This window comes from Caloenas nicobarica, chromosome 1 (genome assembly GCF_036013445.1).
Source record: "Caloenas nicobarica isolate bCalNic1 chromosome 1, bCalNic1.hap1, whole genome shotgun sequence".
Taxonomy (NCBI): domain Eukaryota; kingdom Metazoa; phylum Chordata; class Aves; order Columbiformes; family Columbidae; genus Caloenas; species Caloenas nicobarica.
In genome coordinates, this window is record NC_088245.1 from 84125223 (window position 1) to 84268483 (window position 143261).

Sequence of the window (143261 nt, forward strand, 5' to 3'; positions counted from 1 at the left end):
ACGTCAGTGTCTGAATTTTGATAATGCACTTGACTTAGCATAATAAGCCTTCCTCTGAAAATTCATTAAAATGAGCACCCTCTTAGAAATTTCCACATACTCTGGAAATGTAGAAAGACACAAAGTGACATAATCATAAAATAATGAAATTAACAGAGATTGGAGGATTAAAAATTGTGGGACAAAAAAATACTTTTTTGTTTCTTATGTGTACAGTGCAATGCAATGAGAAGTGTAATAATAACTTCCATCCAGGATTTAGAAAATGGTGTAACTAATTGAACTGGGAGCAGTGATGCGTGTGTGGGTGGAAATACCTCTGAAGGCTCCGAAAGCATTTTGAATTTCAAAACAGCTCTCTAGTTCATTAGTCTCTAGAGCAGCTGTGTCTTAGCCTGCTTGCAGTTGTGGAAAGGTCTGCGTTATGGTGTTGTAGCATCTTTTTCTTTTGGCTCTGACACCTGTCAAACCCAGGTTCAAGGTTTCTGAGGAGTTTCAGTAGGGGAGACCTCGAGCAGTTTAAGCCATACCCTGAGGAGTGCCTTCCCAGCGAGCACCTCCTCTGAGATGGCTTTTCAGCTGATGCTGGCACTGCTACCTGCAGGATGTTCAGCAAGGGATGATCCCTGTGTGCGCAAACGCAGGCACGTCACGAGAAGAGCCAGAGGCCACAAATGCATTGCAAAGAGCAAGTTTTGTTTCAGTTACCTCTCCACTGGGGGGTCTCCGAAGTCGCACCTGAGCTGCCAGGCAGAGGTGACACAAGCGGGGACGCAGGCGCTGGTGAGTTCAGCCCTGCTGGAAGATCGCTGGGCCTGCTGAGCTCGCCTGAATTTCAAGGCTTCAGGCCGGCGCAGCCTCCCGCTCTTTCCCACAACAAAGCAAGAATCTCAGACATAGCGATAAGGTGCCTGGAGTTTCTCACAGGCCTGTGTTATCTAACACAGAGGTTCTACTCGTCAAGCATACAAGGTCAGTAAAACAATTAGTGTGATATATGTGCTTTTTCTACAGACTTGAGCCACTTGAGCGTATTTACATTTAACCAACCTCCTCACCATTCTTCTGATAATATTCCCATACACCCTCCAAAGACCTTCACTTTTGTTATAGAATCACAGAATGTCCTGAGTTGGAAGGGACCCACAAGAATCATCGGGTCCAACTCCTCTCCCTGCATAGGACAACCCTGAAATTCACACTATGTGTCCGAGGGCATTGTCAAATCACTTATTGAACACTGCCAGACTTGGGGCCGTGACACCTCCCTGGGGAGCCTGCTCCAGTGTCCACCACCCTCTGGGTGAAGAACTTTTTCCTAATGTCCAACCTAAACCTCCTCTGGCACACGTTCCTGCCATTCCCTCGGGTCCTGTCATTGGTCACTAAAGAGAAGAGATCAGCGCCTGCCCCTCCTGCTCCCCTTGTGAGGCAGCTGGAGCCGCCATGAGGTCTCCCCTCAGTCTCCTCCAAGCTGAACAAACCAAGTGACTTTAGGCGCTCTTCATACGGCTCCCCCTCCAAACCCTTCACCAACTTCATAGCCCTCCTCTGGACACTGTCCAGTAGCTTTATATCCCTTTTATCCTGTGACGCCCAGAACTGCACACAGAGCTCCAGGTGAGGCCGCACCGGTGCAGAGCAGAGCGGGACAATCACCTCCCTGCCCGGCTGGCCATGCTGTGCTGATGCACCCAGGACACGGGTGGCCCTCTTGGCTGCCAGGGACACTGTTGGCTCATGTTCAACTTGCTGTTGACCAGAACTCCCAGATCCCTCTCTGCAGAGCTGCTTTCCAGCCTCTTGTTCCCCAGTCTGTTATGAGAATTACCACAGAATTGTCGAGAAGTGGGGATCAGGAGGGGGTACAAAGTGGAAAAACAAAAAAACAAAAAAACGACAACAACACCACAAACAAACAAATCCACATGCTCTTTGAATGTTCAGGTACAGAGAAGCAAATCAAACCTTTAAGAAAGCGGAGAAGGCCAGGTGCATGAAGCTTCATCCATCTCATAGGGAAGGATGGACACAGGGCAGAGACAAGTAAGAAAAGTGATGTGGTAGGAGTGTGCAATAAGGACAGGGTGCTGGGGTGCACACTGCAAGGGTGAGCAAAGACATCACTGAAAGGACATGCAGGGAGACTGTACAAAACCCGGGGGAAGAACAGGGAAAAAGAAGAGGTGGGACAGCAGGCAAGGAAGATGTGAGGGTAGTGGCAAGGAAATGAGGCAGCGATGGGACAGCGGGACAGAAAACTTGACGTCACCAGCTGCAAACCGTGCGACACCATGGGAGAAAAAAGCGCTGATGTGGAAAAGGTGACGTGGAAAGAAATAGTGACCACGCCAGTGTACACACCCTCCCACCCACTCACCAACACACTGGTGTCTCCAGCAGAACGGACACGCACCCACGCCCATGTGCCTGCGCCACCCTGCGGACGAACTGTCCAATGCCCCACTCGCGCTGTCAGGCACGGAGGTGTGGGTGTACGCACACACCCGTGTACCACGGGTACACGCGGGAGGTAGCTCGGCCTCGCAGGGCTCCCACGCGCCGCTGCGTCTGTGCGTACGTATTGATGTATATATATACGTACCGGCAGCTACACGCCCGTGCGTAGGGGTACGCCTGTGTGCATCCACCGACACGGATGTGCGTGCACACGCGGGGCTCAGCTTCACACCGCCCCCGCGGACACGCGCACGCCCCACGCACGTACACACACTCCTGTGTGCACACGCGGACGCGTATATATCCGCACAGACGCGCACCCACCCACCCACTCACTCTCACGCCCTGTCCCACGCGCTCCAGCACGGGGGAGCCGCTGCGCGCCGCCCGCTCGATGTCGGCGCGGCCCCTTTAAATGCTAATGAGGCGGCGCGAGTGCCGGCGCCGGCCCCCGCTGACTGTGTTAAAACTTCGGCGGGGCCATTTTGGGGGCAGTAAGACCCAGCGCGGGCCCGAGGGACACCCGCCGCCGAGCGCCGCGCACCCGCCCAGCGCCCGCCCTCCCTCCCGCCAGGCACCATGAGCGAGGCGGCGGAGACCAGCACCGCCAGCCCGGCGCCCCCCACGGCTACCACCAGCACGACAGCCGCCGCCCCGGCCGGAGCCCCTGCGCCGCCGTCACCCGCCGCTCCGGACGCCAAGCCCAAGAGCCCCGTCAGCAGCGCCGCTCCGGGCGCGGCGGTTGGCGAGGCGGCCCCCGGCGCTGCTGCTGCTGCCGCCGCCGGTGCCGCCACCGCAACAACCGGCGCGGCCGAGACGGAGAAGAAAGTTCTGGGTGAGTACTGGGACCCCCTCACACCGTCCCGGGGCACCTGCGGCGGGAGCGGAGCGGAGCGGAGCGAGGTGGGCGGGCAGCACATGGCCGCCGCCCGGGGCCCAGCCCGGCTCCCCGCGGCCGTGAGTCAGGCTGCGATCGCGGGAGGCGGCCGGGGGGAGCCGAGCGGCGCCTGGCCGGGGCGCCAACTCGGGAGCTGGGCGGGAGCACCTGTGTGCAGCGGCGGCGGCAGCGGCGGCCACTGCCCCGCCCGGTCCCGGAGAAGCGCTTCTCCGAGGCCGGGCGGTGATAGTCAACAGGCATGTGGAACGGGCTTCCCGGCACCTGCCGCCGGCCCCCTGCCCTGCGGGGACATCCCCCTTGGAGAGGGTTCCTCGTAAACCGTCTGTGCTCCCTTTTAATTTTAAGGTCTTCTTTGTGCAGCTTTTCTATCTATAAAGAATACAGGTTTAATAGTGCCTCTAGGATCAGTGTACTGGGTTTTTTGTTTGGTTGGGGTTTTTTTTTAAGTTTCTATTTTATCGATAAAAGTGCAAGCGAAATGCGGAGTTGCCATCTCTCTGCTCGAGCGCGGTGTGTAGCTAGTGGTTACTGTGGTTAAACAGGGTCAACTTGTTGAAAAAGACAGGGCTTCAATCTGCAGTGGAAACAGGGATCTACTGTTCATAACTGCGTAACTTTGAGACGTTAGTCAGGCAAAGCTGAAGCTGACTACTAGTGTACTAGAGTCACGAACTTCACTAAGGAAAAACAGCGTCTTCTGTTCTGAAGGGAAAGACTGAGGTCTTACTGCAGTAGGTAGTGGAACCAGGTAGAGGACTTCTCTGGAGCTGAGGTTGGAAGGATTCTAGCAAAACAGAAATTGGAGGTATGTTTTGCATGATTTTCCCATGTTCTGTTATCTGATTTGTCAGTAATCAGTCAAGGCACATCCATATCTGTTGCTACGTCTGGTTGCTTCTTGCTGTTAAATGGTTTGCTTCATTTTTGGTAATGTTTTTATCTTGTTCATGTCTTGCTATTTTTTAGAGAGGGGGGGAAAAAAAAAAGTGAAGGCACAAGTGCCTTTCCAGGTCTAGCAGGAAAAAGAAAACCACCACAGTGATGGATTTTGCACACTGGCCTTCTTATTAGGCAAGCTTTTTAGAAGGGGTTGTGAGGAAAGTAATCGTTGATAATGCTAATTGGAAATGGGCTTATTAAAGTCCACCTCAAATGTTCTTGTAATTATGTTAGTTGAAGTCTTCTTGCAAAGATCCCATTAGAAGCAAGGTCTGATGCTTGCCCAGCGCATCCAAAGTACTGACTTCTAGGAATAAGGATAAAGGTTATTCAACTTTCTTTTCTCTTTTGGTCATGGGAAGCTTTGGCTTTCCTTGTCAAAAACTAATGAAAAGGGTATTTAGTGATGGCTATAAGTGGCTGATGATTGTTTCCTCTGGTGGCATCAGAGTACAGCATCTTGTAGAAATATGTGGGTTTTTGCTTGGTGATAGAGTGAGTGTAATCACATCAACTACATCCTCTGACTTGTCAGTAAAACTGGTTATGGTTTCCTCTGGGCTTGTCCTCCTCCTGATCTCCCTCCTGTGACAGCTCAGGCTTTACAATGGCTGCACTGTGGCCACGCAGATGTTCAGGGTAATGCTATTGTCTATGATGTTCTTACCCCTGTGGTAATGCTTAGGAGAGACTGTAAGACTAGTGTGGATAGGGAGTGGTATGTCCCCAGTATGCTGTCCTAGGGAGTATATTGGAGACTCACTCTGGTCTCTGGCAGCTTGTGCAAGGGGAGCAATGTTGCTCTGAAGCTGTGTGTGTGGATTTCTTTTTATCAGTAGAGTTTTGACTACTTGTCCTTCCATCAGCTTTCTGACTCCTCTGGGGAGTTTTGTCAGGCTTCCTAGGCTTCTCACTCTCTTTCTAATCTAATTGAAATGGGCCAACAGATTCAATAGCTATTTTGCAGGGGAGGGAAAGGATGATAGTGGGGGAATCGGTGGTATTAGCCTTGTTTCTTAAAGCAGACTAAAACCTGTGTGTGCTGTTAGCACCTGTTTCTGTGCTTCCTCCCCACCCCTTTTCTTCCCCTGTTGACTTAATGCAGTGAGCTTTTTGCATGTAGCTGGTGCCTTGGTGGTAGCAGTAGATGTCTGTACCTAGAGATGTCCCCATGGAGCTAAACTTAAAAGTACAACTACAAATGTTGATGCTGAAGACTGTCATTGTTGCCAAATAAGTGCTAGGTAGTGAAACTTCAGGTTTTTATCTCTGTGAACAACAAGTCTTGGGAATGGATGCTGTATTAGGTAGAGCACTCTTCTCTCATACCTGTCTCAGTCTTAATGTTGTTTTGCTGCTTCTAAATATGAACATTTTCTGCTAAAAATGTATTAAAGAAGGTGAAAACCTTCATTTCTAGAAGTGCAAAGAGAAATAGTGTGTACAGCAACAGTATTGCAATGGACTGCTGTTGGCAAACATTGCTACTTTAGCTCTGTATTCAGGAGAGGAGGAAGAGGTTGCTCTTTGTCAGAGGGTATATAAGAATGGTAAGACTGCATGAGACCAAAGGTCTTTCTAGCTGTGTCATATCCTAGTGGATGTTTAGGGAAGAATACAGGTATTGAGCAGATGAAGGTAACAATTTGCAGTGTGTTCTTGTTGCCTTGAGCAGACTGGCTTGGGCTTCTGAACTGGAGATTCTCTAGACTGTATTCCTTTTAATAGGCCTCTTGGATTTCTGCTCTGTCTCCCAAACATATGTAAGGTTTTTTTGACAAGCAGTCATCTGTAGGTGACGAGACCCTTTTCATAGAAGTACCATATAGGTTGCTTAGATAGTTATGGTCATGCTATGTAATAAATAACATCTATTAATGTCTAGAGACCAGAATTCTCCCTTTCCTACAAGTTTGAAAAGTACAAGTTTGTGGTCTCCACCCAGTTGCTGAGAGGGAAGGAGAGGTTGAACTACCTCCGTCTTCCCACACGCTCCTGTATGTTGGAGGAACAGGTTTTGCTGGATCCTATAAGGCACTACAGTATGGCTTCTAAGTGAGATGCTCTTTTGGTGTTGTGTGGGACAGGAGCTTGTCTTGATCCTAGAAGCCCTTGGAACATAAAGTTGGTCAGTTTGTAGCTGGTAAGTTGTAGGTGATCTCTAGAAGTAGGAATATAAAAAAATAACATCTTGCAGTATCTCATCTGGTTAGAGTGACAGTGCAAGAAAGAGCTTGTACAAAATAGGAGTGTGCTGCCTCTCACTTGAAAGAGTTGCATGGTGCTTGATACCGGTGCCCTGGGCAGTTCTGGTTTCCAAGGAAGAAAGGAAGGATAAGTTTGAGTGAAAGAGGGGACTTTCAAACAGCAATGTTTCTTGTCTAGGTACTAAACTAAAGAGAACTGATGAATGACAGTGGTATTTTCAGCTTCACTGCCGATTTCTGAGATAAGAAATAAAAGAAGGGATGGATGGGCTATTCTGAAAATAGAGCTGGACTTCTAGATCCTGTGTGGCAAACTCTTGGCTGAAGAACAGCAAATTAAAGCACTGCTACCTGCGACTGCCTTAGTATAAACTGAAGTAGAGATGAAGGTACATTTTGAGCATTAACGGAACAGAATGGGTCTGGTTTTGACTTCATGTGCAGGTATAAAAGTATTTTTGTAACGTTCTTGTACTTCATTATATTTTAGAGTAAATTCTTTAACTTTTTCTCTCTAGCCACCAAAGTTCTTGGCACAGTCAAGTGGTTCAATGTCAGGAATGGATATGGCTTTATCAACAGGTATGTTTAAATAATGATTGTCATATTCGTACTGTACTAAGACTCATGGCATGGATAATATGCCATGCGTTAGTAATTGCAACAGAGACCTAAAGACCTGACTACAAGTTCATGCAGTTGATAGGCAGATTGGGCCAATTGTTGATATCATCTCGGGACTTTTTTTTTTCTCCATCAAAGGTTATGTTTATGGGGAGAAAACAGGGTGAAACTCACTACAGAGTTGATCTTGTACTTGTTTCTCATGTTTACTCATACTACACTGAGGGGAAATACTTCTGGATAAAAATTCAAATGTTAACTGATGGGTCAAAATACACAGAGATTCTCTGAAAGCAGGTATTTGGAGTATCTCACTGAAAGTATTCTAGGCCTGGGTTCACAGATTTTTTTTTTTTTTTTTTCCCTCCTCCAAACATGAACAAACCTCTGAAGGGCATTGATAAGCCAAATAGCTGTAAGTGATATTAATCATACTCATGGTGCTCAAGACCCATGCTTCCAAGTTACTGGAGGAAACTGGCTTTTAAGGCTGGAATATCTTTGGAGTTGAGAGGCTTAAATGTCTTGTTTTATGAGAAACGAAGCCCCTGCATGGTAAATGCTTGCCTGGCAAGTTATTTTGTCCTGCAAATCTTTGAGCTGTTGTATAGCAGGTAGAATTGAGCAAGTTGGACACTCTAGAAAGAGGTAGAAGAGCCCCATTCCGTAGATCTGAAGCGAGTTCTGGTACAGTATTAATCCCAGTCTCTGGAATCTACTATCCAGTGTTATGTAAGCTTAGAAGAAAAGCTTGAATTAGGAAGGACTCTTAGTCTTTCATAGCAATTGATGTGGGAGCCTTCAGCCAGATATGGTGTAGTAACTTGTTGGCTATCTTGCTAAGCTGAAGTCTACTGTTACTTGAGTCCAGTGCAACAAGTTTTGAATTATAAATGATCTTCAAACTGTTTGACCCACCTGTTCCCTCTGTAGAGAAGAAATTGAGTGAACAGATAGTGGGGTCTAGGCTGTTCCTGTTTTATGGGAACACAGAATCAAGGTCTCAAGCCTGTCCTCATGTTTTGGATGTGGAAGCCTGAACCAGCTGGCCTAATCTAGACAACCTCATGTTTGTGTCTGGGTCTCCCTCCAGGGGACTCTCCTAACACCTCTTGTGCATGGTTGCTTTGAGTTTCACTGAAAGGAGAGCTCTGTTAACAGCTGTGGCCAGTCCTGTTGATAGTCTTGTGTGACCTCTGGGATAACAGCTCAGGTTGCAGCCCCTGTGGAAGGTTTTTAGGGGGGTGGAATTGTGAAAAGTGAGCAGTCCAGTCGTTAACTCTTCCCTGTGTCAAAACAAAATATTGAACATTTGCCAGAAGACTACAGAAAACCTCCCCCATCTTCTCACCCTTCTGAAGGGTGGGGAGTCCCTTCTGCTGTCAGGCATATGACCCTGGAAATTCAGAGCAGGGGTTTGGTAGCATAGACTTACACAGAATGTAGGGAATCTAGGGGACGTACTACAGGCTGGAGGAAGGATGATTTCACTTGTGAAGTCAAGGATTTCTATTTAAGTCTCAGTCTAAACTCTTATGACTTCTCACTTTCTTTTCACAGAAATGATACCAAAGAAGATGTGTTTGTTCATCAGGTAAGACAGCAGTAATTGTACTTCGAGATGTACACTATAATAGGTTTCTAATACAGCTTCCTCAAACAGCCACCCAACCTTGTCTTGGCTTCTTAGGGTATTTACCATAAATACCTTGAATGGACTTATATGTTGAAATTTTCAGGGAGGAATATTAGGGTTTGTTTTCGTTCTCACTGGAGTTATAACTGAAGGAGTAGGTATTATAACCCTTCATGTTTTACTTTTGTCTGCTCTGATTTGAACACTAAAGGTTTTTGGGGTTTTTTGATGTTATTTTGTGTGGTTGTCCCTTCCCTGGGGAGATGACTCCTCTGTTTTGTCAATAGCTTGCTGCTTGTTGTCTGTCATTTCCTCGTGTTCCTTGTGTCTTCTGTTTCTTCCTGCCCTCTTCATTTGCAGGTCTGTTCTGTCTGCCCTCCCTGGTATTGGAGAGAAAGTGATCTGGTCTGGCTCTTGACCAGCCTGGATTGCCATCAGCTGTTGCTGCATGAGGCAGCTGCTCTCTTATGAAGAGGAGGAGGAAGGTCGTGTGCCAAGTGTGCCCAGGCAGTGGGAGGTTGCCCAGTGGCTTGTCATTGGCTAACTTTCATTGAACTGTCACTAGGCTGTTCTAAGTTTATACTATGACTTATCAGGTCACAGGCAACTAATACAAAGATAGAGGATGTTGTCTCCATGCTGATATAAACTGATTAGTTGGCTTGGATCTGGTTTTGCATCATCTGGAACTTTTTCTTCACTAGAAAATGAAATACTACCCTTGGAGCTTGTCCCACATGAAATGTCTGCAGGCCCATGTGATTTTTAAACATGAGCTTTCTCTGTGGCATAAGTGGCAGTATTTCCATCAAATGTAACTGGGAAGCTTGCACTCAGAGTTGGTCACAGAGGACAAGATGTACATATGCAGTTGTGTTAAACATGCTGGTCAACATCAATAGTTAGTTTACTTTTTGTGGCTGAATAGCCTGTGATAGCTGTTTCTCTGGGTCAAGGAGTGTAGACTCATTACCCCTAAAACAGATGAAGCTGGGTGGGAGTAAGTCTAGTGCCTGTAATGAATGAAGATGTCAGGAAATGTGTGCTGTACATGTTACCAGTTCAGTTGGTGGACTGGGAGCAAGAGCTCATGATGTGTGTACCAATTTCTAGTGATCACCCTCCTTCCTTAATGACCACATGCTGTGTGTGTGCTGATACAGATGCTGCATCTGTGGGCTGATGGGAATGTGTCCAGAGGGAGGTGGGAAGAGTTGTAGTAACAGAAACACATTCTGGATAGGCAGCACTGTAAAACTACCTTGAAGACAAGTGTCCCTGAGACCTGTGAGAAGATACCTTGGAAAATGGTTGTCATGCTGATGATAGAGAGAACATGGATTGGTTGTTATTCTGCTTGGGATTGCTGCCTGCAGAGACCTAAACAGTGAAGCAAGCTAGTATTGTCTGTGCTGTTTTGTGTCCTTCACCTAAATGTAAACTAGTGTTTGTATTTGGAACTTGATGTTTCAGAAACACCACTTCATGTGCAAGCTTGCATCTGATTAACCCTGTTGTTGGACTGTGCATGGCGGAGTAGATGCTTCCAGCTCTGGCCTGGGTTGGCTGCAATCAGGTGTTCTTGAGCTCTTGCATCTTGAGCTGTTCCTGTACGCAAATCTGCTCACTATCAGAGCCTGGGACTTTCTGGCTGGAGCTCCCGCCTCAGCTCTTGGCTTGGCAGGGCCAGCGGATGGGGTCTGCCCACAAGGGAGGCAAATCCACTGTGTAAGCAAACATCCTGCTGTGAGCTCCCTCTCCATGGTTAGTGCCAGTCCTGCCCCCACTCCTCGTGCCATCCCGTAGGGGCTGATTACATGCCTAATCCCTTCAGAATAAGGCTGACCTAGTTGAATAGATACAGCCTCCTCTCTGCCTCCCCGGCATGCATCAGCAGCGGGGAGGGAACAGGCCGATCTCATGATTGGAACGGGGGTTAACGCTTGGTGGCTAGCTATTGGATGCTATTTATAAACCCAGTACAGATTAAAATGCTTTTCTCTTTAGGGCATGCATGACTTGCTTTGAGTTAACCCCTTGTCTTGCTTGCAGGGAGCCCAAACAGTGTTTTGGAGAAGGGCAATTCTTCACGTGCCTCATCTTGCTTGCATCCTTGTCCAGTTGGTTCACGCCAGGTGCTATCTAGGGCACTGTTACTTGGAGGTGGTGTGAGCAAAAGGGGTCGATCTGCCTTGTTGGGTGGAGTGTGTCTGAGGGGGAGGAGGGTCTTTCTGTTTAGCACTATTAAAAGTGTCAGTAGCCAGAGAAGTCCAATTTAATTAGGCATAGTTTGAATTAACAAGCAACAAAGAGGAAGTTAAGTTCTTCTGCACGTCTTTCTTTTTCTTCACTGGATTGTATTCATTGTGCATAGCCTCATGTATGTGTGCCGGTAATTGGTGTAACAAATTTTGGCTATTGTGACAATGCTGAATGTGCACATGATGTGGTGATATCATGAAGTTATGGAAAGAACTCTTCCAAACAAAACACTGAACTAGCTCTGAAGACTCTTATAGCTGTCTGTTCATCAGTGTCCCCTTTGGAAAGGAAAGGCTCTGTCTTAAGTGTTGAGTGATGTCTGTGTTAACAGAAAACATCTGTCTTTTTTCATCAAAGAAGCTGGAGACTGCAGGATGCTGGTGAACAGTAACAGGGAGCATAGTACTCTCTCCCCTTTGGATATGCAGAGTAAAAGTCTTTCCATCAAGCTTGGAGCTTAAGCTTGTTAGAGGCTTGTTTCAGCACTGTTTACCTGCAGCTGAAGTAGTAAGTATAATAGTATAGCTGTATAGTTTCTGCTCTGAATGTTAGGATTTACTCAAAATTGTTCCTGGTCGCCTTTACAAAATGAACCCCAGCCTACTGTGTGGCAGCCTCTGTTTCCTATGGGCAGGTTATTCAGTTGCAAATCTGAATTTTGAAGTTTCTGTCCCTAAAACTGGAACAGAACCTGTGGAATCCTACTCAATTTATCTTCCTTTACACTTCTTGGAGGATGTTTGAGGAGCTTGATTAATCTTAAGAACACCCTCTGGAAAGAAATCTGGCAGTCCTTTCTTCCTCCATACTTACAAGGAAGGGGAAGGAGTTTGAAATACAGCTTGTTGACATCTCTGTCGCATGCAGAGCACAAGTCTTGTGAGTTTTAGTTGACTCAGTACAAGTGGTGGTGAAAGAATTAAATCCTTAATCTGCAGTGAAAATAATGATTTTTAGTATTAGAATATAGCATTTATGGAAAAGCAAACACTTCCTCCTGATTTTTAGAAGTGAGGGAGTTACACTAATAGGTCAGCAGAAAGTAAACAAAGCTGTCTCAGCTGATGGTGGGAGTCCCTGCTTTGTAAAGTAATTCCCGAAAGAATTCACTTGAGCAGCTCATTCTCTTCCTGTATCAAAAAAAACCCCCAACAATAACAATAAAGCACACCACACACACACAAAATAAACCCCAAAACAAAAAAACCAGCCTACAACACCAAAAACAACTCTTGGGTTGTTTTGTTTTTGGTAACAATAATATTTACACTCTTGCATTCTTCCTGAAGCCCTTCAGGGACACTTCAGGGTACAGGGAAAGGTGTGGCTAGATGTAGGCCTGAAAGAACATGCTGGCCTATTGCCTAAAATGCAAAGGGGACTGTACTCAGCAACAATAAGAATACTTTTCCTAAACTGGTCAAGCTCAACTTTAAACTGATTAGAACTTTTTGTTCAGTGGGAAATATTTTGGGGCTGTTGCTGACTGAATGGCTATGGCTGCCATGCATGGGCAACAACTCCACTGATCTTCATTCTGTTTTTCTTCAACTGCCTGGTATCACATTTCTTAAGTCAGGTTTGTGCCTTGTATTTCCATGTGTGCTTCTGTCTACTGGATCTGCACCTGCCTTCTTCATGCTAACAAAAGATGCCCATATCGGGTAACTTTTAAGAGGAGAACTTCTGTAAAAAGCTGGCTGCTAGATTGGCTTGTACAATGTTTGTTTTGGTTTTGTTTGGTGGTGTGTTTTCCTGCCCGCCTCCCCCCCCTTCTTCCTTAGCCTCTTGCAGTTTGATAACCCTTAAGTAATGAACAGATTGTAAGCTTGTCTTGCTAACTGCCTTTTGCGGAATCCTAGAAATACTCCACGGATCCGAAGCCATGGCGTTAATAGCATTTTGGGGTATCTGTCTAGGACTAAGACTGAGATTGTCTGTTCTGGTACCATTCCTGGGTTCCTTAGGGACTTGCCTAATTTTGGGGAGTCTCCCTTACAGTGCTTAGGTAAAATGCTTATATGTTACACCAGAATTCTAGTAATTTGTATCTGGTTACCATGAGTTGCCATGATACCTTTATAGTTATCATCTTCTACAAAATTGCTTCTGGTCTTAAGTTCTCTATAGATAGTCTACAGGTCTCCTTGATGACTGTGAAGGCATGGGTCGCACTTGGTGCTGGAGCTGCTTTGGTACATCTTGGAGGAGATCAAACACTCAGTGTGAACTCTCTTCATACAGAAATATATAATGATCTGGATATTTAGTAGGCTTGACAGGCGTTCATGTAGCAGCAACTGATTCATAAACTTATGAGTCTGAGAAAGAAGTAAACCTTGACTGTATTGGAAGGCCTGTGGAATAAAAGACATCTGTGTATTTGAAATATGTTGGTGTGGTGACTGATCTGGTATGTAGAGTTGGGATTGTAGCAGAAGAATACTGTCCTTCCCTCAGTGACAGGGCTATGAATGTGTAAGATGAACTAATTTTTTTTCTACTCTTTCTTTAAAGACGGCGATAAAGAAAAACAACCCACGGAAATACCTGCGCAGTGTTGGTGATGGAGAGACTGTAGAATTTGATGTGGTTGAGGGAGAGAAGGTGAGAGATTTATGGAGATTTAGGGATGTGGTTCAACAGAGTTAACATCACTCTAGTGGGGAGTAACACAGGGCCTTAGCTGTGTATCTGGTGGTTTTGTCTAATGTGTTAATCCCTGAGGTGGGTGGCATTCCTACAGCTGTTCTGTAGAAGATCTGGGGTTTTTTAAGGCTTCATTAAGAAGTGTTTCTAGATAGGTATCATCCTAGTGCTTCTAGAATCAGTAATTTTTACTTAGACTATTTGAAATTGGCAGTCTGCCTAGTAAGCATTAACTGATGCATATATTGCCCTGAAGAAATTTTCATGGGAGTCTGGTAGCTTAATAACTATAAGACCCTTCAAGTTTTTTGTACTTGTACTTTCTCAAATTTTGTGAGTTTTCTGAGCTTTTTTTTTGAATGTGTGTGGGGGGTGTGTGTGTGGGTTTTGTGTGGTGTTTTTTTTTCTTTAATCAGTTTTTACCTTTTTCTTCTGAACTCAGTCTGATTGATAGGGTCTTACCTTATGATCATAACTTCATAACTTTTGTGTTACAGGGTTGAGAGTAACAGCTTGTTCTTGCACTGCTTGGGAGGAAGGCATCTCTGTAGCTTGGAACTGATGCGAACAAACTGCTTTTCTGTTTTGTCTTTTCCCTTTCCCTTCTCCCTGTACTGCGTTGTTCTTTTCTTGCACCACCCTGGCTTACTCTCTTTTGGCCTTCCAGGGTGCAGAAGCAGCTAATGTCACTGGTCCAGATGGAGTTCCTGTAGAAGGCAGCCGCTATGCTGCAGACCGGCGCCGCTATCGACGTGGCTATTTTGGCCGACGCCGTGGACCTCCTCGAAGTGTAAGTTTAATTTCCTTAGCGGTGGTCATCCTTACCTCTTCAGCAGTCTTCTGATCTTTTCATGAGAGAGAACTACAGGTTCAGCACTGGCATATAGTAAACTGTCAAGTGTTAAGTTGTGAGTGTTCTTCAGAAATATTCTGGGTTCCTCCAGCACATCATTGATGTTGATACTGATATTTTCTACTATTGGGTGTTCGTTAGACCCTTCCTTGTCCTGTCTTTCTATAATTGTGCTAAAAGCATCTCTTTGGGTGTTAAAGTATCTGTTTGAAGAGTGAACACAAAGGATTGAGATGCCTAAGTGGTTCACCATGCCCTTTACCTGAAGCAAAGGGAAGTACTTATATTAGTCTAAGTAGTATAACCATACTTTGGAAGGCTTACTTGGAAGACCAGATTTGTTTAGAAGCTCATAATTTTGCATGGCATGGTAGTAGTTTGACCAGCTAGTTGAAACCTCCATGTATTAGCCCCTCATAGCCCTCTGCCTACAGCAGTACAATGTAAAGATAATGAATTTTTTTCTTTAAATTAGCTGTGCACCACTTATAGTATCTACAAGCCTTCTTAAGCAGCTTCCCTGCGAATTTTTGCACAGGGAGAAGTATGAGGTTGTGGATGTAGTTCTAGCAGTTTCTACTCCTATTCATATCATGCTTGTGCCTGGAATGATCCAACAAACTGGAACATATACCAGGCTTGATTATCTTTTCATAGCTGAATCTGTGATCATCACTTGCAGGAATGTGGTGAATGATCCAGTATGAGAGCCCTGGGTGGCAGTCTACCCAAGCAACATCATTTTGTTCTACAGAATTGACAGTGTGGGGGCAAACTGAGTGTTGTCAAATCCTTCCTTAAAGCCTAACTGTCATGAGGCTTTTTCTGTAATACAGCTAGGCACCGCTGAGCCTTAAATACATGAAAGGTGTTCTTTCTTAGTCCCTTGGAGGCTGCTAGAAGTTGGTGCTGGTAACTGAATAATACTTATTACTCTGTATGTCTTTGTTTTTGTGGCAATACAGCTTGTAGGTTCAGCTCACATGCCAAATGGCAAAGAAGTAGGATACTAGGGAGTGGGTTTTTTTCCCAGCTTTTCAGTGTGTGTGTGTGTTTGGGGGGGGCGGGGGTGTTGTGTGGTTTGTGTGTGTGTGTTGTTTTTTTTTTTTTTTACAGACAGTATCTGTTAGCTGTTTGAGCTATGTTCCAGTGTTGATTCTGTTATGTTTTGATCTCATGAGATTTAAAATCTCCCTCAACTATATTGAGAGTGAATGCTTTAGTTGGTGGTAGTGGTGTTGTCTTGGAGTTGCTTCAGATTTTAAATAAGCACATACATCAAGGCTTAGCCAACCCTGTGTACTGCTGAGTATAGAAAGAAGCTGTTTCTTTGTGCCTGGAGAAGGATAATGTGAGACCCATCTTGCACATGGGGAACATTCAGTCTCAGGATACTTGCACTGGGACATGATGTCTTGGATGTCTAATGCAAACTTGTGCGGCTAAAAATCTGGTTTGCATGTGACACTATAACCCACTTGTGTACATCTTCAAGTATTGGGATCCAAGGGGAACAAATTCTGAGATCATGCTGTTTTCCTTTGGCTTGATTATATAAGAGTCCCCAGACTGTTTTGGTGTGGGTACTAGACCTTAGTTGTGTGACTGGTGCCTAATGTCCTGTGAAGACATCTCTCACTTCATAACCAAAAATGTGCTGCTCTTTCTCTGGGATCATTAACTCTGGAAGAATTACAGCTTTCAAAATGTGCAAGTGATGATTTGCAAAAAGGTGTTAACCTGGGTGTTCATTGTTTCCATTGCTCATGAGGTTTGTTGGTCCTTCTGTTTTTTGAGTATCCTCTGAATGTCAGGCCTGCCCATCAATCCATTGAGTCCTCCTCTGCATTCGGTATCATCTGTTGAAATTAAGAGTAAATTCTGTTTCATTCAAGGATGATGATCTTATAGTACCATTCCCTTAGCATGCCACTCTAATGGGTAGCAGGGTAAACTCTGTGATTGCTGTGACCTTTCAAAGATGATACTGGCCAGGCAGTGACATTAGCCAGCTCCTGCAGTGCTGCCGAATGTATCCGGTATAGTCTCAAGACTTGTGTAAGACATAAGTGATATTTCCTTTTCATGTTTGAGCTCAGTCAGGAGTTTCTTGTGCAGCCAAAGCTGATGTCTGCTATGCCTGCTTAACTTCCTGCATGTTGCAGTGGACCCTTGTGTTCTGAGCTAGTCTGAGGTGCAACCAGTTCTGCTGGGCCTTAAACACTCATCTGTTAGTTGCCTGAACAAGTCAAAGCTCCACCTTAAAGTCTTGGCAGCAACTGCAAAGGGCTGTGCAGGGACTGTCCCTGAAATCCTAGTGTAGGTTAGTGAAACCACTCAAACTTGTCCAAATATTCTTATCATCCCCTGTGTGCTTGCTTTGATAGACCAAATGAGAGTAGATTACCTCCTCATCTGAAGTTATCAGTATTTCCTTTTTGAAACTTTTCAGTTGCATCAGTTAACACATTCTTCACATTGAAACTGCACATGTACTGCATCTAGAAAAATGCTTCTTTCTGGTATTCTTTTCCTTAAACAAGGCCTTCTCTTTCCCCTTCCATTCCCATATGTGTAAAGGGGAAAGAAAGGTAGCAGTGTCTGTGAGCCATAGCAATATGTGTTCGCTATTCTGTATGGTCCCATTAATAGGTGCATTAAAGGTTGGACCTCTCTACTTGAGGAATTGTTTCCAGCAAGCTCTCCTACAGGACATTTCTGAGACACATTTGAGTTGCTGATGGTATGGCGCTCTTGGCCTGTGCTTGCTGAAAGGATATTTACTCGGCTGTAGGCAACTCTTGCTGCATAGCTGAAGGAAAAGGTTTCAGTGTACCCAGACCTGCTGTGCTTAAAGATCTACTAGGCTGCAGAGGTGAAAGGTTTTTCCCAGAGCTCAGCTTCCCACATCATCAATCCTGTATTTACTGAAAAAAAAAAGTTGTTGTTGAGGTGACTTCTGACATGGTGGCTTTCTAGGTTTCAAGAATTTCTAATTGATATTGGTTAGCAACTCCAGTCCAACCTTGTAGTGCACCAGAAGTCGATTTCTACTTCCTCACTAGCATGGTTTTAGGCAAACAAAAAATGCTGTGCTTTGTTCGACATGCTAGCTCAAATGTGTATGCACTGTGTATATAACTGGGTCTGGTTGTGAACACATTGTGTGAATTTCTCCAGAGCAAAGAGGACCTTGAAGAATCTGAGGTATTTAACCAGCTCCAGTGGACATGTATCTGGATTGCATGGGGAGTCCTGTGGAAAACAGAAGTATTATACTTGTTCATATCAGAAATTTTGTAATTGTATCCACTACAGAAAAGAGGCTGTGGCTAAACTGTCTGTGACAACATGAGCATGGTGTGGAGCTGTAGTCAGAAAGTTATAACAGACAATGAATCGTGGAATAACCTTGAGAACTGATGATGTCCTATCTAAATGCTGTGTGCATTACTAATAAAAGAAGTCTCTATACCAGTGGGTCAGAAAACAAGCAAAATAGTTTGGAGAACTGTTTTATGGGCTGACACTATTTCTTGTAGAGAGAAGACCTGAAAATAAGAATAGTATTATATAAAAGCTAGAGACTGATCTGCAGAGATGTAAGCATTAACTGTAACTGCAATGAGCTTTTATACCCATCTGCTCCCTTGTTTCTTCATTTGTTCTTACAAAACTTTCCTTTGGGGTTTGGCAATGAAATTTTTGTACCTTTTTAGGGTCAGAGGAATCTGTGTGAGATCTTCATTGGGAATCACAGCCTGCCTGCTTGCCCATATTGGTCTTTTTCAGAGGAAAATGTAGAGTGTGGCAGGCTGGCTTCATTCACTTGTCCTTCAGGATGACCTAATGTTTTCTTACAAGGTATTACACTGAGTTTGAAGGTTCCTGTGGAAGAGACTGAGTGAACAAGATCATGTGTGCTAGACATGGTATGGTGCTTTTAAGAATACAGATGAAGCTTTCCTAATAAATAAATGAAGCTTTCTTAATAAATGAACCTAATATACTTTGAGTATAGTAAAACAAGACCTCAAAGCTCAGCTTCTGTTTTCTGGTCCAATTGCATCTGTTTCAGTGACTTCTGACAGCGTAATTGTTTTATTCTGGAGCGATACTTCACTTGCAGCAAGTAGACCTATATTGATCAATTGGCAGTAGTACTAATGTAATGTGTTAATTGAATCTTTGTGATACTATAGAAGATGCGGGAAACTATCAGGACTTCTGGGCAAAGCAATTCACTTGCTTTGCTATTCTGTTTTTACCTGATTGTTTAAGCCAAACCCATTTAAAATACTGACATAGCAACATTCAGTTCAAGATGAATAGGAAAATGTCTGCATCAGGTTTAGTCATTCTTTCCATTGCTACAGGAGATAGTCTTTTATCTGAGATTCCAATGCAGCTCTCTGCAGGGAGGAGTGGACCTGGGCTGTGCCATTAAAAACAGTTAGAAATTCAATATTGCCTTTTAAAGGGCTGTGAATGTGATGCTGATTGTCAAGTGCTATAGAAGAGCTTTGGCTGGTGAAAAATACTGCGTGCCCCTCCCTACAATTAGGTTTGGTGCTTTGTTGGCTTCCTGCCACATTGTCCTTTAGACAAGACCTACTGGGCCTTTGCGGTTCCGTGTTTCTGGCATTGCAGTGCTAGAACTGAGTACTGATTTCACATTTGGTTGCTCGGAAATCCTGAAAAAATGGTGATTATGCTGGAACATGTTCAGAATTTGTTTAGTTTTGTGTCCTCTCTTCCCTTTATATATTGCTGCTCTCTTCTGTTTTTGTGCTTTGCCAGTTTTCACATGAGGAAGACAGTGAGAGCAGGAGCAGCGTAAGGTCACTGATTCAGAAAAGGCAAATCCCAAGACCTCTGAATCGCTATTGCCACACACAATACTGGCAGCACTATTTCTCACCTTACTGTCTGAGACACTACTGCCCAGCCCTCAGAGGTCTATTAAACTGTGAAGTTATGGAGTACAAAGCATCTTGATACAAATAGGACAGACTGATATGGCAAAGTAAATATAAGTAGCATAATGCTGTGAAACTCAGAAGTTTGCCCTTTCAGGTTTTGAGTCTCTCAAGTACTTCTCAACTGCTATCAGATGTTACCTGTTATCACTATCTACTTAGTAGGAGTTCCTTTTTATATTTCGTTATCCTGATCAGTTTCATGCATGAGACACTGTAATAGGTTATTTATTATTGTGGGTTTTTTAAATTGAATTCTGATTTCTCTCACCTCAGCAGCTGACCCTGTCATGTTGTTAGGAATAGCTGGTATAGCTATTTCAGCATGTGAAATATTCCACTTGCCTTTAGGCCATGTCTCTGTGCTTTTTGGAAACCTGGAAGGCTACAAAAAGTGCTTGAAGTAATTAATGTCTGGAGGGTACTTCACTGTGGTGAGAGGAGAAGATTGTCCAGGTTGGTCACTAAGATTCATTTAATTCCCCAAGATTCTTGTTACAGTCCACAACACTCCAGCCTTTAAGTGCCAGTTGTCATGTTATCTTAGCTAAGGAAAAGTTCACTGTCCATGCAGGTACCTGGAGTTGCTGGTTGAAAAGAGAGCAAAATATGATGATGGTGGTTAAAATAGCTGTGTGGAATTGGAAGGAGACCTCTCAAAATTGGTGTAGACTATTGAAGGCTGTCAAGAAGCAATAGCTTTTGTTTCCTACCGGATCAGATCCAGAAGATCAAGAAACTGAAGTCCATCTCCTGTTGTTAAATTCCCTTTTTTTAGGGGGAGGAGCAGTGTACTGGGAACAGTAATGTAACTTTTATAAATGGACATTACTGATGGCTGGCATTTAAGAAGCAAAATAAAAAAAATACCAAACAACCAACTAGGGAAAACAACGACAAAACAAACCTCAACTACAACTATATCAGTTAACAACTAAAGGGGAGAGAGAACCACTGCATCTCTGAAAGGCTGAAAATGGTGAGTGTGTAGAAGAGTATTTGACATGATGTAGTACAGTTTTCTTGTCTTTAAATTTCTTGATGTTTTGGTGGGAGTTCTCTGTGGAATGGGGCTTTGTGTACAATGAGGCCAGAAAGTGGTCTCTGGAAAGTTTCAGTTTTCCAAATTGGGAAGCATCCTGATCAATAGCTGCCTTTTCATAATGCATTTACTCCTTACAGTGCAATGTCCTGTCTTGAAATATATTTTTGTATGCATCACAGTGAACTGTCAGGTTCTTTGCCTTTCTTGGCAGACAGAGAGGAGGCATCACCAGGTGGCTTCTTGGTCTGTTACTGTGAGGAACAAGACCAGCACTGACTCTTGTTCTGTCTTCCTCTTACCTTTGCCCAAATTAAAGCCTTCTGAGTATCTGCTTCTTTACCTGGTGTGCTTGTGTTTCTGTACTGATGTACTGGTTTTGAACTTGTGTTCAGATTATTGGGCCTTATAGTTAATATACTGCCCATGAAATAAGATAACACTTGGTGTTTTGACTCAGTCTTTTCTTTTGGTTGTAGGGTGGTGAGGGAGAAATCAAGGATGGGGTCACAGAAGGAGGGCAAATTCATCAACAAGTCCAAAGGAATCCTACCTATCGTCCCCGCTATCGCAGGTTTGTACTATTTCCATTGCTTGTTATTACATGTGGATGCTTTTGTGATCTATACAGGCTTCATTAGAAGCAAGAAGCTGTATTCTTTGGCGTTAATGTGCTTGCAAATGTTGGGGACAGCGAGAAGCATTTTAATTACTAGGAGAAAGGTGAGCCATAGCAGTAAGGAAACAGCTACATAAGTTGTTTAACATTATAATAATTTCTCAGAACTAGGAATAGGTCAAGAAAGGGCAAAGAATTCTTTGTATCCTGTTAGTTGTCACAATTGAGCAGCATATTGAAGTGAGTTGGAGGATCTGTATTTTCCTGGCTGAACTCTTATGCTTTTGAGGACAAAACACACTGCTGACTCGGGTTGTTATGCATACAGCAGGTTGCTGGAGCTCTTTGCCACAGCATGTTGGTGGTATTGGAAGCTTGCATGAGCTTTGGGGATACTGCTCAAATAACTAGAAGAGAACACCATTGTGGTATCTCTAAATAGGCAAACTGTATGGCTTGGGAAATCACTAGCTGAAACCAATTTGAGGCTGGGAAGCTATTTGGGAGTTAGGTTTCCTTGTCCTTATTTTTCCCTAGGGGTCCACAGAACTGGCATAAAAGGACACTTGAAGACCCAGTAGGCCATTCTTAGCTTCTTAGGAAAGATCCCTTGGAGTTCACATAAGCACCGATGCTTTCCAGTGAGATATGAGGAGTAAGTTGCTGAGTCATCTATGTTCAGTCATACCTTAAACTGGACAATGTAGTACTGCTTTCTTCATTTTCCAGCCTTAGTTCTGACATCACCATTCCAGTTTCTAGCCTCTGCAATGAGGGAACAATTCAAGAGCTGAGGAATTTGATGCAGTTAAAAATATCAGTGTGAAATAGTCAGCCTCTGACTGTCATACCTTTTGAGATGTTGCCTCACTTTTTTTTTTTATTGAATTCCTTTAAGTGGAAAAGCTCATTAAGATTCTTGGCTTCTTGTGACTTGTTTAATCCTGGAGAATGAGTGATAAGTTAAATAAAACACTAGATTACTTTTACTAGTGTTCGTCATAAAGCATTGTGACACAATCCCCCACAACATCGTTCTGTCTAAATTGGAGAGAGATGGATTTGATGGATGGGCTGTTTGGTGGATGAGGAATTGATTGGATGGTCACATCTGGAGGGTAGCGGTCAACAGATCAATGTCCAGATGGAAATAGGTGCCAAGTGGCACCCCTCAAGTTTCTGTATTGGGACCAATACTGTTTAATTTCTTCTTCAATGACATAGACAGTGGGTTCAGCAAACTTCAGCAGGTTTGCTGATGACACCAAACTGAATTGTGCAGGGACAGGATGCCATCCAAAGGGATCTGGACAAGCTTGAGAAGTGGGCCCACGTGAACCTCCTGAGGTTCAAAAGGCCAAGTGCAAGGTCCTGCACCTGGGTCAGGACAATCCCAGGTATCAATACAGGCTGGGGGATGAAGGGATTGAGAGCAGCCCTGTGGAGAAGGACTTGGGGGTACTGGTGGATGGAAGACTGGACCATGTGTGCTTGCAGCCCAGAAGGCCAATCGTATCTTGGGCCGCATCAAAAGGAGTGTGGCCAGCAGGTCAAGGGAGGTGATTCTGCCCCTCTGCTCTGGTGAGTCCCCACCTGGAGTCATGTGTCCAGCTGTGAAGCCCTCAGTACAGGGAAGACATGGACCTGTTGGAGGGGGGCTGGAGGAGAAGCACAAAAATGATCAGAGGGCTGGAACACCTCTGCTGTGAGGACAGGCTGAGAGAGTTGGGGTTGTTCAGCTTGGAGAGAAGGCTCCCAGGAAGACCTTATTGTGGCCTTTCAGTACTTAAAAGGGGCCTATAAAAGATGGGGGCAGCCTTTTTAGCAGGGCCTATTGCAATAAGATGAGGGGTAATGGTTTTAAACTAAAAGAGGATAGATTTAGATTAGATAAAAGAAATTGTTTACAGTGAGGGTGGTGAAACATTGGAAGAGCTTGCCCAGATAGGTGGTAGATGCCCCATCCCTGGAAATACTCAAGGTTAGGTTAGACAGGGCTCTGAGCAACCTGATCTAGTTGAACATGTCCCTGTTTATTGCAGGGGTGTTGGACCAGGTGACCTTTAAAGGTCCTTTCCAACCCAGACTACTCCGATTCTGCTTTTAAGGAGCTTATTTGTATTAGTCAGCCATTCACTCACTTGTTTCTCTTCATCTTGTCTTTGTTTTTCAACAAACATGCATTTGGAAAAATAAAAAAAGGTGATTGCATCCATTTCATAGTTCATTTAAATTGTGTTGGAACTTTACCTCTTAAGCCAGCTAACAGAAAGACAATCAGCAAGAGAGAACTAACAGTGCAAGAACAACAAGAAGTTGAATTTCACAGGAATAACAACATTGTCCTTAATTATAATGACTACCTGTTCCATGCAAAATGGATCCATCCTTCTGGATGCTGGGTCTAGAACAACAAGCCTTCCACCTCTACTTTGAGCTTTTCTGTCTGTGAATGTTTGTGTTAAAGTTGGTTCTCTTATCTAGGATTGTGGGAAACAGGGTAATACTGATGCTGCTGCTTGTAGGGATCTGAGCTGAATAAATTTTATTCCTGAAAGTCTTCATTAGCATTGAGCAGTCAGGAATAGCACCACACCAAGAACAATTGAGTCAGCTGAGCTTTTGCATGTCATGTGGGTGAATCACGGGCTGGATAATTTACCCATGGCTAATGGGAATTTATGTGTTTCTGATACATTTTTTCCTGTAAGAGTTATGATAGCTTACTGTATCCAATGTGAGTGCAGAATGCTTCTGTTTGAGTTAAAGTAGGCATTGCTTGCATTTACATGCACTAAATCCAGTGACACTTGTGCTTTTTCTGTTGGATTCCTTTCAAGAAGCTAAATTGGCTGTTGGGCCTGGATAGCTAAGCCAGCTAATGGGAATTAGATAGTAGGCAGTGACCTTGTCATCACTTTCAGCTGTGTTTTGACAGTTTATAAACATACTTTGTTTATACTGGAAATGGGATGAAATGTTCTTGCATATTTCAGGAACATGGACTTGATAGCTTATAGAATATTTGGAGTTGGAAGGAACCCATGAGGATCATGTCCAAATCCCTGCTCCTCATAGGACTACCTAAAACTAAACCGTGTGACTAAGAGCATCATCCAGATGCTCCTTGAACTCTGTCAGGCTTGGTGCTGTGACCACCTACCTTGGAGCCTGTTCCAGTGACCAACCAACCTCTCAGTGAAGAACCTTTAATGTCCTATCTGAACTTCCTTTGATGCAGCTTCATTCCATTTCCACATGTCCTATCACTCATCACCATGGAGAGGAGATTGGCACCTCCCCCTCTGCTGCCCCCCTTGAGGAAGGTGTAGACCATAGTTGTAGACTGTAGCATGTATCCACACATTTGAGATGTGACCACATGCTGTAGTTCCAAGCCAAAAGCTTCTCTCTCTTTTGAATAACCAGTCCCAGAGATCTCCCCATGTCGTTAATATGTTAGTGTTAATGAGGTCCAACTTGCGAGATACATTATATGGTCAAGAGGGGCAACATAAGGCAAAGAGGGAAGATGCAGGAATGGTTTACAGGTGGAAATGTAATTCCCAAGGATTGCACCATTAATTATGGATAGGGCTGGACTGGTATGTAGCTAGTCCAAGGCTAACTTGGCAGAGTCAGCCCATGTGACCACTACTTGCTTGTTTCTTCTCTTATCCAGCAATTCAAATGGACTAACTACCTCTCTGTTGTAGGACAGACAGTAGAATATGCTGATGGACCTTCAACAGCAAAGAGACACCCAGGTTGCTTGTCTAACTCAATGCAACAGGTCTTTCTCTTTCAACTATATGCCCGACAAACTCCAAAGGGATGGTTTGCTAGCATTTAAAATTGTTACATATGGTACTTGGTTAGAGAGGTTTTTGCTGAGGTAAAATTACCGTAGCTTAACCTTCTCAGGCTTCTCTCATACTTAACGCTTGGTTTTTTTCCTTCCTCAGAGGGCCCCCACGTCCACGCCCTGCCCCAGTGGCTGGAGAGGCTGAAAACAAAGAGAACCATCATGAGGCCAATGCTATGAGTCAGCAGCCACTTCGTCGTGGATATAGGCGCCCGTACAACTACCGGCGTCGACCTCGTCCACCCAATGCTCCAGCTCAGGATGGGAAAGAGGTAAGCATGCTTCTGGCAAAATGTTGCAGAGACTGAGTTTTGATGGTTGAAGATAGCTGGTTTCATTGCCTGTTCTTTGTGAACTTCTTTGAGAATAAGCAGTTTTTCTTAAATGGGACAGCTTCTGGATAGTTCTTAATTGGGGTCAAAGTGTAACAAATATTTTTTGAAGTGGAAAGAAACAGTTGTGTTTTCCAGCTTCCGCAAACATTGTCTGTATGTAGTATAAGAGATGGATTTGAAAGTTCCAGGTCCATTTCCTGAACTGCTTGAACCAGATTATTTCAGGGAACTGTTTGCAAATACAGATCTTTACTTTATGAAGAAAGACTTTCCCATTCTCTATCTACTTGAGGTGGTCTACTGACAGAATCTGCTGTATAGTACTTCAACTTCAGTGTATTTCCTGCAGTTAATATTTTCTGATTATTCATCTTCCTTGATTATTTTAAAACCTGGATTACACTGGCCCTACCACTGAACACGGGAAGGGTCTGGAAGTCAGTCTTTGCCTATAATGAAGTTTTATTGTGTCTCAGACAAAGGTGACTGAAACACCTGCTGAAAATCCTGCTCCAGTGACCGAGCAGAGTGGTGCTGAGTAATGTCCAGCTTCCCAGGCACCTTTACCATCCCTCAGGTAAGGAATATAGGTAGTTCCTGTTCTCCAGCTGGAGCAGCATTGTGTATACTTGTAGGGTTTGGACTCTGGCCACATCCCCCTATGTATGGCTAGATATTTAAGATGACTTCTGAGACTGCTGTATAGGCAAATGAAGGAACTGTTTGCTGCTTTCTCTTGTTTCTCCTCTCTGTCTCTGTGTCTGTACTTGTGAAAAAGTAAATTTTTGCTTTATAAATCTGACTTTTCAGGAAGATCTATTTGGTCTATATAGCAAAAGCATCTGCTTATGAGTTAGTAATGTTTTGCTTTAGGAACATACTGTACTCTCAGCTTATGGATAGGATAAGCCAGTCATGCTTATCCTGTCTATTATGATAGCTCCCTCTCCCCCTGACATTTCACCTCTTCAATGGGAAAATGAAACTTACGTTAACTTCATTTTTTAAAATTTGGCTCTTCAACAGGTGTCCTAAAATACAACTGAACAGTAACACCAAAGAAACAAGCAATAAGTTGTCAACGATGACAAAAGCAAAGATTTGAAACACCGGAACTTAAAAGACAAAATTTACCAGCAGCTGAGATCTAGGGAACGCCTGCAAGATAGATGCATGAAGAGAGAAAAAGAAAGCGAGATTTAGAAAGAGCAACCTCCCCAGTTTCAACAGCAACTGTGGGGTGTGTTGTTGTTTTGGTTTTTCTTTTTTTTTTTTTAAGAATTTCACTGTTTCACTAGTATTGAATTTTTCAATTTTTCCTTTGGTATCAAACTGAAAAGGGAAAAAACCCAACCAAAGAACTGAAATTGAAATTAAATGCTTTTTTTATTGGATGCTGGTGCTAAACCTCCCAGGTGTGATGAGGTTGTTTTTTTTTCTGTGCCAGTCCTGTTCACTGCAGGACATGGGGAGGAGAAACTTCCGCTTTCCTTGGTAAGACCTATTTGAAACTGTGCAGCATGGGTGACGTTCCTCACAAATAAAACTTTCAACTATTAAAATAGTTTTTTGTATGTTTGTTCATGTTTATTTTTAAAATAATATATATTTTAATCTTGCTGCTTCAGCTTATATGTGAAAATGAGAGATGTCTCTAAGTATGTGTTGATGTCTCTTGTGTAAAACTGTGCTGGATGGCACATGTGCAAGGATATGGCTATGTTAGGTGGTTCTACTCCAATCCAAGACAACTTCTGCAAATTATACAACAGAGCTATAACCTACACTGTCCTCTCTGCTCTTCTGGCTCCAAGGGTGTTGATGGTTGGGCTTTTCTGTTACCATCTTGTGGTAGGGGCTGGGGGACTTGGAGTGCCTTACTGGGATATTGTCTTCCCCATCTGTTTTGCTAGGCTTTTGTGTTCTGTAAACAGTAGAATCCAAGATTTTAGACTCCTCCTCAGACAAGGTGGGCTTAGTAACTGCCACTTTATTTAAGCTTCTGTTCCAAATAATGGCAGTATGTTTTATTAGCTTCTCCACTTTTTTCTTATTTGAAACCAGTAAAAATCTCTGTACCTGTGCTGTCTTGTGGTAATGAGCAACATACTTGGCTGTCTTACTGATGTGTTTTTCTAATGTTCCTCCCTAAAATTTGGTTGTGTTGCAAATGTTATCAGTCTACTTCCAGCTGTTCAATGTGTGGGTGTGTTTCTTCAGCTATCTCACATCCTTCATTCTCTAGTTCAATATTTCTCACATTCCTGTCTTGCAGTTGCTGTTATCCAAACATTAGACAGTATATTTATTTCCTTAAAACACCTCTTTCTGTTCTTAGCTATGCAATCTTTACCTAGCCTTTACTAAATAACACTTCATGTAAAACCCCTTGGTCTGGAGCAGCACTGTAACTGTACACATGGAGGACTAAATGGGAGAGATTCTTGGCAGGTACTTGGCTCTCCTTGTCTCTTCTAGTTTCCCTACTCTTGCACTCTATTAATAAATTTGAACTATTAAGATATGAGGTTTTTTTAGAGACATTCATGTTACTCCTCAGCAAATTAGAAGTAGAGGGAGTGTAGAGGATAACAGTGCTCCAAAGCACTTTGCTTCCAGCTTCTGGGAAGGTGAGGAATGGCCCTTACACCCTGTTGCCTTTGCCTGGTGGAGGCAGGGGAATGTTTAGTGATGCACAAGTTGCACTGTCCACAGCTGACTGCATTGGGCATTTCCCACTTGCTTTTGCAATGAAATCTCTTAATGAGATGTGAAGTGAAAACTACAGGCTTGGTTCAGGAAGGAGAGAGAATGTTGCTGACTCCCTTGAGTACACACACCACTACGTTCCCTGCAAGCTCACATGGTGTAACATGCCTGTGCAGCAGTGGGTCACTAACCCAGCAGTTATGAAAGTTAATTGATACAAGGATTACTGTAAGATGGAGTTTTTGCACCAAATCTGGTAAACTGTAGGCTGGGAAAGATGTTGAGATGGATGCAGTGGTATTCTAATGCCTTCCCTTGGAAAATGAATGTGGCTGTTTTGGCATAGAACAAAATCTAATAAGGTGGGGAAAACGTAAGTAATGCACCTTTTACGAATTCTTAAGGAGGATAATCCTTAGTAGACTTTAGTTTTGTTTAGAACCAAATCTATTTCAGGCAGACTGGGACAAGGTTGGCAGTTTCACTGTAGTATAAACAGATGCAAGATATTAATAAATATTGAAACATTACTGCAGAATTTGTCAAACTACTTGAACTGCCTTCAGTTACTCAAAAACAAGTGTTTTTTCTGAAAGTGAGATTTGATGGGCCAAACAGAATTTTTTAATCTCTGAAAAAATGTAGGTCAGATTTGAATCAGTTTAACAAAGCATCTATTTATGAAAGACGAAATTGAAGGAGAGATGCAAGGGTCCGTTCCTAGGGTCCTAGGGTCCGTTTTTTTTTTCTGTTATTACAGTCCTACCTTCGTGATAAGAGGAATCTTTCCTTAAAATGGAAGCTTATGACTGATATAGTTCCCTTCATCCCTGAATTCCTGCTTATGAAAATACAAGCTCAACTCTACCAAGTCTAAAGCACTTACTAGAATTACATTTTAGACATCTAGCACACAGCATAAATTGTTCCCTTACTAGGCCAGTTGTTAGCTGAACCTTGTCTGAATAAATATAAAACTGGTGCTCAATAATGAGGGGCAGTTCTCTTTGCAGCTGTGGTGCTTGTGTACCTGTGAAGAAGGCTATGGGTTATTTGTCTCAAGCAGAACTTCAATGTGTGTGTGTGTTTTGAAGACTTTTAGCTACAAGGATTTTGAATTTGTAGAGTAGTTAACATGCTTTTATACCTACTTGGAGCAATTGTTTTTGTGTTACAATCATTCTTATTCCAGCATTCTTCCCTTTCATGGGCACTTACAATGGCTTACACTTGGAGTGGATTACACTTTTATAGTGTAATCATTTTAGTGTTTTCATAATACTCTGCCTGCCTGACTATAACCAGGCTTTTTGCTTGTTGGAGGCTGCTGTCTACTGTTACTTAGCCACAAAAATATTCCCTGTGGCTTGTGATCTTTTGAGGATAAAGAAGGGAAGAAGACAGTTCTGTAGGCCCTTGTCTCTGCCTCACCTCATTTAAACATAAGTCTTGCAATGATGAGATACTAAATGATTCAGAGAAATGTGTCCTGTAACTTCTGCATTGAACAACATTACATCCATGTGCAGCCTTTCCCACCCACTTCCATGGGAGGACTGGACACAGGTACAAAAAATGCCTTGGAAGTGAAACAGACTTTCTGCTGCAGTTGGAAAAACTTTGGAAGTAAAGCCTGTGCTACTTGGAAGTTGATTTTTACAGCCTTCATGGCAAGCTATGTGCATACCTATTTAATGCCAGGGCATGTGCTTGAGACTTGCCTGTAGAATGCTAGAATGAACTTGTATGTGATCTGGATAGCAAGAGCTGTAATGACCTTAATAGCTCTAGAACATCAGGTTTCAAACTCTTCAATTTGTGGATCCATGGAAGATGGAAAACTGTGCAAGTCTGACCCAGTTATTTGTTGTGGCTTTTTATAAAGTCTGTGTGTAGATCTTGAGTTCAAAGCCATGGCCTTTACACACTATCCTTTCTGCTGGTTTGGCTTTTTGGAGAACTAGCTAGCCTTCAAGATCACTGTGATTCTGCAAAAATAAAGTATCTGCTCTGAGATATTCAGACATACTTCGGCGGAAAAACAGTTGCACAAGCCAAGTAGCAGTGGGACCCGTGGTCAAGTGTAAGGGAGATGTGAAGGTTTTGGAGACTGTCAAACAAGTGGTAGCTAGAACTCTTCATTTTGTGGTGTTGACAACAGTGGTGCAATGTAGCTGTGATTTGATTTTGAGTCTTAAAGCTAGGCAACAATGGACTGTGCAGAAAATTGACCCTGATGACTTAGAAGTAATTATTAATCTTATCATCTGGCGGTACTAATATCTTAAAGTTTTAAAATGTGATAGGAAAGATCTACAGAAAGCTGTCACCAAGTTCAGAGATTCAGCATGTTTCCTGACTTGTCAAAATGCATCATTCTTCAATGCTTGGCTATCAGTCTGGAGTTTTGACTTGTAAATTGTGACTTTTTAGGACCACAGAGGTCCTTAGAACTAGTCAAGAACTGCTTTTACAGTGCATTTCTAAGGATGGTTGGCCATAAAGTACATGTCTGTAGTACAGAAAGAGATCTATTCTGACAAAATTCAGAGTGTGGGTTAAATATGTGAAGATCTGCATAGTCTTAGCTCAGACAAGCAGCTTGTATTAGTATCAGCCTGGAACTCAACTTCAGCTGCACCTCAAGTTAAACTGCTGCTGTTTTAAGATATTAGGTAACATCAGTTAAGGTGGTAAGACTCAAAATATGCTTTGTACAGTGTACCTGTAATAGTCTTGTTTTGTTTCCAGAGGCTTAGAACAGTTTTCAACAGCCTGTAAATCGTGCCCATCTTTAAAATACACATCAGCTCAGAGTGTTGTAATCTTACCACTTGTATTCCAGTGATCCAAGCCCAGAGCACCTAGAGAAAACCAGGCAAGTAAGGTAGACAATAGTTTATGAGAAGCAAAAAAATGAGAAATTACCCTAATATGTTTTCTTTGAAAAAATGTGGATGTATTTCATAGTGGTGCAGAAGCAAGGAGGAGGCAGTGCTACAAAAAAAATAAATCAGTATTAATAGAATGTACACAGAAAAAGCACTGCTGCTTTTCATGCTGATACCACCTAGGTGATACAGTTCCTTGCCCTGGAGGAAATGACTGACTCCGAAGGAATGTTGTTCACTCCCTTTGTTCTCAATAAGCTCTTAGCAGAGAAGCAAAGAATGCCAACAAAAAGAACATTATTTTAATACTAGTATGTGTAAATAGGGCTTTTATATATTCAGTAATCTCTCCATACACATTTCAGGAAAAATTGCTGCAAGGATCTGGACTGAAATTTTGAAACAATTCTTGCCAACAAGTAAAATAGGTAGCATGGATTCTCTTCTTGAGCTTAGGTAATAATGAACTAGAAAGCACTAGTACTAAAAGAAATAAATATTCTCAACAAAGCTCTAGGCCACATTCTGACAAGGATTGAGATGTCCAAGTGCACATGTGAAATGCCCACAGCCCTTTCTGCATTGTTTTACACAGGACAGAAGGGTACAGTTTCAACCATCACAATTTCCCAGGAGATCGCATATTGACCTTCTAGCTAGATCTTCTCTGTTTCTTGATAAGAAACAGTTAAGGGAAACTAAACAGTGTTGAGAATCCAGGCAGCTCTCATGAGTGTAGTAGCATGAGTTGGTAGATGAAGAAGGGCTGCAGGACACTTTGCACACTTATTTTTTTTTTTTTTAAAGAAAGATGTTTACATTCAGAGGAGGAATGTGCTTTGTGCTATACCATGTCTGGTCCAAACAGCCTGCAAACATATGGCTCAGTTTGATAGCTCTTGGGTAGCTCACTCTTAGGCATCCAACTCTTGCCTCACACACAGCTGAAGTATGTAATTAAGATCAGTGAATTTTATTGTGACAAGGACAGTAAAAGCGTTGCAGTGTTAAACACCAGACCATATACTACCTCTAACTGGTGCTTAAGGGTTGAGTCCGTAACCTCTTTTCTAAGTTTCACATGCTTCTTGATAAAAGCTGATATCCAGCTGTGGAAATAAGACCTAGCCTAGCCATACAAAATGAACTGGGGTGAATACAGATTCCGGTACCTGTCCAGGTGTCTGCATAACAAGGAGGAGGAGGGAGAAAAAAAAAAAAAGGAACATTTCAACTGATTTGTGACATGCTTAGTAAGTATTACTTAATGGAGGCTAAGGAATGAATAACTAAGAGAAGATAATTCCTTACTGCTGTATCTGGGCATTCAGACTGGCAGTACACCGGTGCCAACTTCTCTTGCTCCTGTAGCTGTTTTGCAGAAGCATGTTTTGCCTTAAATACAACACAGGAAGCACCTGTGAGTAACTGCTGTACAGGCTCAGATCACAGAAGTGGAGGCTGAGAGCAAACATAGAGCAAAACTGCTGCTGACGCTTTTCATTACAGGAATCTTTGGTGATGGGTGATTTAGAGATGTCAACCCAGCAATCTGGATTACTGTTAAAGACAGGTGAGCACTAGATGGGGCTGTTGCTCCACATACTTTTTGCTGAAAATTTATATTGCACACTCCTGTGACAGGAAATAAAGGTGTTTCAATGGGGGCTATCTGGTTTCTGCTGCGTGCCTAAAGCATCTAGCTGGGCTGAATCATGGTAGATGGTGAGACGCGTGAAGCAAAACTTGCAATCCCCACAAGCTGATTCTCAATGTAAAAATATAAGAAAACCAACCTAAAATAAACACAAATTATTTTAGTAGTAAAGTATACTCATCTTGCCATATAGTTTTTCAAGGAACATGCACTCTTCCTGCACTGGTGCATATCCTTAACTCTCCTCTGGTTATCATTGCACAGCTGGGAAGAAAATCTTGGGGAGAAAGAGGCAGACTTGGCCTGCTCAGCCAGCCAGATGCCCCAGGCAGAGCACATGATGTGCTCCCAGCTGCAACTGTCTGTTTTCTCTTCCCACCTTGTGTCCCTACTGCTCAGCACTGTTAGGTGTTTCTGGTCACATAAGTGAGAGTTTTGAGGACTAAGAAAAAGGGTGGCAGAGATTAAAAGTGTTCACAAGTGTCCACAACACCCCTTCTGCAAACTCATTCTGTTCTTTCACAGTGGGGTGACCTAGTACCTCAGTGTAAGCACCCATCCTTGAGAGTAAATTAATGCCTGATGGTTAATACTCTATCATTCGTCAGCTTTTTGGTAAGGAGAAAATTAAGGTGCTCTTAACGTATTCTGTTGATGGTGCTATAATGCCTTCTGCCTTAGCAGTTATACAGAAAAAAAAAAAAAAAATCCAAAACTTGGAAAGGAAAAGTGATGAGACTTGAGGACTGAAAAAAATGTTACCAGATGCCTCCTCTCCTTACAGCTACACACTCTGATTGTGGCCCTTCACTCTGGAGAAACACGTTATTCTGATAGACTCACATACTGAAATCTTCCAATTACAGGAAATAGGATTCAACTCCACATAAAAGATACAATTTAACTGGATGTCACATATTTTTAAAAAGTGTTCATTCTGAGCAGTATTCTCTATTCTTGATGGGATTCTTGGATTTTTTTTTTTTTTAACTCTGGCCACTTGGTTTAAATGTCTAAATGAAAAATGAGATTTCTGGAAAATCTATAATCCCTCTATGCTTGGCACATTTTGGCCAAAAAGTCACACAAAATTTAGTACATTCCTATACAAGCTGCTAAAGACAGTGCATCTTCAAATAACTTAGTTTTCAATACAGAATTAAAGAATGAAGACAATGTAGTTGAAGGTAACCAAAGTGACAACATGCTATTAGAAGTCCTCCAGAGAAGTTTAGCTTGCACTTAATCAAAGTGCAAGTTTCCTCGTGCTGCTCTGCTTTTAATATTTTGTCCTACCTTGGCTGGAATGAACACCAGCCCACTGTAAAGAGTAGAGGTTGAAGTTTATGTTCTTAACCATTTGTGCTTCTAGAAACAGTTGGTAGCAATGCAAAAAAACCCCAAAACAAAATGAAAAAAACCTCTCAAAACCCACCCCAAAACAAATAAAAAAATCACTTTGTCTAAAACTTAGCAAACTTTTGACAGATAGCATTGAGATGTACATTAAATCATTATATGCCTCTTTAAAGGAGATTCTTTCACTTGCTACATGGTGCTTACTTTATAGTTAAAAAAGACTGATTTAGTGAAAGGGAAGTTCTTTCTCCTCAAAACTTGGCACTGACTTCCATCTCAGATAAAATAGTAATTTATGCATTAACTGCAAGCCACAAGGTGGTGTTCTTTTCCACACTTGACTACAAAAGAAAAAGAATTCTTCCTATTTTAATATTGCACAATAGCAACATATGGAGAAAAGCATGTTTCAAAACATGGTAAATTTGGGTTCTGCAGCAATCCCACAGACTACACCACATACAGTGCAGTCTATAATCATAAACATTTTTTTCTTAAATGAGACATGCTATCTTCAGAGGGTTTGAAAAGAATAATCTTTCTGGGAAAATAGGCCAAATAAATGTTTAAAAACCCAAAGAAACAAAATGAAACAACTATACATAAGCTATCTGAATAATAAAATTCTGTAACTGAACATGTATTGGCAATCCCACATCAAATTAAGCCAATCTATCTGCAAATTTAGAATTTCACCTGCTTTTCATTTGGAAAAAAATAATTTTTTGGTTTTCCTTGAAAGACATGTGCTGGTGCAATACCACTGTGATGGTCCGCTGTACCCCCACGCACTCCCCTGCCCCCGGTTTGTTCAGGTGTTAAAGAATTGCACATATATTGGCGATGAAGTGAGTATGATCTTCCAGGAAGAGAGACACAGAAAGCACGTGAGTTGTGTGTGCACACACACTACAAGGATTGCTGATGAGCATAATAAAAATAGACACGTTGTGACCTTTTACCTTCAACAATATAAATATATATGAATGTAATCTCATTAAAATCCTTCCACAGATATATACACATAAGTAGTTTTTAGTATGATGAAAGCAAATCCATCTTCCACAGTGTCTGCGAAACTTCCATGGCTGGAAAACAAAAAGACTGGAGTGATTTTGCAAGGGATGTAGTTCTGCCAGCATCATTGAACTAAATTTATTCATTTTGTTTGCTTTTCACCTGTAGATTCACTTAGCACCTCTTGCCATTTCTTCTCCATCTCTTCTTTGCAACTCAGGAAGGCATCTTCCAAACGCTTCATGGAGTTGGCCAGGTGTGGGTTGGTACGCATGACGACCATGTCATATGCCATCCAGGTTGCCTGCACTACAAACCCAGTGATACTACTAAGCCAGGAATTTTGGCTAAATAAAAGCAATGGCTGATTCAATAAACAAATAAAGGACGTGAATTATTATCAGTCCAGATTTTAGGTCAGAGAAGGCCTGCTGTAAAATAAAGTGGAAACTAGCCACAGTAATACTGAATATTAAATAAAAGACCGTTTGGTATTACTTCTTTATAAATGTCTCAAAGTACTTCAGAATGGGAGATAGACACTTCTATTTAAAAATCACCAAAAAAATAGGTAATCACAAAGAAAGGTTCGACAGACTGTTTTAAAATAAATGAACCAAATAATCCTCTCTCCAGACCACTTACAGTCAGGAGGCTTGTATTAGGCAAGGAAGAGTAACATCAAGGAGGCTGCAGCATAGAGATGAAAGGTTTTAAGAACAACCTTAAAAATGAAATATTGATTTTGAAATAATGAGTATCTGATAAAGCAGAGCAAGTAGTTTTAGGACCTATTTCATACTTTCCCTTTTATTTTACCATAAATTGTCTATAGTTTTCTCAGTAGCACTCATAAATTATGTTCAATTACAAATAGTTTAATTAACAGTTTCCATCTATCCCTGTTAGCTGCACACATTTTCTGATAGAATTGTTGCAGCACATGGTGAGGAATATGCAGTCTTCTCTATACATACAAGGCTAAGATTAAATTTGCAGAGGAGTCTTTATTCTAGCTGAGGAATAAAACACGTCATGCACTGACCTGAGGAGTACTATGTATCCCACCATTTTTCAAAATTAAATCTCATTTTACATACTATGCTTTAATCACTGTATATTAAATACATTAGCATCTATCATCTATTAATTTTAAATTCTGAGCCATCTGAAACTTCTAGATAATTTGCATTATTCCTCCTAATTAAGAACATTATGGCATTAGTTGATGGTGATTGTTTCCACTTAAATTCCTATCACATGGAAGTTTACTGCAATAAATAATAAATCTTCAATGTCTTCACTCTAGTAGACAAATCCATACCATTCTTAATAAAGACCTGTACCTGTTAGTTTTTCTATTTCCTCCAGAAGTTTTTCTAAGTCCCTGTTCAGGTCCTCCACCATCTTTACCATGTTATCATAGTTTCCTGCCTGAGCTTCTGATTCAGCCATCTACAAGGAAAAAAGGAATTTAATACTTTATTTTACTTTGAAGTTGATTTTCACAGCTGAAAGTAGCATTATAATAAATTTTAAAATATATATATATTCAGTTTACACATGAATTAATTAAGACCCTGACCTTTAAGTTACTGGTTATCACCTATATGCTGCATACTATTTTCAGTCCATTGTGAAATTAAGTAGAAAGAATCACACTCAAATATGCTATGTTGGTGCCAAATAAAGATTTTGGTATCAGTAATAGCAAAGATCACTGCGTCAAACACTTCATTAGAAAATATTATCCTGTTACAGTTGTCTTCAAGCTTCTTTCCCAAATACTCTGATGTAGGGCAATTCCTAATTTTTAAAGTTAGTTGTTAAATCCCCACTTCTATTCAGTATTTCACACTTCTATGCTACAGCCAGGTATACACCAAGTTCTGTCACCATTTAAGCAGCAAAGTGCTTATTATTTACTAACCTCCACTCAAGGTTTGGGTAGGAAAATTTCAGGAAAATGCTTGGGGCAAAAATACAGTTTTAGAGGCCCTACGTTTGCGATTTCAGAACCTTGATATTAACCAAACGTGTGACACACGGCGTTGCCTTTAACTTCCTTTTCTGGAAACCAGCAATGGATGGGATGAAACTATGAAGGAGATGAAAAGAGCTTCACTGTAGCGGCATGCAGCATTCGCCAGCTTTTTTAATGTATGATTTCTCAATTAGCGGGCATCCACTTCCCGGTTTTTATTGCCGATAAACGGAGAAGGAACGCAACGGGTTATCGCGGCTTTACAGCTTTTTAAAGCCATGACAAGCCTTATCGAGGTGCTGGGCGTTCAAGGGTCCCTTCACACAACCCATTTCATTATGTAACTGCGTGCCGGCAAACCCTTCCCCCCCGAGACCGTAAAAAGCCCAAAGCCCTGGCTGCCCCGCCAGCCGGGCACGCTTTGGCTCCCACCAGGCCTGCGGGGCGCCCCGGGCACTGCGGGACGGCCGGGCCGGGCCCGAGGGCCGTGTGAGGACCCGCCCTCAGAGGGCGGCCATTGCGCACACTAACCAGCCTGCACCCCGCAGCCCGCTCGCTCCTGAGGGGGAAGGTCCTTCTCCCGTTCCCTCCCTCCCCAAGCCGCCGGCCGGGTGGGGAGTCTGGGGCCAGTACCTCACGCCAACCGCTCCGCCTGCCCCGGCCCTGCCCCGGCCCTGCCCCGGCCCTGCTCCCTCCCGCCTCACGGGCCGGCGGCCGGCTCCAGTGGGGCCAGGGAGAGGAGCGGGCGGGAACTGGACACAAAAAAACCCCCTGGTGTTCTGGCTTCTCCTGCGCGCTCGCCCCCTCACGAGCTCACGAACTCGGTTTAATTTTGTGTTTCACGAAAACAAGCACTTGGGTCAGGAGTTGAGCGGCCGAGGCACAGCAGGGGAAAGGCACGGGTGCGCACCCCCACGCCGCGGCTCCGGGGCCGGGCTGGGACAGGGCTGCGTGTCCCGCCGCCCCTCCTTCTAGCCCACCCACCACCGGTCCCGGGCCGCGGCACGGCGGGCCCCTGAGCCGGCCTGGCCACCGCCGTGGCGTCCGGGGCAGGGCGGGCTTGCTGGGCAGCGCCTCCTCCCCTGCCTGCCGCGGTGTGTAGTCGCCCTTCCCCGGAGGCTGGACGACAGGAGGTAACCCCCTACCCCTGCTCACGGCCCCTCCGGCTGTGCCCCAGCACCCCCGGGCCGCACGGCCCTTCACGCTTGCCCGGTGCTGGGCCGGCGCGTCTCTGCCGTGGGCGCCCCGAGTCCCCGGCGGCTGCCGGCAGCTGCGGCCGTGGCAAAACTGGTCGCACCAGATGGTCTGTTGTTTCGGGAGTTGTCCTGAGAGTAACCCGAGAGTTAACGTCCTGGGCCCGAAGTTCGAAAGTTGGGTGGTGCCTCTGCTTCTTTTCTGTGTGCATCCCTCCATCTCCCTGCCTGCACGATGGAGAGAGACTTCAGACCTGGGCTTGTGGGACCAGGACAAGGGGCAGCAGTTTTAAACTGAAAGCGGGTAGATTTAGATTAGAGATGATTAAGATGACTAAGGGAGTGGAGCATCTCCCTTATGAGGAAAGGCTGAGGGAGCTGGGTCTCTTTAGCTTGGAGGAGACTGAGGGGTGACCTCATTAATGTTCATAAATATGTAAAGGGTGAGTGTCAGGAGGATGGAGCCAGGCTCTTCTCGGTGACAACCAGTGATAAGACAAGGGGCAATGGGTGCAAAGTGGAACACAGGAGGTTCCACTTAAATTTGAGAAGAAACTTCTTCACAATGAGGGGGACGCGGCACTGGAACAGGCTGCCCAGGGAGGTTGTGGAGTCTCCTTCTCTGGAGACATTCCAAACCCGCCTGGACGCCTTCCTGTGTAACCTCACCTAGGTGTTCCTGCCCTGGCAGGGGGGTTGGACTAGATGATCTTTCGAGGTCCCTTCCAATCCCTAACATTCTGTGATTCTGTGATAAGGAAGAAATCACTATGAGGATGGTGAGACACTGGAACAGCTTACCCTGAGAAGCTGTGGATGCCCCATCCCTGGAAGTGTTCAAGGCCAGGCTGGCTGGGGCTTTGAGCAACCTGGTCTAGTGGAAGGCGTCACTGCTCATGGCAGAGGGGTTAGACTGGATGGTCTTTGAAGGTCCCTTCCAGAAGGTGTTTGCAGGACTAGGCAAAGAAGGGCTAGAAATTTTTGGAAGACTGAAACGACTGAAAGTTTGTCAAGAGTTTGCTGATACTAGTAATTACCTTGTATATAGCAGTGAGAATCAAGTCCCTTCTCTGAAGTTCTCACACTCCAAATCATGTCCTATTGCAGATCAGTATCCAAACCTTAAATGGTTTGGCCTGTCTCTTGTTCTACTTTTTCATCTACACAAACACAAGCGTAGTCCTGTTTTTAAGTGACTGAGTGTATTAGTGTTCTCATCATGAATGAAACTTGACTGGTCACTTGGTATCACCACTCGTTTCACTGCCAACTGAGTAGCTGGTTTGAAGATGGCAATCCATCTTCAAAACAAACGAAGTATTTATTCACTCAAGTTATAGGAATGCTGCAGAATTTATCACAGAGCATTGTGCTGCTAAAGTTTTGCAGAGGTTCAAAAGTGGTTGAGCAAAATCCTTCAAGGCATATGAAAGAAAAAGTTATATTTGGCTAAATAGGTCCTTGAACCACAGGCTACTGGAGGCTGGGGAAAGTGTTATGGGAAGTATCATTTTATGTTATAGTCCTTTTTTTCCTATAGGTGCTCTCACTGCCAGCTGTCTGAGGCATAATGCTAGGCTGATGGATCCTTGGTTTGAGGTGCCACAGTCATTTCTCAGGTAACCCCAGCTCCTAAATTCTGTGCCTTTAAGCTCCCTTCCAGATGTGGCCTCCTTGCTGTACGTGTGTTTATATGTGGTTAGGAGGCTGATTTTTGGTCTAGCGTGGTATTGCTTTTTAATACTGCTTCATTACTCTGTGAAAACATGGGCAGAAAATTTAGTGTGTTTATGCATGTAATTCTGATAGCTTGGCAGCCACCTTGCTACTGCGTAATAATAAATGTACTAGAATCAATTTCCAGTGACAATGACAGACAGGAGCATGTTTAGCCTCAACATAGCTTTCTTCATTTGTGATTTTTCTCCACTATAATTAGGACACAATAATGTGTTAGAGAGTGAATTACAGGTGTAAAAAGTACGCTATTAAATGAGATAGTTCTTAAATGCATTTTTATGTAACAGTGTTACAGCTCTTGGTGATAAGTACTTTCTAGTTCTTCTAAGGTCTCTGGGCATCCTTCCCAGAGGATAGCTGGCTCCTCTGCTTCTTTATATGTGAAGCCCTGCAATTTATTCCGTCCTGAGACTGAGTGTTTAGGTCACCCTAGGTCTGTTCACCAGCTTCTGGTTTTTGCCAAGAGGAGCTGTTGGGTCCTCATTGGAATATGTGAACAGTGTAAAAAAGCAGGAACTTAAAAGGGAAATTTACATATTTAACAAAAAGAATGTGAAATGAAAGAGGAAACATGAAGATAACAGTGGAGTATGCATACATATTGTGCTCAGGATGTTAGCTGCTAAGGACAAGAGCACTCAGAAATTACACAGAGGTGAACTGAATGCATGTGATAATGTGCAGCACCTAACTTACAGTCTAACAGTACATCTGCCAGTCCTGGAGTTCTAGGAGAGGCTGCGGCCAAGAATTACACTGCAGATGAGTACTGACTTTGGGAGCCCAAAGAACTCCGGCTCAGGGAGGTTATTTCTTTGAAGAAGAGGAAGGCAACAGAATTTAGCCCAAATGTGTGGCATATAACTTCTGACATTTGACCAAGACATGTAAATCAGGAGTTAGGTTACCCTTTATACTGTGATGTCAGTGTAAGGAAAGGGGATTTTAGTACTTGTATTGCTTTACAGAAGTTCTTATGACCTTGTATTAACTATACAGAGAACTAGGGCAGCTATGACCTTAGCTTAGTTTCTCAGCTGTGTTGAATGAATCCCAGCTTCTGGACCTGGAAAATCTGCCAAAGAAACCAAAGGGGAAAAATGTACTGTAGCCTACTTACAGCATCTAACCAACCTTCAGCGTCTTTCCAGAGCATCTGGTTTGAGAACAGCTGACCGTGCCAGTGACTCCATGAAACTGTGCAAATGAAATTTCCATTTAGATTCTAGAAAAGAGTTGGGAATGATAAGGTCTAATTTGGCAGGAAAGTGAGGGGAAAAAGACTATTATTTGATGTGCCTAACCCTGAATAGAGGAAGTGCAGAGGAAACAGAGGAAAGCAGCACTGCAGAGAGGGACTTGGAAGTTCTGGTCGACAACAGGTTGTTGGCCAAGAAGGCCAACAGTATCCTGGGGTGCATTAAGAAGAGTGTGACCAGCAGGTCGAGGGAGGTTTTCCTCCCCCTCTACTCTGCCCTGGTGAGGCTGCATCTGGAGTACTGTGTCCAGTTCTGGGCTCCCCAGTTTAAGAAGGACAAGGAATTACTGGAGGAAGTCCAGTGGCGGGCTACGAAGATGATTAGGGGCCTAGAGCACCTTTCTTATGAGGAGAGACCGAGAGAGCTGGGTCTGTTCAGCCTGGAGAAGAGAAGGCTGAGAAGGGATCTCATCAATGTTTATAAATATCTGAAGGGTGGGTGTCAAGAAGATGGGACCAGACTCCTTTCAGTGGTGCCCAATGATAGGATGAGGGGCAATGGGCACAGACTGAACCATAGAAGGTTCCATCTGAATATGAGGAGAAACTTCTTTACTTTGAGGGTGACGCGGCAGTGGAACAGGCTGCCCAGAGAGGTTGTGGAGTCTCCTTCTTTGGAGACATGTCTACCTGGGCGCATTCCTGTGTGATCTGCTTTGGGTGTACCTGCTTTAGCAGGTGGGTTGGACTGGATGATCTCCAGAGGTCCCTTCCAACCCCAACCATTCTGTGATTCTGTGATTCTGTGAAGTGCTAGCAAATTGCTGGACCTTTGACTGGCTGAAGAAGACTGATGCATAGTCCTTTAGTCATTTTATTTTTATAAGGAGAAGCTTTTTTTTTTTTTTAAACTTCTTTTCATATAATGCTACCCTCTCCTAGCCTTTGTTCCTTTGGAAGTTTTAAATAACAGAAACTGCAGGGATGAACTGAAAATCACACTAGAACTACCATTTTCAAGAAAAATCTGAATATGAAAGAAGCAAATGAATTGTTCTCAAGTCAAAAGACCTACCATATTGAGAGGCAAAGCTCATGAGGCAGAACAGAAACTTGGGATAATATCAGGAATTTTTCTTTCACTTCTAGATCATCCTATTCCAGGATGAATGTCTAGCACAGGTACTGAGCCTTTCAACCTCTGTGGGCTTAGGTTGACCAGAAGATCAGTCACAGTCTAACAGCTATAAGCCACAATTTTAAATCTTACATTAGGATGTGAAAGAGGCTTTACTGCCTCTAAATTACTGCAGAAAAAGTAAATACCATAACAACACTTAAGAAGGGGATCCTTTCATCTGAAGCGTGCTTTTTCTGGTTCAGCAGCAGTTACTTGGAGTATGCTTGTCTTCTGGAAGTTGAATGGCAAAATTAGCACCCTGGACATATAGGACAGAGACTGAATGGTTTGTGGTTGAATTGCTGCTTAGGCCCAGAAACACATCTTGAGGCCACTGAGTAGCTGCTGTGTGGTTTGGATGGTTGCTAGGTGTGCTATAACCATCTTGGAGATAAAGAGGACGTTTTTGTTAATAAGACTGCCAGTATACTGCCTTTCAATGCGCCTAATCATACTACTTAAGGAAAAAACAGAGAGAAGGGCACCAGCATTTAAACAGGCAGTGTTTTCTTTGTGGATGTGCACACAATACAAGACTTATAGCAGAAGAAGTTTGGTTTTCGTAGGACAAAACCTGACAATAAATGACTGCTGTCCCTTAACTAAACAGAAGGAGGGCTTGTGTCTCAGTGAGGATGATTATATAGTTTGAGGACTGAACCATTAAATTGTCTTCTCCAATGAGTCTGACTGGGAGCACAGCAGAAAGATTGACTGGGAAAACTAAAAGCAGCGGCTTTTGCATATGCATACCTTGAATATTAACCCTTTGCCTTTCCCACTCTTTTGTCTGCAGTTGAGGGCTGTAGAAACTGTGAAAAAAGGAGGAAAAGGAAGAATATTGCCAATTATCTTCTTTTTAAACAGGAATCTGAATAGGTTCCCCCAGCTGCCCTTGGGGAAGGTGCCAGTGGAAAGTAACACATTTCAGTAAAGAAGTCATTTAAATGAGGAACTGACTTTTGCATTTTAGCCACTTTTTAATGGAGAATGGTGTATAGGGCAGATCTTCTGCTCCTTCATGGAGAAAATACTGCTGAGAATCAATGCAACTTAGTACCAGAATAAGAGGAAAGCTGAAACGAGAGTCTGAGCCTACACTCTGCAGCTCTCATGGTCTTTCTAACTCAAGAAAATTTTCTGTCTAGAAGATGTCTCGCCTGGTTTCTCAGGGGTTGAAAGGCCACATCACAGGGCTATTTCACTAATACTATTTTGCCCACATCTGGCAGTCTCCGTAGAGAGATCAAGCAATGAAGAAAACCACACCTGGTTTTCACTGTTTTACACACATAGACAGTAGGTGGAAGAATAATCCTAGAGAGAAACTCAGGATATACTGTTGTATAAATATATTGATATGCAGTCTCTCTTATGGATAAATTAACTACTGTGTTTCAGTGTCTAAAGCTATTGCCTCTACCACAGCTAAAATTTTCCCATGCCAAATAATATATGCAGCACCTAAGTGTTAATAACGGTATGTAAGTTTTGTTCAAACAGTTGGCGGAGATCATATAATCTTCTACACCTTCTCAAAGCCACCTGCAGCATGTTGTTGACTGTGAAATGAACTTTGTCTCTCAGCGATAGGTCTCATGTTTTTTCCTCTTGTAGTACAACTGCCTCCCACTTGTACGAAGTAGGTAAGCAAATAATCTTGTACAGACTCATACAAACAGGAGTCAGGAATCTGAAACTCTTAACGCAAGATTTTTCAGTGATAGGAGAGGACAATCTCTGAGCCAATGAGGGGAGCTGGCAGGCCAACAGCAGGGGCTCACATACACGGGTTGGGTGGGAAGAAAGTCCCCAGAACTAAAATGCTGAGGAACTGAGGTGCAATGAAGATTACGCTGCACAGCTGCTGAGGACTGAGGGCACCAGCAGAGCAGAACGGTAACCACAAGGGCATCATAGCAGGAAAAGGTCACAGGGCAAGTTCAAGGGTATTATCCAGTCTGGTTGGGAAGCTCAGGATGGATTTTGAAAAGGGTTTGTAAGTGAGGGTCATTGCCAGAGCTACGTGGGAGCTCCGAGCTGGACTGGTCAGAGGGAAGGGCAGGGGAGAGCTGATGGCGGAGCTGGAAAATGCTGGCAGAATGCGTGGACAGCCCGAGCACAGGAGAGGAATGAACAAGCAAGGCAGAACGGGAATAAAGCCTGCATTGCTGCTCTCTGTTGTAGCATGTTTTGGTGTTATTGGTCTTTTCTTTCTTTCCTCATTTGCAGATTGTGTTCCTGATAGAAAGCTTTTGCAGCGTCTGGAGTCTTAGGCCTTCTGTACAGATTTTCTGTTCCAATAACCCATTTTTTTCTAAACATGAACCTGTAATGTGAAGTGTATGATTTCTGCTTGTTACGTTAGCCTATCCCTCCTGTTTGCCTGCCTTTCAAATTACACTGCAAGTCCCTGCCCAAGGACTCTGCTTTGCCTGTCTCTGTCACTGCGGGTGAGCAGCTGGTGCGTGGAAGCCAGGCAGACCCGTTTTACAAGTGTGTGCCTACCTGCCAGCTCGTGTGTTGGACGTATACTCACGCCATCTCCCTGGGGAGACAGCTGAGAAGAAGTGAAGCTGAGCACGTCTGGGAAAGGAAAATCAGTGAGGAGGAACTTAGTCATAAGAATTACAACCACACAAGGTAACCATCAGTGTTATGAGGAGTGGCCTCAGACAAGCTGGGAACTGGCAGTAGGCGAGCTCCAGGAAAAGACTACTGCAGGGCAAGAGAAATGGTGTAATTCAGGTAAGTGAGCGAAAACACTGCTGGAAGATTAGGTAATGAGTGTTTAATTTTTTAGAAAGACTTTCACTAACATAATATATGTGACCTGAAATAGGATGTAGCTGTACCATAAAGTCTGTACATCTGTGTATGTACTTACTGCTTGTATTGAAGTTACTTATAAATTTCTGTGATCGTAATGGTATTGGTGTTTGAGAAAAAAAAGAGATATGTCTTCTAAATGCAGGTTGATTTAAATGAAGTCACTTCTAGGCACATTTTAAGCAGGAAGAATATAACAAAGGAAATAAGTTTCGTATAAAATTAGTCTCAGTTCACTGAAACAATGCAGGGCGATGCTATGCCTGTGTGTTTAAACATGTATAGTATTTGGTTAAGTAATACATGCCTAGGGCTGGATTCAGAATTAATTAGCATTTGACTTCCATCACTGTTGCTTGGTTTTAAGGGAGCTAACTCTAATCCAAAGTGGTACAGGTATCTAGATTTTTCTGTGTGCTTACTTGTTTGCATGTATCTGTGTGTGTGTGCATGAGCTACTGGTTAAATAATAAACAATATCTATGTTAAATGCACGAAGAAACCAAAAGTTGGGAAGCCATGAAGCTAAAGTTGTGTACACAGCTTCAGCTCAGTTTCCTTGTGGCCATTATGCAGCAATATGATATCATGCAGTATTTTTACCATACAGTGTTTTTTACAAGAACTACATGTATGCGTGGTCCTTTGAAAAACTCCTTCGTTCTTATGTTCTGTCACAGCTTTTGCTGTCACAGTTTTTCAGAATATATGTATCAAGTTTGTGCTAGGGTTTAATACAGGCTTACTACTGGCAGCGACCACCAAAATCAGAGTTCAGTCAGAAAAAGAGACAGAATGGTTGGTATTTTCAAAAGTTGTGTGTGCTTTTGACTGCACGAAAGGAAGTCATAGGTAAGAATGTGCTGTTGAGAGTCTGGCCTCTATACTCTCCATATTCCAAACAGCCTGCTCACTAAGGGCTTCAGGTCAATGTATGCCTCCCTTTTAAAATTATTATTTTAACTTTTATTTTGCGGATAACCTGTGAACAATAATGTTTCGTGGCCTTAAGTCAGGGAGAGCGTGATCAAGATACATGTTACTTTTTCAGAAACTGTAGTAGGCTGTGTCTGCATTAGAAAAAGAATATTTTTGCCTTAGAAACCATTCAGTTTCTGTACCGTTTCACACTTCTGTGTTCAGACTCCCTCACACTGCACAAATAAATTAATTTTCTCTGAGCTGATCTAAGTTTAAGCAAAACGTAGCACCATGAGAACTTGCGTATCTCCACTGATATGGTGCTAGTTTGGACTAAGCATGTTAGCATAAAAACACAGCAGTGCAGAGTCCTCCTGACTCATACTAATCAATGCAGTGGTGACTGCTGACTCTACCTGTTTCTGCTACTCCCTTGAAAAGGAGCCAGGTTTGCCCTAAGTAGTTCACCTGGTCAAATAGCAGCATGGACCTCATTATTTGCTGTTTTCTCCATAGTCTGGCTCTTCAGAAGTGGTCAGCCTAATTTTCTTTCACTCTTATGATATGCTTCAGCTGCAGCTAGCCTAGGTTTGATGCTCAGGTTCTGTGTCTAATTGTGGACCAAGAAAAAATCTTGAGTCACCGTAGGTGATTTTTTGAAACACTTTGTTTTCTTATAGGGTGTTACAGTTACCAGGTATTGCAAAAATGAGTTAGAGACCAAATCGTTATTGCCGAGACATTATTACAGCCAGTACAGCAAGCTGCAGTATATTATCAGTAATACGTGTTCAGGACAGAAGTGAAGTGGCTCTGGTATGTTATAACCTGAGTTGCCCCATCAGAATTTCCCATTCTGAACAGTTGGAGATGCTGCTTGGTAGCCTATGGGTGGCTTATGGTCAGAGGTGAGATGATGTGACGGGTGGGGGAAACCTTGCAAAAGTGTCATGATCTGCCAGGATGTTGGAAATAGCCACCAAGGTCTTCTGGAGGCAGAAGAGACAGGATATGTACTCTAACAAATACGTAGTGTTTTGCGGAAGTACATTCTTATGGCATCAAGTTGTTAGGCTTGAAACCTGTGGGACTTGTTTTTTATTTGTTTTGGACGCTGCTTTTAGTAAAACAGTGGACATTACAGGGGAAGAAATACCTGTTTCACTGTTGGCTTTTCCGTGGTGCTTTTCTTCTCCCTCTTCACTCACATTCAACGCGCACAACTGCTCGTTTGTCCTGAGCCCACGCGTAATGGTTTCACTGCCATTTTGCTTCCTGCAATTCCCTGCCCGCTCCCCTCCCTTTCGGCTGCCTGGCTGGGACAGTGCGCCTGTGCATAAAGGTTCCCTAAGCCTTGACTGGTGGCCCTGTTCAAAGGTCATATAAAAAAGGAGGAAAACAATAAAAGCAGTACAGCAATGGTGACTGGAAAAGCTTGAGACCGTGGTTCTGCCACTGTAAGAATTAACTAGAAGGCATCGTGGTTAAAGGATTTGTTTTGTCTTTTATCAGTCAGGCAGTATGCTGGACTGAAGTGAGTTACTCAGCTGTTCTTTACATGCCTGTAGTCATATTACAATTGGGCTTCACAACTAGTGCATGAAAAACATCTGTAAGAATATTTTTATAAGAAAGTGGTGTGCAGTTAATGCAGGCTGGGAAGTCTGGAGAAATAACTACATTAACTTCCATATCAGCTCATAGCACAGTTTAAAAGGTCTACTGAAGATCCAAATATATCTTGGCCTTTATTTTTATCATATTTAATTAATTTAATCAGCTGTTTCTTTAGACAGAATAGTTAATCAATACTCAAGGATTTACACATTTGCACTGATGATGGGAACTGATGTTAGTTCCTAAGTCACACATATTCACTGGCAAAACTGTGTATTCACCGTGAATATGTACACCTTGTTTTCCTGAATGTGGCAGGAGCAAGCATCAGGCAGTTTCTGTGCATGCACTTCTCAAGCCATCTGTTCCCATGTATTCCATGGACACATAAGGCTCGATATTTCTCTTTTTTTTTCAGTGTTCACCACAATATCTGTCACTCAGGCTTCTTGACTCTTATGTCCTCACACTTTAAATAGCATAAATTGAGACTGATGAGAAATTCAAGTCCATAATATGTGAGAGAGGTTTGATTATTTTGGGCCGGAGCACCTTCCCAATCCAGTTTACCTCATTGCCATGTGAATGCTTGTGCTAGCGCTAAGAGGACAGTATACGTGTGGGAATGAATGACAGGGGACTGGACAAATCATAGTAGGGCTTATGCTGGCACACAGTGCCCGTGTATTTGTGCTGACACAGGGAATGTTTTGACAATGCAGCTTTAGACAAATTAGCCTTTCGCCATCCTGGGTGGCAGGAGATCCATTTTCCCTGTTCCTGCTTCTAGATGTGTCCTCCTGCTGCTTCCTTGAGCCTGCACTGGCATTTGTTGAATTGCTTGGTGAACTAATACCACTCACTAAAATGTCAGGAAATTACCATGGCAAAAGAAAAGTTCGTTTCTCCTGCTGGCCTAGTGGTTTGAATCAGTTTACCTGTGATCAATTGCACATCTGGGAGAGAAACAAGGGGTGGAAGAAAGCAGAGAAAAGACACAGTCCCTTCTTTTGGTATTGCTGAGCACTTTATTCAGAGCAGCTGCATTCACAAAACTACATTCACATTCAGTATTGGGGCTTCCTGAACTCGTTTAAGCAGCCCCACATCTGCCATCTTTTACCTACTTACTCTGTCCCTGTGTTGCCATCTGTGCTTTTTCTAAATTGCCAGGGCAGCAGATCAGCTTGGCAAAAAATGTGGCTGAAAACAAACCACCACCTTTTCCCCTGATGTTCATCAGGTTGGCAAATGTGCACAGAGAAGTGTCCGCATAGGGCAGATGTGGGGGCTAATTAACCTGGCGCTGTTGCGGGGCTGTGAAACTGCTGCTCCTCGCTGATTTTGCCAAGTAGTCTGCTAGTAGCAGTTTGCAAATGCTGCTGGCTCTAGGTTAGCTTCTGCTAAGGTTTTGCTATGTACTTACTGACTAAGGGCAGCTGCTTCTGCCATTTCTACACACCACGGTCTTCACTGCTTGGACATGGGGCTTTGGATTCAGGTATTTGTCAAAGAAAGGCTTGACTGTCATCGTTGTTGCTGTCTGCTTGGAACTGTGTAGTATCTGAACGTTGTTATTGAGCATTGTCCTCTGCGCCAATTCATGTTAATTTCCCTCTGCCACAGCAAAAGCTCCCACATCTCTCCAAACCTGTTTAGCAGAAACACTGTTCCCTCCCTCTGAGCTCTGGTCAGGGGAACAAGTACCTTTTCAAAACTCTCTTGGTGTTCTGAAGGAAGCGTGGCCTAGTACTGTGGTCGGTACCTATCATGTTTGATTTTTATATTGCACTACCAACTAGTTTTCTTAAATAAGGTGTTAAGTCACGTTGATGCGCTGCACGGTAGAGGACTTGATGAAAAAAATGCATGTCCAAGAGAAAAAGGGAAGTTCAGGTTTTGTGTAAACAACGAAAATAATGGGTTTCAACTGAAGGAGGATGAAATCAGAGTAATCTGAAAGGGTAGATAGGCCCAGGCAAGGAGAGCAGACTGTTGAAGCAAATATGTTTTTGAACATAAACAATGAAGAGAAATGAAGATTCAAGAATTTCAATTGAATGGATTTTAATGTATGTAAAAGTGTAATAAAAAATCAGTGGAATAACTAAGCTGATGTTTACTTGTGATTGCACAAATCGTTCAATGCGAATTCTAAATGGAAGTAAAACAGGATATGTTATCCTGTGCTCATGATCTAGACAGCACTGGCCTTGGCACGACATAACACGCAGACAAGGAAAATCAGAATTCCAGTGAGGTACAGGTTTTGAACCTCTTAAGGTATTTTTGTCCCCCTTCTGCTGGCTTGATACTGGAAAACCGTGTTCATATAATAAAATAAGTATTTGAGCACTGCCAATATGCTTTCTGCTTTGTGATGAGTATGTACCTGTACACTGAATATGTAACCTCCATGTGTCCCCTACTGGTATACTACAAAAAACATGTATTTAATATATAAGGTGAGATCTGTTGATTTCTGCTCTTGTTGTGAGGATGGAAATGTAGAAACTGCAATATTCTTAATGTTAGACCAGTAAGCTGCAGAAAGATCTGAGGATTCGTTTGGTTTTGGCCTGAAAAGTAGCACTGAAAGGCACTTCAGAATTATCTTATTAAGTGCAACTTTTTTCCTTCTTCCTGAGTTTTGCAAGAGGATAAACACATAGAGTGTAAATGGACTTGTCTAATCATACTTTTCACATGGTAACACCTGTGCAGCTGCACAAGCAATAGCAACAACTGGGAGTGCCAGTGCAAATAAAGCGCCTATGGCTGTCAGTGTTTTTATTTCTGGATCCTATAGTTCTGCCCTGAATATGGTTAGAAAACTTGGGTGCCACCCACTGGCATCACTGATGGGAGGTGCGTAAGGGAGTAGGTAGGAATCTTTTTTATGGACAGGGGACCAGTGTAGAGATGGTTCCTGCTTCAAAGCTTTTTTCCATGGATCTCTGTGACTGTATGAGCATGTTTCTGTGTAAGTACAAGTTGATATGCGTGTGCTTGTATGTGCCAGTGCATGCACATTGTTTAAGCATGCATTTCTAGTGAGCATCTGTGCAAAACAAAGCCTTTAGCTGGTCTTGAGATGGAGGTTGGACTGTTTATGACTCAGATTATGCAACATGATTGCTGGCTAATGGTGCTAAAGTCTGTTTTCCTGCGATGCTGTCATGTCTGTTCTTATGTGTCTTTCTGTGTGTAATGAGAGTGAAAGAAGCTAGGACTGTTCCTCTTATGTTGGTACCTGTGTATTTGTGTGTTAGTGTGTGTAAGTGTTATAGCCAAGGTAGGCTGACTCAGTGTGCTTGCTTTCAGTGTACCTGAAAAGCTTGGTGTTATTGCTGTATTATTGCTCCTTTGACTGGATTTGTGTTGTAACCACACCCTGAAACTTGGTGAGTTTGCTAGCTTATTAAGAATCAAAGGAAACAAAACTTGAAACAGACTTTTGTGATACCCTAAAGTGCCGATATATTCTGTTTTCCTCTTTCTGCTGCCTCTGTTGTGCAACCAGTAAAGCATCATTACAACTGTTAATTTTAAGCATGAGAATAAACTCACCATCCATCACCAACTTCCATAAAACCGCATTAGTATCAGTAAGAATGCCATATATTGGTATTAACATTTGCCATTGAAGTTAATTGCCTTGAACTCATAGCTGAAAATGAAGTACTTACAGGACAGAAGTCTCAAAGCCTATAAATTGTTCTAGATGATACCATTTGTGAAGCTGTTAAGCCTTAAATTTTTGACAATGTTTATAAGAAACAGTGGCTAAGTGTACATGCCTTGCCTTTCTGTCAGTCATCACTATTCAGAACATTGATTTTTACAATTTAGAAATAGTAGTCCAGGTCCTGTACTAATGTAAATCAATGCAGCATCACAGAGCCTATTCCTGTCTTATGACTTCAGTTCTCAGTAAAGATTACTTAAAGATTACTACTTAGTGTAGCAGTGGGGCATCTTCTAAAATGCTTGTGTGTTCTCCAGAGAATAAACAAAAACGCATACACCAATTTGAACAGAAATACAAATTTCTGCAGGGATAATCTCCCCCTGTAATGCAGAACAGCTGAAATTCAACATCAGGGATGTGTTTTGGGAGACCTGCATCTAATCTGCAGTCTTGGCACAACACGAAGACGCTGGCATATACTTGTGAATCTAGCCCTGTCTGAGCTGGGTTGTACACATGAGAAATGTACTTACACAATCAGAAGGTTTTGTAGGTGTATGATTGCACATGCTAAGGGATTAGTGATAGCTGGAAACATGCATGCTTGCACAGGCCCTGCATTTTCAACTACAAATGCAGAAGAGTTCCAGATGTTGTGCTTCAGATTAGTTATAGACCTGCCAGTGTTAAAGAGTTAGTACTGAAGAGCCCTAATGGCAGGACTTTTTTTCTCCTTTTTGTTGTGGAGCAATAATATGAGTTGTGGCAGGGGCTGTGGTCAAGAATGACAGACATTTTGTATGCTTGCTACTGATCTGTTCATTTGTAGTGGACCAGAAGATAAAAGGCTGAACCTTTCTAAGAAGTGCATTAGCTAGAAGCGTATTAGCTGTATTAACTACTCTTTAAATATAATTAAGTTTGTGACTTCGAATTTTTGTGCATGTGCCAACCTCTAGGCCTGAAGGTGCGCAATTGCTTGTGAAGCACTGCAGAACAAGCTTAATCTTAAATTCTCTCTGGTCGTGCCTCCTGCCATTCATAGGATTTGATAGTGAATATCCTGTATCGTTCCCTAAGCCTTGAAGTCCTAGTGCTGCTTTTTCATGCAAGCACTGATCATGAGGAGTAGAAAGCTTCATATTCAGCTCACTTGTTGCTTCATAAATCATCCCGCCCCCTGATAGATGTCTTTAATATTCTTCTTGTCTGTGCAGAAGACAGAGGTCAGAGACCCACGTGCTTGGAATTGAACATGGCAGAGGATGTAAAAAGATTCACACGCATGCTGCTGGAATGCAACAGCAATGACAAGCTATGTGGTAAGATTCGCAGATTCCTTTAAGTAATAAGCTTTCACATGCTGGGCAGGAAGGCCAGTTTTGCTAAAAAGCGGGCCAAGCCCTTTCCCCTTCTCCACCTGCATCCCACCCCACCCCACACAGAAGGATTTGACTGAGCTCTCCCTGCGTTGTGTCTCAGTGTAGTAGAAACTTTTAAGGGGATGTAGCCTTTGTGGTGGGATTAATCTCACAGAATTTTAGCCATTTTAGAGTATTTCTACTTTGAATGAGACATAATAATAGTCATTAAAGATTCCCTGCTGCTTCCTAAAAGTCTCGTGAGATTTTGATTTCATGACTTTGTCATCTTTGGGAACTGAAATGTGATCTTGCCCTGTACAAAAATAGCACCACCTCCAAATCTGAGGAGCTAAAAGAGTTAGTTGCCTGCAACATCCTTATTAGTTGCGATGTCTTCCAGTCAAATCCAAACCAGGTGACCATGCCCTGTTTTCTCTAAAATGCTCCCTATAATTTTAATGGAAGGAGCTGAACCTGTAATGGCATGTGTATTTGTGACGGCACAGTAACATCCAGCCCTTCCCATCTCCCTCTGCCAAGTCTTGGTCTGTTTCACTGGTAGATGATACTTACACGTGGCTACAATTCCTAGCCTCTGTATTAAGGTATCTAAATAAGTGACCTTATGCGCAATTGTCCCAGTGGTTTCATACAGTTTAGATACTCAGCACCTTTGAAAAATAAGATATTCACTGTTTAGTTGCTGTTCCAAGGAACAGAGGATAGATACACATGCTTTGGGGATTGAAAGTTACTGAAATTGGTTATTACTACTTTGTTATACAGAACCAATGTGTATCAGGCAGTGCTACTAATTCCTTGGCTTCCCATTTTCTTTTTCTGGTGATAGTTGTGCGTGAACATCAGACTGAAGTGATTGTTATCCCAGTTCTCCTTGTGGGTTTGTTTGTCATCGTGCTAACTGTGATCCTTTGGCTCCACTGTCGAGGATTGCGAGCAAAGCAGAAGCAATCATCATCATCATCTGGACACCAAGGTAGAAAAATGTGTTTCAGCCAGAGGAAAGAGTGATTTCAGTGGCTAGAAGTCAATCCTATTTCCCCATTGCTTGAACTGTTAGGCAGTAGCATTTCTGATGAGCCTGAGCAGTATTCAGCAATCCTTGTGAACATTAGAAAAACTGGGAACCCTGAGTTATCCCACTTGCAGTAGTAATAGTGGCATCTGTAGTATAGAGGGATCTGAGAAAACCTGAAACAACATACCATATAGGCTGATTAATGTACTGTGGTAACATCACTTGAGAGCTGCAAAGTGTGTTTCTGGAACAGCCTTCTAGATGCTACTTCAAGGAAAGTTTCACTGAGGTAATAATGAATGACAGTTGTTTTGATGTAGATCACACCTAGCTAATCCACTTTGTATACTGTCATTTAATAAACTTAATTTCACGCTGCTGTCTCCCACTTCCTATGAGGACGGCACGAAATAGAACAGGGACTGGTGGAGGATAGGGACAGGTTTGTTGGTACTGCAAACACATATTGCTGTGTGGAAATGAAAATACAGTTCTGAAATGATTTGGGGATTGTAGAGGAAAAAGCCTCTTCAGCCTATAGAAGGGGAAGTAATTAAGAACAAAGATAGGGACTTAAGTGGAACACCCTGTGCATGTCACTTTCATAACAACTCGTAGCTGGTGATAAAATGTTCATTGCTTCAGCACATGGGAATAAAGTACAAATGTGTCTTATCTATAAAGTTTATATAGTTATAATAAACAGAGATCTCCAAACTCATTCTGCCTTTTCATCAAAAGATGAAGGTAAGATACAATAGGTTTGATACAGGTGAGGTTAGATACAATAACAGTTCTTTACTTTGTCCTGATTTCCAAAGCAGTATGGAGCAAAAATCAAAGAGGATAGAAAAACAGACATTACCACCTCCTACAGGAGTTCATCTGTCTGCTTTTATGCATCATGTGTATTTGTTTTTGTCAGCACATGACAACAACCAGCAGGAATCCAGCTCAACAGAGAACCGCTATATCCAGCTGAGTGAGACCTCTGTGGAAAGCCTGCTAAATTCTGCTTCCTTGACTCTGAAAGAATTGGAGATACCGCGAGAGAAACTCTCACCAGGCACCTTGCAGCTGATAAAACATGGCCGCTATGGGAGCATCTACAGAGCACAATTGGAAACTGGGAAGCGTGGCGAGACTAAGACTGTAGTATTGAAAGCCTTACAAGGTAAAGCTCTTGGCCAGAGCCCACTTTGTTACAGATCTCTGTATCAAATACTTGATGCTGAGCAGAACTTTGGAGTCATTACTGTGCAAGAACAGGCTGTGTTCAGTATCAGGTTAGCTAGTCAGAGTGGTGTTTCAGAAGGAGTGCCTTGGCAGGACGAAGGAAGATTGCCATTCATCTTGATTGTAAAAGCTACTCGGCCTGTTCTTCGCTGCCTTCATTTGTTTGGGTTTTTTTTTTTTTATTCTTACAGAACTGGCTAGTCCCCAGGAAGTAAAGGATTTCCTGGGAAGGATTAAATTCCATCAAAATCTTGGCCATCATGAGAACCTGGTTGAACTGGTTGGATGCTGTGTAGACCAGCTTCCACTTTATATGATCATGGAAGATGTGTCTCTTGGTGACCTGTTGACATTTCTATGGACATGTCGGAAGGTGAGTCAAAACAAGTGATGATAGAATATCTTCCTAGATTCCTTAGGTACATATTTATCCATAAGTCCTAGTCCATAAGTCATAGATGATTCTTTTCATCTCTCCATGCACCCATCTATATAAGTCTAAACTATTTCTGTCCCCCAGATAAGTTCTACACAACTCTAAACTGGAATAGAATTAGTGGGTATCTCTATTGGTACAATATAGTTTGGAGAAGTTGACATACTTCTGTAAAGTGAAGTCCTACTTTGCAGACCGTTGGAATGAGAGTTGCTACAGCTACCTGAATTTCTAAAAAGTTTTAAATAATGTCCCGCTCCAAATGTGTTTAAGAGAACAGAGCAGTTATGACACCAAGGAGAAGGTCATCGAGTGACAAGTAGTTGATTAAAACACAGGAAGCAGAACATAAAAGTGAAAGGTTGGTACTTGCATGGAGGGCGGTCCACCATGAAGTTCTGCTGTTATATATGCTAGGACCTGGTGCTGTTCATTGCATGTGTCAATAACCTAGAAAATGGGATGACAGGAGGTAATGAAGGTTGCTAGTGATACCAATCAGTAAAGGCAAGGACTGACCTTGAGGAATTGCAGAAAGATCCTTCAAGACTGAGAGACTGGCCAATAAAAAGTACAGATGAAATTAAGTATAGTTAAAAATGAAATTATGCCCATGTAGAAAAGCAGTCCTGCTGATGAGGACTGAAATCATAGGACTGGTTGTATAATATGAAAATATAAAGTCTGATGAAAGTGTTAAGCCAAAAAAGAAACTAAATATTAGACATTATTTAGAAAGGCATAGAAAGAAAACTCTGCCATGTCACTATATAAATCCATCATCCTCCTACACCTGGAACACTAAATACAGAGAGATTGCTCGCTGTCTACTTCAGCAGGACAAGGTGGTAGCAAATCAAGCTGGTAAGTGCCATGTACAAAACAAACAAATGGAGGTGCTTCTTCATGAAGTGGGAAGTTGACTAATGGAATTCTTTGCCACTGACTGCTGTGGGTTTTGAAACTTCACATGGGTTCAAGACATGAGTGAATGAATTCATGGACCATAGCCTTTCAAAGGTTACTGAGCATGTGGAAACCGTAACCATCTCAGGAAGTCCTTAACTTGAAAATAGTTGGGGGCTGGAAAACTACACAGGAAAAGCATTGTGTGCTTACCTTATTCTCTTTCCCTCATCTGGGTATCCACCTAGGGTCACTGTTACAGGCAGGGTGGTAACAGAGATGGATATCTAGTCTTATACCACATAACAATTCATATGTTATCAATGTGCTTTTCTACTCATGATTCTAATTTATAGTAGGTCTTTCATGCATCCATATGGATTGTCATTCTCCACTGTCATTCTGCCCATGTCTGTCTAACCTATTCATCTCTTCTCCACCCTTCCATTTACCCACCAGTTGTCTCTAGTGTATTTGTCTTACCCGGCACACCATCCATCCATCCATCCATCCATCCATCCACATCACACATCCATGTACCCTTATATTTCAGTCAATTTGTGACTAATTGTGAAACTAGCTGGCAGAGCATAAGATTAGACAGTACTCATTTTATTAGATTAGAAGGAAATGTTCCCTGGTAGCCTACAGCTAAGGCATTTGTTTGATCCAAGGTCTGCTCTTTTGTTTCTAGGATATAATGACAATGGATGGTGTCCCTTATGACCTCACTGAGAGGCAAGTATATGAAATTGGACAGCAAGTTGCAGCAGCTCTGGTAAGTCTGCTTACATTCACTGCATTTTTTCTTTCTCACTTGATTGCAACACAAGTCTGCGTGGTGGCCTAAGTCTTCTTGGCTAGAGCACTGAAGATGTCCTTTGTTAAAACTGAGCCAAATATGCTTGCATTATTTTGGTGAGTATACACCTCTATTCCACAGCATGGAAGACAGGCATAAACTGAGTGAAATTTGTATAAATTAAAATAAATAAAATTATAATGGTCTCTTTCTTTATCCAACTTTCCAGGCTTACCTTGAACAGAATAATTTGTTCCATGGTGATGTTGCTGCCAGGAATGTCCTCCTTCATCACAACTTCACTGCTAAGCTCTGTGGTTTGGGTCTTGCCTATGAAACTCACACATATGGTGCCAACTCAGTCACACAGATTGTGCCAGTCAAGTGGCAGGCTCCAGAGCGGCTCATGAAGAAACCCCCAAGCATCAAGGCAGACATGTATGATTTAACTTCTGGGCTAGAAGTTAATCTATCTGTCAGGCCTGTCTCTTTCACTCCTTTATGCATCATGTCATGTCCTGAAGTTCACAATAAGGCGTATCTATTCTCAGCATAATGCTCCACTTCATAGCTCATAGCTTCCCTTCTCATTTCTGCAGGTCATGCGTCAACATTTTTATGTATTTAGGCTAGCTAGCTAGAATGGAAACTTACCATTGCTTTGTCTTCTTTTGTTGCAGATGGTCTTTTGGAATTCTACTGTACGAAATGATTACATTAGGTAAGAAGATTTAATGATAATAAAAAAAAAAACGTAAGGCAGCAGCAAATTAGTAAGACCCAAAATCTCAAATTTCAGAATGTAAAGCTGGACCATTTAAATAACCATCCTGTTTTTTCTAACTTGCAAAGTCTTGTCAATTCGTTTTAGACTTTCTGTCAGAGTGAGTTGTGGTAGGCAAAAATGGCTTTTGGTAGGGGAGGAAGGCATTCTTATACAGGAGCTGCTATCTGCAACCATTACCTTAATTCCTTTTTCCATTCCAGGTGCTCCACCATATCCTGAGGTACCACCTTCTGACATTTTATCATACCTGCAGAGACAGAACATTATGAAGCAGCCCTCAAGCTGCCAGCAAGCCATGTAAGCCACTTTATGTATGTTTTTCCTCTAAGTTGTGGGATTTTCCCTGAAATGAACAAAGCATCCACAGGGACAATCTAGGGCATTATAGTTCCTCTTGTGAAGACATTGTTTATTTTAATATTCAGAGGTTTTTTCTTCCATAAGGAATCTCAGTTACTGTTTCAAAAAGGAAAACCAAACAATCTTTTTCCCTTTTCCCATGCTCACAGATGGCATCCTCTCAAACAACTGCATGCCTTTGTCCCCACACATTATTATGTGGTTGCAAATGTGAAAGGGTCATGGAAAGAGCTTTACATGAAGCAGAAAAAAGAGGAGGTCTCTAGATGCTTTAAATATGAGATGACTTTATTAAAACGTGTTGCTTTTCATTCCCAGTGCCTCCTTACTTCTCCGTCTTACAGGTACAACATCATGAAGTCCTGCTGGCAGTGGAATGCAACTAACCGGCCTTCTCCAGCAGAGCTGATCCGGTCTCTACAAGCAGCTATAAAGACCAGCAATAATCATGAAGTGCTGCGGGTGCCTGAGTTCGTGGTGCCTGAACTCTATGCTAATGTTGCTGGAGTTGACGTGCTCAGTCTAGTGAGTGAATACACTGTACTCTGAAGGACTCTTTTCACATGTTGGTGAAGGAGAAGTCTCTGAGTTTGCCCTTTCTAGGCACTTCTCAAGCTCAGAATGAGGTGTGTTTGTTTGGAGGGATCCCTTTGTTTTTCAAACATGTTGTATAATATATCAGATCTCTCCTCCATGCCTGAAACAACAAACTATTATTGTGATTATTATTATTAAACCAACCTGTTGATATCAGTCTGCCAGTGGTGATTTGGGAGCAAAGTGGGTTTAGGAAGCTGTACAAAATGTAACGAGAAACTTGAGTTAAAGGAATGTATTGGGTTTGCATGACAAGGTTTTGGTAGCAGGGGGCTACAGGGATGGTTTGTGTGAGGAGATGCCAGAAGCTTCTCCCAAGTCCAATAGAGCTAGTTCCAGCCGGCTCCAAGATGGAGCTGCCGCTGGCCAAGGCCAAGCCCATCAGCAACATTGGTAGCACCTCTGTGATAAGGTGTTTAAGAAATGGTAAAAAACAATATGCAACAGCAGCCAGAAGAGAGGAGTGAGAATATGTGAGAGAAACAGCCCTGCAGACACCACCGTCAGTGGAGGAGGAAGGGGAAGAGGTGCTCCAGGTGCTGGAGCAGAGATTCCTCTGCAGCCCGTGGTGCAGACCGTGATGAAGTAGGTTGTCCCCCTCCAGCCTGTGGAGGTCCACAGTAGAGCAGAGATCCACCTGCAGCCCATGGAAGACCCCACGTCACAGCAGGTGGATGTGCCTGAAGGAGGCCGTAGCCAGAGTAGGCTCCAGGCAGGACTCCACAGAGCGAGTAGCCCACGCTGGAGCAGGTTTACTGGCAAGACTTGTGACCCCGTGGGGAACCCATGCTGGAGCAGTCTGTTCCTGAAGGACTGCACCCTGTGGAAGGGACCCACAGTGGACCAGTTCATGAAGAACTGCAGCCTGTGGGAAGGACCCATGTTGGAGAAGTTTGTGGAGGACTGTCTCCTGTGGGAGGACCCCACGCTGGAGCAGGAGAAGAGTGGGAGAAGGAAGGAGTGGCAGAGAGAGTGTGTGATGAACTGGCTGCAGCCCCCATTCCCCATCCCCATTCATTGCTTGCAGGGAGGAGGTAGAAAGAATCAGGAGTAAAGCTAAGTTCGGGAAGAAGGGAGGGGTGGGGAATGGTGTTTTAAGATTTGGGTTTATTTCTCATTAACCTACTCTGATTTTGATTGGCAATAAATTAATTTCCCTAAGTCAAGTATGTTTTACTTGTGATGATACTTGCTGAGTGATCTCTCCCTGTCCTTATCTCAACACGAGCCTCTCATCATATTTTCTCTTCCCTGTCCAGTTGAGGAGTTATAGAGTGGCTTTGACAGGCACCTGGCAGCTAGTCAGGGTCAGCCCACCACAAGGAGGTTTCTGGAAATCTCTCCCCATCCTTTGTGTTCCAAGAAACAGCATCAGTCGGTTATTCAAAAGAGGAAATGCCCTGGGGAATATGCTATGGTGCACAGCACTGTAGGAAAAAGTGTACAGAGTAGGTAACACGAATTGACAGTTTGGTGTGCATTCACTAAGGACCTCTTCAAGACAGTTGTGTTCTTGTGTTCAGTAATTGTCTGGGATTTCTCCAGTGCTTTATACTATAGCTTCGTATGGGAGAATGGGTATTTTATTTAAAAACAAAACCAAAGACCTGCATATCTGTGGATGCAGAAGTTGCTACATTAATATCATACATCTTTATGTAGAGTGTATCTTCCCTGTAGCAGCTGTGATGTCAAGTGAGTACTCCAATAATAAAGGTGTATTATTCCTTACTCGTCTCAGGAAAAAGTCCTTACAGATCTGAATTTCCCAGGGATGGTTGTTAACCCATCATTCCTTTGAGCAAAGCAGCTAATTCGTACATGTGCTTCTCTTTTGAGTTGTTTGTTGCTGAGTTATTTTGGTTTTTTGAAGGCATCTGTCCATAGTTGTAACAGCTACTGTGAAAACAGTATGGAAATTTTAAGAATACACCAAAAACCAAAGATTGATCTACAGTAAAAATAACATATGATGAAAATAAGCATGCATAGTGACATTGTTGTGTTATTATGGTAAGAATATATGATAGACTCTGTTTATCTCTGTGGTGACAGCTTTGCTGTATGACTTCTGCAGTGAGGATCTGGATATTGGACGTGACCTTCTTAGCTCCCTGTGATGATTGTGACCATAGCATTTTGTGAATACTGTGATGATAACACAGTTACTTCAAGGTCTCACATCTAAACACCACAGATAACTTTGGTAATCACATGGAGGAGATGAACTTTTGCCCAGTGAGCTGCTGAATATGAACTCCAGATTCAGTTTAAAATAATAGTGTGAGACATTTTATGTATGTAGTTTTCTTGTAAGCCATTTATATGCCGTGCATTGATCAGTGGATACATTTTAATGTTAGTTCCAGACTTGCTTCCACTAAAGAGTTGAATGACAAGGGTTGTTGCACTGGTGGTTTACATGAGTGCACATGATTTGGCTGTTCGGGTTCTGAGTAGGCTCTGGCTGTGCCAGTGCTATTGCAGCAAAGTTAGTGTTGCCTATGCTAAGACTTGCCCTAGGACAGCTGAGGGGTTGAAGTCCCAGTGGAAATACACCTGTGTTCAGTGTCTGCCTGGAAGAAGGGCATGTCTCTTTAATTAAAAAAGTGGGAGTTTTGCTAGTTCAATATTTATATTTTATAATATAAGCTGCACAAAGCTTATCTGAAAATATTTCGTAATTGAGTTTAATGAACATGCAAACTTTGTAAAAAAACAGAGTAACTTGAAGTCATAAACATTTTTCCTTTGTTTCAAAAGAAGCAGAATCAGTCTGCAAAACAAATTTTCTCATTGACATCTACTGTTTGTGGTTTCTAAGTTGACAGTGCCTTGATTTTTTTTTTCTCTAATTATTTTGGCATTTCGAGTAATGCTCTTGTAAAAAATATGAATGCACATTAAAGGAATAGTTTTACTGTTCTGTGTGAAGAGTGGATTCAATGTTCACTCAGTATCTCTCCAATGAGCATAACCCTTGTATGCATTTGAAGTTAAAGGGCATAGCGACCCACAAAAGGCTAATTACAGTCAGTTATGTTCATTAGGTTTCAGTCTTTCATGTAGTTGAATCCCAGATAATTTCAGAACAAGTTGCAGGCCGGCAGGATCCTAGAAGGCCAAAATTAGGTGTGTTAGCCATGTAGGATGCAAGGCTGAAAATCAGTGTTGTGAAAAAAGCTAAACGATGTCTCTTCTAAAGGGGAGTATTTACCCCAAAGGATGTCTTCAACCATCACTTTAGATTTTAAACATATATAGCTGGAAAAAGGAGGTTAGATTACGGTTTCCATCAAAATTTATTGGTCTTCTTCTAAATGCAAAATAACATTAATGGAATGGTTATTGTTTTTCCTATATCACTTAGGCTTTGCAAGAAACTATAGGATGTTTCAAAAAGATGGACCCAATTTTAAAGCGGTATATTTCATGATGGCAACATGTTACAATCACACAAAAATTTACAAATGGTTTAATGAGTTATCAAGTTTTGGTAAATTGGGTCCATCTTTTTGAAACACCCTGTATATTTCCATCCAGAAATAAAAGTGATATTAGTTCATATAGCACATACATCACCACTATATACTGGAACATTGCAAACTCCATTAAAGAGTATTCATTTGACTTTCAGACTTTTCTTATGGTGTTCACTAATCACTGCCTTAATGTCCATAACTACTGTTGGTGTAAATCTGACGTGAAGAATTGAAACATGATCTTTTCAAAATGCTAAAACAGGTCTGTATAATAGCATAATCTCTCTCCCTCACTTGAAAACAGGGTCAAAGCTACCTGGTAAATTTAAGTCAAATTCACAATTACCAGTCAGCTGACATTATTTTTTTGATGAATAAACTATTCATTAAAAAAAAAAAATTGCTTGGTTTGAGCCTCCCACTAAATGGGATATCCTCAAAGGTCTTGCCAGTGAAAGGTGGGTGTGTTTCAGACATGTAATACAATCTCAGAACTGTGAACAGCATCCGTAGTGCTGCTGCAGACCTGATGAATAATGCACAGTGGTTCATAGGGAGCTTTGTTAAATGGAGAGATAAATGCGACAAATGCATCACTGTTCTCAGAGCTCCCTATCTTCTTACATCGCAGAAAGCAATGTTCTCGTTTGCACGAATTCTCTTATTTTGTTTCTGTTATCAAAGCACTGATCAAGGGAGTCCGTGGGAGTTCAGGAAGCTGAGCACCTCACAGCCTCTAACAAAAGATGCGCTTTAGTTTTTGCATGAGAGCAAATCTGTGCCAAGACCTCGGTTATGAGTTTGTCCACAGAAAGACATTTTCTCGATATGTGATAAGGTCCAAGTTTCATTTCCTTTCCATAGAGTGGCCTGATTCTCAGTGTGAGCATTCTTTATTCTGGTTTGACTGCCTTTCCCTCAGGTTAGCTTATATAGGTTTGGAAGTGACTGAATCTAAATCAGATTAAGTTTTAAAGTGGCATAAAAGGAATTATACATGTGGAGTTATTCTTGGTTAACTACACTTGATGCTAATTAAAGTAATCTATATAGCAATATTTTCCACATGGCAGTTGTCATTCATACACAGGTCTAAATTTTTGGGATCAGCGTAGACTCATGCATTAACTCCTCCTTAGTGAAACCACTGAGGGCTTGGTGAAAATTTTTCACAGTTGTATTGTGGAGAATCACAGAATCACAGAATGTTAGGGATTGGAAGGGACCTCAAAAGATCATCTAGTCCAATCCCCCTGTCGGAGCAGGAGAAGCATATCTTTTCAATGGAAGACATTATTTGTTTAATTTTAATATCTTGTTCCCATGAAAAATGTTGACTTTTTATTATTCCGTCAAAATTTTCTTCAAGATGGCAGGGCCATCTGCGTAATTCAATCAGTCCCCGCTGGCCTAGTGTGAAGCAGAGGAGCCACAGCTCCTGCACAGCTGGCAGAATGGGCTTTGCACTTGGACTTTAGCTCTCTGATTTGCTTATGTCTGACAACTTGCCATCACTTTCAGCACGAGTTTACTGTTTCTTTGAAACCAACTTTTTACCTTCCGCATTGCGATGCCCTAGGCTTAGGGCGTAAGCCCGGAAGCTCTTTTAGAACATGAGAGAAGAGGAATTCCTCCATCTGGAACAAATACAGAGGACTAACGTTGCTGTTGCGTTGCTGTCTCCTGTATATTCCGTGACACTGAGACGCTGTATCTGAGCAGATTGGGTCTGCTGGGAGGTAACAAGTGTCAGGGCCAGCAGCAGCTGTCTCACCTCACTCTGCTGCTCCTTTGGGAGCGAGTTTGCCCGGCTTCGCTTGTGATGGGACAAGGTAGGAGCAGCTTAGCATCACAGCCTGTAAATTGCACACGTCTGAGTCTTTATTTGACTCGCATTGAACCCATCTACTTATACAGGATTGGAGACTGGAAAACAGTGGATTGTTTCACTATCCTCAAATGTAGATGCAGCATGTCTTTCAGTATGGATAAAGGTTTATCTCTGCTACCTGCCTTCTTCAGCCATTTGGTCATCTCAGTGAGAAACTGAATTAGCACCAGCTGCGCTGCTAAGGATGAGGAAGTTCTGTCCAGTGCAGGCAGAGAGGAAAAGAGAAAAGGTTACGGTCCAAAAAAGTGACAACAAACAGCATGTACAGATGCTAAATATTCATGGTGCGGTTTGGCTTCACCATGCTTGGAATTTCCTGAAGCCGCAGATGAACCATTAGCTTTTTAAGAATCTTTTTGAACTCTCCAGGCCTCCACTAATCTTCCTGCTACAGTGGGCATGTAGCAAAGGATTCCCATTTAGACACATAGAGATAGATACTGCAGTGCACTTACTTGCTCTTCTGTGGTCACAGAATTGCTTTTTGGTGAGGGCTGTGGTTTAGTCATGGGTATGTGAGAGTGCATGTGTTTATGCTACCTCCTACAGCTTGTGGTTTTATTAAGAGCAGGTACTACACCATCAAGAAATAACAATAGTTGACAAACATACACCCCTCCCCCAAAAAACTCTCCAAGACACATGAAAGTGCAATTTTTTTCACATTAGTCAATCTCATATTTATAGAATGCTTTAATGAGTCTTTCTACCTATGACAAAAGGAGGAGGTGGCCTGGGGTTTTCCCCTTGCCCTGTTTTTAAACAGCCCCCACTGTCATCCACTTCTGCAAAAGGCACTTTACGTCCGTGGCTCTGTGTCTTACATTAGAGGTGTCGGCATAGCTCTACACAAAGCATGTTATAGCCGTAGCTCAGAAGTTACAAGCTCATTCACCTTGCAAGCTTATTTCCAATTTTTTACCACACTTCAGATCTGGTTTGCTTTCCCCATCACCCTGCATGTCTTGCTCTTTATTCATCTTTGCTGGAGCAGCCCTTGCTGTCAGAGCTGCTCTGAAGTGGCACCCTAATAACAAAGATCAGTCATGCTTCACTGCAGCAGTCGCTCTCACTAAGGCAAAGGAAGTTTCTCAGAATATCAGACCAAATGGCTGTCAAAAACATCCTTGTTACAGCGTTACAGGTGTTTTTACTGCACACAGGTTCATAAAGGATGCCAGCACTGTTTCTGGTACAAGAAACAGGCAGCAATGTGACAAAACTCAGCCCTACCCCACAGGCTGCAGTGTTTGCCCTTGTTTCCCTTTAGTTGCTGCAGTCAGTGGTTGTGTGTCAGGACTGACTGGTTTGAAGACATCTGCCCTCGGGTAGTCTGCCTTAAGAATGAATGCTGTGATACAAGAGGAGGACTTGACTGTATATCTGATCTTGTTTAGGTGCAACTGTGAATCCGAACACAATTAAAACGGCTTCATATGTAGTTGATTCAGACATTTCAGGTAACAGTAATAGCTGTACTTTGAAGTTTCAGATGAAACCTGCCACATTTGAACTACAGTAAGAATTGAGATATTGCTGTTTCTGGATTATCCCACATGCATACTGATTCAGTGGAGCCTTTCTAAACAACTCTTTGGGCCATTGGTAGGTTTCTACTCAGTGTGTAAGACTGCAAAACTTTAAATTGTTAGTTTAGTGATGTTCCTGAAGATGTTTGAGTCTTTTGTGGCTTTGAGCTTGCTATCCAGTAATTATTTTCCAAATGTTAATGAAAGCTATCTTGGTTTTCTTATTGTAAATTGTTTTGGATTATAATAATTTTACCTCAAATTCCATCTCCTGTGGAAATTATTTCTGTGCAGGATGCTGTATTTCCCTTTGTGAGTTTGGTTCCATCCTCCACCCGCCATCCCCCCATTTTGCCCTTGGAAACGTATTTTCATTCCTCTTTTTCTTGCAGCTCTCCCCTGCAGGATTCGTTTCCAAGAGAATCTCCTATGAGTATGTAGCAAGCTAGCCTGAGCTGCCATCACTGACTTTTGGAAATCGTGGCTGGAGTACTATATCAAAACCAATCTTGATTTGATATCGGACACAAAAATATAGCAACTCTTATTTTGCAATATGCGTGAGCAATCCTGTGGAGTGTAATGGAGTTATTCAATATGCAGCAAAATAGCTTGATTTTATGTAGCTTGTCAGTAATCCAAGGACTTTAGAGTATCACTCATGTACAAAACGTAATAGGAAAGCAAAGATGCCCAGGAAACATGCTTAATATAGTCCATGACTGGACTTAGGCATATTAAAATAATTACATATTTTTGGAATTTGTTCCGAAAGAGAAGTGAAGGCAGAAGGCTTTAAAGGCCTTATCCTCTGGAGAGCTGGTTAAAATAGACTAAACACATATGGGCAGAGTTGTACAGAAAAGCTTTAAAAGGTTTGTAGTGTAGTTTTAACTAATATTTTAAAAACGCTGTGTGGTTTCAAGCCTCGTTCTGTGTGGCAGTAGCTTTTCTGTTCAAAGATTACAAAAACTGCTACATACAGCTAATGGCTGTAGAGACAGAGCTGACTGTAGCCAGGGTGAAACCAGGAGAGGAGATCACAGTCATTTCTTTAAGATGTGCATAAGACATGAAAGATGTGGGTGGCTATGGGTGACCTTTCAGACCTGTAATGGCATCACAGTTTGGAATCTGACTCAGGACTGACAGATATCAGATAAAAAAAGAACACTTGGAAAACACTGCCAAGGTGACATTAAATCATTTGAGACTGACAACAAATGCCTGATTTTTCAGGCCAAGTGATATACTGGAGTTAGAGAATGCTTCCTCAATACTTGTCATGTTTTATCCACCATGGCTTTGCTGCTTCTGTTAGAAGTGTTGATAATCCGGCATGATGCCCTATTGCAAATTACTGTCCATTCTTGATGGTCCAATGTTGGAATGCCATCTGACCTAGCCTTTATTGCTGTAAGTGATAGGATACATCTCAGTTATGAATAATTTGTTCAGAAAATCATTGCTGAAATCTTGCTGTGCTGTGCAACTGCTTTCATAGCCTCCTTAAAACTGAATTTAGTGGCTGTTGGTTTGTGAGTTGTAAGCTGCCATATGGTTGAGCTACAGGTGAGCAACGTGTAAGAAGCAGATGAAGAAATGCAGTGTGGAAAGCATAGCCATGGTGTTTTCTTCTGCATGCTTCTCTACATTTAGAGTGAATCTGATGTGGACACAATTGGCATGTGAAATACCTCATCATATCAGATAAGGCAACAAAGTCTGGAAGTGTTGAATCTTAGTAAGGATGACATGTATCTGTAAATCCTGCATCCCTTACAGTCCCCTTAAAAGCTGAAGCAAAAATTGCTGGACACCAGCCATTCCAAGAGTCTCACAAGTCATGGATCTCCCTTTTTATTTCCCTCTTGGGTTTGATCAATGTTTCTTACTCAGCACCGCTTCATTTTTTTTCCTGTTCCTGTTGGAGGTGCAGATTTGAAGTTCATGCTTGACTTGTTTCTGAGCTCTTAAAACTGTGTGAGCTTGCAGTGTATGAAGTGTGAGTGGAGAGGTTTAGCCTTCAGTGGCGAGTGGCTGGGTAAGTGTCATTTAAGCTGAAAACACTTGTCCCCTGCTGCTGTTTTATGTAGCAGTGCTGGATGCTTTTTTGAGGTGTCCTGTGTTAGAGACTTCTTTCTGTGCAGTGAAAATGCCTCTGTCATGGTATTTGCAGCTGCCGTCTTGTCTGACACAGAGGCATGCATGGGGAGTGCCCCAGCCTGTGCACAGATGTACAGTCTCTTGTCTCTCTGGGTTCCCAGCAGCTGGCCAGGTTCCTGAAGGCTGCCTCTAATCATGTCCTGCTTTATCACCCAGCACACTGCATTCACAGAAACCACTCCTTTCCAATTACCTCTGTTCAACCTTAACTGTGAATTTCCGTCTCAAATTGTAGAACTAACTAACTAACTCACTAACTAACTAACTAAATAAATAAACAAACAAATAGGAAACTTGTCTTTTTTGTCATATATGGATTAACTTGGTCAATACAAAAACCTCTTACAACAAAACCAACTCACTTCACCTTCTCCTTCCTTTCTTCACCCTCTGCTTCACTTATAGTAACTACTTCTGACTTTGGGAAACTTATAGCAGACCTGTGGTGTGAGTGTTTAATAGTGTTTAGTGTTAACAGTGTTTAATAGTGCATTGCTCGAGCCGTATACCAACAAGGCATGTTACAAAACTTTTATGATCCTGTTTGGAATAGAATTAGAACTGGTGCACGTGAGTCAAGGAATGATTTCTGTCCAGACTCTAAATGTGAAGTTTTTCTTCTTGGAGCAGGTTTTGGTAGAAGTAAAGATGTCAGCATCCAGAGTTTAAGAGCAAAAGAACTGTTAAAGAGGAAGCGGAGAGCACAGGCAGGATTAAAGAAGTTGAGGAGATGATCATGGCAGAGGAAGAAGCTATTGTGTCTTCTTACTGCCACAGGATGACCCTTGCCTACATCCAGTACCTTCCAGAGATGCTGGATCTGCTTATCAGGAACATTGTTCACCTGCCGGGTGGTATGACGATGACAGCAGAAAACGAAGGCCTGCCATGAAACCCACGCTGTGGCTTTCTTCCTGCTTTCTGCCAGTCACTGCAGACTCATTCTTCCCCTATTGCTTCATTAAGAACGCAATGCTTGTTTGCTCTGTGAGATACGTTCCTTCCTGGAATGACATCTAGAGCTTTTCAATGTAGTGCCCAGGGAGAATTTCATATGTCAGAATAGAACCTGGAAGAGCCCACCAGTGTAGTAATGTCTAGATAGTTGAGCTAAGACTGTGTCGAATTTGTTCAAAAATCAGTGATTTTGAGCACAGTTGCCTGGTTTGAAATTGTAGAGCAGTACCCACATTGGAATTGTTCTTCACAATAATCTTAAACCAGGATGTTATATGAAGAGTGCTTTCTCTTGACTTTTAGTTGTTAATAGCTGGCTTCTTCATTTGATTGTGCTAGCACATATTAGGATATTTTGTCTTCAGGGCAACATATGCTACGTTATGGCTAACTCCTCCAGGAGTATTCAGAGTAGGAAGAGGTGCTAGTGTGATTTCTATTAATTAAACCAACTTTTGTTTGCAGGAGCTGCTGAATGCAAACATAATTACCTCTTCAATGAGAAGAGCTGTATGTTTCTTTTGATTTGGGACACATCCACAGCTATGTGGCTACAGTACAGCCATGTAATTTCTCAGTGAGCTGCTTTACATGGCAAAAGTAAGAACAAAAGTGTTTGAAAGAACTCTCCTCTGTGGAAGTCTGTGAACCAAGTCAGAAGAAATTAGGTTAGAAAAATAATCCCCTCGCTGACAGTTTATTTTTTGCCAAGCACCACACTGTAATTCCAGTGTAGGTTATCTTGTTGCCTATAACAGAGCCTGCTTTTCACTCAAGAGGTAAAGCTGCCAAGTTACCTCACAGGAGCCAAAGCACTTGCCTGCACTGGGATCCTGCCCTGTAACTGGGGTTCCTTGTGATGGTGCCAGGGAGGATTGCTGAAGGACAGGCACACTGGAAGCAGGTCTGGATTGTGGTTATGGATGACATAGCCAGCATCAAATTTGACTTTTCAACCATGGTTAACATCATTTTGGCGGAAGCTGGGACCTGAAATGAAGGACGTTTTATGACAAGAAGGCGGTCGTGACGCCTGGCGATTGCTTACTGTCCAGGCTTGTCAGTCAGGCTGGCACAGTGTGAGCATGCATGCTGAGATATTCCAGATGGCCTGCTTGTGGCCCGTATGCATATGTTGGTTTGCTTTTGTTTGAAGTGGGATTGCTCAGTGCTTGTCTTGTACTTGACAGCAGCAAGACATGTGGCTGATGGTCCTGCCATTATATCCTACCTGCAACATAACAGTGGTGCCTGTCCCCAGGCATGCTTACCAGGGCTGCAGTCTTCTTGCAACACCAGCTGCCCATCTCTGACTGCCAACTATATCTTATTTTTCCTACTCCAGAGAACAGGTCTAGGAAAATGTAAGGGAAAAATAGCGAGAGGGTTGCTTTGCTTCACTTAAGACTGAGAGTTTTGTGGCATGCTATGAAAAGTGTGTTTTCTCACCAGGTAAGAATATATAGTATTCTCACATGTGTCCTTCTGTGGATGCATGTACTCAAAATATTGGTGCTCATGTTAATAATAGTCGTAGAATGCCTGTGGTTACTGCAGTTCATCACCAAAACCAAAATGAGAGAAAGGAAAATCCTAAAATGAGAAACAGAAAATCATGAGAAGACAGACGCAGACCTTCACATCAAGGTCAATATTTACATGGCTTCTGCTAGCAGCTGTGTTGTGAGCACATTTTGAAAATTCGTTATTACCAGCTGGTTTTCCATCCCATACATGTCCATGCAGACTTGAAAATTCCTGCAGATTACTTGCAAATCATGATGATTTATACAGCATGCAATATGCAGATATTAAAAACATAAGTACAGCTATACAGAAGCTTCTCTGTAAGACTTTGGAATTGGTAACAATATTTCAAAATAAGCTGAGGCTTGAAGGCAGCAGGCGTCATAACCGTGAGAACAATTGTGGTCAGGACAGCGTTTATTCACTGTTACACTTCAGCATTTAGTTTAGTTGCCGAGTGCCAAGGGAGGTTCCTACATCATGCTACCTTTATAACCCTGTTGTTTTCTGCCAGGCTGAGGCACACACTGCATGCAAGACAAGAAATGCAAACCAAGCACTCAACAGGTTTTTTTCACACATACACACGTCTATACAAACATTAATATGTTTTTATATGGTGAAGGCAGCCATACCTGGGTTCCGGTCTTTAATACAAAACTAAAGTTTCAGAAACAATAAAGAAAATCTAGGTGTTGGATGTCCTAGCATAGGAACCAGGGTACCACAGGGCAACTCTGGAAATTTGTCTTTCACTTCTGCTGTCCCAGCTCGGCTCTGAACCTGGGAAAATTTGGGTTTCAAATTCTGTTATAACAGAGACGATGCTGCAAAATTTCTTAGGGAAGTTTCACAACCAGCTTCAAGCTTTAGAGCTGGCCACAACAAATCACAGTGCAAGTCTGCGAATTCTCCCAGAAATGCAAGTTTCTTCCTTGATGCGAACAGCCATAAAGGCAATGTGTTTATAAGGAGAAAAATACTAAACAGAAGAAGATGTCTGATGAAATACAGAGACAATGCCTGCCAGCCTGGGAACGAGGCCTGGGAACAAGAAGCATTGTTGAGAAGTGCAGCTGTCGTCTTTGAAGAGCAGCTGGTTACCTAGGAACTGCAGGCAGCCTGAGATACCATTGACAAGTGCAACAACAAGGGAGTGGAACAGCAGCTTATCATCTGGAAAGGTGAAAAATAGTCCAGCAAAAGGGGAAAACACACTAAGAAAGTACGAATCGGTAACTGCCATTGGCTGTTCTAGCTGCAAGAACAGGAAAACAGTCTGAAAAAATAAAAACTGGTCTGAGAGAAAAGAAAACATTGTCATATTGGCCACCCCAAGTGAAAAACAGAAATTAGCTGTCTCTATTGGCTGCTCCAGGTGGTGGTTTCCTAAGCCCATTTACATCTCTATGATAGAAAAATGACTTACATTTGGCACAAACTGGAGCCTCTGCAAACTTCCTATGCAGCACGTACTGATCTCCCTGCATGGATTTTTCTATGAGATCTCCTAGACAAATTATTGGGCCATTGCTGGGGATGCCTGTTTGACTCCCATCTCTGTGACATGGATCACCTTTGAAGTGAGGCTCTGCCTGTCATTTTATTGGTTCCGCTTCTGGTCCCTGTTCTGGGATCAGTTTGATTTGGTCCCACTTGTGGGATTGGTTTGATGTGCTTGGTACTGGTAATATTATGAACATATATGCATATAAGTAATCAATCATAAGGATATTTGCTGTTATTATTATTGAAAAGTTTGCTTTACTAGTGATAAGTTTGTAGTAACCTGAAATATTATGTATATACTCGATTGCTGCTAATTCTTAAAGGCTGCTATGCTATTGATTGCTGGTAATTATTTGTAGTAATTTGCTACATATAAATTCACTTTATTAATCATAGGTATACAGGTTTATGACTCTCTACATACCCACCCACAGGCCAGGTAGCCCTTTAGGTTGTGACATTAATTGGTCTCAGAATTGGGATTCTGTTAAATATACGGGTCGTGAATGCTTGGGATGAGGCAGCAGGAAGACAGTGAAGACGGCAAGAAGATAAGGGATGGAAAACACATAGGTGGGATAAGAATCAAGTAGCTAAATGTTTTTCAATTGGGAAACACTGTGAGCAGAATTTTGGAGGTGGCAGGAGATTCATAAATGCAAAGCAAAGGCAGGCAAGAGTCCTTCACTGGGCTTCTCACAGTAGCAGCCACAAGCACTTTATTTAAATCCCTGAAGCAGCAAGCTCAGAATACTTTATTGTGAACTAAAGCAGCTGGCCTTGAATCTCACAGTCATGATAAGAGCACTACTCTGACAATTAGAAACTAACCTCAGACCTCTGGTTTTATGGCAGCGAGATTGCTCTACCATACATACACAGTCTCTGGGAATGGAATTGCTGAAAGAACAAATATGTGAAAACCAATGAAGAGGATGATTTTGAGAGCAAGTCTTCCACCCCCACTTCATTACCTGAGCATCATATGGGTAAGACAGCCTCCTTTTACCCTGTCATTAAAAGCTCCATGGTACAATTCCCAGCTCCTGCCAGAGACAGGGGCACTCCCCCACCCCAGGTCATGATGACGACTACAAATTTTAATGCAGAACAGTTAAGGGAAATATCCTTAGAGTATGGCAAAAAGCTAACTGAAGATTGGATAGGAATATTCCTGGGAGGAGGAATAAGAAAACCTTCCACTTGCTTTCTCTATCTTACTATTGGAAAATGAACAGAGAAACTCCAAATTTCCAGCCTAGGGAGTTCTGCCAATCTGTCCCAAGAGGCCAACATTTTTTGAATTAATACTACTAAAAGCCCTTGTATACCATTAATAGTGATTTATCTATATTCTCCCTCTTCTGTCATGGATATGAATGCCTCAATATCAGTGATTAAAGCTGAGGACGTGCCTGAATTAATTCAGAAAACTTGAGAAAGTGTTCCTATAACAAGAGTTAAAGATAAAAGACAGGAGTGCTCCAAGGCCAGGGTAATATTGACTTCGCCCAATGACAGAATACTGAGACCTCTAGTGGCGGTAGAACCCTTAAGTATATTAAGTATGGATATACTAAAATCACAGACTATTAAGACTCCTTTAGGCACCTGAATGCCACACCATCAAACTCAGGTTTCTGTAATTTCTGTGGATGAAATACTAGCTGGAGGGTCTACTACTTTTCTATTACAGGTCGCACCTAAATTATCTAAAAGTACTTCAACACATGTACATCATATTCACCTTGAAGCCTCACAAGGCGTAACTACTCTCATGAAGGATTTAAAATGACAAGGTATTTTTCAGAAAACTTGTTCCCTATATACCTCCCCTACGTGGTCTGTCCATAAGTTTAACGACACCTGGTGTTCGATGGTAGATTATCATAAATTGAATGAAACTATTGAACTGATTGAATGAAAAGCAGCCCTTACTTGCTGCTGTCCCTTCTATTACAAATCTTACTTCTGCTATAGAACAAGTGACTCATCCTCAGATAACTTCAACTTCAGGCATAAATGGTTGTCATCAGTTATCTATTGGAGAAACTGTCCAAGTGAATCATCCACAAAAAGGAAATTTTCCGTGTGTATTACACACACCTCTTCAACACAAGCACCTCATTTCTGAGTGTAAGATATCCAGATTACCTAATACCCAAAAGAAATGAAGCAATCTGGCTTTCTGTTCTTTTAGGTTGCCCTGCCTGCAAGATCAGCAGCCAGGAACTTGGATTAATTCTGTGGATTTTGGTCTACCTTATTCAACCTACTGTTTGGCAATTTCACCTGAAATGAAATAATGCCATGAGCAATCCTCCCTCAGTTTTTTTCTTTCTTATAGTTGTTCTTTGATATATGTAATGATTGGGTCCTATCTCATAACTACAGCAATGCTTGTTCCTTTTTTCTAGGGATGGGATGGCAATCACATTCTTTGATTTATGAATACAATTTCTCAAGTGGGCAATGAATCGGATTGTTGGTATTGTTTACACCACCCTTGAGCACTGGATGCCTAATATTGGTGGTTAGCAGAACATGTCACTGAAGCATCTTGGTATCAACCAAACTGGGCATATTTACTTCCCAATACTCCAAACTGTTGACCTTTTAAGGCACATTCTTATAAGGCTCCATGACGCATTACGATGTGACAGGGTGTGAGTTCAATTTGGGTGGGGAAGACAAGCAATTGTAATTACATCTTATATTACAATCTCACCCAAGCATTATTTCCATTTAAATGTGACAGAACACAAGCTTGTATTGATTCTGATCCAAAAATCTCATGGATCTGGAATAATGAATCAGCAATTACCAAAAAAGGTGAGTTTAATGGTTTAGAACTCTGGAATCTTACACTGAATGTTAATAACACAAAATAATATCAAAGACACTATAGTTTCACCAGCCCTAATTCCACATGCTATAGTCTACAGAGGAATGGCTGGCTGAGTACTAATTATAATTGGGATGTATGCAGCCCAAACAATGTGCCTGGCTCTATAGATGGTAACCCCTTTTAGACAATCCAGTTAAGTCAAATTTGACTAATGAAATTCGATTATTCTCCTGCAAACATTGCAGTGACTCTAGACAGGGCTGGTGGCCCACCATTTTTACACCTAGATGATTCTGGCTTTGTGGAACTAATACCTATAAAAGTCTACTTCCAAAATGGGTAGGTGCTTGTATCATAGCTCATCTTGGTTCTTTTGCAGTCTGATCTAAGAATTTATCCTTTAACTTCCAATACAACCATTACCCTGTACATAATAGGTGTGGCATATTTAACCTCTTAGTAACAAGACCAACCACATTTCATGAATTTATATGTAAACTATTTCCACACTTGGGTGTTGCTGAACTAGAAGAAGCTATTGACAACATTTCCACGACACTTGAAATGAGCCAAAATGCTACTGTATATGCTTTAATGATTCTACAGGCAGAGACTGATTCACTCTCGTTTGGCCTCGGACTATATTTTAGCTTCACAAGGAGGTGTTTGTGTGCTAATAAATAGTACCTGTTGCTTCTACACTAACAAATCTAACAAATCAAATACGATGTGAACAAGATTCAGCAACGTGTCTGAACCTTTCACCAAATAGCACAAGAACACCTCCTACTCAGAGGCCTGGCAGCTGACAGATTATGGCTGTTGCCCTGGCTTCCAGACCTTGGAGCATGGGCACAGGGCATTTTAATGATATTAATTCACAAAGTCACAGAATGGTTGGGGTTGGAAGGGATCTCTGGAGATCATCTAGTCCAACATCACCTGCTAAAGCACCTACAGCAGATTGCACAGGAAGGCATCCAGGTGGGTTTGAATGTCTCCAGAGAAGGAGACTCCACAACATCTCTGGGCAGCCTGTTCCAGTGCTCTGTCACCCTCAAAGTGAAGAAGTTTCTCCTTATATTCAGATGGAATGTCCTACATTTCAGCCTGTGCCCATTGCCCCTCATCCTTTTGTTGGGATCCACTGAAAGGAGTCTGGTTCCATCCTCTTGACACCCACCCTTGAGTTATTTATCAGCATAAATAAGGTCCCCTCTCAGCGTTCTCTTCTCCAGACCAGAAGAGAGACCAGCTCTCTCAGTCTCTCATCATAAAAAAGATGTTCCAGACCCCTAAACATCTTCATAGCTCTCTGCTGGACTTCCTCCAGTAATTCCTTGCCCTTCTTAAACTGCATCCCTGCATACTCTAATAATGTTGTTATATTCCTCCCAGGTGGTCTGTCCCTTTTTCCATGTTACATAAACATCCTTCTTCCATTTGAGTTTTGTCAGAAGCTCCATACTCATCCATGCTGGCTGCTGACTCCCTTTACTTGATTTCTTCCTCACAGGGATGCATCAGTCTTGAGCTTGAGGAAGTGATGTTTGTAAATTAACCAGATCTCTTGGATTCCCCTACCTTCAAGAGCCTTAACCCATAGGATTCTTCCAAGCAGAACCTTGAAGAGGCTAAAGTTTGTCATCCTGAAGTCCTGAAGGCTATAATCCTACTTATTTTCCTGCTTTCTCCATGCAGGATCCTGAACTCAACCATCTTGTGGTCACTGCAGCCAAGGCTGCCCCCAACCTTCACATCTCCAATGAGTCCTTCTTGGTTTGTTAGGACAAGGTCCAGCAGCATACCTCTCCTTGTTGGCTCCTCCACCACCTGTGTCAAAAAGCCGTCATCAATGATATGTAGGAACCTCCTAGACTGTGTGTGCTTAGCTGTGTTGCCTTCCCAGCAAATGTCAGGGTGATTGAAGTCTCCCATGAGAACCAGGGCATGTGATCTTGAGGCTACTTCCAGCTGTCTGTATAAAGCCTCATCAACTTCCTCTTCCTGATCAGGTGGCTCACAACAGTGTCACCCTTGTTAGCCTGCCCCTTAATTTTTATTCATAAGCTCTCACCTTGTTCTTCATCCCCCCCCTAAGGCAGAGTTCAAGATATTCAAGCTGCTTTCTCACATAGAGTGCAACTCTTTGACCTTGCCTTGCTGGCCTGTCTCTCCTAGAAAGTACATAGCCTTCCATGACAACATCCCAGTCATGAGCTGTCCCACCACGTCTCTGTAACTGCAATGAGATCATGGCCCTGCAACCGCATGTAGACCTCTAATTTTTCCTGTTTATTCCCCATGATATGTGTGTTGCTGTACCAACATTTCAGGGAAGTACTCAAGCATGCGGGTTTCCCATGAGGTGTGCAGAAGGATCCACCATAGCCAGACATACCCTTGAGGTGGTTGGCCTTCTGGTTCTCATCTTGGGAGGCAGCTAAGGAAAATTCGTCACTGCTATGGTTGGTCTGGCTCATTCCTCAGTTGGATGCAATTCCATGAGCATTGCCACTTCAGATGCTACCCCCCAAGCCCTTCCGTTTAAGGCCTGCCTTACCAAGTTGGCCAACCTATTGAGAAAGATTCGCTCGCCTTTTCTAGACAAATGGATTCCATCTGTCCCAAACAGGTTATAGTCATAGAAGAATGTCCTGTTGTCATAAAAGCCAAAACTCTCATGACAGTACCAGCCATGAAGGCAGGAGTTAATCATAGAATCAAAGAATTAGGAATCTAAGAATAGAATACTAGAATAGTTGAGTTGGAAGGGACCTTCAAAGGTCATCCAGTCCAACCCCCCTGCAATGAGCAGGGACATCTTCAACTAGATCATGTTGTCCAGAGCGCCATCCAGCCTGGCCTTGAATGTCTCCAGGGACTGGGCATCCAGCACCTCTCTGGGCAACCTCTTCCAGTATTTTACCGCTCTCATTGTAAAAAATTCATTCCTCCTGTCTAGCCGCAATCTCCTCTCCTTTAGTTTAAAACCATTATTCCTTGTCCAATCGCAACAGGCCCTGCTAAAAATTCTGTTCCCATCTTTCTTATAGACCCCTTTTAAATACTGAAAGGCTGCAATAAGATCTTCCATGGAGAAAGTCTTCCCCCTTCTCCAGGGTGAACAACCCCAACTCTCTCAGCCTGTCCTCATAGGAGAGGTGTTCCATTCCTTTGATAACTTCTGTGTCCCTCCTCTGGCCCCTCTCCAACAGGTCCATGTCTTTCCTGTACTGAGGGCTCCAGAACAGGAGGCAGGACTCCCAATGGTGTCTCACCAGAGCAGAGGGGCAGAATCACCTCATCCCTCAACCTGTTGGCCATGCTTCTTTTGATGCAGCCCGAGATACGATTGGCCTTCTGGGCTGCAAGCACACATTGCTGGCTCATGTCCAGTCTTTCATCCACCAGTACCCCCAAGTCCTTTTCCACAGGGCTTCTCTCAATCCCTTTATCCCCCAGCCTGTATTGATACCGGGGGTTGCCCTGACTCAGGTGCAGGATCTTGCACTTGGCCTTGTTGAATCTCATGAGGTTTGCAAGGGCCCACTTCTCTAGCTTGTCCAGGTCCCTTTGGATGGCATCCAGTCCCTCAGGCATTTCAGCTGTGTCACTTAGCTTGATGTCTTCTGCAAACTTACTGAGGGTGCACTCGATCCCACTATGTCATTGATGAAGATATTAAACAGTACTGGCCCCAGTATGGACCCCTGAGGGACACCACTTGTTACTGGTGTCCATCTGACATTGTGCCATTGACCAATAATCTTTGGATGCAATCACCCAGCCATTTCCTCATCCACTGAATACTCCACCCATCAAATCCATATCTCTCCAATTTAGAGATGTTGTAGAGGACCATGTCAAAGGCTTTACAGAAGTCCAGACAGATGACATCCATAGCCCTTCCTTTGTCCACTGATATAGTTACTCCATCATAGAAGGCCACTGGGTTGGAGGTGGGGAGGAGAATCAGGAAACAAAGGATAAAACTCATAGGTTGGGATAAAAAACAGTTAAACAGAACAACAAAAGGGAAAATATAAACAACAACAGTAATAACAATAGAAGAATATACAAAGTGGGGGATACACAATGCAATTGCTCACCAACCTGGAAAACCAGGGCCCAGCCAGCCCCTGAGCAGCAATTGCAAACACTTGTTCAGTACAGCTGATCTCAGAAGAGTGGAGGTCTGGACCCCAGCTTGTGCTCAAACATGATTATGCTGAAAAGCCCATCCTGGAACAAAGAGGACCTGCACAGCAGCAATTCCCCTAATAATTTTTCACATAGGCACTGATGAAACTGAAAAGGGAAAACTGAAGAAAATCAAGAGAGACTTCAGGGCCCTGGAACGCATGGTCAAGGGATCAGGAGCACAAGTAGTGTTCTCCTCTATCCCCACAGTTGCAGGCTACAACGAGGAAAGATGCAGGAAGACCCACCAGATCAATACCTGGCTGTGGGACTGGTGTCACCTGCAGCATTTTGGTTTTTTTGATCATGGGTCAGCTTACATGGCACCTCGCCTGCTAGCGACAAATGGGATGCACCTGTCTCAAAAGGGGAAAAGGATCCTTGGGCAGGACTCAGCAGGACTCGTTGAGAAGGCTTTAAACTAGATTTTAGGGGGGAAGGGGAGGAAACCAGGTGTGGCAGAGGCACACCCAAGGGCAACATGCCAGCATTTGAGGGTAGTGCTGGTGAGGCCTTTCATTCTGCTGTTCCAGTGGAGGTGCGGAATGGAGAGCCGTGCAGTAAGAGAAACACAAGGGTTATTGATATGTCAAAAACTGTGGAAGCACTTGATGATGGCCACAAAGGAATTAGGGCTTCTCACCAGAAAAAGGTGGCGGAATCAATGGCCCAACTGAAGTGCATCTATACAAATGCACACAGCATGGCCAACAAACAGGAGGAGCTGGAAGACATTGTGAGGCAGAAAAACTACGATATAATTGCCATCACAGAAACGTGGTGGGGTGACTGTCATAACTGGAGTGCTGCGTTAGATGCCTGTAAACTCTTCAGAAGGGATATGTGAGGAAGGAGACGAGGTGGGGTAGCCATGTAAGCTATGGAGTGTTTTGATTGTCTAGAACTTGATGAAGGTGATGATAGGGCTGAGTGTCTATGGGTGAGAATCAAGGGGAAGGGCAACAAGGTGGACATCCTGGCGGGGGTGTGTTACACACCACCCAACCAGGATGAAGAGGCAGTAGAAATATTTTGCAAGCAGCTGGGAGAAGTCTCCCAATCGCTAGCCCTTGTTCTTTTGGGGGACTTCAACCTGCCAGATGTCTGCTGGAAATACAACACAGCAGAGAGGAAGCAGTCTAGGAGGCTCCTGGAGTGCGTGGACAACTACTTCCTGACATAGCTGGTTAGTGAGGCTACCAGGGAAGGAGCCCCACTGGATCTGTTGTTTGTAAATAGAGAAGGGCTGATGGGCAACATGTCAGTTGGAGGTTGCCTTGAGCATAGTGATCATGAAATGATCGAGTTTTCTGTACTTGGAGAAGTTAGAAGAGTGGCCATCAGAACTGCTACTTTGGACTTCCGAAGAGCAGACTTTGACCTGTTCAGAAGGCTGGTTGGCAGAGTCCCTTGGGAGGCAGTCCTGAAGGACAAAGGAGTCCAGGAAGGCTGGTCTCTCTTCAAGATGGTAATCATAGAGATGCAGGAGAAGGCTGTCTCCATGTGCCGGAAGGTGAGCGGTCAGGGAAGAAGGCCGGCCTGGCTGAATAGAGAGCTGAGGCTGGAACTTAGGAACAAAACCAGAATTTATAACATTTGGAAGGAGGGGCAGGCTACTCCAGAGGAATACAAGAATTCTGTGAGGTTATGCAGGGAGAAAATTAGAAGGGCCAAAGCCCAACTAGAGCTGAGCCTGGCTACCTCTGTTAAAGGCAACAAGAAATGTTTCTGTAAATATATTAGCGAATAGAGGAGGGCTAAGGAGAATCTCCATCCCCTGATGGATACAGAAGGGAAACATAGTGACAGAACATGAGGCAAGAGCGGAGATACTAAATGCCTTCTGCGCCTCAGTCTTTAGTAGTCAGAACAGTTGTACTCCAGGTACCCAGCCCCCTGAGCCAGAAGACGGGGATGGGGAGCACAGTGAAGCACCAATAATCCAAGGGGAAACAGTGACCTGCTATACCACTTGGACACCCACAAGTCTATTAGGGCCAGATGGGATACACCTAAGGGTGCTGAGGCAGCTGGCGGAGGTGATCACTAAGCCACTTTCCATTATCTTGGCTAACTGCGGAGGTCCCAGTCGACGGGAAGTTGGCTAATGTGACTCCCATCTACAAGAAGGGCTGGGAGGAGGATCTGGGGAACTACAGGCCTGTCAGTCTAACCTTGGTGCTGGGGAGGTCATGGAGCCGATCATCCTGAGCAACATCACATGGCACATACAAGACAACCAAGCAATCAGGCCCAGTCAACATGGGTTTATGAAAGGCAGGTTCTGTTTGATCAACCTGATCTCCTTCTACGACAAGGTGACCCACCTAGTAGATGAGGGAAAGGCTGTGGATGTTGTGTACTTAGACTTCAGTAAAGCCTTTGCCACCGTATCCCACAGCATTCTCCTGGAGAAGCTGGCAGCTCAGGCCCTGGATGGGTGTACTCTGCGATGGATAAAGAACTGGCTGGAGGGCCGGGCCCAAAGAGCTGTGAACGGAGTCAAATCCAGTTGGTGGCCGGTCACGAGTGGTGTTCCCCAGGGCTCAGTATTGGGGCCAGTTCTGTTTAATCTCTTTATTAATGATCTGGATGAGTGGATTGAGTGCACCCTCAGTAAATTTGCTGATGACACCAAACTGGGTGGAAGTGTTGATCTCGTGGAGGGTAGAAAGACCATACAGAGGGATCTGGACTGGCTGGATCGTTGGGCTGAGGGCAACAGTATGAGGTTCAACAAGGCCAAGTGCCGGGTCCTGCACTGGGATAACAACAACCCCAGGCAGAGCTACAGGCTTGGGGAAGAGTGGCTGGGAAGCTGCTTGGCAGAAAGGGATCTGGGGGTGTTGATTGACAGCCAGCTGAACATGATCCAGCAGTGTGCCCAGGTGGCCAAAAAGGCCAACAGCATCCTGGCTTGTATCAGGAATGGTGTGGCCAGCAGGACTAGAGAAGTAATCGTGTCACTGTACTCGGTGCTGGTGAGGCCCCACCTTGAATACTGTGTTCAGTTTTGGGCCCCTCATCATAAGAAGGACATTGAGGCACTAGAGAGAGTGCAGAGGAGGGTGACGAAGCTGGTGCGGGGCCTGGAGCACAAGTCTTATGAGGAGCAGCTGAGGGAACTGGAGTTATTTAGCCTGTAGAAAAGGAGGCTGCGAGGAGACCTTATCACTGTGTACAACTACCTGAAAGGAGGTTGTAGCATGGAGGGTGTTGGTCTCTTCTCCCAAGTAGCAAGTGATAGGACTAGAGGAAATGGCCTCAGGTGGTGCCAGGGGAGGTTTAGATTCAATATTAGAAAAAAAATTCTTCATGGAAAAGGTTGTCGGGCATTGGAATAGGCTGCCCAGGGAAGTGGTGGAGTCACCGTCCCTGGAGATGTTTAAAAGGCATTTAGATGAGATTCTTAGGGCCATGGTTTAGTGCTGAAGTTAGGTTATGGTTGAACTTGATGATCCTGAGGGTCTCTTCCAACTGAAACAATTCTATGATTCTTTGATTCCCTCCCCTGGCCTGCTCCCTCCAGTTTTATACTGAGCATTATGTCATATGGTATGCAATATCTTTTTGGCTAGTTTGGGTCAGCTGTCCTGACTGTATGCCCTCCTAGCTTCCTGTGAAAATTAACTTTATCCCAGCCAAACCCAGGACACTGTAATAGCTTTATATATAACTGTATATATAAACATTTGCTTTAGTAATCATAGGTATACTTGCTAGTGGTGATTTGTTGCAATCTGTAATAAAGTAGAGAAGTCTAGAGCATAAAGCCTCTTGTGTTCTTATGTATTACAGAATCCTGCAAACTCGTATTTGTAACTTCTTCATACTCAGAGGCCGGGTAACCTTCTAGGTTGTGACATTTTTGGACCTTGATTTTGCTTCAGCCCCCCTTACTAAATTCTTTTTGCATGAAAATACATTAGTGCTGTCAGAAAAAAAAAAAAAGATGGAGTATTCCCATTGTTTTTAATGAGAGAAATATTGTTTTACAGCCTTTATTTTAACAAGTGTTATTTTATCAAGTAAGGAGAAGAAAAATCAGCTTGATGCTACCAAAATAAACACACCTTCCTTGGTACAGGGAATGCCGGCAACTTGTATGTTAACATACACAGTTCAATGTTATTATGCTCCATAACTATCTTTGAGAGCAGGGTTTTCAACAAAAAAACGGAGGGCAGTGTTTGCGGGGGCCGTGTGGGTAGAGAGGTTACAACACAAGGAAGAGTCTTAGCTGGCCAGCTGATCTCTTCATATGTTTAATCTTTTAATACAGAGGTGTCAAACTAATTTTCACCGTGGGCCATATCAGCCTTACAGTTGCCTTCAAAGGTTGTATGTAATTTTAGGATTTGGCCTGCAGGCCTTGTGTTTGCCACTCGGTTATGTGCATTGTACTCGTCAATCACAAACACTGTCTCATAACACAAAAGACATACTGTTTTTTCTCCTTGCAACACAAACATGTATTTGCTTTCCCATCTATCATTAAATTGCCTTTCTTCTGCATCAATCTTTCTCTTACTGGACATTTTTGAATTCATGAGTGGGACACTGGCTGCTGGTTACAAAATATCTTTTTATGGGTACTTTTAAAAATAACATGTAATTGCTGATGTTCATGTATCTGGCTAATTTATTAAAAAATTAAATGAAATGTTTGCCCAGTTGAGAGTACCCCTTCAAGCACCGCCCCCCCGCAAATTCTTGTCTGTGTTGTCTTTCAGTGCCCCAAGGCATTTACTAGTGTCCACCATCAGTCTCACCTATTACTCTTCTTACACAGGCTCGCCGCTTTCCTGTAGCTATGGCTGCAGCTCCTGCAGTGTAACACGGTCACACATGCTGCACACATGAGCAGCAGGAGCATGGGGGCAAAGAGCTTGGCACTGCCACCAGGTGGAAACCAAGTGCCAGGCCAGATAAAACAAGGTGGAGGGCCGGATCCGGCCCGCAGGCTGTGTGTTTGACATCTGTATTTTAATATATCCATGCAGTACCATCCAACGTGGGACGTGCATTGCTGCCTCCTGGATGGAGGCATGGTACCGCTGACTCTCAGATCCAAATTCAGTGGTTGCAATATAAGGAGCGGAGGGAAGAAAGTAGGAATCGTCTGTCCCGATGTCTTAGTTTCTTCTTGCTTATCTCTTCTTGTATGACCATTTTGGAAAAACAAAAACAAAACAAAAAAACCCACAGCATTTCACATTCATAAAAGTCTCTATTCCTGTCTAGAGCAGTGTAGATGAAAACTTTGCAACTAGACAGAGGTGTCTTAATTTATTTTTTATTTATTATTGACAACAATACTCACAATGCCATTTCTCACTGTCTCTCCATGTCTCCTTCTGTCCCTTGCCCCAGTGCACACTCACACATGTGCACAGCCTCATGAGTAGTGCAGATGCAGTCCTGAAGGGGGAGGGGACACCACAAGAAACCAGCCAACTAATGCCATATGTCTTTAAAAGAAGTGAACCACATAATGTGGTTACAGATGATGCCATATTTAAAATAATGTTGAAAGTTTAAGTCTGACACCTTAAAAAGTGTAGGTGTTAAGCTGGCAAGTTAAGGAAGTGACAAGAGGTAAAAAGAGAGCCTTAGAAAGTAGAAATTGCGAAATATCACCAGGACCAGAAAAAAACGAAAAAAGAAAAACCTCTCTGGCAGAACGCATATAGAAAATAAATAATGCCACCTTTCCAAACTGAACTCTTAGGAGTAGGAAGCCGCGATGTGACTGTGTGCAGGGCAAGGCAGGCAGTGGCAGTGTGCAACCCCAGCTCCACCTGCCCCGATGGGGGACTGCTGCCTGCCACTGCACTTGCTCCCTAAACACGTGCCCCTTCTCCATCCTCTGTGAATGGGTTGGGTACAGCATGTAACTGTGCTGGGTGTCTGTGCACGGTGTGGGCAGGGGAGGGCTGCAGAGCTGCTCCCTGTGAGAGGAGACCAGGTGATGCTGGCTCTGCATCAGAGCCACTGTAGGACACAGCTGAGCCCCTCAGCCAGACTGGTAGTGCCTCTGGGGAAATATATTAAAGAAAGAGCAAGATAAAAAGAGTGAGAAACAACAGAGGGAACACCAAGATCAGGGCAAAGAGGAAGAAGGAGGGACCTTCATGGCTATGGTGTTTTTCTTCCCAGCAACTGTTACATGTGCTTAGTTCATCTTTCCTAATATTGGCTGAACATTAGCTGGCTCTTGGGAAGCAGCAAAATTTTTTTTGCTTTGCTTGGGTGTGCTTTTGCTTTCTTGATTGAACTGTCATTATCTCAGCCCACAAGTTCTCTCGCCTTACTTCTATTTTCTGCCTGTCCCAGGGAGGGGAATGAGTGGGTGTCTGGATGGATGTTTATCTGTTGGCCCAGGTCAACCCACCACAGTAACTAATTTATGAAATGTTATCCCAACACAAAAGAAGCAAAAGGCAAACTTTTTAAGGGTCTTGAAACTACATACCAGAAGCTTGACTGTCACATTATACATGCCGGTAGAAACTATTACAAACATAAAATAGACAAGGCAGTAAGTATGGTGGACTGGGGAAGAAGATTACTTTGCATCTGTGCAAGGGACACAGCAAATAAACTGGAGTTCTCTGAAAGGGTAAATGAAAAGGCATATATAAAGCAATTAATACACTAAGTCCTGTTAGTCTTCCTGATAAGGGATGTTTTATGTGCATACTATTCCCAGCAGCTTTGAGGCCTCAGGATTCCTCCTGCCTGGAGCCCAGATGGGAGGTCCCGGGCTGTTGGACACATCTGCTGCTTTCCTGTTTGCAGGGCCAACCAGCAGTGAGGCAGAGCCTGTATCCCATACACACACACGCAAATACACGATACTAACACTGCTAGATACACAGATGGCTACAGGCAAGGCGAGGCCTTCAACAGCACTTATGGATAACACTACCAGGAGTCAATCAAACACCAGGTACAGACAGCCTAGCCCCCATTGTCCACTCTGGCTGCTCAGGGTTGATGTTCACTAGTGAAGGCACACATACAATACTGTCTAGGTTCACAAGCAAACACACACTTTCATTGATCTATGAGGACCAGTACGGCACCTCTCCATCTGATATCCCTGCCCAGATCTGAGCTCGTCCTACCTGCTCCACAGGTCCCCTGCTCACCAGCACATCCAGCTTGGTGCTTGCTACCAAACAGACCCATGCACTCACACACTCTTCTCACAGGCAGCCCATACTTGCAGGAGCTCCCAAATACCAGCATGGACCCTCTGCCCACCTTATACGCCTGCTCAGATCCAGGACCCTCTCCTCACCATTAGTGCAGCTTGGAGCTTGCTAGGGAGTTTGCACTGGAGGAAGACAAAAGCAGATGTAACCCATCAGCTACAAAGCCCAGGCTGGTCCTCTCCAAAAGTGTGGCTAGAGTTTCTTAGTGGGACATCAATTAATGGCTGAAGAATTTGGGCCTTTGCGGCACCTGGCAAAACAGGCCTATCTGCTGAGACACACAAAGAAATGGCATTATGGCATATACATGGCATCATGGAAAAGAAGCACTCAAATCTTCCTCGTTGCCTCTCTTATTAATCATTCCTCCCTATGAACAATATACCAGGCAACAAAGCTTCCTGTCTGGTTGAAGATAATGTCTTCAGAACAAGCATTTCCTGTGAGCTGGTTCTTATCTTTTCAAAGTGTGGATTTGCTATGGTTGATTGTTCGTGACAAGATACAAGTTGAACTGTCTGCAACTTAAGTTTTTTTGAATGTGTACTTTCTGCATAGGTATACTCCAGTTCCAAGCTGGAGGACAGCATATAATTTGATTATTTGTGTTTCAATAAGTTTATTTACTTAGTTTCTTATACTAAATTATAAAAGGAAGCCTTTTATTGAATTTAATCCTGCATTCTATATTTAAATTGGTTTGATACATCCATGTTTTAAATTAAGAACATCCTGCCCTAAAACATGCAGACAGCTGCAGCAGCACAAAGCAGAACTCAGTGGCACGGGGGCAGAATTTAGATCCAGATTACTGTGGAGTGTGATAAGTCTGATTTTTGGGTCAAAAATCTGTCCACAAGGAGCCACAGGTTTGTAAAACAGTACTGAAGTTCTTCATCCAGTCAGAGTTCATCCTTTATGTTATTTCTGCTCTGTGCACAATTGATTCTGATCTTGCGAGTTAAAGTGCAAAGTATACTTATGAGGAAGAACTGTACTAGCTTGTTTTGCCCTCAGAGACAGATGTTTTACATTACAGTTGCTTGTGCTGTGTGTGGCTGCATTTGAAATATCGGAAGCCACAGACTCTTAGATTTTACTATTAAAATGGGTCAGCAGCATCCTGCAGCTCACTCCTGCAGAACTGTCCCTGAAGCTGACCTAGATCCACCAGCCCCTTGAACCACACATGGCATGAAGTGAGTGAGGGAGGAGGATGAGATCTTTGGGATGCAGAGGCTGGGAAAAAATCTTTTAGATGTATCAACTGCATGAGACTTAAAGTCCGTTTTGACTTATTGAGCCCAAGGAGTCCCTTCCAGTAGACAAAGATTTATCATATTGGAAGGCAGAGCTCCAAAGCTGCTGCTGCAGAGGAGTCAGATGTCTGTTCTACTCAGCCTTCATTTTCTTCTCTTTCATACTGAAATTTCACGAGTTGTCACAGAATCATGGAATAGTTGAGATTGGAAGGCAGCTCTGGTGATCATCAATGCCCTGCTCAAAGCAGGATCAACTAGAGCAAGTTGCTAAGAACGTTGTCTAGTTGGCTTTAGAATATCATCACAAATGAAGGGTCTACAGCCTCTCTGGGAAGCCTGTTCCAGTTTTTGAACACAGTCACTGTAAACAAAAAAAAAAAAAAAAGCTTTGATTGATAAGATCCTCCTGAGCCTTCTCTTCTCCAGGCTGAGCAGTCCCAGCTGTCACAGCCTCTCCTTGTACAAAAAATGCTTCAGTCCCTTAATCATCTCAGTGGCCTTTTGCTACTTACTTCAGTAAGTCCATGTGTTTCTTGTACAGGAGACGCCAGAACTGGACACAGTACTGGATACATGGCCTGACTCATGCAGTGTAAAGGGGAAGGATGACTTCACTCGACCTGCTGGCAGCATTCTGCCTAATGCCACCTAGAAGGCTGTTGTCATTCTTTGGCATTGTTGCAGTTTAACCTCAGCTGGCAATTAGAACCACAGGGTGATTTGCTCACCTGTCCCCTGCCCCTGGTGAGATGTGGAGGAGAATTAGGAAACAAAAGGTAAAACTTGTGAGCTAGGATGAAAATAGTTTAACGGAACAGCAAAAGGGAAAATATAAACAATAATAATAATGAATTACTATACAAAGGAAGGGATACCAAATGTAATTGCTCACCAGCCTGGTAAAAAACAATGTCCAGACTGCTCCAGAGCAGCAGTCCCTCAAGCAGCAATCATGGACGCTGGACTGCAGCTCAGGCTCAAACATGCTCATGCCGAATCCTCCGTCCTGGACCAACCGAGACTTGGACTGCATCTTGTGCCCGAACACAACTGCACCACCCAGCAGTTCCTGCAGAAAAAAGAGGGCCCTGGACCACGCGATCCACATGCAGCAAGTGTTCCCCTCCCCATCCCCTGCCCCTAGTCTGCTCCTCCACTTTACACTGAGCATGACCTTGATGGTGTAAAATACCCCTTTGGCTAGTTTGGGTCAGCTGTCCGGGCTGTGTCCCCTCCTGGCTTTCTGTGAAAATCAAGTCTGTCCCAGCCAAACTCAGGACATTGCCAGCTTCCTGTGAGAATTAACCCCAAACCAGCTAAACCAGCACAGCCATGAGGCACATTGCTGGCTCATGTTCAGCTTGGTGTCTGCCAGAAATCCCCAGGTCCTTTTCTGCAAAGTTGCCCTCAGTATGTACTGGTTCCTTACCATGCGCAGGACTTGTCACTTACCTTTACTGAACTTCATGATGTTCCTCTCTAGCCATTTCTCCTGCCTGTCCAGGTCTCTCTCAATGTTGGGACAACCATGTGGTGTATCAGTCACTACGTTCAGTTTTGTATCACCTGAAAACTTACTGAGGGTGCACTCTGCCCCATTGTCAAGGTCATTAAAGATGTTACACACTACTGCATCTAGTATTGAACCCTGGGGCATGCTCCTCGTGACTGACCTGCAGCTGGACATCATGCCACTGGTCACAACTCTCTGGACCCGGTTTTCAATCCACATCACTGTCCACTTATCCAACTCCATACTTCATCAACTTGTCTGTGAGGATGTTTCAGGAGACAGTGTGAAAAGCCTTACTGAAAGTCAAGATAAATGAACATCCACAGCTCTCCCTTCATTCATGGACCAAAGTCACCTCTTTGTAGAAGGCTATCAGGTCAGTCAGGCATGTTTTTCCCTTTGTAAATCCATGCTGACAAGAAGGGGACTACCTCCTTGTCCTTAATGCGTCTGGAAATTATTTCTAGGATTAGTTGCTCCATCAGCTTCTCAGGGGCTGTTGTGAGGTTGACTGGCCTGTAGTTGCTTGGATCCTTCTTCTTGAAGACGGGAGTCATGTTTGCTGTCTTCCAGTCTTCAGGGAACTCTCCCAATCACCATGACCTTTCAAAGGTTATTTTGAGTGGCCTTGCAATGACATCAGTGAGCTTCCGCAGCACTTGAGGTGTGTCCCATCAGGGCCCATGGACTTGTGTACGTACATTTTGTTTAAATGCTTCCTAACACGATCCTCCTCCATCAAGGATAAGTTTACGTTGCCCTGCATTTTCTCATAGTTTTCATGCACCCGACATTGCTGAAGGCAAGTCATACCAGCAAAGACTGAGATGAGGAAGGCACTGAGTTATGTAGTGTATTACCCTTTTCTATGTCTTTGTGACCAGCTCTACTCCATGTTCAGCAGTGGCCCACATTTCCCCCTAGTTTTTGTCTTGCAGATATACCTGTAGAAACTTTTCTTGTTGCCCTTCACATCCCCCATCATATTCAAATCCAGGAGGTTTTTTGCTTTCCTAAGTCCATCCCTGCAAGTTAGGGGATTCTTGCTGGGTCATGGGTCATCCAACCCTGCTTCAACCTCTTGTATACTTCCTTTTTATGCTCTGGTTTAGTCAGGAGTTTCTTGCTCATACATGCAGGTCCACTGCCACCTTTGCTTTGTATCCTGCTCCTGGGGATGGACCATTCTCGAGTTCAGAGGAGCTGAAAAACAGCCAGCTATTCTGAACCCCTCTTCTCTCCAGGACTGTATGACATGGGATTCTTTAAAGCAGATTCCTGAGCACTCCAAAGTCCACTCTTCTCAAGTCCAGGGTTGTGCGTCTGTTTTTCATTTTCTCCCTTTTTTTTCAGGATCCTGAACTCCACCGTCTCATTGTTACTGCAGTCAAATCTAACCCCAACCTTGACATCCTTGACCAGTTCTTGTCCATGTCCATAAAAATAAATGGAGTAAGAAAAAAAAGAAGAGAAAGGAAATGAAGAAAAGGGATGGAAATTATTTTTATGTTTCTAAATTAAACATATTTGTTCCTGGTAACCTATAATGTGAAAACAATTACGCAAATGTTCATAAAATTATATTTCAAGATTTTGATTACTTCTCAGAATTAACAAAATGAGTTATTTGTGATGTCCTTTTCTGTTCTGAAGGTACTATAATATCTCTTTTCCATCTGAAGCCAAGTGCCAACCTATCTGTAAAGCAGGCATGAGCAACTTCTTTCTACACAGATCAAAAAGCTGAGTGGAAAGTCTGACATTGTTGGATTGGTCAGAGAAATTGTTCTTGTAGGAAAAGGACTGGCAGTACAAGCCTATGATTTTAGTAATGGATTCTACAGATTGAACTTGTTCAATGTATTCTGTTGCTCAGTGAATGTGACACAACAATTAGCTCAGAGTTTGGTGTGACCATGGCAGACACAGGGTTTGTCACTGTCACCCTAAAAGGGTACAGCTTAGTGCTGGGGTAAAAGAATGTGCATTTCCTGTGTGGGTCACCACAATACTTTTTTCTCATGTATCAGTTACTCCATTTCAGTCTGATGGTAATGATCACTTTGTCTTCTTCCAGAGTCACATATGAAGACTGGGAGAGATGCACCACCCGTTTTGCTGTTACATTTCAGCTTCCTCCTGTGGAGTTAAGGTAAAAAAACCCCAATTTTCTTGTCCAGATGCTCAAAGGACTTTGTTTTTAAATCAGTATGCCATTGATATAGACTGAATGCATAAAGAAATTTAATTCCTCACCTTTGCCATCTCAGTCAAGCCTAAGTTGCTTTCTTATATTAGTTGATATGGAGAATGTGAGATAATGTCAGTTCCCTGTGAAAGCAAGATCCCCCGTCTAGCATTGACCTACCTAGTATTTGTCATAGCAGCAGTTTAATCACAAAAGACAGAGCTCTTCATGATCTATTTTCATTGCTTAAATGATACTGTATTTGAGAAAGCTGATTTAGGACACCATTGCTTCTATGTATTACTCTTCTGCTAATAATTTGCTCTGTTGCTAGAAATGATTCCAAACCGCTGGGAGGAAAGCTCTATTGATCTTCAGGGAAATTCAGATCTAGACTTGGACTTTGTAGATATTTGGGTTTCTAAATTTCAAGTGAAGAAAAGTAAAAAAACCCAACACTTAAAAGCATGTGACAGGAATAAAAAGGAGCACATCTATCTGAATGTGAAACACATCGGTCCTTCTGAGAAACACATGATGAGAAGACAAAGAACAGAGGAGAACATCAACAGCAAAGGTAAAGTCTGTTAATAATGGGAAGGTTGTATGCATTATTGAATAAACAGTCTAACATATTTCACGTCTAAGAGATTTGCATTTGTATGCTACAAGTTATTCTTTTTACCCTGCTGTTTGAAGCTGGGAAGGATGGGTAGTTCAAGGCAGGTTAAAGTTGAAGACTTGCAAAGCCAACAGAGTAAGCGATGTGTGATCTCATAATTTCTGTTGATGCCATATCGAAACAGTCATTGTATTTAGACTTCTCTTCAGATGTAAGCCTGAGTTGCCACTGATCAATAAGCCTCTACAATGGGAGAAGGCTCAAAGGAGATGGGCGAGTGCAATGTACTCATGAAGTATGCAGTGACTGAAAAATGGCTGTCAGAAAGAAAGTTGTACTTAACATTAAGGGGACCAGACAGATACTTTTTTTTTTTAGATTAACAGTTGTATCAGCACTCAAAAGAGTGCAAGGGTCTTCCTGAGTTAGCCAGACCAGCGTGGGGCAAGTGTATATGTGGCTCAGCCTAACACAGAGTACAACCACTGAATAACTGACAAGAAGACCTTTGAAGAGAGCAACAGGCTTGAGCTGCTTAAACCCACATTTTCCTTTCTGGTATCACCCAGTGTTGCAGTGGTGAGCATATCACAGAGCCTGGCAATGAGAATCATATTTGTAGTGTGATTCAGCTGTGTATAGGAGTTGCTATATTCTACTAAGTGTAATTTGCATTTGTGTTGTGCTTTCAACACATACCTGTATCATTCTGCTAAATTGGAATCCTATATAATAGCACATATCTTCAGATAAGTAAATTTGGTATTAAACATTAAAATATCCATGTATGGAATATTGAAAATAACCTGGTCAGACGGTATTGGACTCTGACATGAGTGCAGGCTGAGGTAAACAGACACTGCAGTTTGAGATAAGTTGTATTGTTATAGCTGGTCCCATTGAGAAAGCCTCACATTTCTCACATTTATGTTCTTTTTCTTCTTAGATTCTCCTGTTTCATGTACTACTTGCTGGATTATTGCAGTGATTCTAGGAATGCTCTTCTTGGCATTGCTGGGAACAACAGCGGCTTATATTATCAAGGGTAAATAAATTGCCCACACTGAAAATATTTATTTTGAATTTAGAACTGTGGCAGGGAGCAAAACAGGGCTCCTGAGATCTGCTCAGGGGTCCAAGAAGAGCATGGAAGTAACTTTTGTCTCTTAAAATAGACTTGCTTCTTTTTTTCTGAGATTTTTAAATGTTAAACTTGGTCTAGTTAGAACTTCCCTCAACAGAAACAAGAGTGTAAGGGGCAGAGAGTGTCAGAGATGGCTTTGAAAGGGGCGAGTGGGTAGACTTCAGCATGTAGAAGCACACTGTGTTGGGTACTCAGCCGCTCAGGACCATTTACATCCTGATAAGTACAGCTCTAGTCTGGAGGACATAACCTGAAGGCTCATTTATCTTCTGTGCATTGGGATATCTGTGTTGCTCAGCAAGAGAACGAGCACTGATGTGTTCAGTGTCCATCCATGGTCCAGTAGCAACAGCTGCTTTCCTCTTAGGAAGTAAAAGGAGGGTACTTCAAACTGCGAGACCTCCATGGCTAGCAACTGCTATAAAATGATTCCTGTTCGTAGAAGTTTAAGCCTTTTGACCAGCTTGCTGTGAAATGCTATGAAGCTGGTGTCCAGGCAAGTATAAGAATCGGAAATGCTTTTTGTACAAAGCAGCCGTATTTCAGGAATGTGCTACAGGATGTGCCCCAGCAGCAGCCAGCAGTACTGGTGGAGGCTGTATGGAAATGGGTGACCTGCCACAAGTCTGTCAGGTGCCAGGGCTTTGTCTGTCCCATTGGACCAAAACCAAAAAGGTAAAAATACTGGAAGGAAAAGGAAAGTCCCAGGAGATCCCTACATGCTCTCCCACCTACTCCCACTCTGGAAAATTGATGCCTTTTACAGAGCCCTTCAGAGACTCTGATTGAGGCAGTGACAGCATCTTTACAAGTCTCAGAGGAGCTCCAAGGATGGCATTACAGTAACTGTGGAGAAATATTTTCTAAAGAAGGTGTATTTGTGAAATCTGTTTGTGATGAACTAGGGTATGATTATGAATGGGAAGAGAGATGTATGATTGTTTTGCAGGCTGTTCATGTCCACACTGCCCTGAGCAGTGGGTGACCTACAGAGAGAGCTGCTACTTCTTCTCCAAGGAGAAGAAGGACTGGAATTCCAGCCAGGAATCCTGCTGGACACAGGGAGCCCATCTCCTGGTGATCAGCAATACCAGTGAAATGGTGGGTGCCTTTATAGTGGCAAGGGCAGAGGGCCTTTTTCATGCAGGATGGCAGATTACAGGGGAGTAGGTCCAAGGCACTGCACTGCCCAGCTCTTCCTCTCTGTGAGGAAGGGAGAGTGTAAATGGCCTTTGCAAGGCACTGGGACTCACTCACCCCCTTCCTGCATTTGACAGAGGCAAGGCTTTCCCTTGGCCCCTTTGCAAGAGGGACTCCTCTCTGCCTGCCTCTGCTGAGCTTGCCAAGGGCTCAGTCCTCAGACCTCACAGTCAGGGGGCTGCCTGTCACTCCAGAATGCTGCGTTTCACAGAGCAGGTCCCTGTGGGAAGGGGAGGCATGGGTGTTCAAAGGACATTCAGAAATTGTCTTCAAATTCCCTTCCTCACACAGCACCTCTTTCTTTCCCCCTCAGAACCAAGGGCTTGACTGGGTTTCTCCAAGTCTACTGATCTCTCTGCCTTTCTGTTCATCTTAGGACTTCTTCCAGAGGATGCACACCAAATCTCAGTGGATTGGTTTGCATAATAGGACTGGTGATGGCTGGACCTGGGAAGATGGCTCAAAACTCAGTGGCCAAAAGTGAGTATGGTGTTTCCTCTGTATTTTTAGATAAAGGGCTTGAGATCCTTCCCACATACTTAACTCTTTTACGTGAAATGTTTCACCTATAGTCAATGGAAGTTGACCAACAATGAACACAGTTGCTAAGGGATGTTCAAAGTGGCTGCAGGCTCTAGCAGCTTCAGGACCAAGGGTTTTCTCCCGCTTGGCTGCTGGAACCCAGTCTGGTGCACCCAGAGACCTGTGAATCCCTGTCCCAGGCTGACAGACACAGCTGCTGCTTTCTTGTTTGGAGGTTCAGCCAATAGTGAAGCAGGGCCTGTACCACAGAGACACAAACACAAGCACAGGCACATGCAAGCAAAGGAATCTGACACAGCTGGCTACACAGACTGCCACAGATAAGGCACTGCTTTCAGCAGCACCTACACATAATGCTGCCAGAACTCAAATAAAGCACAACTATAGGCAAATAAGTCCCCTTCCTCCTCTCTGGCTGCTCAGGACTGAAGTTCACTAGTGAAGGCACACAAATGATGCTCTCTAGGTTCACAAGCATGCACACATTCACAGAACCCCTGAGTACTAGTACAACACCTCTCTATTTAACATACCTGTGCAGATTCCAGCCCCTCTTACCCACCCCACAGGTCCCCTCCTCACCAGCAGGTCCTGCTCAGTGCTCACTAGCAAGCAGGCACACTCTCACAGGCACCCCACACTTGCAGGACTCCCTCCAAACACCACCACAGACCCTCTGCCCACCTGATAACCCTGTGAAAAAACAGGACCCCCTCCTCACCAGCTAGTGCAGCTTGGAGTTTGCTAGGGAATTGCACACGCAGAGCCCACACACCCCAGGCTGGGAGAAAACACAAGCACTCTCCCCTCAGCAGCTGGCATCTGGCACCTGGGCTGTGACCCCTGGTCCTGCTCCAGCCACAGTGCTGAGCCCCTCACCCTCCTCAGTCCCCAGTCAGCTGCACCCAGGACACACACATTGGTCCTGACCCAGGGTCTGGGCTGAGCTCCTCGCCCACTCCAGTGCCTGGCAACACTGCCAGGGGTACTGCACCCCATTCTGGCTCCAGAGCCGGCACCACATCCACTCACAGGGTGCCCCCAGTTTTGGGCACCTCATCCTTACAGCACTGACACCTACAGGGTAGGGAGCAAGATGAAGCGGACAGGTACTTACATGCCATCAGAAACTGCTCACACATGGCCCATGCCCTCCTCTCTGTTCACCCCCTCTTCCCCTAAACGTTCCTCAACAAGTTTTGCACGGTCCAACAGGCTGCCCTCGAATATTCCAAATCCTCCTGCTCCTGTTGTTGCCCCTTTCTTATCAGTTACAAAGTTCAGGTTGGCCCTCTTCAAAGCTGTGCCTATAGTTTCTTGATGGCCCATCAATCAGTGGCTGAAGAATTTTGGTCTTTGCCATTGCCGTGGTTATTTCTTGTGCACCAGGTTTGTGTCTGTGTGGATTTGTGTTTAATCATTTCCTCCTTATTATCCCCTTCTGCACTGAAAGGGTTCTTGATTGGATGACCTTAATGAAACAGAGGCTTTCACCTTGCACATACCCATACAACAGCTTTAAACTGGAATACTTGATACTTTCTGTCCCAAGGTCTCCAAATGCCTTAAGTGCACTAAGCAACAAGTCCCTTGTGGGACAGGGCTTTTTTCTCTTTAGTGGTGGGAAACAGAGAGCCCAGCATGAGACTGACTAACTGAAAATCTCATGGTGAGCTCCAGGCATAGCAAGCTCTATTGCAAGACCACCCATGTCCCAGGATGGGTTTTCCCTGACATGAAGTCATAAAGATGAGCTGCAGCAAGTTTCCTACCTCCAAAGTTGTGTGGTGTTTTTCCCCCTGCCAAAGTTGGGATTCGTCTCTTATGTCGCCCTGCTTGTGTGTTCTGCCCTTGTCTCCCACAGGGTCCTGTCCAACAGCCCTGTGCAGAAATGTGCAGTTCTGCTGGAAGGTGCCATCCATGCTTCCAGCTGTGAAGTCTTTGCCCCGTGGATCTGTGAGAAATCTCTTCAGTGACCTCCATAGACCTTGTGTTAGGAAGTGTTCTTTGGAAAGCTGTGCTAAGGCTTGATCCTTGTGAAGGTGACTCGCAAAGCTTCTCTGAGAGGGTGCCTGGCTGTGCTCCCTGCTGCTGTGACACCCACCGTAGTGCAAGGAACGAATGCAGCTGCAGTCAACCCCCTGGCATGAGCAGCTCCAACAGGAGGTCTGAGTGCTGTTCCTGGCTCCATTCAGGATCACACTGGTGATGTTCGTATTCATAGCCATCAGATAGTGACAGGCAGTCTTCAAAGTGGTGGAGAGGGGAAAGAGAGATTTAGCTGTGTATTTCTCAGTAATTTTCAGAAATACCGGAGTCCTGTCACTGAAATGCTTGCTGTCCTGACATTGGAAATCCTGGGGAAATCTTGTTACCCTGCTGAGATGAAAATAAACATGGGTTGCTTCTAATGGTTTCTTCAGGAGTAGTGACTGTTCCTGTTTTCCTCCCCAACATCATTATTTAGTGCATTGGGTGGTTGATAAACGGGCAGAAAGGAAACTGGTAGCAGGAGCAGAGCCAGGAGGGCAGGGGTGAAACATTTTCTTTGCAATAACACTGTGGAAGAGGATGTCCTATTGCATATGACAAGATACAGCTACAGCTACTAAACAGGCTCCTACCTCAGCTGTGCCTGAGGGATTATAGACTGACAAACTTACTTTTGCCAGTAGCCAAATAAGTGCAGTTCCTCATCTTCCAGCTCCTTTGTCCTAAACTCCATCTGTGGAGGTGCCCTCAGCCATGGTTCAGGTGCACCACACAATCCCTTGACTGAGTGATCTTTTTGCCCCATGCTCTGAGTTTCCTTCAGAGTAGCTCTCATCCCAAGGTAGTCCCTCCATACACCTCACCCAGCATTTCTGCCCATGCGATGCAGTGGACAGATGCATTTCAAATTGTTGTGACAAGTAGGCTACAGTCACCCAAAGCCCTACACTGTGCAATACCAGCTTGGCTACATGACAGGACAACTGTGATGACTTTTTAGTGACACTCTGGTACATGACAATATTTCTTAAAATACTTATGATTATGTTGTTAGCTTCATGCCCCTAAACAGTCACAAAATATGTTATTAGAATTATCCAAAAGAAGTTTTTGATTCAGTGAGACAGTTCTTCTTTACTGATAAAATTGAAGTTCTAGCATATCACAAGGATGTTTGAGATGACAAAAGTCACTGTTGCCATGTTTATCTGAAGATCATTTCAAAAAATCTCATCTTTAGCACCCCTTTGATGTTCAAAAGACTTAAAGATCATTTAAATTCGTGCAAGAGTAGCAAGTGATTCTTTTCCTGTGTTCTTTACAAGTATTTTAAAGAATGTTAAATTCTCATCATACCTTAACTTGCATTTATACTGATTTTTTCTCTTATTCTTATTCATGCAGAACCCCTCCAGTCCTGATCAGCTGGCTCACCACAGCAGTGCACTCCTAACATCTCTATACCCCACAAACCCTACTGCTTTTTTCCCAGGGGCATGTTCAAATACTATCCATATCAAAGGCAATCCTCTTTTCCACACATCTTTACCATCAGAGCTTTAATTTACTTCTCTCTGCCCTGCATGATTTTCTTTCTTGGTTTTGAATGCCATGCTTGTACACCAGCTTGCAAGGTTATGTATTGCCAATGCCAGTCTTGCTGTTCTTGAAGCCTTTTGCTGATCTGCTCTGGACACTCCCTTGTTGCTCTCCATTCTCTGAAAATGGGATTGTGCTATGTTGACAAATAGAGAGAAAGATATTCATGGGCACTGTGGAGGATTAACTGCTGAAATTAGGGTTATATCCATTGTCACTTAAGTGTAGGACAAGTTCCTGACTTACTGGAGAGAAGCTCCAGTTTTTCCCACCAAGCCTGGTTGGATTAGGAGATACCTTGTCAGCTGCAAAAGTAGGCCTTCTTTCGATTCCTATTCAGAAAGCCAAATTAGTGTGGGGAATAGAGATATCAGCACTGTAGCACCCAACAAAGATATATGATAAGAATATAAATCCAGTTTGTCCCAGAGCTGTTTGATTAACATGGATGTAGCCTAAGAAATCCTGTCTCATTTTTTACACAGGGTTACCACCCGTTTTGACTACTCTTCCATGTTTCACAGACAGGGTTGACACCTCCCTTCAGCAGTCAAGCATTTGTAGTCAACATGCAAAATTAATACATGCACAGGTTTAGTCTGGGACTCTATCCTAATTGGCACAGGTTTATTCTGAGATTATACCTCTGACATGCTGGGCAGTCTGGGTCTCAGTAGATCTTCTAGTATTAGTAGTGGTGATTTTCACTGAAAACATCATCAAGCAAATCAATCTTCCTCTTTGCTTGCACAGTTCATCTTTCATCAAGACATTTCCCTGTAGGGTGATATACATGACAAAATCACAGAGGGTGCAGAAAGGTTTACTCCAATAGTCCAGCCTCCTCCTAGACTACATAGAATATGGCTGTGGCTAAATTCTCTGTTGCTGAAAGTATTCCTGTCACTGTTTTCATTGTTTAGGTAGACCATTATGGGATGAAGGTCCCCCGACATCTTTCAAATTCAAGAATTAAATGAAAGAACTTTATAAAAGCACAGTGTTGATATCTGTGGTTATTACTCAGTAAAAGTAGCTGTGATGGGACATTTAGACTTTTTATATTATATCAGTCCATCCAATGTATCTGATTTATATTTCAAAAAGCACATGTTGTGATAGCATTTCCTTTTGGAGAAATCACTGGTCATTTTTACTGTTGAGGACATCTGGAGGTTCAGCGTCACACGAGGAGTGAAGAATGCATGCACAGAGAAGCAAAGCATGAAGATTCTCAAATTTTGCAGAAAAGTATTTACCTACAATTGACTTTATCTTGCCATAGCTCTGAAACAAGTTTATAGCTGTGAAATAAAAGAAATGGTAACTGGTGTGGCACGCTTATGTGAGGAAGGACAGGGAGTTGGTTCTAGTAATAATTCTGTCTCTGACTTTTGAGATGTATACGTGTATCTTAATAATTTCTATGATAGGAATAAATAACATATTAATGTTAAATAGGAAAACCAGATATTGCTAAAGACCAGGAAAAGATGCAAAGAATCCTACAGAACATGACCTTGCAAAAATAATTGAGATGAAAATCATAACAGTGTGTTGTTATGCCTTTCAGGGGAAATAATTCAAAAAAACTAAAGGCACTGAATGTATACAAAAACATCTGGAAATCAACAGTGTACCTTTAACCAGAGCTGTAAAAAAAAGAAGTGCTAATAGAGATTTATTCAATCAAAATTGGCCTCTCAAAACTATATACTATGTCTAGAAAGTCATCTTTGGGTTGATATTTCTTAATGACAGTTCCAAACTAAATCCTGCCTTAGTTAGAAAAATAGAATATCCTTGATTAGTCACCAAGAAAAAAGCAATAACTTAAATATAAATCAAAAAAATTGCAAATTTCTGCTATTTTCACATTTTTCTACGAATCATTACCTGATCCTCCTACCACTTAAGCTGATGGAAGTTTCAGGTCACATATCACAAGCTAATAACTGGAAAATTATTGGAAATCAAGAACTAATTTCTGCAGATTCCTCAGTGCATCAAGAAGATATATGATATATCTGAACCTCAGCAAATCACATGATATATCTTCCTAAGAAATTTTGTCATTTATAGATCACAGAATCATTTATGTTGGGCAAGACTCTTGAGATTATCCAGTCTCACTTCCCCTTGATGAAGCATGGAAAAAAACCCACCCCAAACCAACAATTTTCTTAGAATCATCTCATGGCTTAGCAGAAATAGAAGTTCTGATCAAATAATTTTTAATGACTAATAAACAACCACCAGTTATTCATTCTGCTGTACTTTGTTTATATTAGGAACAAACCCAGCATTAGAAATCAGAGCAGGCTATCAACTATTGTTCTTTTAGAGAAAGCTTCATACCTATGAAAGTATTAATGAATGATATCAAAGCATTTAGTGCTTTGCCTGCAGGCATTTGTGTATTTTACCTTCTCCTGCTATGTACACTGGCTTTGTAGTGGAATGGTGAGTGCCACTTTGGGGAAGCTTGTTCCGTAAGCACAAAACAAGTATAGCTCCAGCATGGCAGCAAGCCAAGGAAAATTATGTGAAAATTTACAATATATAATTTGTATGTAGGAGTCTTTTGCAGGTCTGAAGGGTTTCTTCTGCTATTCAAAATTAATACAGCAACATCAGTTATCCGCACGTAAGGAGAACACAATCCCTATATTTACATTACAGTGGTATTGAAATAATAATTTTGTTAACTGTACTCAGAAATCAATGAGTTGAAAAAGACCATTTTGTAAAACTGCAGTTTTGTTTTAGGTTACTCATTTTGCCTTGATGCCAATTTGAAAGATTTTTTTTCACTCCAGTGAGACTAATGCAGATAGACACCACCCAGCAGCCCAAACTGTGAGAGGTTTCGGTCAGTTTGACAAATCCTGTGAGAAGTTTGCCAGAAAACAGGTGGGGTTGTTTTGCATCTTCCAGACAAGTCCCTCAGAGGCTGTGCAGAGGAACGGATGGCACTGGATAGCTGTCTTTTCCCGGGACACCCTGGGGTGGTGGTGTTCTCCCAGCTCTCCACTGTCTAACCCAGCGTAAAGGAAAGGCTGCCCCAACCTGAGGGCACTGGACAGGTCCCAGCCAAGAGCCCAGACTCAGTTGCATCCTGCTGGAGCCAAGCCACCGTTGCAGCTGAGGTGCTTCCCTGGAACTGAAACCCCAGGTCTTCTCTCCTAAACTCCATTCTATTTTATTTTAACGTTACTGCATCTTGCAAAAATCTTAATTCAAGGCTAATGCAGGACTATTTATTTGGCCAGCAGGTTGAGTGAGGTGATTCTGCCCCTTTACTCTACTCTGATGAGACCCCATCTGGAGTCCTGCAACCAGCTCTGGAGCCCTCAGTAGAGGAAAGACATGGACCTGTTGGAGAGGGGCCAGAGGAGGGACACAAAGATGATCAGAAGGCTGGAACACCTCTGCTGTGAGGACGGGCTGAGAGAGTTGGCGTTGCTCAGCCTGGAGAAGAGTAGGCTCCAGGGAGATCTTATTGCGGCCTTCCAGTACTTAAAAGGGGCCTGTAAGAAAGAGGAGGACAGACATTTTAGCAGGATCTCTTACAACAGGACAAGAGGTAATGGTTTCAAATTAAAAGAGGCGAGATTCAGGCTAAATATGAGGAAGAAATTTTGTACAATGAGGGTGGTGAAACACTGGCTCAGGTTGCCCGGAGAGGTGGTAGGTGCCCTGTCCCTGGAAACATTCAAGGCCAGGCTGGACGGGGCTCTGAGCAACCTGATCTAGTTGAAGACTAGATGGACCTTGGACTAGATGACCTTTAAAGGTCCCTTCCAGCCCAAACTATTATATGATTCTATGATTCCATGATTCTATGACTGCGTAATTTATTCTAAGATACTTTCTGTATTCAGCTGCCATTCATAGTTTAATAGGAAAGCAAATAATTTTCCAAGAAATTCTGGCAAAATCCATTTAGGTATATATTCAACTAATTTTCTCCAGGATTCAGACATTTCTAGGCCCTTTCAAAGATCATAAAGCTAGAGGGTTAAATAAAACATGACTAGATTTCTGTATGTCAAAGGGATATTTGTTCGAAAAAACAAATTCTTGTTTCAGGATGTCTGGAGCTCTCCTTAGACAGGGTTTATATCACCATTGAGTGACAGTAAGCCTAGAAATCTTTCCAATGTCTTTCTCTGTCCCAAACCTACATAGATCAATGCTGTACAATGTGTGGCCTCACTAGCGGTATGCTGAACGGCCATAGATTACAAGAGGAGATGGTAAGACACATAGTCAGATGACAGAGATGGGAGGACAAGAAAGACTGCCTTCTTACCTCATCCCTGCTGCAGCCTGCTTGATCAAGGGAGCCCCGCTGAGGAGAGGGGAGGTGGCAGGGAGTCAGTGAAAAAACTGCAGAACTGGACCAGGGAAGGACCAGCCTGCCAGGGTAGAGCACTCAGAGAAGATTTTAGGCCACCCACCAGGTGAAATCTGAGTTTCTTTTGTTTTCAAGGTTATCCTTGTTTGTTATTTTGTGCTTTTACAAAGCCTGCTTTGGGAGATGGGTGCCTTTGGGCATGGTCCCTTCCAGAAGCGGGGAGGAATGTTGTGTCTCAAGGCTTGGGCAAAGGCTTTTATAACAGTATTTTGAGTAGTCAGGACTGTGTTGCTGATATGGCCCTCGTTCTTCTCCTTGTCTCTCTCCCTTGTCTCCCCTCTGCCTTCCCAAGCTCCCAGTACAGTGGCCATGAGTTCTTACGCTAAGTCTCACTCTCTTTGCCTTTTAGCCCCCATTTCCAGGGCCATGAAGCAGTACTGAGATGTATTCACGTCTGACAGTGCAAACTACAGCAGCAACTACAGTTCTTGGGCTTTCTCTTAGGAGTATATTAAGTGCATCTGCCTTACTTTTGTCTGTTGTATACAGACTTCTGTGATGGAGCAGAGCCTGGTATGGCTCGCCTATTTGCTCCTTCCATGCTGAATCCCTACAAACTCCAAGACAACTGAGAGTACCCAGAGAAGAAAACAAGGGACCATTTATTTATGTGTCATTTATAGTAAGATTAGAAAAGTTAACAATAAAAGTTGTCTTCCAATTTCAGATTTCAAGTGCAACAGGATGGCATAGGACACTAGGCTACTTTCAGAACAGAAGACCTTTATTCATTTGGCTACATATAAGGGCTAGATCATATTTGTGAACAAAGGGCTTTCTAAGGCAAACCCCTCATCAACAAGGTAGAGAAAATCATGCTACTAAGAATAATGCTGAAGGTTGTGACATATCAGATAAAAAAATCCTACAGTAGTTCTAGACCCTCTGCTTTGCAAAATACTAATCTTGATTGCCTTAGAAGGATTTAAAATTTTTTAGCAGCCATCACAGCAATCTTCTGGGATTTTTTGTGCCTTACAATAAAGAATAAACAGCAGCTTCAGCCCTACACCACGTGCTGCAAGTCACTCTCCAATCAGAGAACTTGTCTGTGACCCTGCTTATTGTACGGATATGAAAGGAGTTTACTTTAAAAGTGTAATCAGTTCAGAAGCATTAATACATACTTTGTAAATGTTACTCCTTTATTTTCATTGGTTTCCTTTAACAGCTATTTACTTTGAGTTACAAAAACTAACACAGCATACGAGAAGAACAGCAGAGGTGCTTCAAATACCTTTTGATAAATATTGTTGTTTTCTGTATTTCTTCCTAGCAGAATGTAAAGAAAATCAGGCAGGATTCTTGGCACGTAAAGCCTTCTCATCTGTTTTTTCAGACTCTCCTGTTTAATATGTATGATAGTATGTCATGAATACGCCAGTCTTTTCTTGCCACACGAAATTCGTGCCTTGTTCTCCCTGTAGAGCCTGAGGAATGAAAGGAATGAGTTTGCTTTACCTTTGCAGATTGTAACACTTGTGACATTTCCATAATCAGCTTTTAGATCCACAAATTATACTGACGGCACTGGAAGGGTGGGATAGTATTTGGGCTCTGGAATGAAAACCAGTGTTTACACATTCTGACAAAAAAATAAATATTTTAGCATAGCCTTCTCTTAAGGCACTGTGCATTGCTGAGCTCCTCCACTCGTTGTCAGAGGGATGGGGACAGGGAAAGAGCATTTCTGCACCAAGAAAAAGTATTTTGACCCTTAGTTCCCAGTGCTTCAGGGAGCATAGTGATCAAAATGCATTTTAAGAAGGCAGCAGTGTGAGAAAGATGGTGCTATACCGAGAAAAAGTGCTCCTAACCCAGGAGAGGGTGGGCCACAAAAGAGAATTTATACAAATTTAGTTCATGTTTTCTAAAGCAGTCACATGGGAGCTATTGTTACAAGAATCAGGCTGCCACAGACATCACCTACTTGCTCGTCATTTGTAGTTTTGCAAGACTGACATCTAAACTCAGATATTTTTGACAATACCCATTCAAGCATTATGCCATCTGACAGTCTCTCCTAATGACTGACTTGGTGGAAACCTTGTTGGCTTTCTGTTCTATGCTGCCTGCAGTGTGTTACATTCAGCCTAAAAGTGGCTGAATTTTTCTTATGGTACATGATGCAATTTAAAGTAGTCCTACTGTGTACATAGTGTCAGAGAGGAAAAAAAAACAAACCTTGAGAGAGATAAAAAAGTTCAGATGATCCAGTTCTTTTTTAAGAATTTGTATCTGTAGTTTATTTTGTTTAATAATATTAATCACAAAAGTAGAAGATAATTTTTCACTGTGATGTGACTTCTTTGGACCACCTGTGATAGTTAATGCTGTGCAGACATCCACTGAAGGGGGAGTTGCTTGGAAATGTAGAGGAGGATGCTCTCAGGAGCTGTTAACCACCATCTGTTAATAATTTGATATATTTTCCAGGGGTTTTCAATGGACAAGGTTTTGAGGGCTGTGAACACCCTGACATATGTTAGACCCAGCCAAGTATCTCATATCTGCTGCTTTGATGGCCAATAAGACCTGTCATGAAACATCAGTTCAATCAGAACATGTTTTTTCCATCTAGTTCCCAGCTTCCTTTCTAAATCTTGCATAATTTCACAGCTGGGTCCACTGACAGTACGAAAGTAAAGAAGCAGCAACCTCGCTTCATATTCTTTCAAGCTGGCTGTCCCCAGGTGGGATCTACCCAGTCTAAAATCCAGTATTAATCACCTCTCAATAGCATTTTCCAGCCTGACATAGATGATGAGGACTGAAATGGGAAGTGAAGAAGGGTGGCACCATTCATAGACTGAAACATTCATAATGGAGACCCACAGACAACAACCATAAAGCTTTCTTGGGTTCATTTTGACTCCCACCAAGAAAGGAAGGGTTTTTTTCACTGAACTTTGGAGAAGAACAGGTTTTCTGACCGGAAACAAAGCATTTTGGGTATTGGATGAGCAAAATACCCATTTATTCCATTACTCATGGTTCTGGTTTGGGGTGGAACTTTCAACTTGATTATCATCTGAGAAATTCTAAGAGTAGGTGTTATTTTATTCAGCTATTTTGGAAAGAAGAAAATATCATGTGCATAAAATAACCCTGGCCTATCAGACTCCTACAGGAACAGATGTGTATGAGCACCATTCTGCCAGACCTGGCACTTCTTAGTGCTTTGAACTACTAAAATATACTTAGCAACAATAATTAACTAACAGTGAGTAATTCATTTGAAATAAACTTTCAATTAAACATAATATTTCTGCAGACTTGTATTTTGGTATTTTTAATTAATTTGGTTTTGTTTTCCTTCATCTTGTTCAGCAAAAGGCTAAAATCATTACCTTTTAACTTCTTCTTACTCCTTCACTGGAGTCTTGTCAGTTGTCTTCAAATAAGATGAGTCTGACCTGCTAATTAATTCGGTTGTTCTGGTTTTGTTTGCAAATTATAATGAAATGAGATCATTATGAAATATATTATTATCTCCTTGTACAAAAAGTAAATCGAATAATATATACTAATGATGCACAGGTTTGGCAGAAGAGTTTCCCTAGTATTTTCATGCAAATGTATTTGAGTATGTTTAAAAAGAGTTGCTTAGAACAGTTTCCTTTAACATAAAGGAAACCTGATTTCTAACAATTTACTTGTTCTTATGCTGGAGAAGGAGAGAGATTTTAAGCTGGTGCTCACAGACAAGGCAAGATGTTACTGTCAGTTGCTTCTGTGTGACTCTACCAGACTCAGTGCTGTGAATGTAGCCTAGAGCAGAATCTTATCTCTGCTTTTGGATGCAGAGTCTGCTCTCATAGAAACCACACTGAAGCTCTTCAGCAGTACCATTGAAAGCGGGGCCAAGCATTTAATATTTTTCTTCCAGCGTAAATCCTTTATGTCTCCTTTGATGCTCTTTCCTATTCTTTAGAAACTCATTGCTACTTCTTGCCCCAGAGGAGTTTATTAGTTAGGACCATTGCTACCAAGCTGGAAGGATAAGGTTATTCTCCTTTACACTGTTATCCCAGGAGAGTCAAGTTTTGGTTACAGCCTCTAAACTTCACAGCAGTGAATCCTACTTAATGCTGTAGTCTTGGGTCAGGCACTAACATTACTGAATTTGTCCCACTGGATGGCTTTGTAATCTCTGTACTACACTTTGGAGATTCACAACAAATAAATATCTTACATGAACCGTGGATATTTGAGTTCTTTGACTGAAACAGTTTTTAATAGAAAATTCTTATGATAATTGTCTGAAAGTGGAAAACCAGAATAGCTGGGAGGTTTCTGTCTCACACTGTGTTAGATTGGTTCACCCTGTCTCTTTTTCTGTACTTTTTAAGAGGCAGTACAAAACTCCCCAGAAAACACACTATCCCCAAATTGTAGCCAGCATATATCATTTTTGTCTGTTATTATATAATTCACCCTTCCATTTTTCTTTTAAAACTCCCACAATACCCATGGCTTACATCTTTAATATTTCAAATGAAAGAACATGGTATTTGGAGACAGAAAATAATTTTCAAACTAAGCTTATGAATAATAGGAAATTATCTCCAGGATTTCTAAAAGTGAATGAGTCTATGAAAGTGTTGACCCAGTTCTAGCAGACACCATCCCCCTGCCTCCTGCTTCAGAGACCTGATGATAATTTTGCTTTTTCTACCCTGTAGCTAGCTGATCTATGATTGTTTTCTGCAGCTCATAGAACAGCTGCCTTTCCTTAAGTAGGATGACCATTTTAGCATCAATTTCTGTGGATTACTTTGAGATCCTTTGGAAATGGAGGCTAGGCTTGTCATGTGGTGAAACTTGGCCAAAACTATCACTCAGACAAAATGAGACCTGAACTGCTCTGTCAGCTTTAACACTTCAGGTGATTCTGGTATGTACTGGGGAGAACAACGAAAGCACAAATAGCTGTTATGGGGAAAGCTCACCCATAGCTCTGAACTACATCTGACCTGTTCCAAATGATTCAGGTATGCAACAGAAAGAAACAAAAAGCACAGAGGAACTCTAAGCAACTTTACGTCCTTGTAGCATACCAGTGGCCCCAGAAAAGGCCATTACTTGTCTTTACATATGGAGAAAGCTAAAACAGCCTGGGCTGGCCTGAAAATCAGGTAATTGATGACTTACTGGCTGTCTCCAATAAGCAGTGAAAACAATTGGCACTGAGGGAAGGAACCACATCCCCAGAAGTACAGCATCATACAGAAGCCTAAGCTTGAGCTAGAACAGTTACATGTACAAGCTGGGTCAGCAAGCAAATCTTGGACACTTTTACCAGCTGGAGTAAAGATGTTTGTCATGGCCAAAGCAGTCTTGACTTGGGGAAATTTATTTAATTTATTGTCAGCTAGCACAAACCTTTGATTACCGATTTGAATATTGAGAAGAAAAGAAAAAGTAAACAACTAAACAAACAGTTAGGAAGACACCTTTCTTCCTCTTTCCCCCAGCTCAACTTCAGTCAAGCACCACTCCCACCCCTTCCTGGTCCCAGCTTCCCTTGTTTTTGTCATGCGTTACACTCAGTCTCTCCCAGTCCCTTCAGGGATGTGATGGGCAATGCAGGAGGCCAAGGTTGGAACATAATGGTTTCTCTCTGCCAGTCCATGCGTTTTCCTCACTTCCCTTTGCTCTGGCATGAGCCACCCACAGGTTGCAGTCCCTTTGGGAGTGTCCCTGCTCTGGTATGGGTTCTCCACAAGCCACAGTCCCTCAGGCTTGTCCCTGCTCCGGCATGGAGCATCTCCAGCCACGTCCCCAGCCATGTCTTCTTCCATGTCGTCTCCTCACAAACCTCCTCCCCTTTATAGGTGCTGCTCTTTCTTAAATCTATTCGAACAAGTGTGCCAAATGCTCTGCCATAGATCTTCTGAGTGGCTCTGACAAGCTGAGGTTTCTGGAGCAGCATGGGCTGTTCAGATCCATTTCAGAGTTAGCTGGAAGTGGCGGTGACTCCTACCACACGTGTCAGCCCTGCAGCCCTGTGTTACAGAAATGCTACCAGTTATGCTCAGTACAGTTGTTGCCCTGAGTCCGTGGTGCCACTCACAGTCACACTGGAGTTTTCAGTTGTGGTGTGTACATTCTGCAGAGAGTGTGTGTGTGCCTGTGTGCACCTTTCATAGCCAGAAATTGCCAGCCACCTGCTGAAACCATCTCCCTCAGTAAAAAAATTTTAGATGTGAAGTCACTGAGTGTTCTTAGTGTTTGTTGGTTTTTGTGGGGGCTTCTGTGTGTGTGTGTGTTTTGGGTTTTGGGTTTTTTGTTTGTTTGTGGGGTTTTGGTTGGTTGGTTGGTTGGGTTTTTGTGGCTACCTCACCCTAAATTGCCCAGCACGTCTTACTTTCATTTTAAAATTGTTTCTTTATTGTCTTGTTCAAGAATATGCTGCTAGATGTTAGGGAATAGACTGCCCTAGCTCATTGAGTTATTTGGTATACTGCTTCTTCCAGAACTTGCTTATATAGAATTCGCTTAGCATAAGTAAGTTTGCTTTGCATGACTTCTGCAATCTGTGAACCTTTGAACTTTCTGCTTTGTCAAGTAAAAAGGGCCATCGAGCTAGAAGATAAGGAGAGCTGCGTCCTTGCAGATAAAGGAACAGAGCGGCATTTAACAGAAGATTGTTTTGGTTATTACCAAGAACTTATTTTCTCCAGCTGAGGGTGCAAAATAGCAACTGAAGGTCAGAACTTTGACCAACAGCCCGCCTGATGAAAATGAAGAGAACCAATGAAGAACGGGGAGACATCAGACTCTAATTTTGCAGTTGGCCCAGAGTCACACATGAGGGGTGTGTGCTTGGATTGTGGGGGTATAATTGTCCAAGTTTTTTTTCTGCTGAGGGTCTCTCTTCAGGAGGCATCCAGCTTGAGCTGCTCTATGCTGTACCTTGCAAATAAATTATTTATTTTAGAAAAATTTCTGGAATACATGTCTGAGTCTCTGCTGAAGGAAACCTAGGGAAAAGGAACTATGACATAGACCAGGTGGCATGTTCAGATCCTCTCTGGGAGGCAGGCTCTGACCAGGAATCCATTGCAGGGAGGTACCTTCAAGGAGATTTTTGTAGTCTAGACAACACAACACCAACTGCAGAAAGAGAAGAAAATGTCCATGCTGTGGGAGCAATCAACCCGCAACGCCTGAGTCAAGAGAAGTGTCCGTGCACTACAGCAAATTGCAGGTCATGCTACCTGGGATGAGCTACTTGGATGTGTTTTCTGCTTTCTGGGGAAATATGAGAATATTACATTAAAAGACTATGTTAAAATCACTATAAGAGTATGCTAAAATATGAAACTGCCTTAGCAGCTTTGTGATTTTTCTAGAGCTCAGAAGTTGGTCCAAATATGCACTTGATTCTGCCTTCTGGAGTAGGCAGTTTAAATAAAAGGTATTTTCCTCTGTGGCTGAGTTCAGGAAATGCAATTTTCTTACAGGACATCCTCAAGGCAAAATCGGCTAAAACCTTTTATAAGAAGCAATGATATCTCAGTCACTGCAATGATGTTATTCCTTCTCTATTTTATTAAGAAGCCATAGGAATTGGAGCCTCTACCACTGGATAAGTGCTTTCCCATCTTCTGAGCCCGAGACCCTGGATGACATTTTTCTCTAACAGTGAAACACTCTAACACTCATCTCTATGACATCCATAGCAAACGTATAGATTTCAAAACGCTCTTTCTTTCATTCTTTATTTTTTTTCCCAGCCAGGAAATGCTATCCCAAAAGGCTAACATTTCCAAAAGTGTCTTATGGAGGTTTGTTGTTGTTGTTGGTTGGTTGGTTGTTTTGATTTGGACAACCACAGACACATACAGCTATGTAGTTTCGAAAAATCCATATTTCTTTCTGCTTTGTCATCTGACTATGTATTTAAAAATTCTATGAACCAAAATATTACTGAAAGTCTGTGACTACAGTATTTATTTCAGCATTTTCATGAGTGAGTGTCTAAATTCTTTCAAAATGACATTTAGGCTTCTAAATAATTTGAATCATTTTGCAGATTTTATGAAACATTCATAATGAAAAACACATACTAAATGCTTGCAAGTTGCCAGAAAATCCAACAAAATGCAAATGACAAGAAGAAAATGCACCTTTTTTTTTTTCCAGGCTTGCACTGTAATTTGTTTTTTGTTCCAGAGAAAGAAGGCACTGATAAATGTATCAATGAGCTTTGAAAAGGGCTGTTGCCCAAAGACAATTCAGCAGTGTTTTCTTGGCAGCATGTCAAGAGTTGGAGCTACCTTCTTGTTGCTGGCTCTGGCGAAGAAATCAGAGCTTTTCCAGTCTGCAAATGGCAGAACATCGAAATGTTACAATGCTGTGTTCCCAAAGATGATGAGGAGTTTCTTTCACTAATGAAAAATAATATGAATATACAGAATCCACATTCAAATTTTACCATGTAATGAGTGTATTCCTGTTATTAGAGGTGCTAGAGATCAGGAGGACAAGGCTTGTTTTCTAACTCTGCTTCTAATTCATTGTGGGGCCTTGAGGCAAGCCAGTCCCCATCTCTGCACCTCAACATCCCCAGCAGCTGGCTGGAGACAGTAAGAGCTACCCTACTGGGCTGCTGTGAGGCTGAATAGATCCATATTTTTGGAAGTACCAAGACTCTCATATAGAACACGTTATATAAGTGTGAAGTAATAAAATGCAAGCTAATGAAATAGGATCAGACCTGTCGCTGCTCATTTTCTGTTGTATGCCCCTTGGAACAAATGAACCGTGAGTGAGACCTGAAATATTCCAATGTTACATCTGAACAACCACAGTAAAGTGGAAAAATACTTATTTCAGATTCTAGTCTGTATTAACATCTCCACTGACATTTTAATACACATTCTTACACAGCGCATTACAGCTTGACTCCTGCCTTTCTCGGCTCTCATTCTAAAAGGCTGGTTTTGCCCATTGTTTTCTTGTTGTTCTCTCTTAAATATTTGACGCTATTGCCCTTCATATCTGCATAGTGATACCACTCCTTTAATTACATGCTTATTTTTCTCTTGGGTTCAGAATACCTCTTAAGAAAAAGAAGGAGCATCCCTGTGATAACTGTTCATTCCCTCACTCATTTAACATGTGATGTAAGGAAAAGGCATTTAGGATGTCCGCCACCCCTGTCCACCCAGGGTCAAAGAGGTTAATTGATAGCACTGAGGTAGCACAGTGGTCACAGGGAGCTCAGATGGCTGCTGTAATGACTATGCACAAAAGGACTAGATAGAGAGATAGGTAGGTAAATAACCACGGCTTCACCGGATACTCAGCTTAGCGAATAAGCCCTACATGCAGCTACAGTTCTACTGGTAGCGACAGCAGTCTGAATGCGCAGACTGAGCCACCACCTGCCTAATCTAGGAGTTTTTTCTGCAATACCTTTGGCATTAGTTTAAGCTGTCTGTATCTTTTTACTCCTACCTTGGAGCCACTGTGTTATTCCAGTGCTGGGCTTCCCACACAATTCTGCTGGGTTCACTCATATCCTGCAGTCCCTTCACCAGTCTGTTCTTACTCTCCTTCCACACCTTGCTCCACCAGGCTACTAATTCCACCTGCACTCCGTAAACTGCTGATAGTCCAGTTTTGCCTCCCTCCTGTTCTCTCACCACAATCCAGTCCTGATCAGAAGGGTCCTGCTTTTCCAGACTCTAATTTTTACCTTCAGTTGCAAAGGATAGAGGGAGAGAGGCTGCTGTTTCTTCACCTCTCAAATATGGCTGTAGGTAGTAGGCTCCTTTCCTTCAAGGTTTCCTGGGAACTGATGCTTTCTTGTCTTCTTTTGCATTCCATAGATAAGAGGCAGGTTAGTGGCTTATACTGCAGTACCTTTTCTTAGTGCTTCAGGTTCCTTTTTCACTCCTGCTTTTAATCTTGCACTGAAGCCCATGACTGTGTATTACCTTGTGCATTTTTTCCATCCTGTGTTTCCTTATTGATTTCCATTTCTCAGTGGCCATTTTTGGCACGTGGCTGTTGGCTCCAGTTGCACTGAATACATGTTAGGATGATGGACAAATATACATTGTGCACCAAGGGCTGGGCGAAAGCCAGTATGCACAGGCATATAATTTGCTGTATTTCTTTCTTGATTGCCTGTATACACTACACTTGCCAGAGTGGCTGAATTCTGGGCCTGTAAAGCCTCACGTTCAGTGTGTGCATGCGCCTTCATTTTTCTTTCTTTCTGCGCTGTTTTCCAAACTTGTTGTCTGTGTAGAGAGTTGAACTATACTCTAAGTGTGGAGTGTATATCATTTTCTCCATTGCATCCCTTCTGCTAATATGTGCTTCAGGTGGGCACAATCAGACTGGTATGTTTTGCATATTTGCTGCGATACAAGGCTCGGTATAGGAAGCCCATGGTTTTTGACAACATATCATGGGAATGCATGCAAATTCACTGTTGTGTGGGGTACAACTGAAGACACAGAGTGGGTTTTGACATGGTAATATCCATGATGTGGCCAGTGCAGCATGTGAAGACGTTACGTGCATTTAATGTGGTCTGAGGCATGGTGGAGAACGTGCATGTGTGTGTCCAAGTGTGCATGGGGTGAGCATGATGTTGTATTTCCAGCATAAGGTGCAGGAAGTAGCTTACACTTTTGCCTTTGTGGTACAGATGGTGTGTTCACAGGTATGTATTTGTTGTAGGAATGATATCCAATGGCTTTGCCTATTTGATGTGAGGCATTCTCAGCCCTGTTTGGCAGTTAAGTGTCTTTGAACCTCGGGTAATGGAGGTAGGTGATGCTGCTGCATGAGAGCACACATCAGCCTTCTGCTGCCTCCTGTGGGAGAGAAGGTGGCTGGGCAGGCAATGACATTAAAGGCTAAAGAAACCTTTCCATTCCTGCTAATCTCACTGTACCCTGAGGGGAAAAAGGACAGGTGCTAATGGAAGAATAATAGGATATGGGAAGAGAGGAGAGGCAGAGCCAGTCTCATCTACATGCTGAAGAAAAGGTAAAGGGTTTACTTCAAGGATGAGGGCTCTATGTTTGGACAAAGATAAATACCATCAACTCATGATCTCCCTGACATGTTAGGAGACACTCTCAAGTTCCTCAGGCAGTTGTCACCCTCTTTCAGACCCCCTGTGCTTCTAGACATCCCCATCAGTTCTTTGGGAACAGCATCCACAGTGCTGAGCACTGGCAGAAGACATCACATCTGTGAGAGCAAAGCCAGATTTCCATCAGGAAGGAAACAGGCTGCAGATTTGGTGGCAGTTGTGAGACTTGCCATGTACAGGTTCCATGTACTGGGAACAATGAATGGGGATGGTTTTGCCCTGATATATAGCAAAAAGTTACATCCTGTGCAAACGCTAGGGATTTACATTCACTCACCTAAACACATGCGGCTACAGGGAAGACTACTCCAAAGGGGTCAAGTAGCAAGCTAGCAAAGGCGAGGAGGAGTGCTGACTGAAAAGGTTATATGAAGTAGCTCAAGGGTGGTAAGATACACCAAAGGCTAGGAGAATGCCCTGCTAAAGGTAACAGGGACTGCTACCTCCTGAAAGCTCTCTAGGTTTCTGAGCAGTGTGTGGACACTGCAGGAGACTGCTCAGATGATCAGAGAGGATTGTGGCAAAACAAATCCTCTAAGCTGAGATGGGGGGAGCAGTAGACCAGGAATGAATCAGATCAGTTTTTCCTTCAGCTAACAATCTAGTCCATTCAACCTTAATGCAGTTCTAGCAATGCCCTCACTTGAAAATGCGGATCTTTATGTTATCCTGCTGCTTTCACGAATCACTATTTCTAGTATTTCTTAACAATACTTAATTCTCAAAGAACAATATAACATCCAGATGATATTGGCCAGAGTGCAAAATTAAGGAGAATCAGACCCTTACTGTACAGAAAAGTACCACAAGAAGCAGTTTTTTCAGGAGAATATTAACTAATTCCATTCACATACATATCCAGGTATGACCTGTCCTTTGGGACTTATATGAGCATCCAGGAACACAAATGCCATGGGACTTCCAACATCCTCCTGAAGACTGGCAGCACGAGCTGGGGCAGCTGCTGTTTGTGGCTAGTCATGCTCTGCCCGTGTCAGGCCTGTGAGTGCCCTGCCAGCAATGAGCTCTCTAGTCACACTCTGTGGCTCATCATGGGGGACCATTCATTCAAGTTTGAGTGACCGGAATTAGCTGGAGTTTCTCCCTCCGGTAGTCTTATTTCTGCTTTAATCAGTGTTTCTTTCATCTCAGACGTGACTGTTTTGTGGGAAGTGAAAACATCGGGTTTTAGCATAATTTGGGACCTGTTGTTAAGATAACAGATACTCTTCACAGTGATGTTGTGTGGCCCTAATGACTGAGTCCATCTTTTTCCTCAGGTACTCTCTGCTCCAGGAGGATGCTTTCTTCCAAGGCAAACATCAGGATGACTGGAGAGAGGATCCCAGGTGCAGTGATAGTGACCAAGGCACAGAATTAATTACTTAACCTCTCTTAAACAGCTGAGCCTCTAGCTTCCCCCAGGCCTTGCTCCAAGCCCATTTCCATAACCCACAGAATAAAGGTGACAGTCTTTGAGCACAGGCTAATATTTCACACACGAGCCAGGCAAATCACATCCAGTAAATGTGCCTGACTGCTGTTTCTCTCAGTGATGGCACTGACACGAACAAAAAAGCAGCATGGCATGTACAAGGCATACAAACATCACTGGTACACCATTTACTCAGGAAAGGGGTGAGAGGGGCAGTGGAAGAGGCCTGCTTATTCAGGTACAACTCCGTGCTGGTTTTCTATGTGACCCAGCAGACAATACCACAACCTAGACAGCAAAACATGCACTATGTTCGAAGCTGATATTCAAATTATTTCAGCTGATAGTGTAAGCTTTCAGATGATCTCTGACCACCTGCCTGGAGGCACAGCACCCTTCTGCTGTACAGTGGGAGCTTGTTTCATTCACAACGGTGGGTATGAGCACAGAAACTGCTGCTATGGGCAGGCTCTGAGTTTACACAGTGCAGGATGAATTACTGTCTCCCTCAGCAACAGCAACAAAAGCTCACACTATGGCTCCACCCTTTATGCAGTGGGGAAAAGAAGATCTATTTGGCCTAGCAAGTTTTATTCCTGTGAATTTTAGTGCCACAATTCTTGACTTCAGTGCTCTGTGCAACTCTCTCACTCAGTGTGTGGCAGGGGGAGAGCTGACCGCCGCCCCTCCGCAGCATCGGCATGGGCCTTTGCTGCTGCTCCAGCCGGTGGCACCTGCGCAAAACCGCAGGTGACGAGGAGGAGGCGGAAGAAGTGGCACATCTCTTGCTGCTTCCTCACATGACAGCACACGTCCCTTTCCTCCCTGTGTGCTGACAGTACCTGATGCGGCGTTATGGCACTGAGCAAATTGTGGCTGCTGGTCTCACCAGCTCCCAGCAGGACTCCTTCCCTCTCAGTGCACAAATACCCACAAGGACAAGCAGCCTAGATCTGCCACCACTGCAGACTTACTTTTCAATGAGCCACAAATTCCCTTATCTTTGCTTTTCCTATCTTTAGAGGGCACCCCAGGACCCCTCCCATGCCTTCTGCCCATGGGAGTCCCACCTCAGCCTGAGCTGTCATGAGACAGTGAGGGCTGGTGGCTCTCTGAGGGACAATGGCCCACAGGGAAGCACGGAACCCATCCTACAGGACCCGATGTGGGAGCCGGAAAGGCCCAGGGATGGTGGCCAGACCCAGGCACAAGCCCTGGCCACAAGGCTCATCATGGCGACGAGGCAGGTCAAGACGGGAATCCCACCTGCAGGCTGGAGTCAGGATCAGGCCCCGGCCCATGCCTAGTGATGGCAGGGCTGTGGAGACAGGGATGGGCCAAGGCTGGGCCCTGTGCGCCTGGCTTGGCCAGGGCCTGGGGCTGGGCAGGGCTGTGGGGAGCTGGAGGCTGGCCCTGCTGCGGCATCATTGGGGCTGACAGTGCTACAGGGCCCTGCGCAGGGTGACAGGTGACCCTGGGGGCCTAGCAGGGACAGTCAGGGCTGGTGGTGCCCTTGGGGCCCTGTCAACTCGCTAGGACTGTTCAAGGCCTTAAAATGGCAGAGAATGTCTCTGTGCATCCACTACACTTTTTAAGACCTTCTGGTGTCATCTAGGTCTAAGTAAAGTGCACCTTGGTGGCACGGAAACAGATGGCCGAGTGTGTGCATGTGACAACATAACCAAAAAAAGAAGAGATGTGGCTTGTCCTGGTAGACAGGACAGAGGAAATCTGGGGTTCTTGGAAAAAGTAGCAGCAAAAAGTTCTGACAAAGCTGCTCCTCTATTTATACGCATATATGTGGAGACAAACGCTACAGTCACACATTTCTGGACCAAGCTTGTGATTTTCAAATGCGTCTTTATTGATTGGTTGTTTTAGCTCAAGTAGTATGAACTTTATTTTACAAGAACCTGCAGCTAACCAACACAAAAAAGAATTACCATCATTATCTCATACACTATTGGACTAGCGCAAAAACAGAAGTAAATGCCACAATCCAGTTAAAAGAACAGTAAAATAACTAAATTAAACTGTCACTCTACATGTAACAAATGGCTGAGATTAGTCCCGCACATGTCACTCATAAACCCAGCAGAGGGAGGGGAGGTCTGAGCACAAAATCAGGTGCCCTAGATGCCAACTCTTTCTCCCCAGAGTGTGCCTAAGCATGGGCTCATCTGAGACCACAAACAACCATATGCTTGGCAGCACCTGTGTGAGCAGGTGGGAGAGTGGCACAGAGATGCACACCACCTGCCCGCATCTTGTATTTTACTCTAGAAAGCCTCCTGGGTCTGTTCTCTGCTTCAGAACGTTCAGAGCTTCCTAAAACAAGACACTGATGCAGAACTGCACCCAACAGATGGGAAAAGAGCCTGGTAATTGGAGGAGAGTGGGCCAAAAAGAGAGGACTGAGCACTGAAGACAGATACTGAAGTTACCTAAGTTGTCAGTAGGTATAACTCATCCAAATGCATTTATTCCAGATAAACACATGATGGAACAGCAAACCTGAAGTTCAGGATGAAAAACTGGGGAATACTAACCTACCCATTTCATCCTTTGTTCCCTCACTTTCTGTCTGCCCATTACAACTACCCTGTCTACATCCTTTGCGGTCCCTCCCTTCTCTCCTTCTGCTACTTCACATACTACATGGGCAGCGATCCTCCTGCCCCTTTAAGCTGCCTTCCCTGACCTTCACACAGTTCTGCCAGTGACTCCCACTTCACACTTCCTAGCCTGCTCTTCTACTTTGTGCACCTCCATGGAACAACAGGCTGAGAAGGCTGAAACCTGATTTCCTCTCTCCCACAATCAGAAGAGCACTCATCTTGATTTCTCACTCCTGAGGAACGCAGAGAGTTGGTATCTAACTTCACATAAATAGAGCAAACACCTTCAGCTTACTTTGGAATCTGCCTGTCTTCTTCAACCTTCTTCTCCTTTCCTCTCTCTTGGTCCCTCTCTTAAATGTAGGAATGTTTACAGTAACTCGGGTCCAGTTCTCTGATTTTTAGATAAAACCCCAGAATCTTCCTGAAAGTCAGCTCACTCCCCAAACTCCATCCCTTCATCAGAGTTATGGCAGTTATGGGAAAATCTGCTCTTTGTGCCACTGGGAAGAAACTGCTTTGGCGTGACAGCATAAGGCTTGCACAGGACAGCATATATCTGGCACCTTTCTAAGAAAAACACTGGCTTAAAATAAAATAATTTAAAACGAAATTTACAAAGAATCCATTCCCCTTCCCCTTCAAGTCTAAAAGCACCTCTCTGGTGGCAAAGGGTGGCACTGTTGTCCAATCACAAAAAGCCAGCAAAACACACATGGAGAGACTGATTTCTTCCGCTTGTACATGTAGTGCAAGGGCTGTACAAGGATGAGATATGGAAGGGAAGGCTAAACCCACAGGACTTCCATCATTTTCAAATCTGCAGAAGACTGGTACAAGGACAACACTGATAGATAATATTCTGTGTTCAGCAATAACAAGACCATTAGTAGTTAGTTGCCTTAATGCACAGCAAGAGAGACTAAAGTTAATTAGCAAGAAAAGCTCTCACTTGTAGGCTAGCTAGGAACTGTAGAGACAATCTTGGCAGCTTCCAGGATCTGCCTCTGTGGAGTTTACTATGAACAAGTTAGATGAGCAGCCATGGTGGACATGTTTGGTATACTCAGTCCTGTTTCAGATTTGGAGCGGGCTAGTCATTTTTTTGAGGTCCTTTCTAGCCCTGTGCTTATGAGTTTATCAGTTGGCTTCACTGAAAAGAACAAAAGGGTTGTCTCAAATTTTTCTGTCCAGCGCTTGCAGTTAAAGCAAGAAAGAAAAAAAAAATAAGGTCCTTCCTTCCTTTCCCCAACCTTCGCATCTCACTGCTGACGAGTGCCCAGGCCTCAGAAGTAGCCCTTCTAATACTGATGGAAGTGATGGGAAACACAATACTCTTGGAACGCTTCACAGGTAGCAGCTGGAGTGAGGACTGACAGCCTTCTGTGGGCAGAGTGAAGTATTTCACAGCTCACTGAATGCTCACAGGAGTGCAGCCCATGCCAATGGGCAAGGTGTGACAAGGTCAGTGTACAATACATGGCATGCCTTCTTCATCCAGTGAAAGGGTTACACAAAAATAGCCATCCTGCCCAGCCACTCTCCTGGAGCTCTACCACACTGGCTTGTCTAGCAGCCTCCAGCACTGGCTAACTACTTCCAGCTGTGTCAAGAGAAGAACTACAGACAGTGGAGTCTCTCCATACCTCAGTGCAGAAACCTTCGTTAGCCTTTCAGTTCACCCTTTCATACACTGTCCCCCTACCCTCCCTCCCCTCAATTTAAAAAATAATGATTATAATTAATGCATGGAAGGTGATGGCATTGTGCATGTGGTTCACTTCCAGTTCTCTTCCCCTCTTCTCAGGCATCCTCCTTCCTCCTCTCCAACACTCCCCCCCAAATCCATTCCATCAGTCCATCTCGCCTGCATGCCTGAGGGGCTGGTGCTCACTTGCCATAGACACTCTCATCACTGTAGGCCACATAGAGAAAATAGTCCTCTTCATGGTTATCCTGCAAGGAGAGAAAGGGAGAAAGTAACAAACTAAAGCCCTGTAACTCATTACATGTGAAAAAGCCCAAACAAGAGATTATTTTAACAACAAGAGGGCATGACCTCTCTTTCTCCCCCTGTACATCAAAGGCTTCACTTCTTCATACCAAAGAGAGCATATAGCAACACCTTCTCTCTGGCCATGGCTCTGCCTCTGAGTTCAAGCAAATCACTTTTCTGGACAGAATGAATTTACTTTAAGATCCACAGCCTGAGGGTGCTGCAAATGCGCAACAGAAACAGCTCTGACTGTTGCAGGATGTGCAGCAGAATCTCAATGCTGGTAAGGCCTTAAGATTGAGAGGAGTGACTTGGAAAGCTTTAACAGGTCAAAAATCACCTCTAGATACTTCAGTATTTGGTAAATGTGGTTATATTTGTTGTTTTTTAGAACACTTTGACAAGTGGCTGTATTTCTAGTCCCGTTTTACATATGAGCAGTAAAGCTGAGATGTTAACTGATGACACTGACACAAGAAGTCTGCAGGGTGCCAGGAACAGAGTCCTGATTTCAGCTCTGGACAGTGAGACATACCTTCCTGCAACATGTCCAGACTTGGAAAGCTCCCTGCGTGTGTTAATCTTATCTTAATCAGTCCGCATACAAAGTGTCTCGTTATTGTCAAAAAGCGACAGGTCAAATAGGGCTCACAGGACCACGCTGGAGCTCTCCTATTAAAACACACTAACACAGTAAAAGGAGAAATCAAGGAGAAATCAATCCAGGCTGCAAACCAGCCATGATATAATGGCTATATAATTGAGGAACATTCCTCTGATGGGCACGATATGCCTTTAAAGTCGATCAAACAACACTGCTCAGCAGAAATGGGGGGCAGCAATGTTCACAGTGTCCTACAAGAGACTCACGCATACCGTACAAGCTATGAAAAAGTAATTCTGAAGAAAGAATAAGTATTCCTTGATGAGGTATTTATAGACAGATGGTTGCCCAGTGATACTGTGTTCTTTTACTGGCTAAAAAGAAATCTCTTCTGTATAAACAGGAAGGCTAGTGTGTATGCTACACTCTCCACCCCAGACACAACATTTCCTCTGAAATATAAGTAGTTTATTTCAATACTTTGTTAAAGTAGTTGGACCAACTTATCACTGCTGCAGCAACTATTCCCCATCTGACAGAACAACCCTTTCATGTAGCAAACAAATAATTAAAATTATGAGGCTCCCCAGGCTCCTCTTTATAACTGCAGGATGGAACTTCCCTAAACAGATGATGGCATATAGCCCAGGCCAAGGGGGTTCATGTTCAGATATCTTTGACCAAGCTGCATTCACTGCCAGTGGAGTAGTCCTTAGTTGTCCTTCAGTGAGGATATACATTCTTCTGGGGACTCCAACAAAAGGAGAAAAAGATGGGCCAGGCTTACCTCATACAGCTGGCCCATGGTAGCACTGGTGGGAGGGATGGTATTATTGACGAAGAAGAACAGGGCATCTTCTGGCCTCAGGTGGATCCGCTTTCGGATTAAGAAGTAGAATTGGCCAACTGAAGAGGAACAGAGAACAACACCTTAGATGCAGGAAGAATGTGGTGTTGGGGTTTTTTGTTTGTTTTTACCCTTGTTTTGTTTTGATGGTGGAACTCACATTCTGTGTGTAAAAAGTAGAGGAAAATGAACAATGCAGGACACAGAGCAGTAACTTTGTGACTTTAACCGTATTAGCACCTATTGCACTCAGAGCTGGCAGTTTCTCAGGTACATGCCTCAGGCCATGTACCCTCTAGATCCAAACTCCACCTGCTATGGTATGAAATGCTCTACTGCAGGGATTGGTGGGAAGACCTCTAACTACCTTAACCTTTACGTCCTATAGATCCAAAACACCTTAGAGAATTTAGCCTTGGCACAAATGGTCATACCATTCCGGAAAACAAATTCCTGGAAACAAATCCCTCAGTAGTTGCTTCAAGTGTATTGCACAAGAAAGCATTCTGCAAGCCATTATATACTGCAAGAAAAAGAAATGCTGTTCCTTTAACTCATTCATGTTCCCAAATGAAAACAAATGTATTCACAGACAAAATGGCCATGACCATTCAGAAAAGGAACTTTGTGGCCATGACTCCAACCACAGGGGTGGAAAACAATGGGACTATTTTAAGCACTTGTCTCTTCCTGCAATAAGGTCACAGCCTCTGGCAACTCTGCAGCTAGGTTATCATTGACTGATGATTATGCTACTGCCTATGATACACAATTCAGTCATTTTCATCATGGGTAGAAGTCAGCTGTGACACATGCATGTTAGCTCAGCCAGTGGCATGCCTCAGAAGATCTCAGAGAACGCTGCATGTAGTAATCCAGGCTGTAAAGTATGTAAATATAACAAGGACGGCCAGGTAAACTGGGGCAATGACAAGATGTTGAGTCTGCCTGGATATTTTCTTCATGCTGATCAGAGAGTGAAAAGCACTTCTGAAACCTTCTCACTGAAAATCAGGAAGAAAGGAGGTAGACTTAGTTACCTGTGAGGTCAGAAGGCACAAGATACTTCCTTTTGTCTAGATCAGGTACTCTGGCTTTTGGTGCTTTTTCCACAATTACCTGGAGAGAATAAGAAAAAGCAAGAAATGACCCATGAGTATCATAAAATGAAATGGACCAAAAAGAATCAGTGGAAAAGGATATTACCCTTCAAATTAGAAATTTATTTATGCTGTAACAAATACATGACATTAAAGAACAGATAGGTGAGAAGAAGACTTAAAATCACTGGCAACAGCTGTGCTGGGAGCCTAAGACTGCAGCAGTAAACACAGTGAGTGAAAAATGGAGACTGGAACAGACATAAAAATAAACCATAACAGCCAAGGAAAAAAAAAATCAGGTCACCTTGATGGTCCCCACACGAGTTAATTTTGTATGAAAGAGCTGCCAGGAGTCTAATACATCAACACAAGAAGTATCATAAGTAAGTTGAACTGTTTCCAGGTTACAGTTCTAAACTACCTGGCACAGAATCAGCCCTACTCCCAGTAGTCCCACACCCTAATTTCAGCATTCACCAATATCAAGTGCTCTAGAATGAAGCAAACAATTTAAAAGAAACTACGGCTCATTGGGGAATGTTTTTCTTGTTGTTGTTGCTTTTTTTTATTTGGTTTGGTTTTTAACCCCCAATTCTTCCATAGCTACCTTTTAGTTTGAAATTCATATCCTGTGAGTTTATTTTCCCTACTTCATACACTTATGGACATTTCCTTGTATCTAATAATTTTAAAACAGGCTACCATCTGGGTAACTGGAACCACAGACAACTTCGACAGAAAACAGTAATTCTCATTATATTCTAATGTCGCTATGACAGAAAAATATGAAGCTCAGCACCTTTAAGGTCAAACAGACTAAGGGATCTTCTGCCAGAGGAATATTTTTTTTACCAGAGTTAGGCAAAATGTTTACCTCAGAAGCAGGAAGTATTCCAAAATTACCTGAGCAACTTCCATGAAAAGCCTCGAAAACCTTTCCAAAGGTTGGAGGTATGTTTCCATTGAACTACTGGGTTCATGCAGGGAAAAAAAATGAAGGCAGTTTTTTGTTTGGTTGGTTGTTTTTGTCACACGCATTTTTGAACTGCTAAGAGTTATATTCCATGATTCAATCTATGTGGCTTGCTATTCTGCAGAAGCCATTTTGACCATCTAAACAAGAAGCTGGACCTCCTCAAGTTTTAAATTCCATTAGACCCTATAAATACTCCACGTGAGACATGGTTGGACTAATTTCTAAGGGGTCCACGCATCCCTCAGCTCTTTGGCAACCCAAAGCAGCAACTGTATCTGTTGTGTAACAGAAAAGGCTGACCTGCTGTGGATTAAGCCTTCTTTGGAAGAAAAATGGTGTTGTCACATCATTGAGACACTGTGCCAGAGAAAAAAATGTAAAGATGATGAGCTCGATGTATTTAGTCTGGGCAAAGTACACAACTCCTTCTAGATCCAAGTGACTATCTGCAAAGCATGTCACACCACAGAGATGCTAGCTTAGACATCTCTCCACTACGCTCCAGATGCTGCCAACACAGCCAAACCCCCTGAAAATTCTACATTTGTTTTTAAAACAGAAACATGGTCATGTCTGCTACTTCAACAACTGCAAGCATCTCGATTAGTACAAGACATGCTAGCTCTTTCAGGTAGTTTGTGGCAGGACATGCATTTCCATACAAGATGCAGCTGGTAAGTGCTGTGAAGGAAGGACAGTTCCACAATCTCATTGAACAGGTGCAGGCTGAACAGCAACAGCATTTTGCACATTTTTTTTTTACCTGTGCATCCAACAAGGCAATATCTAACACAATAAATTGCAGTGAAGAGAAACCTTTAGTTCTTGCCTCCAATTTCAAAAACCACTGACAAGCAGAACTGCTAGCTAGCAGCACTAATGTGACCACCCTGACTCAACAGGGTGGCTTGTAGTGCGGTCATTAGCTAATAAAGGAAAAGAAGTCATGCCTATGAGGAAGAGGTGAGAGTGCTGGGGCTTCTAAGCTCCTAGGAAAGATTTATATCAGATCATCACTGAGTTTAAGAGAGATGTCCTTCTTGCAAACAGGCAGAGATGGAATGGAGGTAGTCAGTTTGCCTGATAACACAGGTATCTCTTCTGAAGCACTAAATCCTTCACACACAGAAACAAATCTACTAAGAAAATCCAAAGGGCAGAAACAGTTTATCTGTATGTCTGTGGTTGCCAGGTGGTGACTGTGGTAATGTGGGACTGTGCCAACAGTATAATCTCAGCAAAATGTTGAGATGTACCAGGGCACTGCAGTGTAGGCAGCCAAATGGACGTCATCTTCAAGCATCCTGCTGTCGGGAAGGGCAGAGACAGAAGTGATGCAAGGAACAGTTGTATACTGTATGCATTTGCTCCGTATGCAGCTCTGACAAGATGCTACCCCCGACAATTCACATCTGGGCCTTGCCATGCACCATTTTCATTTATCTTTAACTACAGCACATCTTGCTATTTTGGTCCTGGCTTTCCCCATAAAGATCTGCTGATGTCCCTCTATCTTGACCTCTCTTACCTCTTGCCAGACCGGGACTGGTCCCAGGCTCCCCACACAGCTCTTCCAGACACATCTATCATGATCTGCTGTACAATCTGTCATATTAATCCTCAGTTTACAGCTTGTCTCACTCCTGACCTACAGAGCCCTCTGAGGTCCTCATCTTAAAACACAGAACCACCCACACTTCACCACTGACTCGCTGGGTGCTCAACCTGCTGTGCTATGCCAGGGGTCCCCAAAAACAGTTAGGACAAATGCACCTGAATACCGCCTTCCAAAAACTTTTGCAAATCCAGTTGAGGGCCACTCCCAAGATCAAAAATGGTGCTAACCTGCAGGGAAAACATGTGGTGTTAACTGTTCCCCCTTGTCCTTAGATTTACAGGGTAGTGTAAGTTATTTTGCATTCAGTACCCCTGGGCAGTAAATCTAGGACAGACCTCTCCAGTGGGGCTAGAAAGAAAGAACATTTGCAAAACGTTTATTAAAAAGGAACAAAAAAAAAAATCACAATTAATTTGATTTGTCATTTCTTTTTTTTTTTTTTAATTACTACTAGTAATTATAAAGCTAGAAGTTTTCCACAGGCACCCTAAAGAGACCTAAGGATGAGGAAGCAAAGTTGAGAGAGAAGATGACCTTGTTTTTCAAGTCACGTTTTTTCCACAGGATGATTAAACAGGAGGGAAGAAGGACTGAGAAGTATCATTTTTCTCTCATGCAAAGGAAAAGAACAGAGCAAGATTGCATCAAAAAGACAGGCCAAAAAAAGGTAAAATAAAAATAATGGGAAAGTATCAGGTGACATGGATACAGACCTTGTTTTCTGCGAGGAGTACCCGGTTAACTCACTCATTGTTCTCCTCCATTTTTACAGAGCTCCTTCCCCACCCCCCAGCCCCACGCACGCAGGCTGCCAGAAAAAGATCAGCAGCATTCCCGCTGTCGAGTTACTGCGGATCCCAGAAAAAAGGATGTATTACACCCCGCACCCACCTGCCGATACAGACATTCGGACATAATAAATACCCATTGCTTTGCACTAAAGAGAACAGCAGCCGGGAATTAGAACCACAGCATCAAGATTAGCAAACACCGTTACTAATTCCATTTCTTTGGCCTTGACAAAATATAAAGAAAGAAGCAGGCGACAGCCGACAAGGAAAAACAAAGGCGGCGATGGCCGCCGCTGCCCTCGCAGCCCACACTCACAGGGACTCTGTCGGGATATTTCTTCCTGATTTTCTCCCCTTCTTTTTTCCTGTACTCGAACGGGTGGTCTTCCTTGTACTGGAACTTCATGCTGCCGTGCTATCGCCTCCCCTCCCGAGGGCTGTCGCCGGGCTGTCTCCCCTACGGCCGGGTACCCGCCGGACGCCCCCGCAAGCGCAGCGCAACCCCGAGCCGTGCGGCCGGAGCAGACGGAAAATTGGGCGCTGTGACGTCACGGGGAGGCACACCACCCCCACCCCCCCCCATACACACACACACAAAAACCTCCCCCCGTCGGCACGGTGCTGCCGGGGCGGGGGCTCTCGCTGTCTGCGGGAGGGACTGGGGTCTGCACCGCCCGGGGAGGACGGGGAGGCGCGGGGGGAAAGGTAAGGGCCCTTCACGCATCGGGGAGGGAGGCACGAAGGGGTGTCCCACCTTCCAAGCCCACGCGTGACAGGGGGAGGCGTGGCGGGGGGGAGGGGGGGCGGCGACGCCGCGGCGCGTTCCGCCCCTCCGCCGCGCAAGGTCGCATGTTTTTGTTTGTGCATTGATTTATTGCGCGTCAATAAATAACGAAATAAATAAAGATGTAAAAATAATGAAGTGGTTTGGGTTTTTTTATAAGACAGCAAGTAAACATACGATTGAGCGACGCCGCACCGCCTTCTCCCCACCCCCCAACCCCAGCATGACTCAAGTGTTATAAATACAGCGTGAGCAGGGACATAATCCACCCGGGACTGCGGGGATGGCCGCGTTGCTCCTCCTTCTCTTCCGAGCGGAGCAGCGGCGTGGGGCGGTGCTCCGTGCGTGGGAGCGGGCCCCGGCGGGGGTCCGGGGCTTGGTGTCCACCTGCCAGGCTTGAATACGTCTGCCTCCACGTCTAAAAGGGGGGTTAATGAGCCTGACCTGTTCTTTAAGTGGCTGTAAGATGTAAAACCGGAAAAACCTGGTGCTTTTCATGACCGTCCCTGTCGCTGTTGGATCTGGATTATTCTCCTGTTTATAACGTCTCGGTTAAACAACAAGGGGCAGAAAGTGTGTCACATAGTGTGCCAGACCAGATGCACGTTACAAACAACAGACAGCTAAAGGGAACTGTCTGCAAACAAGCCAAAATAGCCAGCCAATTTTAGCCCAGCTACTCAGCTGACACATACTTGGAATGTCTTTGCGTTTTTTTTTTTTTTTTATTTAGTGACCAGCAAAAGAGAAGGTATTAATGAATGGATCAGCATGCTCAAATCAGCACAAAAATAATTGCTGCTACCCTGGGGACAATGAATGGCAGTGTATCAAATAATTATTTCGTTGCATGTTTCATCCAGAGAAGCAGAACTTTTTCAAGGAGGCACTAGTTATAATAGTAGGGGCTGAGTGGGACAGCAAACTGTCTCTGATGCATAAGGTGACTCTCCAAGGCCACACCAGTGGCAGAGGTGGGACGACCCAGGCTTCCCAAATCTCACTCAGCCCTGTGCCAGTGTGTTGAGCCAGAATGAACAACAGTAGGAGAAGACATTGTTGCTGGTTTTGGTGGCACTCTGCTTCTACAGTGTGACTAGAATTGAAAAAATCCAGAAGAGATTGAAGAACAATTGAAGAATGCTCCTTAATGATAAAAACAGGATCAGGGCAACATAAAGCCCTGGTCTTTCTCTACAAGTACTCATATAAATCCTTTAGGCTGCCCCAAGAAACTCATAGTAGTGGTGGCTTTATCCCCGTATAACAATATGCACACCTAATTTGCCTCTAGGCTGGGACTCATGCCAGCACCAGGGGTAGGAAGGGCGTATTGCAAATCCCCACAGCAGATCCGGGGTGCTAGCTTGTGCCCTCTGCGTTGCAGAGAGCTGTTTCATATACTGGCCACCACTCACTTTTGCACTCAGTAGCACACTGCTTCTTGAACTCAGAGGCCTTCTAGTAATGCTACCTCTCCAAACCCTGGTGCACTGTGGTCTCTCATCTTGCATGTATGTAGGAGACATATGGAGGAAATACATTTACTTCATTTGAGACATGCTCAGGTGGTGGCAGTTCCCAGATATTCTTGCCTGGCACGGGAATGTAAATGGGCATGGGATAGAAATCTCACCTACACTTACAATGTAGGCATGTACAGCTGAACCTATCACTTCAAACTGCTTTGTGCTCAGTGGCAATAAATAGGCATGCCAGGGTAGGATTCTTCTGGCCTGAATCACGACATCTACTTTTGGATGGCCCTAGTGTGCCCCCAAAAACTCTGGCAGATGCTTTAGTGTCTAAGCTTTTACTACTCAGTATGGTGTAGTGTGGCCTCCTGCACAGCCCAATGGTCAGCTGCAACATGTGCACATCCGAATCTCTTAAGGACAGAGCAGCCCACAGTGGGACTGGCATAGAGCAGTGTGTCCCAGCCTTCACTAGTTCATATGCATAAGGTTTGTGCAGGAAGCATCATCAAGTTGTTTCTGTCTGTCCTAGGACATGTGAACATTTCCCCATGGTTGCAGGTAGTGTCAGAGGATCTCAGAAGGGTGAGTCAGAAGGAAGGCATTATTTTTTGTGCAGTACCATAGTGATTAACCTAGGCTGAAGGAATCCCAGGGTTCAGACCTGGCGAAAATTCTGGCTTCATGGCATTGCGCCTTTCTATAATACTTGTGTTTGGCCTCCTTGCTTCTTAACTGCCTGCAGTATAGCAGTTACTGAAGTGTGTTGAAGGTCTGTAGTGATGTAGATGTCTCTTCCTCAAGGACAAAAGAAAGGAAATTTTCTAGGCTGTTTCACCCCACCGCCAAGCCATTATGGCAATTTTAACAGACTGATCTCAGACTCCTGTTGTCCTGTAAATCAGTGTTTCCATCTCCAGGACTATACACAAGGCAGATGAGCGATCATCTAGTTTGAATTTCTGTTGACAAATCAGAGAGTAGTTTCAGGGTCCTCCATGGTCTGATCAAAGACATGTCCTGTGAGAACATTTCTAGGGGACATCTCCTCCCCCAACAAATCCCATGTGAGGATCACAGATCTCCTTACTGAACTCTTCCTGCCCTGATCGTGCAGCCCTGGTTGTGCAGCCACAAGCCTCGCTCCTCCCACTTCCCTGCTTCCTCTCCACCAGGCACTGAATTCCCAGCCCTCTGCTCCAGCTCAATAACAACAATAACGTCACTGGCACAACAGCAGGCAGGAAGATGATACACGCAGAAGCAGCGACAAACAGCTAATCATCTGACTTAGAGTTCCTGTTAAAATGTCAACCCATGGGCATGTGAGAAACCCCACATTCTGGGTCCATGTGCTAGAGGGAGAAACTGGAAATGAGGTTGGCTAGTTTTTCTACCCTGGACTGCAAGCACAAAGTGGTCCTCAGAGTGTCAAAACAATATACCGTTTCTCAACTTAGAGTGTCAGAACAGCTCTGAGCATCGAGTGTGTGCAGTTCGCGTAGGCAGAGGTTCACTTTAAAAGGGATTCCCCAAGCGTTGCCAGTGCTGTAGCCATAGAAGCAGGAGATAAAAATATTCACACAGAATCTGGGGGCAGGATTTGCAGCCCGTGCTTCAGGGGCTCTGCTAGAAGCTCTGCAGTGTGCTACTGTAAAGCGAAGCTAGCTTATGTATACCTACACATCTGGCTAAAATTCTGCTAATTAAGGATAAAAATATCCATTATTTGCCCTATGTTTCTTGGAGATGCCATCTAGGTGGATAACTCTTGGGAACCCCCGGAGCTACTGTTCAGCTGCCTATAGCTCTGGATTCTCTTGGATATTTCTTTTATTAGTACCTGCCCTCGGGTACATACTCCATTTTTACCTCCATAGGCTGACTTTTTTCTTTTTTCTTTTCTTTTTTTTTTTTTTTTAATAGATCTCTAGTGTGATTCCAGCATATCAAAGCCTCTCTTGTCAGAAAACTCCTACTTTGTAGCCTGAATGGTAATTAAACCACAGAGGGCGTCCCTGAAGTCCCTTGTGATTCTTCTCTGCTTGATGCCACCCATGGCACATGGATAGCTCTTCAGTCCTTGCCTGGCAGCTCTCCTGCACCACTCGTGACTGGTCACCAGTTTCGCTTGACTCTGGATCTATAGCAGCGTCACAGCCAGTACAGGCACATTGGCCCTGGATGAGGGCACAATGTTAGTCACTCCCAGCAAACAGTGGCTAATTGTGTAGTTGTTTTCCTTTCCTCTAGGAAATGGATCTGTATGGTTTATGTTGAACCGCCGTCTCACTGCTCTATTTTCTACAGCTTATTTTTTACAAAAAAGCTGCTCATTCCTCCCAGACCGATTGCCTGGCACAGCCTCAGCTCAAGTTGCTTAAATGCATACAAATGATGTTAAGAGGAGATTAGGGAAAATAACTTGTTGTCTGATGAAAAGCAGCAGTACGGGGCAAACCCCCAGATCTGAATAACACAAGTCTGAGATCCCTTTGTTCTGGCCGAGGGTTTGGACTGGCCTGTTGGGGACGGGTATCGTTACTTACGGAGCTGTGAAAATAAAGGAGCAACACAACAGTGGGGCCAGTATGGTGTTTCTGAAGACCAGTCTCTCTCAAGTACATGTTCTAGGGGAACCTAAGGCTGGCATGGATAACTACTTTGCAGTACCCGGTGTTGGTGTACTCTTGTTTCTCCTCATGTGTTTCCAGCCCAAATTCCTTCATGTGTACGCTAAAGGTAGCCAGTGGAGGCTGGTTGCTCTTCCTCCTTTGATATCACTTGCTTGGGTCCTACCCATTTCCCATTATTTGGTCAAGGGTTGAGCAGAAGGCGAGCCAAGGGTCAGTGACTTGGTTATGATATAGTTATCTTCAGTACTTTGTGCACCGTTTTCCTCATCTACAGATGGAATACTAAGGCTTGTTTGATGAATAGGTAGCATGACAACATGGTTGAAGTCTGTAAAGTGCATGGGGATCTTTGGATGCAGATACTTAATTATTCATAACTAAAGAGAAAAACTTTTGATGGTATTCTTTCCCTTGTTGTGCAGGATATTGGAGTGCCCTGCAGAACATAGATACTCCGGTGCAGCTAACTTGCCATCAGTGATGGTACACAGCACCTGAACTGACCCTAAAATTATTTAATGATTAACAGAAACATCTCTTTTATTTTCTAATGTATGATTTTCTGTATTTGTGAGCAATTCATGTCCCCATTGCTCTTAAGCATGGGCAAAACAGTTGCTACTTGGATATTTGTTTAAATGTTGCATGAAAGTATCCATTATTTCTGTTTAATAATACTTAATGTTTAATTTTCAGTCTGAAAGCATAAAATATTTCAAAGTGCTTATTGGCTGGTGTAACACAATACACAATGTGTATTCAATGTCCAGACTCAACAGCAAGATGGAACCACCACTAATGGAGTAAAAAAGCCCCTAGCTGAATAACAGTAAATTGCAGTACCAAGTAGCAGTTTATCTCTATAAATAAGTAAACTTGCTATATTTTTATGGGGTGTAGTCCTGCTTTTTCACAAAGTAATGTCATCTTTACTGACTTTGTTCTTATTTTTGGATTGTTTGTGAAGAGTGTCTTTGAATCATAACAGATCTGAGGGCGAGAGTGAAGTGTTTCCAGTACTGACACCTGGCGTTTGCTTTTGTACACAGCCTTCTAGGGTTAAATTGAGTGTCTGTAGCTTTACAGACATGTTTTTGTTTGTTTGCCCATTTTAATCTGGTGCTTTATCATGTCCTGTGGGCTCCAAGTGCTCATCTGAAGTCAGTTTAGTATGAAACAATACCTGAGCAAGTGAAGTTATAATTATTGTCAGTTGAAATATTTTGGATGTCTTGCCAGTAAAAAAAAAAAACAACTTGAGGACACCTACTCTAGCACCTAACAACTAAGAGATAGATAATTAAAGAAGCATGTGAGCAGACAGGAAGGGACAGGAGTGATAGGCAACACTGGCTCTGGTCAAGGGAAATATGCTGAAATCGGCACATAATACTCAGCTTCGAGTACAAGTGACCTGTAACTTTTCCCCTTGAAAATGAGAAAAGAGGTAGCAGAGGTGATTTGATGCAGAGGAAGGGAAACTAAGAATTTTAAAACTTCATTTTTTATTGCACGCCTTAGAAAAAAAAAAACCACGGTGTGATTATTATTGCAAATTATCAACAATGATGCATTCCTGTTGTGCTCAGCAGGATTGCTGCCCTGTGGGGCAGGGCTGCCCTCCCGTGTGACAAGTACGCACAGCTCAGGACTCGATGGCAGGAGGAAAGGGGTGGAGGTGGCAGAGGAATGGTATGTTCCCACTGGAAATGACTGTGAAGGCTTTCAGGAAATTTAGGGGCTTGATAGTGTTTGATGCATGTTCAGCAGACCCAAATGTCTCTGCTCGCTTTGGGCTTTTACTGTGGTATAGACAAGAGCCTTCTAGGAAATGTTCTGCAGCTTGGTGGAGAAGCCAGGCTTGAACGGGACTTCAGAGATCACCTGATGAAATAGGTCTCTAGTAGATGTTCTACAAACAGCTGTTATTATTATTTCAAGTATAGCAGAAGAGATGTAACTTTATATGTCACTTATTTATTTATTCCACTCCAGTTTATTCACTCATTAATGGTACAGTTAGGTAATGACTTGGCAATTCAGGAAGAAGTTTGTGAACTAGGAAATCAAGACCCTCATTAAATTCCCTTGAATACAAAATTCCTGTGACTGGACAAGGTCTGGGACACCATCAAAGGTATTTTTGTTATTCACTCCTGCTTTAGGCTATCCCTAAACCTGTCTTATCAGTCTTCTCTAAAATTCCCCATGGCTGTAATCTCAACAGCAGATACATTCCTTAACATATCTGGGGACTTGGTCCTTGTTCCCCTTATCCACAGAATAACCATATTTTCTGTATTTCCACAGGAGCATTTTGAAGATCAGCCTATTAAGGGCACTGAGAATTTGGGTACCGCAGTAGGAATGGCCATGCAGGCACTTCAGAAAGATGTGATATCAGTGACCTGTGCATTCACATCGACGTTAACACATACCTGCAAGTCATTCATGACTGCTTATCATCTGATATTGGATGTCTTTCTGCTTTAATGTTTTCAGTTGCTGAACCTGGGGTAGAGACAATACTGATGTCATTCAACAGTCACATTCTCGTGAGTACCTAGTCCAAGAAAATATTTTACAGATGATCCATAGCTGTGTTCATCCAAACAGCTTGGTTAGTATTTCTGGATGATTCGACGTATCTGTATCAATCAGGAAAGACTCACAAACTATTTCTATTTGAGAAATGGCTTAAAAATTTTAAATGGTCTTATTTAATTCAATCAGCTTTTGACAGCAACATTAGGAATAATAAATGATACAATATGAATGTAACTAAGATACAATTGAACTTTACTTCAGGGATAGTATTCCTCCTTCTCCTCTTGTTTGATCTCTTATTGCACGTATATTTTTAAATTAAAATATAAGACTTTGTAACTGCTACTTCATAATTGCTACGTATTATATTCAGAACCAGTCTGTATTCATTCTATGTATCTTGTAGTGAATTTAGGGCACTATACTCCACATACTACCAAATGTATGCTATCTTTTCTTTGCATACAGATTGTGTAATCTCCCTGCAGGTCACTAGCCTGCAAAGTGACTCAGCACCTTGATCCTGCTGCCTGCTTTTTTGTGCAACGGGTGATATTAGTGATGTGTGTGTGTGTAATAAACGGACATGGGAAAGGCCAATTGTTGATCAACTCAAGGAGGTGTCAAAATATGCTGGATCTGAAACTATGTTGGTCTCTTTTTTTTTTTTTTTTCATGTTCTCATTAGACTAAGGAGGTTAATCTGGTATTCCTAACCCTGCTCAGAAGAATTAGTTTCTGCATGTAACTGTTCTGTATTTGCCATTCAGCAAAAAACAGCACTAGTGTCCTGGGAGGTCTGGCTGGGCATCCTTGCCCTCAGCAGACGCCTGCAGCTTTTCCTCCGGCACTGGGTCCAGGTCCGGCACTTTCTGCCCTGCCTTGGCGACTGTGAATCGGCTCATGCGCAGAGCTTCTTCGTACACTGGAGGAGTGTCCGATGTTGAGAGGGGCGGTGTTCCCTGCACAGCGTTGTGGGAGTGCGCCACTGCTAATATCCTCCTGGCAGCAGGCCCAAACACAGAATGGAGAGCTGCAAGGGAGGAGAGAAAAGCTGTTTGCCTCATCCTGAAAGCACCGGGCGGTTAGAGGAGGACAAGTGTATCTGCAGCCCGCAGGGTTTTCTCTCCCCACACCCTGAATGTTTTCCTTTTCCTGCCCCTCCATCCTTCCCTACAAGGGGGGAGCGTTGAAATCCCATCAGCGACATCTCACAATTACTCCTTCCTCGAACGCCACCAAGGCCCGTAGCTGCCCTAATTCCATGCAAACATGTCTCACAGCTGATTCACCATCTGGCTGCATTTGCTATGTGAGGCCTGGTGAGCACTTTACCTTGTACTATGTACAGATGCTGTTTTCCCTGCATCCTGCCATGAACTTCCCTCTGCCAGCCTTGGGGTGCCACCATCTGGGCTTTTTACAGTGCAGCCCCTCACGTCGGGCTGTGCTGAAGTCCCCAGCCTCTGTCAAAGCCAACTCACAGGTAATGGTGCTCTGGAGGGTGCTGTCATGATCAAAAGCAATGACGGTGACCTCGTAGGGCTGAGGTCCCGATTCCTCCCCTGTCTGACGGCAATGAAAACAGCATCTCACACAGATGGAAACCAGGCCACACAGGAGCAGCAGCCCACCGATCACCACCACCAGCCTGGAAATCGAGAGGATATGTCATTAGGACCATAAGACTATGTTTGCAAGGGACCTTTTAAGGTCTCTCCCTGCTTGAAGTAGGTCTAATCTTAAAGCTAGGCATGGTCATTTGGAGCCTTGTCCAGTAGAGTTTGAACAGTCTTCAGAGATGGAGATCCCATGTACCCTCTGGGCACCTGTTCCAGTGCTGCATCACCCTTGGGGGAAGCATTTTTATCTTCTGTCCAATCAGAATTTCCCCGGATACGGCTTGGTCAGTCACCTCATCTACTTCTGCAGGGCACCTCTGATAAGCCTCTGTCTCCGTCTTCTCTGTAGATCCAGTTTAGGGAGTGGAAAACTGCAATTAGGTCCCCTTAGCCTCCTCCAGGCTGAACAAACCTGGTCCTTTCAGCCCCTCCTCATACGTCATGTTTTCTGCACCCTGATCATAACGGCTCTCTAGTGAACTTGCTCCATTTGTCAGCATCTCTCGTGCTGAGAGACCAAGACTGGAATAAGACTAGACTACATATTCCAGATGTGACCTCATGAGTGATAAGCAGAGAGGAAAAATAATATCTCCTGATCAACTGGCTATACTCTTATCAATGCAGTCTCATAGATGTCCAACTACTATCAACCTTTTTCATTTTGTCCTGTTGAGAGAATTACTTAGGAATCAGACTGAAATTACTTTAAAACAGGCATTTAAAAGGCATGTTCTGCCACGAATGCTTTATTAATACTTTTCACCTGACTAAATTAATATCTGTAATAAAAAAGGAGGCTGTCAAGTCAACATTTGTTAAAGATTACATGATAGTGAAGGGGTTGCCTTGCTAATGTAGATAATTAGAGTGTGCCAAGGGAAAGTGGGGTGGCATCACACTTGAGTGGGTCACATTTAATGCCACTGTTTGCTACTGGAATTGTCCGGTGATGCAGCTATTTAAAGTAAACATATGCCATCTTACCAGATATACCACAAACGGTCCCACTCCGTACCTGAACAGCTGAGGAAAAGAGGGTGCAACACACAGTTAACCACAGAATGCCAAATAAATGGGAAGATCCCTACTGTATACTCTTCCAGCTCCCCTCACACTCCTCATTTACATTCCAGCTTCTAAATGGCATAATGATGAGAAACTCACTGTGCTTCTAGGAGGAGACAGTTGTCCAACCTCACCAGTCTCCCTGTTAGGTGAGTTTGCCCTCTCTTTGGCTTGATCTCTTTATTGTTTCCCTGATATTTGTGCCTGCTCAATTCTGTTTGTAAACCTTAGGGATCTGCATCATGTTATAATTTCTGAATTTCCCTTCTTTTATATATATTTTTCACAATTTAGTCTGCCCAACCCTGTTTGGGTCTTTTTGTTGTTTGTTTGTTTGTGGCTTTTGTTTGTATTTTTGTTTGTGGGTTTTGTTTATTGTTACTGTTTGTTTGTCTGTTGGGGTTTTTTTTCTTTCTTTCTGACATTCTCTTTGATTTCTTTCTGGCCCTGTGGATACATTTTGGATGCTGTGTTTTATGTTTCTTTAGTTTAGCTAGTAAACCTGCCTGTGCATTTTAAGATACTTTTTAGTCAAAAAAGAATCCTCCTAGGCAATTTTTCACATTTGTTTTGTCTTGATTTCTGTTATTCTTACGAATGACATCACCAAGAGGAATAGTTACCAAAACACTATATTTCAAATAATTTTTCAAGGAAATGTCAATTAAAAATTTATAATCTTAGTCAATCAAAATTACACCAGGAAGCTCTTAGCCATTACAGTTATCCAAATTGGTAGCAGGAACAGTACCACATGATCAGTATGTTGAATAGATAGTAAATAATACATTTCACATCCAAAGCAATGGAAATTTTATGTGAGTTTTCAGTAGTTGCAATTAAAGTAAGCTTTTCTGTTAGCCACCCTGTTGTAACACTGAAGTCTACTGCCTTTGTCCTTCATTGTCTTCTTAAGAGAGTGCAAGATCAACAAATACTCACAGTTCAGTGCTGAGACAGCCTTCCTCACCCCTCACTTGGGGGAGCTAGAAGGAGAAAACCAAACAAGACACAGGTAGAATGAATTCTTTGTCATAGGCAACTCTTATCTCTGTCACCTAGATTATTACCAGTCTGAATCTCTTACAGTAAGGACTTATTGTTATGTATCTTCTGTTTATTCCATCATATATTCTGCTGTAGATTTGAAGTTAGTGTGATACCAACTGCATTGTTTCATATCCTGACTTCCCATTACAATCCTCCTTAGCACTGTTCCCAGCACAGATGCCAACTTACCTTCAACCTCACCAGTTTCCCTTTCCCCACAAAAGCTATGTCATGCTAGACGTAGATCCTTCTCCATGCTCATTTATTAAGAACCTTTAAATGTCATGCTTCACACTATACCCACACTGACTTGAATTCCACTTTGTCCTGCCAGCACTCCTACCCTTCTCACTCCTTATCCTTGGGTACCTTGACCTCTATGTTACCCTCCCTGAAACAGCAACAAGTATTCTTCTCTTCTGTGTGTCTGCCTTTTATATGTCTAGTTCTTTCTAATATCAGGGAAATTATTGTGACTGTCAATTGCTAATGCCCCTCCATTGTTCCAAGGTAACTCCATAACTGAGCAGAGACCCCATAAAAAGGAATTCTTAGACTTACCCATAAGAAACACCCTAAAACAAAGCAGATCATGACTCAGCTATGAATCCCCGTTGCGTGGTTCTGTGGCCTCTTGGTGTCTCAAGCTGCTTGATGTCTTCTTGTCAGAGTTTCAGTTCATCCTCACCAGTCCACTGACCAGGAGAAGGAGCAGATTCCTTGTTGTGCGTTGAATCCAGACTCTTCTTCCTGCTCTACCTCTTCGTGTCCTCCTCTGGGCCTATCCTTCTCTGTCCTTCAGGTTTTCGCTTTCTCTTTTTCCCTCTCTGGCAATTCCTGTTTGTTACTGCCTGTCTCCTGTTATTTTCTTGTCCTGCTTCTCTCCCTTTTTTGAAGGGATCTCTAAAGCTTTCCAGTCAGATCAGGAGAAAAGTGGTGGCTACAAGTTCTTACTTTAGATGTTGAACTAGTTCAGTGAAGGGCATAATGAGACCTCTGCACACCTGACCCTTCCCTTCTGAAAGCAGAAAGGGTCTCTGAGTTTGTTCATTTCCAGTTATTCCTCTCCCCGCCTCTACCCTGAGGGGGGTGGGTTGAAGGTCATGTTATTGACCTGTTTAAACGGAGTTCAGCTTCCTCTCCCTCCTCCACTACCTTTTCTGCTCCTGCACTCACATTATCTATTGACTTTAGCCATATGATCAACATCCAGAGTGTACGTTACAAGTGTAGTTATGTGTATGAATGCAAGATATATACACATATATGCATATGCAACACCTCTCATATCTCCGATTTTAAGGCTCTGCAATTTATTCCGCTCACCTGGTAGTACCCTGCTCTGTCAGTCCTGCAACTGTCAGTCTGTTCACGCACAGGTACCACTCCTGCATGGCCAACAAAGTACCCACAGTACTTTGCATCACAGGGCATACATGTTGATTCTCCTATTCTGGATGCTGTTTGTTCTACAGGTGGTTAAATTACTAGATTCTATTCAATGACCCATTCATTTTCTCTGTCTTGTAGAACTGCTTTAGATTTCTGTTGCTGCTTGTGGCTATTCAGAATGTCAGATGCATATAATTGTGTTCACCTTCTCTTTGAACAGCTGAGATAACAGAAAAAATGCTCTGCAGTAATGTGTTACTATTTGTGTTTGTGAACCACCCGGGACTGGTGCATAAATATATGTTAAGGGCAGGAGAGCAACTAGAGAAACTTGTTGCCCCATGTTGCAGTCACAACGCATTCACATTAAACTGGTGAATCATTAGCCTTAGTGATGCCTGTTAGAGTTGCAGAGCAGAACCAATGGATTCATGAACATTATGTATTCTCCCAAGGCAGGCGAAAACTCATTTACCACTCTCTAATTATAAAAATAGTGGTGCACTATAAACATGCCTTAGCATGAGTTTCCTTATAATCTATCTATCTATCTGTCTGTCTATCTATCTATCAATACTAGTCTACTACTGGAAAAAGATTTCTGAGTTCTGATGGACATATAAGAGACATAGAAACATGAGCTATTAACTTTGTATTTACATGGGAATTGGCCAATATTATTTTTGTCTCTTTCTCCTTAAATTCTTTTGTGTATGATAGCAGAACTGTAAAATAATCTTTCTTGTATGTACAGCTTTTAAAACTGGTGGGATTCAATGTGGATAAGTGCAAATTACCAATGTTTTTCATGGGCTTTTTATTATCAGTGTGGTAATTCAATAGATTATCACTTGATTTTTAACTGAAATTCAGTCTTATGAGAATTTCATCAACTGTATCGAAGAGGAGAAATATTTTTTAAAGGGACAAAAAAATACTCAAAAGAAAAAGCAGCAGTGTGACATGAAACAGTGACCACTCCAAAAGCACATCATAACTCATTCTTGCTGAAACTTATTGATCATTCTTTTTCTATTTCTATGGCATTGCTATTAAAACTGTGTTTCCAGTAATCCACATATGGCCCTGCTAGCCTATCATCCAACAATGGCTGAAATTTCTCCACACTCCTCTGGCACTTTGCCTCAATTATTTCAATATTTTATTCTTCTTTGTTTTATGTTATATTGAAATGACTTTTTCGTATTTCCCCCTTGCCACCTTTCAAAAGTATTTAAAAATGTGATCAGAGTCTTACAGAACTGTTAAACCAAACAAAAATATCCCATCATTGAATTTTCTCTGTTCTTTGCAATTGTTTACAATCTAAGGGTCCATTCCATAGTAAGCTTTGTGATTTGAATATATCCTTTCTTGGATGACAGAAAAAGCAGACTGTGGTATGGACAGAAAATACTTCTGTTCTCTCTGCTTCCCTGTGCTGGTTTTGTGTTGAGAGATGTGTGTCAAGCTTGTTCTAACTTTTATTTCCTAGGTAGCATGATCCTAACTGGGAGTAAAACTTCTTAATGAGCTGAAAATTGCTGTTGTACCCCTTTTAGAGGCTGGTGAGAATTGCTGCTTGTTCCCTGTTACTCTCCAAAGGAGTATTCCACTAGAGGCAGTTTGTTTAGTCATACCCAATACTTCCCCATGGGCATTTGGAAATGTAAAATATGGGGACACATTTGGGGGTCACAAGGACCCCTAATACTTTTGTGGGTGCAGCGAGACATTATCAAAGCTTTCATGTATTTTATAGTGGCTTATGATAATCCCAAAGGGCTCCATTGCTTGTGAAACAAAACCAGATTATTTGTGAAGACACTGTGCATCAAGAAGCAGAACACTTCCCTTCCACATTTCATGCTCTTTCCACTGATGATATAAGGGTTGTTACCTCCCCTTGACAGAAAATGTGACAGAGGGTTCAAAAGCAGCAGCTGACTAGAGACAGGGGAAGACACTCCTGGAAATTAACATTTATTGGTCTATATGTTTGCCTAGTTGCTGCAGTCTAAGTCACTGTGCTCAACTTTTCCACTGTAAGATAAAACTCTGGGAACGCCTTCTACCCTGTACCAGGGGAGGCTTGATCTCCAGTAGCCTGGGGTTGGCAGAGGCTGTCAAAGCCCCTAGTGAGACACAGTGCTTGGGGTAGTATTCTGTGCTACCTGGTGTTCACCTTTTTTCCCCAGGTTAACAGCTGGTGAGACCTTAGGCTGTGTGCAGTAAAGCCATATGAAATAAAACTGAAAGTTCAGGTCACATTCTTGTCATTCTGCCAGCAGACCTAGAAATACCACATGTGTTTCTCCATCTTATTCCTAGTGCTCAAAGCCTAAGAGAGCGTGGCGCAGGTACTCAGGCTGACAGGTGACCCCCGCTTGGAGGCAACAGCAGCCTTAGTGCAATGGCACGGTGCTGTGCCCTGTTAATCACTCTTGCTAAAAGGCAGAAATTGCTACATGTGACTTTGCCCGGATTGCTTTCAGACCAGATCTAGTCCAGGAGCAAAGCATCATACTCTGGTAGGTGAATTTTCTACCTGGACTTCCCATTAGTTGAGGAGATTTCTTTGGCTCATTCCCTTTCCTAGTGCATAGTTGGAACGGCAGCTGGGAAACCTGGATTCATTTCTTTGTGTCCTGGGAATGGGTAATGGCTGTTCCAAGTCCATGTGCTACCCTATTAGGATAAGTGTGATATGCTTACAAGCAATAAGCAAAGGGGATTAGTATGTTTCTCACTTCATTTTACCTCCAGTCCTCCTGTGACACTTGAGAGACTGAGGAGCCCTTCAGGCTTAATTTGCTGAATATTAATCACTGTATAATAAAGCCAGGAAACAACCTTTGCTGCTGAAAGTCTTCGAGGAATTGTTTAGACTTAATACAAAATTAATGCCATTTCCACTTTACCTCTCTTCTTCTTTCTTTTTCTTTCTACAGAGAGGATGTACTCCCAAATTGGGTAACTCTATGCATCTGTTCCAGGAGCTGAGAACTGTGAGATATTTGTGCCCCATAGCATTTTTGCACGCAGGAGATTTAAATACTACTCTGGGACTCTGCTGCATGTAAACAACCCCCAGTATCACTGTGTCATTAAATCCTTTAGTATGAGCCAAAAAACCCTTCTGACTTTTACATGAATCACCCTGTTCACTCCCAATGACACTGACTGTTCATTTGATTCCAGCCAGAACCTTATCCCTGTTTCTCCTGTGGGATCAACCAAACTTTTGAATTCTCCTGTAACCTTGTCAGAAATGACTGCAGAAGTGACATATGCAGACCTGAGGTTCACGACACTGGGAAAATCCCAGGACCAGGAGCTCCAGACTGCCAGAGCAAAAGGTAGTGGTGGTGTTGGGGGACATTTCTCTCCAAGGCAAACTCTCACCTTGGAGAACACTTCTTTATCTGACACTCAGAGGAGGATGTCACCTGCCAAGAAGTATCATGTCTTCTCGGACCCCTTTGGACTTAAATCTTCTAAGAAACTGGAGGGAGAAAAAGGCAGGAGATTAAAAAGAATGGAAGAGGGGAGGATGTGGAAAATCTGTTTAGATTTGAGATGAGAGATATAATTAAGGTTGTGGGATGCATTTAAGTAAAAATTATCATGTTCCAGTTAGACATTAAGTGTCAGCTCCTGGAAGTTATCGAAGTAATCTGCCTAAGGGACCTTGCCTTTCAGCTTTACTCATTTAAATCTGACTAACTAAAGTAAATGCTAGGGAAAAAATGTTTTCTCTCAAGGGAAGGAATAGACAGACAAATACCTTTTTGTACTTAAAAATCATAAAAAGTATGCTACATAGCTTCACAGAGGAAGGGAGGAACGTGGCTGATCCCAAATATATATTCTTTATGCTATGCATTAGTGCTTTAGAATTGCTCTGTATTAAGGGTAGTAGCAAAGCAAAGACATGTTATGTTCCAGCCTGACTAAACATCTGGAGATGAATTTGATACATTTGTTAATAATCTAATGGATTAAAGAGCTCTTTATGAATAAGATTTGTGCTTATTGGCTAGCTAGTGATTCTCACTTTTCTCACTCATTCTCTTTTTTGAGAGGTCCTTGAGTTTTATACTTGGAGCCTGAAGCTGAACTCCCAGTAATGTAGGAGGTTTCCTCTAGTTAAAGAGTTAGGGATCACAGGGGATAAAAGGCATAAATACTGCAGGTTGGTACACCATTTATTCATGTGGGCGACTTTAACATAAGTATTCCCATGGAAATTTCATAGTGGACTGTAATAAAAGAACAAGAAAGTCTTACATTGGAAGCAATCATTTCCTCTGTCTTTTGGGCTCTGTGTGAATTTACATGGGTGTTCTCATCTACCCACATTGCAAGAATGGGTGTGTACTTTTCCAAGTGTAAGACCGTGTTTCTGTGCAGCTGCAGGTATGTAGTCTTGCTCTTGCCTGTATGCCCTAATTTCAGATTACTTCAGAGGAACCTGGCTTTCATTGGTGACTGATTCTGAGGTTATTTTCTGAAAAGGTGAATTAAATGCTGGTTTGGCGGGTTAGGCGCTCAAAAGGAAAAATACCCCAATACCTGGCTGCATATGAAAATTTCAGCCATGTTGTCCAATTCATTTTCTCTTAAAAGCTCCTGTAAGCTAGTCTCCATTGCTAGCTCATTTCCCCCAGCTGCTAAGGAGGAATGGCCATGGCCAAACAATGAGACAATTTTCATAATGTAATGCCACATACAGGTCTGAAACTCATCAATTCACTGGGCAGACTACCAGTGCAATGCACGAGCTGCAGATATAAAAATGAGACATTCCTGTTCTTGCTGCTTTCCTTCTTTTTGTCTATCCCAGATTCCCCCAGGCTGTCTTCCTGTTGGCGACTG

General features: G+C 43.1%; 6 protein-coding genes across 11 annotated transcripts in view; 3 read left to right on the forward strand and 3 right to left on the reverse strand.

Annotated features, from left to right (window-relative positions):
* The first annotated feature begins 2962 nt into the window (after positions 1-2962).
* On the forward strand, positions 2963-26932 carry YBX3 (Y-box binding protein 3). Its single transcript, XM_065628213.1, has 9 exons — positions 2963-3295; positions 7023-7086; positions 8689-8722; positions 13544-13633; positions 14343-14465; positions 21029-21123; positions 25134-25305; positions 25845-25945; positions 26395-26932. The coding sequence occupies exons 1-8, from the start codon at positions 3040-3042 to the stop codon at positions 25908-25910; spliced, it is 900 nt and encodes a 299-aa protein (XP_065484285.1). The 5' UTR covers positions 2963-3039; the 3' UTR covers positions 25911-25945; positions 26395-26932.
* Positions 26933-34353: 7421 nt separating this feature from the next.
* SYCE3 (synaptonemal complex central element protein 3) lies at positions 34354-38360 on the reverse strand. 4 transcript variants are annotated; one of them, XM_065635079.1, is made up of 5 exons: positions 37619-37708; positions 36932-37099; positions 36348-36456; positions 35164-35310; positions 34354-35088 (listed from the first exon to the last, which is right to left on the reverse strand). In XM_065635079.1, exons 3-5 carry the CDS (start codon positions 36454-36456, stop codon positions 34982-34984), a joined length of 363 nt encoding a protein of 120 aa, XP_065491151.1. In that variant the 5' UTR covers positions 36932-37099; positions 37619-37708; the 3' UTR covers positions 34354-34981. The 4 variants fall into 4 exon arrangements, with proteins under 4 accessions (XP_065491151.1, XP_065491160.1, XP_065491143.1 ...); XM_065635088.1 differs by lacking the exons at positions 36932-37099; positions 37619-37708 and adding an exon at positions 38283-38360; XM_065635071.1 differs by lacking the exon at positions 36932-37099.
* Positions 37885-60453, forward strand: STYK1 (serine/threonine/tyrosine kinase 1). Of its 3 annotated transcripts, XM_065635028.1 has the most exons (12): positions 37885-38118; positions 39719-39797; positions 44812-45044; positions 52572-52676; positions 53569-53715; positions 54683-54931; positions 55185-55366; positions 57030-57113; positions 57367-57575; positions 57818-57858; positions 58125-58221; positions 58629-60453. In XM_065635028.1, the coding sequence occupies exons 4-12, from the start codon at positions 52610-52612 to the stop codon at positions 58831-58833; spliced, it is 1281 nt and encodes a 426-aa protein (XP_065491100.1). In that variant the 5' UTR covers positions 37885-38118; positions 39719-39797; positions 44812-45044; positions 52572-52609; the 3' UTR covers positions 58834-60453. The 3 variants fall into 3 exon arrangements, with proteins under 3 accessions (XP_065491100.1, XP_065491120.1, XP_065491111.1); XM_065635048.1 differs by lacking the exon at positions 44812-45044; XM_065635039.1 differs by lacking the exon at positions 39719-39797 and having other exon boundaries at positions 44529-45044.
* Positions 60454-117102: 56649 nt separating this feature from the next.
* On the reverse strand, positions 117103-126546 carry GABARAPL1 (GABA type A receptor associated protein like 1). The gene is made up of 5 exons (XM_065655868.1): positions 126126-126546; positions 122362-122440; positions 121262-121380; positions 119769-119830; positions 117103-119027 (listed from the first exon to the last, which is right to left on the reverse strand). Exons 1-5 carry the CDS (start codon positions 126213-126215, stop codon positions 119015-119017), a joined length of 363 nt encoding a protein of 120 aa, XP_065511940.1. The 5' UTR covers positions 126216-126546; the 3' UTR covers positions 117103-119014.
* Positions 126547-133504: 6958 nt separating this feature from the next.
* TMEM52B (transmembrane protein 52B) lies at positions 133505-138385 on the reverse strand. Its single transcript, XM_065635181.1, is given in 6 exon segments — positions 133505-134284; positions 134736-134902; positions 135861-135899; positions 136884-136927; positions 137553-137622; positions 138318-138385. Coding segments are annotated over 6 exon segments (639 nt in total). The 3' UTR covers positions 133505-134033.
* A 3269-nt stretch (positions 138386-141654) lies between these two features.
* The window catches only part of LOC135988907 (oxidized low-density lipoprotein receptor 1-like), a 5115-nt gene continuing 3508 nt past the window's right edge, over positions 141655-143261 (forward strand). Inside the window, exons 1-2 of the mRNA XM_065635315.1 lie at positions 141655-141745; positions 143230-143261. The exon at positions 143230-143261 is cut by the window's right edge and continues 67 nt beyond it. Coding sequence (XP_065491387.1) covers positions 141655-141745; positions 143230-143261 — 123 coding nt within the window. The remainder of the gene's footprint in view (positions 141746-143229) is intronic.

Coding starts and splice junctions, on each gene's coding strand:
- SYCE3 (XM_065635088.1), bottom strand. CDS start 36,456: ATGGCTGAATCAGAAGCTCAGGCAGGAAACTATGATAACATGGTAAAG. Junction 35,311..36,347: donor GGAAATAGAAAAACTAACAG/GTACAGGTCTTT, acceptor CTGGGTTTGTAG/TGCAGGCAACCTGGATGGCA. Junction 35,089..35,163: donor GGTGCTAAGTGAATCTACAG/GTGAAAAGCAAA, acceptor AAATCACTCCAG/TCTTTTTGTTTTCCAGCCAT.
- GABARAPL1 (XM_065655868.1), bottom strand. CDS start 126,215: ATGAAGTTCCAGTACAAGGAAGACCACCCGTTCGAGTACAGGAAAAAA. Junction 121,381..122,361: donor TGTGCCTTCTGACCTCACAG/GTAACTAAGTCT, acceptor GTTCCTCTTCAG/TTGGCCAATTCTACTTCTTA. Junction 119,831..121,261: donor CCATGGGCCAGCTGTATGAG/GTAAGCCTGGCC, acceptor CTCTCCTTGCAG/GATAACCATGAAGAGGACTA.
- STYK1 (XM_065635028.1), top strand. CDS start 52,610: ATGGCAGAGGATGTAAAAAGATTCACACGCATGCTGCTGGAATGCAAC. Junction 52,677..53,568: donor CAGCAATGACAAGCTATGTG/GTAAGATTCGCA, acceptor TTCTGGTGATAG/TTGTGCGTGAACATCAGACT. Junction 54,932..55,184: donor AGTATTGAAAGCCTTACAAG/GTAAAGCTCTTG, acceptor TTATTCTTACAG/AACTGGCTAGTCCCCAGGAA.
- YBX3 (XM_065628213.1), top strand. CDS start 3,040: ATGAGCGAGGCGGCGGAGACCAGCACCGCCAGCCCGGCGCCCCCCACG. Junction 8,723..13,543: donor AAGATGTGTTTGTTCATCAG/GTAAGACAGCAG, acceptor CTTTCTTTAAAG/ACGGCGATAAAGAAAAACAA. Junction 13,634..14,342: donor ATGTGGTTGAGGGAGAGAAG/GTGAGAGATTTA, acceptor TTGGCCTTCCAG/GGTGCAGAAGCAGCTAATGT.